General features: G+C 57.2%; 2 protein-coding genes across 2 annotated transcripts; both read right to left on the bottom strand.

Moving 5' to 3' along the window:
• Positions 1 to 32632: 32632 nt before the first annotated feature.
• On the bottom strand, positions 32633 to 40153 carry DUSP7 (dual specificity phosphatase 7). Its single transcript, XM_028124450.2, has 3 exons — positions 39484 to 40153; positions 37552 to 37986; positions 32633 to 34783 (listed from the first exon to the last, which is right to left on the bottom strand). Exons 1-3 carry the CDS (start codon positions 39998 to 40000, stop codon positions 34476 to 34478), a joined length of 1260 nt encoding a protein of 419 aa, XP_027980251.1. The 5' UTR covers positions 40001 to 40153; the 3' UTR covers positions 32633 to 34475.
• A 17212-nt stretch (positions 40154 to 57365) lies between these two features.
• On the bottom strand, positions 57366 to 126677 carry POC1A (POC1 centriolar protein A). The gene is made up of 11 exons (XM_028124449.2): positions 126272 to 126677; positions 124086 to 124170; positions 122983 to 123154; positions 122420 to 122599; positions 121015 to 121122; positions 119940 to 120055; positions 112114 to 112247; positions 102665 to 102733; positions 100680 to 100778; positions 76721 to 76864; positions 57366 to 57564 (listed from the first exon to the last, which is right to left on the bottom strand). Exons 1-11 carry the CDS (start codon positions 126287 to 126289, stop codon positions 57466 to 57468), a joined length of 1224 nt encoding a protein of 407 aa, XP_027980250.1. The 5' UTR covers positions 126290 to 126677; the 3' UTR covers positions 57366 to 57465.
• Between the last annotated feature and the right edge of the window lie 2525 nt (positions 126678 to 129202).

The raw sequence follows: 129202 nt of genomic DNA, 5'->3' as shown, positions 1-129202 counted from the left end.
TGGAGTGAAACTTTAGGAAGAACGCAGCCCTGTCAACGCCTTGATTTCAGCCTAGTGAGAGCCATTTCAGATTTCTAACCTCCAGAGCTGTAAGATAATAGATTTGTGTCGATTTCTCCTGCTAAGTTTGTGGTAATTTGTTAGACAGGCCAGAGGAAACGGATGCATCATCCAATGCTCCAATCCATCAGGCAACCATCTATCTACCCATTTATCCATCTGTCTGTCCATCCAACCAACCATACATTCCTTTAACAAATATTCCCATTAAAGGAGCGTCTTCTTTGTGGCAGCCGCCAGACTGTGAAAAAGAACAGTGGCCACCTCCTGGGAGGTCCCCACCCACTGAGGGAGGCAGACACAGGGTGACGATCCTGGGGCCCTCAGTATACGGCGGTGGAACACAAAGCACCTGGGAGGGATTATGGAAGGACTCACGCGAGCAGGAACAGGACAGGAAGCACAGCAAGACAGCTGTGAGTCGACAGGGCTGGGCGCATATCTGTGTGCACGCATGTGTGTATGTGCGTGTGTCATGGCGCCCTGACTCTTGGCAGGAGCCTGGAGGCCCCACATCCCCACAGCAGCGGCCACGCAGCACATGAATGTTTAGCAGGAAATGCCTGGGTAGCCGTGGCAGTTAGGGTTGTGGAGCACGGAGCAGTCACACCAGAGATTGTCAGCACAGATGGGGAAACTGAGGCTCGGGGGAGGGCAGTCTAGGGCACATGCCTAGAAGGGGGGGGCCGCTGGGCCCCCACCCACGTTTGGCTCCAGGTGTCCTCTGCAGAGTGAGTGCATCCCCATTTTCCTGGCTTGAAAGATGGTTTCCCACAAGACTCAGAAGGGGGCCAGTGAAGGAGCACGGTTCGGGGAGTCAGGAGACCTGGCTTCAAAGCCGAGGTGAAGGTGGCAAGTCCAGGGTAAGCCCACACCTGGAGTCCCCAGGCCAGGGCTTCACCTATGACCAGACCTCTGACGTGGTCCTGGGTGGCTCCTTGAGGGCCATCCTGATGCTCTCTGTCCCCTGGGCCCTGGCACATAGCACAGCGCCTGCTGGATGGACACACTGTTCCTTGAATGCCCAGCTCTGCTGCTTCCTCGTGTGGGGCCTCAGGGAGGTGACTGGCTGGCTGAGCCTCAGTTACTGTATCTGTGAAGGGGGATGATCACATCAGTTCTCGGGAGGACTCAGCATGTGTGTGAAGCCCCCAGCACATACCACCCCATCTGCACCGCTGTTGTGATTATATGACATATTCTGCTCCTGGGGCCCCTGGCGGGCTCAGTCAGTGGAATGTGCGACTCTTGATCTCGGGTTTGTGAGTTTGAGCCCCACGTTGGGTGTAGAGAGTACTTTAAAAGTGACAGTCTTTTTTTTTTTTTTAAAGAAGATATATTCTGCTCCTCCACCCTGACACCTTTTCACTCTTTTCTTCCCAAATCTCAGAGCCACCTTCTCCACCAAGACTACCTACATTCCCGCCTTCATGACTCAGCTCACAAAGCTTCCTTCCAGGAATGTCCTTCCTCTGTCCCTCTGCTCGTCCAAAGCCTGTTTTGCCTTCTGCTTTCTGCAAGGGCTCCCTCCCTGCCTTCTTCTTTCCTGGCTGCCACTGACCTCCCATCCCAAGTCAGTCTCTCTCTCTCTCTCTCTCTCACACACACACACACACACACGCACACGCACGCACGTGCACGCGACCACACCATGTTCCTCCCTACCCCAGTCCACTCTGCTCCCTCGTTACCGCCACAGGTAGGCTCTGCTTGAACCACAGATCCTTGAGGCCCCGTGTCTCTCCGAGCCTTTCCGCTGCATTCTGGATGTCAGGGCGCCTGCGCAGTGCCATTCGGAAGCCCAGCATCTCAAGTTCTGGCACATTTCAATGATGCCCAAGGACAGAAAGACAGAACATGGGGAATGAGGATTGCCTCTGACTTTCTGGGCTGCGGAGCCCGTTTCACAGATGGGGAGACAGAAGGATTCGAGAGCAGGTACGCACGGCTTACCTCCAGGGACTCACATTTTGTCTCATTTTTTTCCCATGGCAACTTGCAAGGGAGGCTCTCTCCATATCCCCCTTTCATAGATGAAGAAAGTCAGGGTCTCAGAGGTGAAGCTCACACAGCTAGTAAGTGAGGGAGTCACTAAAAACACCCAATGAGTCTGTACTTTACAAAAGTAACAACAGCAGGAACTTCTGGATGATTTCTTTCTTTTTTTTTTTTTAAGATTTTATTTATTTATTTGAGAGAGAGAGACACAGCGAGAGAGGGAACACAAGCAGGGGGACTGGGAGAGGGAGAAGCAGGCCTCCCGCTGAGCAAGGAGCCCGATGCGGGGCTCGATCCCAGGATCCCGGGACCATGACCCGAGCCGAAGGCAGGCGCCCAACGACTGAGCCACCCGGGCGCCCCTGGTTGATTTCTGCCCACAGAGGAATACTGGGATGTTCTGAGCCTCTCCTGACTGTCTGCCTTCAGGCCTTTCTGAGCGTGTCCCCTTCCCATCTCATAACTGCCACAGGAGGCAGGCCCCTGGGCTGTCCCACTGCCTGGAAACACGCAGGGTCAGGGTCTCTTTAGGATCCTGGTCTCACTACCCTCCCCCCATTTCTTCTCTGGGACGGTTTTGGGGAAAGAAAAAATCTGGAAGTGGAGCTAGGCTGGGAGATGGGTTTGGCATAACTTTTGGCAGCCAGGGAAATGAGCTCCCAAATGCAGGGTCCAGCCTCCCCGTGTGGTCCCGCCTCCTTCCTACCTCTCCCCTACCCTGCTGCCGGGGCTCCACCCCCGGCTGGGCCCAGAGGTCTACCGGAAGACCAGGCTGGACACCTCTGAGGCCCGCTCCAGCCAACTGGCTGGGTGACCTCAGCTTAGCCTCTTGACCTCTCTGGACTGTAACTGGTTCTCTGTGCAGCCGGCATCTTTGGACCTCCAAGGCCCCCAAGGACACAAGGGAGGGGACTTTCAATCCTAGCACAGAAACAAGGAAAAGAAAGATGTCAGGGAGGTAGCCCAGGTACTTCCTGCAAGCTGCCTCAGTGCTACCAAGGAACACTCAGGCTTCCTCCTTCAGGCCCTGGCTGCAGAGATGGTGGCTCCCAGCATGCTCAGGTGGAGGGACAGTGCACCTGCCTTAGCCAACCCCACTGCGTCCATCCTGCTCCCCTGCTCAGGCCCCCGGGGCTGGGCTGCTGTCACTGCCCGGTGCACGCCAGGGCTTTCAGTGGGGGGACATCCACCCCAGGCCCCCACACTTGTTCTCTCTGCTGGGAACAGTGCACCCCTCACCTGGCTCAGCCTAAAGGTCATTGCCTCCGGGAGGATCTCCAGGCCCCCACAGAGCCGGGTCCCCTTTCTCCACACCTCCCCCAACACCACGGGCTTTACTCTGCTTGTGCTTTGTCCAGGTCCATCTTCCCCTCTGAGAAGGGGGGCTCCCCAAGGGCAGTTTTGGGCCCCCAGCCTCTCCCGGCCTGGGCCGGGGCTCCCAGGAGGGCTCTCAGCTTTGTCTTCTTGGCCATTTCTATTCCCAAACACAGTCCAGTATATTTTCCCCAGAGGGACCAGGCAGAAGGGGGAGGTCAGTCATGCCATCACCCCCCCGGCTCTTGGACTCCCCTTTCTGAGTCTTTGCCCTGCCCCAGCAGCCCACCCATCTTCCCTGAGGACCCCCAGGGCTGCATAGGCATCCAACCCTTTTCTTCCAGGACCACCCTTGTTGGGAGGATTGTGTGTGGGAAGGGTCCAGGGCTGGCGAAGGGGGCTACCGGAGGATCCCGGACAGACAACGCCCCTGCCTCCCAACCCCCCTCCCGTGTCCACCGCCTGTGATGGATGAGGGCTGGGGGAGGGGCGACATGGCGATGGCTGCTCCTTGGTCCAAATCCAGGTCACTCCCGGCCCGCTCAGCAGCCGTCGGTAATTAGGGGCCAGCGGGACGTGGGCAGGCGGGTGGCAGGAGGCCTAATTGTCTGATTTTTCAGGTAATTAACGGGAGGCTGTCTGGCCTGTCCCCACAGGGCCCAGCATCCGCCACCCCATCCCCTGGGCAGCCCCAGCCGCCTAATGAGGCCAATTACTGAGTGGTGCCCGGGCCCTCATTAGCCACCTGGAAAGGTCATGCGGAATGGCACCGGGGGCGGGGCTTGGCCAGCCGTGGTGGAGGCTGGGCCACCCCTGGAGATCGGGGTGAGGACGCGCTGGCCATAGATCCCTGCTGCTGCCCCGTGCAGGGTAGCCCTAGCCGCTCCCACACCTGGGAACTCACTCATGCCCCTCCTCTTGGGACAGCAGCTTTCGGTCAAATCCTCCCCTGCTGCTTCCCAGCAATGTGGCCTCAGGCATGTCACCCCCATCTGACTCCGTTTCCCAAATCAGCGTTGAGTGCACAGCAGGGTCCCAGTGCATGGGTGCCCACCTTCTTCCAATGATGCCAACTGCCTTACTTCAGTCTCGAGGAAAGGGAACCTGGAGAGGGTTGGGCCTGAGGTCACGGATGGGTCCAGAGCCCACTCTGCAGGGTTCCTGGAGGCGGCAGGGATGGCCCCCTGGGATTCACCCCAAGGGACTCAGCATCTAGGCAGGCAGTCCTGGGAGGGGTCAAGAGAGGAGGTCAGTTGGAGGAAGGAGGCCTAGGAGGGGCTGGACCTTCCCAGGCACCTGAGCTGAGTAGAAGTGGGGAAGAAGGAAATCCCCCAAATCCTCAGGAAATGGGGGGGCTTTGAAGGGCCCCCCCCAGTCCCTGGATGCTGCAGGACACCCAGGGAAAAGCTGACGGGCGTGTGCCAGTGCCCCAACCTACCATCCAAGACAGGAAGCCATCCTTTCCTGGTTGGTGCCCTCCATTCTTGAACTAGGAGAGCACTGTGCCTTCAGATGTGGAGATTTTGGCTTCTGTGGGTCTTCTGTTTTTAAGAATTCTGTGACCTAATTCCATGCTGACAAATTCCATGCTCTCCCGGCTCCTGTAATCATCAGCTAATGCTACTTTTGGTCCTACTGCCAGCCTAGAATCTAGGTCAAGGGTTTCCGAACTGTGTCCCCCAGGGGCCCTTAGGTGGGAGCAGAGGGAGAAGCTACCCACCCTCCAACTGGAACATGGGCTTTATCTCTGACAGAAAGTTAGTAGCTGCTCCTGCCACGTGCCAGGCATACAAAGGGATGGCATTTCCTCTTCATAAAAGCCTGTGAAGAAGGTAGCATCACATTCCCATTTTACAGATGAGGATGCTGAGACTGTTGGAGGCTGAGCAGCATGTCTTAGGTCTCACAGCTTATGGGAAGGAGAGCCAGGACCCAGACCCAGTTTCTAGTGTGAGCCACCCGTGATATGGGTTCCACAGCTGGAAAGAAAACGGGGTGTAAGGGTTGCAGGGGGTGTCGCATTTATCATAATTAGTTTCTTCCTGGTCAGGGTGTGCAGGCATGCTTGCCTCTCTGCCCACCCCCCGGGGGGGGCGTGGTCCCAGCCCCAGGTTACCCACGGCCCCTGCACCCCACCATGTGGTGTCTGTGTGCGTGAGGGTCCATCTGCCTGGATGCTCCCCTTCCCTCTGCTGTGGGCTCTGCTTTCCCTGCAGTCCAAACCACCAGGATTCAGCCCCAAAATAGCATATGTTTCCAGCTTCTGCTCATTCGAGTCATAAATCGCAGGGTGTGATGTGCTCCTTGCGTCAGCTTGCTTCAAAACTCAGGGTGGGGGTGGCTGAGTGAGTGTAAGGAGCATGCAGGGCCTCCTCCACGCTGAGAGACAAAGCTGGGAGCCGAGGTGAGCCCAGGACGGAGGCTCAGGGAGGGAAGTGGGGGGCCAGTCCTCTGGCCTGGGGGCTCAGCCTGGGGTGGGAGTCAGGGGCTGGTGGCCCAGATTCAACCTGGGCCTAAGGGTTTGGACGAACTGGAGCTGAGGTCAGAGATCAGAGGGTTGGGCCTCAGTCTTGCCCAGCAGCCAAAGGTCCAGACTTAGCTTGGAGTCGTGGGGTCAGAGGGCAGGAGCCATTGCTCAGAACTTGATGAGGCTGGAGAGCCAAACGTGGTCTGAGGTCAGGGTCAAGACTCAGGCTAATATAAGTTCAGAGGTCAGAGATCAGGATCAGCCTGGTGCTGAGGGCCACAGCTGGACTGAGGAGGAGGTCCTCAAAGACACAGAGAAGCCTTCTGATTTCCCGGAAATGAGCTGAACAGGACTGGTGACAGAGGGATGCCTATAAGGAGCAAGACTGGTAGGAGGGAGCGGGGGGGGCAGGGGGGCTCCAGGAATTGAACGAGACTATGAATAAGACTGGGAGCGGATCTAGGGTCCAAAGCTGCTAGAGCAGGGCCGTGTCCCTGCTCCCGGGATGGGAGCTTCAGCTGTCCGTCACCACCTGCCCCAGCGGATGGTACTGCCTGTTTCTATCCTCATGACTGTGGCCCCGGCAGGGCGTGGGGCAACTGCCGGTGAGGATGCATTGTCAAGGCATCCAGGTGGCATGCCTGCTGTGGATGTGTGTCCCTTCCCTGCCCCCGTGGCAGGGGGTGCCTCACGGGCAGAAGTGCGCCAAGGGCCATGGCCCAGGGCCCCGTGGCTTCCCCGTCTGCCCCACCCGAGCCGCGTGCAGGCAGTTTTTCCAGGCCTCCATTCTGCCAGCTGGGTTTTCCCGCCTCTTCCCTGTTCTGGGCCCAGCATGGACAGATATTTGGGGACAAGCCCACACAGCAGCCAGCGGGGAATCTGGGGGTGGAGCGGGCAAGCAGGAATGAGAGGCCAGCGGGCAGGGGAGAAGGGTGCCAAGGAGGAAGCCTTATCACAGGCCTTTCTGTTCTCATCTCCCACGGGGCCTGGGCACGGACCCGTCTCAGGCTGTTCACCCGGCACTGGGGCCCTGACCCCAGAGGTCCCCCCCTCCCCAGCGCACCACAGAGAGATTCAAGCAAGGTGGGGGGGGGGTGGAGATGAGCATGTGGGAGGGGGAGGGAGCTGGAGGGAGTTGAGAGAAACCCTGCGAGACAGGAGCGGTGGAGCGCCCACAAAGGCCATGTGGACAACTAGAGGGCTGCCCTGCCCACCCAGGACGCGAGGCCTTCAGGGTTTGGCTGTGAAAGGCCTGGTCACCTCCTCCAGCTGAGCTATTAATACCCAACTACGACCCACGCACCCTTGTTGGGAGGACGCCGAGTTCCTCAGGGGCTAAAAACGGTCTGAGATGGGGGTGAGCCAGGCCTTCTCCCTCTCTTCTTGTCGGAGGAGATGGGGCCAAAGGCCAGGCTGTGGAGCCAGGGTGGGGGTGCAGAGGGTGACAGAGCCCTGGGGGTGGCCGGAGGATTCCAGCTCGGAGCAGGAAAGTGCTTGGCCAGGCCCGTCCCCTGAAGGCCTTGCTCGGAGCCCTAGGGCGGGGGCTTGCCGGTGGTCCCACCTACGAGGGGACCGCCACCTAACTCTCCTGGCTCCTTGCCCCCACGCAGGCCTCCTCCTTCCCCCCAAACCTCAGCTTGGTCTGCCCCAGGCTGCAGTGGGGCTGAGGGCTGCCTGTCTGCTCCCGCCAGGAGGGGCCTGGAGGGGAAAGGGGACTCTGTGGGGGAGGGAAATTTGGAGCCTCTGGTGGGAGCCGGGCCCCCTAAAACGTAGCCATTCATGTTTCAACTTCGTGTGTGAAGTCTCAGTTATTCACAGCATTCTCTGAGGCGGGAATTACTGACAGCCCCATTTTATAGATGAAGAAACTGAGGCTCAGTCATTTCCCCAGAGCCTTAGCTGGATAGACCTGGTTTGTCAGACTCCAAACCTTACCCTCTGTTGCCTCCTGTTACATCATTATAAAAGGAGGTTTCTGGTTTGTTTTGGGGATTCATGAAACAGCCGTTTCCTTCAAAACGCCCCAGTTGCCACAGAGTTCCAGGCCCACTGGGGTGGCTGGACCAAGCACAGGAGCCTGCACGGGTGCCTTTCTCCTGCACTGGTGAAACCCCACCTGGGGATCGACAGTCACGCCATCATTCCTGGGGCTCAAGGGCACATCTTGGGTCCTGTGCTGGTTTTCTGGACTCGAGGCCACCCAAGGCCACCTTCTCCCCGTTGTGTCCCCCTACTTTCCCAAGGGAGATGCTCCAGAATCCAGATGCAGACCCCAGCAGAGTACAGACTTGGCCGGGGGGAGAGTCCAGATGAGAAAGTGGCTGAGAGGCGTCAGCCCCAGAGGCCCCCCGCCGGAAATCCCGACAGCTGCCTGGCTCGCAGGACCTGGGCACTGGGCCCTGACCCCAGGCTGGCCGTGGCCGTGTCAGGTGGCCAGAGGAGTTGGGGGAGGTGATGGCTAGAGCCAGGGGCAGTCTGCCTGTGGTTATGGAAGTTGTTGACACCTCCTGGGCTGCCAAGGCAGAGAGGGGCCAGGGGTGGGGGGAAGGGTCCTGCCCTGGCCTGGAGGGTTTGAGGAGGAGAGATGGGCCCTGTCTGAGGGCAGAGGCAGGCCCCGTCTTGAGGGTCTGGGAAAGGAAGCAACAGTCCTATCCTAGGCTGAAAGAGACCCGCCCTTGCCTGAGCAATCTGAGGAGGGGGAGAGACCTCTAGTCTTGGGGTCTAGAGGAGGGGATATATCTCCCAGCGGCTGATGGGGACTGGGGTACAGGGGGTTGCCCCAGTCTCACAACAGGGAAGGCTGTCTGCCATCCGGGCTGACACGGGGAGCTCTGCACCTGCCGTCCCCCCTGTCTCCACTCGGCTGGCAGGCAGGTGGCTCTGCATTTCCCCAGTGTTTCTCCTAAGCAGCTGAAAGGGCATGGCTCTGCAGGACAAGGCAGGGACCCTCTGGCCTCGGGCTGACCATACCGGCAGCCCCAGGGCCTCCCTTCACCATCCACGAAAGAAAGGAGATGGACTAGCCCTGCCTGGATTTTCCTGTCCTGAGGGAGGGTCTCTGCCTCTGCCCTGAGTGTCAGGCCAGGTTTAGAAAACTGGTTCCGGGAGAGCCTTTCCCAGAATGGGCCTCACCCCTCACTCATCCTCATGCACCCTCGGCTCTCCTAATGCCCACACGCTCACTCGTCTGGAACTGCCTCCCCAGGCAGTCTTCCTGGATTGATAGAGATGACTCCCACACCAGGCCTGGAGTAGCCCTGCCCTGCCCGCCCTGTTTCCTTGGGAGCCCCAGCCAGCAGAGCCTGACCTTATGAAGGCTTTGGGCCTCCATTTCTCCTCTCAGTGCTCCTTCCCTCCTGGCTCTCTCCTGGACCCCAGGCCTCTGGTTCACTGACCACACCAGCTCTGGGGCTTGCTGCCATCTCAGCTGTCCCTGCTGCTCGGCCTGGGCGCCGGCTGCCCCCTCTTTGCTCAGTCTCCTCCCCTGTGTCTCTGTCCCTTCTGTCTGCATTTCTCTTTGTCCTTCGCTGACTCAGATGTGACTCCATCTCAGGGTCCATCTCCGGCCCTCTCTCCCTGTCTGGCTCTCTCCCATCCAGTCTCAGATAGCTCAGCCTTCCTGTCACTGTTGCTCTGAGACCCAGTCCTGGTAGTGTCTTCTCTCCCCACCTGGCCGGGATGCCTGCTGAGACATCTGCTCTGACATCATCCACTTGCTGGACCCCCGGAAGAGCTCAGGCGACACCTGTAGTCTCAGCTCTGGCCCAGCTCCAGGGGAGTGGCTGTGATTCCCAGAAGGCAGGAGGGAAAGACAGACCAGAGGGCCGTGTGCTTGCCTGTCCCACAGAGGGCCCCCTTCTGTTCAGGCCACCGGCCACGAGCTGTGCCCAGGGTCCCGACTTCCTGCACCATTTAGGGCTGTGTGACCCTGGGTGCGCTCTGAACTTCAGTTTCCTCTTTCCCAGGGCCAACGGGGCCGGCTGCAGCAGGTGCCACACGATGAAATGACAGCACACTTGGCAGATACTTGGCGCTGTGCCCGGCACGTAGTAGTACTTAATAGAGTCCCCGTTACTGTTACTGAGACTGTAATTCCCCAGGGTCCCCAGGGCCATGATGGGTGGAGTGGGGGATGGGCTGAACCTCTGCTGCTTGAAGCGTCCCATGTCCATCCCGAGTCCCACACCCGTCCCTTCCTCTCGGGGACAGAAGACATCCCCCCACACCTGGGACCTTCCTGTCCTCAGAGTCGGTCTGAATTGCACACCATGGTGCTTACCAAATTAATTACTGCTGGCTTGGGGATATACTTTTTTAAGAAGACATCTTCCAGGGGGAGAAACACGCAGGAGCTATAATTAGTTGGGAAAAGGAAAGAAGAGCGGCGCGTGTGAATCACCAGCTTCAGTGACAGACTGTTAGAGCCGAGCAGAAGTTTTGGGAGAAGCTGCTGGGGTGTGGGTGAGCTGGGGACGGGGTGCGGGCCGGCTGGGGTCCTCAGGCGCAAGGCGCATTCACCTGTCACCCCAAAGTCTTTCTGCTCTCCCCCCCCCACCAGACTTGTCAACCCATTGCCTCGTGCAAGTCCCAGCTTCTCGGCTCCCCTGCAGCTCCTGTCTGCCCATCCCTGGGGCTTCTGCCCCCCTCATCCCAAGGCCACTGCCAGTCCCTGCTGACGCGGACGTGGGCAGAGACCCTGCAGCTCGGGTGAGGAGGGAGACACTGTAGAGGGTCTGAGCTGCCCGGGGTTTGGAAACCGTCTAGTCCAACTTCTCATTCATTCATTCATTCATTCATTCACTGGTTCATCAAATGTGCCATAAAGTGGGAAGCCCCGGGCTGCAGGAGCTTGGGGGTGGCTCCTGATTCAGGCTGGTGGTCACAGAGGGCTTCATAGGGGAGGAAGCGAAAATGTTCAAAGGCTGCAAATGGCACTGTGGCCCATCATGCCTGGAGGGACTGTAAGTGACTCTGTGGCTGGGCTCAAGGAGCAGCAGGTGGGGAGGGGCTGCTGGGGAGCGCGGCTTCTGAGCCAGGTCATTATGGTACCCATCCCCCCATGTTTCTTCTGAGCAGCCCAAGAAGGGGCATGACCAGCTGGGTGCCCCTAAGGCGCTGTGTACCACGTGGCCCTGGTCCTTGGAGGCCCTCTGCTAGCTCTTTTTGATATCTGGGACCCATTGACCCAAGGTAAACCGTGTCTGAGCAGTCAGTGGCCAAGGAGACGGGACCCAGTTCTCTCCCTCCATCTCCCCCACTGAGGGCTGGCTACCCAGTTCTCTAGGGGGCCTCAGACCAGGCCTCGGTGGGGGGGGTGGGGGGGAGGTACACTAGAGCCATGTGGCCTGTGCCCGAGAGCAGAGGCCCCAGGTCTCTAGCGAGAGGACACTTCCTCCCCTGGGAGAGTATGGCATCATCCAACACACAGCTCCTTCCTAACCCCAGACCAAATTAGCCTTCCAAATTACAGGCTGCATATCCTCCAAATTGAGGATTGGGTGGGAGAACAGAGGCCCAGCCCTCCTTCCCTCTTCCTGCTCACCGAGGACTCTCAGTTGGTCCGTCCACAAATAACAGGACCACATTAGGAAACAATTCTGGGCGCACACACTCTCCCACCCCGGGGTACAGGGATCCCCAGGTTCTAGGCCCCAGACCAACAGCCAGGCTCAGGACAAGCCTGTCCTCTCCTGAGGTTTGACAATGAGCTTGGAACCAGGACATCTTGTCAAGGCCAGTTCAGAGTCCTGAGGACAATGTGGGGGTTACTCATTCATTCAACACTTTCTGGACACATTCTCTGTGCTAGGTCTTGTGCTGGGCCCCGAGACGCTGAGTGGCATGGCGCTGGCAGACATGTGACCAGGCAGGTATGGGACAGAATGAACAGGCTTGTGGGGGGCGGGGGTACACAGTGGCTATGGGAACTCCTAGTGAGGTCAGCAAGAGCTTCCTAGAGGAAAGGGGTACATAAGCTGAACCTCTCCTTGGCCAGGAGAAAAGGTGGGGTACGGTTTCAGTAGGAAGAACATCAAGTAAGTGCAAAGGCCCAGAGCAGAGTGAGGGGGTGGCCTCAAGAAGTGGGTGGGGGCCCTGGTCTGTTCCGACTCCAGGGTCTTGTCAGCCATGTTGGGCGAGTGGATTTCATCAGCAGCATGAGGGAGAAGGAAGACTGGGAGCAGGGGTTAGGAGCAGGATGCGTGTGTGTGTGCAGAAGCAGAGCTGGACCCACAGTCCCAGCCTGAGGGCTCCGGGTAGGTAGAAAGGGAACCGGGGGGGGGGTCTCTGGGACCTCCCGCCACTGGCCTCCCTCAGACCCCTTCCAGACGGCCTCAGGCCTGTGGAGAAATAGTCCAGTTTGCTGCAAGGAAAACATGGGAGCATGACTGTATTTCTTTGTGTCCTGAAATTAGGGTGACTTTCCATGTTTTTGCTAATTGGTTTGGGATTTTTCATGTTTTTGTTTTAGAAGAAAATTACTGTAGATGCTGAGAATAAATGCAATTATTGTGTGGTGCTGAGTGCACAGAGTAAAAGGAACACCTCCCTGAGCTCGCCCACATTTGTGTGGCAGAAGAGGCAAGTGAGGCGGGGACACGGAGGGACGGCAGGGCCCGGTCACACAGTCACCCCCCCCTCAGCTCCTGTCCCCCGGGAGCAGGAGGGGGGTGGCTTCCAGGGTTCAGTAGAGCAGAGGATGCTTGGTGGGGGTTTCTCATAGCAGGAGAGGAGGAGAGGACGTGGGATTTCCTCCAGCTTCTGGTCATGCTTGCATACCTCTTGGGACAGAGAGCTCACTGCCTCCCGGCTGCCTGTGGTGAATTTGGCCAGCTGCAGCTCTTTGGCCATTCTTCCTGAGGAGCTTCCAGCTCCCACTCAAGGTTCTATGCATCCTAACCTCTGCCGGGCCCTCGATCTCTTGTCTTCACCCCTGCCTGGGGTGAGGCTGGGGCCAGGGTAGACTCCATGGGCAGGGCCCCGGGCTTCTGTAGGCTGCGTGGCACTGGATCTGTAGTCCGTAGTCTGTAGTCTGTAGTCTGTCCTGAGTGGGTGGTACCTGCAATCCTGGGCCTGGTAGCGGGGAGGGCTTCTGGCCCAGAGCCTCCTTAGCTGCGGTCGGCATGGGAACATGAAGAGAGGCACACGGTCTGCTTCCTGGATGCCTGGCCTGTTGTCCAGCACGTTCTGAATGGCCCCCACTTGGCCTGGCTGAGGACATGGGCCAGTGTGCAGAGGAAGGCCCTGACAGACCATTCCAGGGGCGGCACCAGATCAGTGCACTCCCTCATGAGGCGGGCTTCTGCGTCTGGTCCTGGGATGGCTGCTGGGCCCTCAGAAATGAATTAGTCACAAACCTGAGCCCTGCCCTCAGAAGCCCATGGCCTGGACAGGCGTGGGAGAGACAACAGACCACCAAGAGAAAGCCTGCATCGCCGGCTCTACCAGCAAAATCAGCTCCAGAGTTTTGGGAGCAAAATCCTACATAATCCGGCTTCCACCCAGCAGCTAGAGAGGGACCCCTTAGTCACCTCTGGCCTCCTGCTCCCTGTGCTTGAGGGGCCATGGCTCCCAGTCGCCGGGCCCCCGACGCCCTGTGTGCTCTCTGCTCCCTCCACCCCCCAGCCTCTCCTGGAACTCAACCCCACTCAGGCACTGAGCACTCTCAGGTTTTAATGGTCTCTCTAGTCCTCTGGCCTTTGCCCAGGTTGTTCTGCCTGCCTGGAAAATGTCCTCTCCCTTTCCCTTGCTAACTCCTACTCGCTCTCCAGACTCAGCTTCCCAGCCCTCTCCCTGGGCAGCTTTCCGGCCTCCAGACCATGACGGCCCCCTAGTGCCTGTCCCTGCAACTCCCTGCACTGCCCTTGGAGCACTCATGGAACCTTCCATCAGATATTTAATCCTGTGCTTATTCGATTGGCATCTTCCCCCACCTCGGAGAGCAAGAGGGGCCGGTTTGTCTCATCCCCAGCTGAGCCCGGACCTCATGCTTAATCAATACATGTTGAGTGATGAGTAAATGGATGTAAAAACCAGTGATTCTATTAATAGAAATTCAAGTTCAGGCACAGGGGGCTGGTAAGATTGAAAATGCATGTGTTGGACTTTGCGCAGATGGTTACACTGGCTCCTAAAACATCACCAAGCCCTGGCCCGCCCCAGCGTCGCCCGCGTGGCTGGTTCCAGGCACCCTTGAAGTTAACAGCAACCGCAGTGACACCGGCCATGTGCTGGAAGGTACCTTGGCACCAAGTAAGTACAGAATGTTTTTTCAATGAAACATTATATTTGGATGCAAGAACCCAGGGTATCAAAGATTCATGTGAAGCCAAGATTCATTCATCAGCAGATATTTCTTCGGCACCCACTACGTGCCAAGGGTTGGCTGAGCACTGAGGATTTGGCGGTGGACAGACAGACCTGCCTTTGCATCAGCCTGAAGCCAGGAGCAAAAGCAGGATCAGTGGACCTCACCTTTGGTCCTCTGACCAAGGGAAGGGAAGGGAAGGCATTTCCTCCCACGGGGCGTGCCATCTCTGAGCATAGCTTCTGTCTGCCAAGAGGCACAGACTGACCCTGTCCTGTGGGGCCACAAAAGGTCCAGGCCACCCTGGGACCCTGGAGACTCCAGTCCTTTTGCTGGGAGCCTGGGCCAGGTGCCCTCACGCCCTGGGCCCAGTGTTCAAGCAGCAGTGAGAGCTGGGATGGGCCAGTGGACCCCACAGAGGCAGGCTCACCTCCTTCCCCTTCCCCAGGACACCACTCCAAGGCCTGTGTGCGGGATCCAGCCCCTTGATCAGCTTCTGCCAAGGGTCACATAAGGGGCGTGTGCAGGTCACGGCTCAAAGCAGCCCCTCCCTGCTGCCGGGTCATGGCTCAGTGAGTCCTGCTGTGTATGTGTCTGTCTGGGTAGGGGACCTGCAAGAGACAGACAGGGCTCTGGAAGAACAAGGCCTTGCCTTCCCCTCACGCTCCCCCAGGCAGGGCCTTGTCTTCTGCTTCCGACCAGAGGCCCCAAGGGCCTTAACCAGGGAGGTGACTGAAAACGGGACCAGAGCCCCCATTCCTGCCTGGCAAAAATCTTGGGTCAGTGGCCTGGACTTGTCAGCCGCCATGCTGACGTGCTGAGGCTCCAGTCCTCACCCAGCTGTGCCCTGCCCAAGCAGGGAGGGCTCCGGAGGACACAGAGGGCTCTTCCTGTCAGGACAGTGGGGCCATTTATCAGGGAGATAAGCAGTAGCCAGAGGGCAGAGTTGGCGGAAGGAGCTGTCTGCAGGAGATAACCTGCGGTCACTCAGAGGGCACAGGAGGGCTTCTTTCCCCAACCTCAGGCCAGCCAGGCCCTGCCCCAGACCCTGCTCAACACCTGCCCCTAAACCTGCTGACCTCGGGCTTCTGACTGTCTTGCCTCATGGAAAAAGCTTGCTGGCCTCCAAGAACAAGGAGCTCGTGCTTCTGTCAGGCATGGAGTACGACTCCTCTTCATATTCTGAACCACCGCAGGGCCCCTGTGATTCTGCCTCACCTAATTTACAGATGGGGCAACAGGCCCTGGGGGGCGGGCTTTGGGCTGCTCTCGGCCGGCCCTGGCCCTCAGCTGTCCTGCACAGGGCGGGAGGGGAAATCTGCGCGGCACTGTGTTAGTGAGCCCTTCCTATGTCCCAGGTGCCTTCGTGCGTGGCCTCTGTCCTGTCCCCTCCCCCCTGTGGACCAGGCATTGCCTCGTCTGCCTTTTCCAGATGTCACCAACCTAAGGCTGAGTCACTGGGAAGTGGCTCGACTGGGGTTGAAACCTGGGGCTCTCAGAGCTGCATTCGGAGCCGAGCTGTTGCCAATGAACAGCACTGTCTGCCCGGAGGGGCCCTGGGTGCCTGGCAGAGGCCAGAACCAACCCACTGGGTGGAGAACCGCTCTGGGAATCCCTCTGCCCAGCTAAAATCTGATACCCCCCAACTGTCAGAATTTTCCGAGGCTGCTCTGCTCACCCCAGCTCCCTGCCCTGGCACTCAGTAGGGCTCAGGAAATATTTCTGAAGTCAACAAGTCAAAAATGAGCTGCAGCAGGAGCATCAATAACGACGTTTCCCCCCTTCGTGAGCTCCTGGAGTTGGTCAGGCCCATACTGGGGGCCGTCCTCACTGGTCTCGATAGCTCCCTGCTTGGGACATGCCTGTCCGTTACCTGCTGGATCAGAAAACATGGGGTCACCCTTGGGAACCAAGACAAGCCCAGGCCTTGGATTGCAGAGATGGGGAGGAGGAGGGGGGCAGAGGAGGAAGAAGGAAGAGAAGGCCTTTCTCCTGGGCTGGGGGGTCAGACTCATCATCATGCCCCATGTGGGCAGCTCTGCAGCCCTCGCCAGCGGGGGCTCTACGGGCCGATGTTTTCAGCGTGGTGGGGGGACCAGGGCTGGTCTGGGGATGAACGCTGGCTCTCCTTTCTCGGCCCCAGTGTCCCGGGCAGTGATCTGATCCAGACCTGCGGAGGCTTTTCTGGAAAGTATTTTCTACATGAAGAGTTGAAGGGGGCATGCTAGGGAGCCTTGGAATTCATCTGGCAGGCCCTGGGGTGGAGTATAGCTTTGAGAAGACTGAGGCCCTGTGGCCCATGACCACCTTTCAAGGCGGGGGGAGGTTCTGGGTACCCTTTAGCCTGGGCTGCTTATGGTGCAGGGGAGGGCCCTGGGGGCTGGGGAGGAAAGCTGTGAACATGACAGTTGCTCAAAAAGGAGGCCATAGGGGACTATGTTGGGGGAGGGGAGGACAACAGACAGGTACAGCATTGCAGCTTCATCCCCCAGCCCTTCAGGGGTCCCCCACATCCAGGTCCTCCCCTTCCTTCAGTCTGGCTGGGGGCATTGGAACTTCAGGTGTGGAAGGGCTTTTTCCCCTCTGACACTGATTGGGTGACCTCATGTCCACCCAAGGGGAGATAGAGGCCTCCAGTCCTCGGGAGATAAGCACCAGGCTGCCCCCTGAACCAGCAGGGACCAGCCCCGGGAGGCCTTCTCCAGAAAATTTCCCATCATCGGAAGCAGCCCCAGTGGTGGTGTGTGGGAAGAGGGGCAGGGGTTGACCAACCCCACGCTGAGCTGGGCCAGACCCTCGGGGGACAGGACAGGCATAGACACTAATATTGACCATAACAAAAACCCTGGGGAGTAGCACTGCTGCGCTCTCCGTGTGCCCCCGTCTCAGCTCACCTGAGCTCCCGTGCCACTCGCATTTAAATCTCAAGACCTGCGCTCCCCAGTGAGGTTTGCCCAATGACTCATCCCTGTTTTACAGGTGAAGAGCCAAGGTCTAGAGGGGTTAAAATCCTGGCCCAGAGTCACAGAGCATCAGTAATCCTAAAGGCACATGTGTATACACTCAAAGGGACCGTGACACTTTTCCAGGGTATGTCCCATTGCTCATAAGCACACTCCTGACAAGGGTGTCTGTGATCGCAGAATCCTTAATGGGTGGGGGAGGGGGCGATCCCTGGGTAACTTGAAATGTCCACCAATCAGGCTCATGCACAGGACAGGACCTCGATGAGGGGGACGTGGAAGCCGGTGCGGAAAGCAGTCTGAGCCTATCGTCGGGGGAAGGTAGTTGCAGGTGGCCCAGACGGACCCCATTCATGTATGTATGTGTTATAAGCCCCAGGCTGGCCCTGGGACACCTTCCTACATGCATGCCGGGGGGGGGGCACCCAGACAGGGCCCAAGGCCCACACCTCCCGGCGCCTCGGCATGCCTGTGCACACAAGGACCACTCACAAGGATCCCGCCAGGGTGCTCTTGCATGCTCTCTCTCTCCCGCTCTCCTCCCCCGCGCCCCCCCCCCAACTCTGGGTCCAGGTCCAGGGTGTGGAGTCCGGGCTGGGGCTGGAGGGCTGGCCCAGACAGTGGAGGTCTGGCCGTGGCTTTGCCCTGCCCAGCAGCTTCCTTCTCCCTCTCCTCCTCTGCTTCTCTCTTGCCTGCTCCCACCACCCTCTCTCCTCTGAGAGGTTCTGAGCTCTCCTCAGTGGCACCAGCCCCACAGGTGACACGTCACGCTGCCTCAGGCACTCACAGTTCTACCTCCCATCCTGGAGTCCCACACTGCCTCCGGGCATCCGTCTGGGGTCAGGCTGACCTGTGGTGACTGCAGCCTCACTCAAGCTACGCTTTCGGCCTAGCTGGCCTTGATGTCCCCATCCCCCTGTGGCAGCCCTGGGCTCAGGGGAGTTGTCAGAGGATGGAAGCTTCCCGGGGGGGTGGCAGTGTCCAGGGTGGGCATGGAGGATGGAGAGGGTGTGAGGGTGGAGGGGTGAAATGGAGGATGGGGTGAGGCAGGGGCAGGGCTGCGCCCTTGCAAATAGGCCTCCTGGGGGGCAGGTCATGGCCCCCCTCTGCTCCTCCATCTCTGCCCCCAGCCCAATGCCTGTCCGGCCGTTCCCTGTGGCCCTAGGACACAGATGGGCAGGAAGCTAGGCAGCTTCTGGTGCAGACTTCCTGTGGTCTTGGGCCAGTCAGGGCACCACGGTAGGCTCAGTGTCCCCATCTGTTAAGCGGAGCAAGGTGATGATGGACTGAGGAGAACGCACAGGTCCTGGAGACCTGGGGGGGACAACAACCACCAACCGCAGGCTTATCCAGAGCCAGGTCCTTTCCCTCCCTGTCTCCAGCTGCTTCGCTTCAGTGCTCTCACTCTCCTCTGCTGACAGACATGGAAACCGACTCGCCCAAGGCCACCCAGCTAGAACGTGCTGGTGCCAGGGTTGGAACTATTTACCTCTCTCAGGCAACCTGTAGTCTGAGCGGAGCCAGGGGCTGCCAGACACCGGTCCCGGATCAGGGCTGCCCGAACCTGTGCTGGCCAGAGGAGGCCCCACGTGTCCGGCCTGCATGTCCACCCACCCACCCCTCTCAGAGCAGTGCTGATTTCGACAAGGTGCCAGGAAATCCTGCACCTCCCTGGAGCCTGCTGAGAACTGGCTAGGAACCCAGCCACCCCTCTGTCCTAGCAGCAGCCCCCGCGGCCCAGGGCCCCAACCCCCAGGCATGTCCCTTCCGTGCCTTTTCCCAGTGTGGTGCCCTCCTGCCCCCCTTCTCTAGTGGAAGCGTGTCACCTCCTTCCAGGCCCTCCCCCTAGAAGCTCCCCCGGCCGCTTCAGTGGGTCTACACACCTTTTCTCATGCCCCAGATTCCACCAGCGGGTGTACGGGGAGGCCTCTTGGGTGCCTGGTGCCAGGCCTGGTGGGGCTCCGGACCATGACTGCCCAAAGGACCAGAGAGGATGCCACACCATGGGGGGAGCAGAAGGGCTGGAGGCAGGTGCTTCTGTGGGCCTGCTCTAAGCCTAACTCAGAACACTCACTCGGCAGGGTTTTGGGACGAGAGGGCAAGGCTGGCCCTTCGCTTGGGGTCTCCAGGCTGGAGTTGGTGCCTGTTCACGGCAGTTGACCAGGTCCCCAGTGTTGGATGTTTCTCCCCTTGCTGGGGGCTGGCATGAGGGGTCCCTTCTCTCTCCATGACTTCCCTGGGAGCTTGGCCAGCTCCCACGGGCAGGCTGGAGAGTTGTTGGTCCTCCTGGGCTGAAACTTGGGGGTGAGGCAGGGGCTGCAATGATGCCCCAGGGGTAGCCTCGATCTGGACTAGGCCCCATCCCTGGCCTCCTGGGGTCTGCTTGCCTCCTCCCTTGCCATGATCATGTGCCTGTCTGTGCTTGGTCAGGCTGAGCTGCACTAATGAGCAGTGAGGATGGGGATCTCCTGGGGGCCTGGGGGCTCAGGGGGGCGGACCTGAGGGGCTGGAGGCTCAGGGGGGATGTCCCCTAAGCCTAGACCCAGGACCCCGGCCCCTGCCTGCACCACCTCCCTCCTCAGCAGTGTGGCAGGTTGTCTGGGACCAGTCCCATCCCGGACTCTCAACAAGCTAGTCTAATACTGGCCCTTGCTTGGTCTGCCTCCTTGCTGTTCACGTAACCTGAACAGACCCCATGCCCCTACCCCCACCCCATCCCTGCCCTCAGCCTGGGGCCGCCACAGCCTGCCCCCTCAAGACAACACTGCCTTACATCCCTACTCCCATCACTCCCCGAGAACAGAGTGTGTCCCAGCCTTGCTGAGCCTTGGTTTCCGCATCTGTAAGATGGGAGGATGACGCCCATCTCGTGGGGTTTTGTGATGCTGCAGTGAGATGGAGCATACCTCATGCTTGGTGCAGGGCCTGTATAAAGCAAAGCCACACTGCAGGGGAGCGCTGTCATGATCACACCAGGCCCTGCACGGCCCATGGAAACCTCAGAGGTATTGGTCTAACAGTCCCCATTTTCCCAATGAGGAATCTGGGACTGTGCCAGGTTAGCAACGGGCCCGAGGTCACCTGCAGCCACAGCTCCATTCCCATGACCTGCTCAACCCACACGGGGAGGCCACCCATGGTCCTCAGCAGAGGGTGGCCTATTTTGCCCTGGGCTTTCAGGGCTGCATCTCAGCGTGTCTGAACCCACGGGACGCGAAGCTGTGTGGCTCTGTGTGGCCCTCCAGAGAGGGCTCTGCTGAAACCCCGTTTGCCCCCGCACCCTTCTCCCAGGTGGGGAGAAGGGGCGGGATGCAGCTGAATTCATTCCCCTTCTCTCCATGCAGGGATCCCTGAGGTCGGGGCGGGGGCTGCCGCAGCCGGGACCTGGCCTGGAGCCGCAGAGGCGCCGGGCAAGTGGACTCTGCAGCTCCGCTTTGGAATTCCAGGCACATCCAGAGGCTGCAGCAGAGGCTGCTGCGGGGGGAAGCCAGGACCCGGGCTGCATGGTGGAGAGAGGCCAGAGCAGACAACCGCCCCCCCCAGCACCTGCAGCAACACCGCCAGCAGGGTGGGTGCGGTGGGTGCCTACGGGACCCCTACCCAGCCTTTACGCCTGCTCTCATGCCTCCTAGGGCCCCCTCCCGACTGCCTGCCGGATCACAGCTCAGTTCCGTGGCTCAGTGCCTCAGCCTCCCTTCTGTTGCTCAAAAGATGGGGGAAAAGAATCCCTCGCCGTGAGGATGAAATGAGGTGATGTGTGCCTGGAACAGAGCCTGGCACACAGGGAGGCGAATCCATGTAGTTTCCTCCTCCCTGACTCGGGTGGCCTGTGAGGCCTGGGAGCGGGTGTCATGGCTTAACCATTCCAGGGGAACCTATGGTGCCGGGGGGTTAATCACCTAATCGCTGGGTTGTCCTCCTCGTCCAGCAGCTTGTATTTCTGTCCCACAGACCCACCAGAGCACATAGGCCAGAAGCTCCACTCCCCTCCTGTTGGGAAAACAAAGGGTTTGCAGGCAGCAGGGCCTGGAGGCAAGGGAAGGACAAATGTCCTTGGGAGGGCCTGTCCAGACCTAAACTTCTCAGGACCTAGACAGGCAGGGCGAGCCGTGGGCTAATGCCACGTGGAGCCTGGGGAATGGCCAAAGACAGGGAACGTGAGGGAAGGTCCTGGTGACCACGAAATGGGTCCCTGTGGGGGGTGCTGTCAAAGTGGCCACCGGGCCCTCCTGTAAAAGGACATCAGTCTCACCCCTTTCCAGAAATTCTCGGAAATAAGCAGGGAAGTGGCACAACAGCTCTGTGGAGAGCAAAGCCCACGCCCCCACCACCCCCGCAGCCCTCATCAAGACCCACAGGCCCATCGGGGTCCCCCAAAGGCCTCCACTGGGTGGGGGGGTGGGCAACAGGGTAGAGGACTCAGGGTGAAGTGTGAGCTGGCTCCGTAGAGGAGGGGAGCTCCGAAAGCCCCACGACTGGGAAGATAGGAGGCTTGAGTCCCAGGGAGGAGAGAGGGAGGACCGGGAAGGACATGGATGTGGGACATAGGCCCAAGCAGTGGGGAGCTGGTGGGTGTGACTAGAGCACCGCTTCCCGCGGGAGGGAACGACCCACTCGGGGGACTCTGGACACCATCCTCTGGGGCTGATGTGAGCAAGGGTGGGTGGCTTCAAGGGTCATGAGACCCAGGTCCTGCTTCTAGACATGGTGCCCTGACACCCCCCCCATCATGAGAGGGGTGCTTCTGGAAGGACAGTTTTCTTCCCCACAGCTTGCAGAACTGCCATGCCCCACCCACCTGTAGCCCCAGAGAGGGCCTGGTCTGCTGAGTCCCCCAGAGGCTTCTAGACCCCACAGAGCACCCCAGCTGGAGGGCACTGGAAGGACCGTCCTGTGGATAAAGTGGGGGGGGGAATTCTGCTTCATTGGTCAAGGGCATCTGGAGCCCATTAGAAGACAGAAGTCAGGTCCCTGAAGGAGTCTGTGACTGACTAGCCATGTCTGCCAAAGGTGGCCCATGGACCAGATGACAGCTCTATGTTTGCAGCCCTTCTTTTTTTTTTTTCAGCCCTTCTTCATACAGACGGGAAACTGAGGTCCAAAGAGGAACTCTCCAAAGACCACAGAGCAAGTTAGAGGCTAACTGCTTCTACTTTCTTTCAAGTGGGGATTTTCTTAGGACAGATTCCCAGGAACGGGACTGCTAGGTTAAAGGTTATGTGTATTTTTAGGCCTTTGGACTCAAGTTGCCAAATAGCCTCCAGAACGTATCTCCAGGTCCCCAGCCCCTGGTGAGCCGTGAGGCAGTTCCGAAGGGGAGGAGCTACCCCACCCCACTCTGGCAGCTCAGTTTTACCTGTGGTCTGGGATAGAGTCACCTGAGCTCCCCACCCTGTGGTAGAAGGACTTACAGACTTCCAGACCCACAGCCTCACCCGGCCCCTTCCCTGGACCAAACTTCCCTGGACCTCAGTTTCCACCCATATAGTAAAACAGGGACCTGATGGAGGAGTTTGGAGAACTCATGTGAAGTCTCCAGCTCTGAGCAAGAGTCACTACTGGCCTCAGACACCCGGGAAGAAGAATGCTCCTGGGAACGGGAGGGTGGCTGAGCCCACTGGCCACTGGCTGAGGCCCCAAGACTACCCCAACCCAGAGTTCAGGCTCAGACCTGAAGGTATCTTGAGGCAGCCTCAAGCTCTCTGTTCCCTGAAGGGACACAGCTCAGGGGCTGCCTTGGAATCGAAGACTGTCAAACTGTGCTCAGAGTCCAGGTCTTGGCCTTTTACGGCTGGAGTTATAGCAGGGGCTCAGCCCTTGAGTCTTCCTGGGGTCCTGGGCCTGAGGAGGCTGGGGGAGGCCTTAGGCACAAGGGATTCTGAGGCTGGAGATCCGTAAGATGGGAAGCTGGGACAGAATGTGCCCTTGGCCGGGCTTGGGTGGGAGAGCACCCACCTCTATCCCCGGCTGCCTGACATGGCCCAGGCTGAACCCAGCACCCTCAAGCTGAGGCAGCAGCCCCACCCCCACCACATGCTCCTGGGAGCACAGAAGAAGGGGTGCCAAGGCAGGCAGGCTCCAGGGAGGGCTGGGCCGGGCACTTCCTGCCGACGGGTGCCAGGCTCCAGTCCCCTGAAGGCGTGATTCTTTAGTCTTAGTCAGAGGAAGTGAGGCAGGGCAAATGGGCGATGTGTGTGCAGTGCCGCCGGGCCTGGCGGGCAGGGCTGGGAGGACAGCAGCGGTAGGAGCCGGGGGCAGCCCGGGCCCGGCACCTCCCCTACAGCCGTGCACACCAGGTCTGCCCTCAACGGCCAGCCGACTGCCCCACACCCAGGCAGGTCCCCAGAGACCAGGCCCCAGCTGTGACTGGCCCCTGACTCCAGCTCCCTCTTACCCAGTTGCTGAGTCTCTGCTCTGTTGCTCACCTGCCGTGTGGCTTAGACATGTCACTTCAACCCTCTGAGCCTTGGGGTTCTCATCTGTGAAGTGGGAAAATTGAGGAACCCATATGCCCCCGGCTTTCCCCTGCCCCAACATCAGGAGCCCACCCTCCCGGTTTGGCCCATCCCCAGGTCCTGGGGAAAGAGTTGAGCAGGGTAGAGTCTATGCGCACCTTGAGCAGAAGGGGCGGTCCAGGCCCAGAGGGCAGGGCCCTCTCAAGAACTGGCTGCTCCCACAGTGTATGTCGTGTAGATGTGCCCAGCGGTGATCCCCCAGCCCTCAGCTTTGGCCGAGCTATGTGCATCCCCACCCTTGGCTGGGGCCCAGGCCAATGAGCCTGCGGGCCCTCCACAGGCTGGTGATTTATCAAAAACATGGCTGCCTGCAGGCTCAGGCGGTGGGCACCTGCCGCAGGACCACTCCCCATCCCACAGCCCCTGCTTCTGACTGTGCCTTGGGCCCCTGATGTCTGGATTCTCAGGCTTTTCTATGCCCCAGCTCTGAGCACAGTGGATAGGAGAAGCAGTTTCTGTCTTGGCCCTGGGTCAGGGACCTCTTCCCCAAGGCCCCACCCCTCTCCCGCTGGAGAAGCCTAGCAAACCCTGGCCAAATAGAAAAGAGAGGAAGCCTGGGGGCTCAGGGCTCCAACCTCCAGCCCCTAGCAAAGGGAGGCAGAAGGTGAGGCTGTGTGTGCCGAGAGAGAGCCCTAATCCTCACGGCCTCTGTATCGACAGGTGCTCTTGAGGGTCTGAGACTAGCTCAAGGACAAGCAAAGGTGGCCTTGAGCTAGCTCACGCCATGGAAGGTCCCTTGGAGCAGAGGTTGGGCAGGCGCCTGGTGAAGACTGAACTGGGGAGACCTCCTCTGTTTTCCCCTTGGGCCGGGGGCCCCTCCCTCCCTCTGTTCTCACTGGGGCCAGCACTGGCTGGAGCAGGGGTACAGGTGGGAAGTCTCACCCCCTCAGGCTCCCTGACACCCAGCACCCTTCCCGTGAGGCTCCAGGAGGGAAAGAACCAGGGACACAGCCTGGTGCCCTCATAGTGCCTGGCTCTGCGCCAGCTCCGACTGAGCGGAAAGGGAAAGGTAAGGAAGGCCAGGAGGGTCTCTGGGACAGACGGGACTGAGCCAGATGGAGCGAAGGTGTCGGGCTCTGGCCAGGCTGGGTAGTCGGCCTCCCTGCCCGGGCCTAGGCTAGGCGGGGGCAGCAGGGCTCGGGCTGGTGGGCTGTTGATCCAGCCCAACAATGATGAAATGGCCCCTTTGTCCTGCGGCGCCAAAGTTACTGTGACTGGAGGAGGCGTGACGTGAAAGGGTCATTGTTCCCACTTGGGCGGCCACTCAGGGAGCTGGAGGACCGACCCAGAGCGGGCTCCGTGCCAAGGTTGCAGCCCCGCCTGTGGCCTGCGGCTGTCGGAGTGTCCTGGGCTCTCCAACTCCCACCCGCGGCCACCAGGTGACCCCGCAGGGCCAGCCCGAGCACAGGGGTCCGCCCACCACAGTGTCCCCCTCCCTCAGCTGCATTCTCCACGCTCTCCAGCCGGAATGATATTGCGGGTCATGAATGCGATGCACCCACAGTGTTGGGGGCTAGGCTCTGCTCTTTGCATACATGTCAAACGTGTGAGGCCGGACGCCTGCGGGCTTGGGGGTAAAGATGGTACTTGGTCCTGGGGCAGGAAACCTGCCAGTGACATTCACATCCGAAGGCTGTGGCTTCGGGGAACCCCTGTCCCAACCTTCAAGGTGAGGGCAAAGAGGCCCAGAGAAGGGAACTGGGTGGCCCCGGGCCACAAAGCATGAGGCGGTTGGCTGATGGACTTCCGTTCCCTCTGGACCCTTGAAGCCCCCTCCCCGCCAGTCCTCTTCTCCCGCCCCCTCCAATCCATTCTCCCCTGAGCAGCTGGCCCTGAGATCTTTCCAAAACCCAAACCTGATCGGGTCCTTCCTTGGCTTCCACCCTGTCATGGCCTCCCACATCCAGAGAAAGTTCAAGCTTCGGTGCTGGCCTTCAAGGCCTTCACCGTGCCGGAGCAGTGAGCGGGGAGAGGCCCTGCCTACAGTGCCGAGTGTCCCTCAGCCCCTGTGTGGGAGCACTAACCACAGCAAAGACTACTTTCTCTCTCCAGATCCAGCCTTCACTCCTTGCTCCCACGGGTCCTGCCCCCTTGAGGGACCCTCTTCTCCTCCGCTGCTCCCCCAGGTCCTGCTGCCTCCAGCCTCCGGGGTTCAGGTGAAGAGCCAGGACGCTAGGCAGTGGTGGTCAGGAGGGGCTGGTCCAGGCCCAAGCTGGAGCCCCTTCTCCTCCGCCCAGGTGGCCCAGCTGGTTCCACCGCCTAGAACTCTTCTCCTCCCCGACTCGCCACTGCCCCCAGCAGCTAGCATCAGGCTCAGCCTGACCCAGGCTAATTAAACCCTGCCTCAGCCCAGGCGAAGCTCTGGCTCCAGCTCTAGACTTTTTTCCCTGGAGGGATGGAGCTAATGAACCGAGAGGGTTTAATTAATCAATTAGCGTGGCCTCCAGACCCCTCCACTTAGCTGTGGTAGTGACGGATATTTATAAACAGGAGCTGCCAGACCCTTCTCTGGCTGGCTGGAACTGAAGGGGAAAGCAGGCGATCAGGGTGGGCGCCGAGGCAGCAAGAACAGGGGCTGCAGAAGCAGGAGACCCAGCCGGTGGCGCAGAGGGGCCCAGTGCCACCTCCTGGGCACCACCAAAGCCCTGAGCAGGTGCAGAATCACAACACCTGGGCACGCGAGGCTCCACAGTGAGGCGTGTACTCCAGATCCACCTCCATGGGCACAGGTCACGCAGGCCTGACATCCGGAGCTAGGCAAGTTTCCAAAAGTGCCCCCAGACAATGGCCAGAGGGCTGATGATGCCCAGCTAGACCCAGCACCGTGGCTAGCGAGGCCTCCAGGGGATGGGGCTGCACAGAAGGCCATGGGAGCTAGAGGAGGCCCCAGAACCCTGGGCAGGGGGAAGAGGTTGGGAAGGCTTTCGGGAGGAGGAGGTATTTGAGCTTGGCTCGGGGAAAGAGTAGGGAGAGGTAGCCAACTGAAGGGGCTGTAGGTGACGCAGAGTATTCCAGGAGGAGGAAATAGCATACGCAAAGGCCCAGAGACAGGAACCCAGGAGGTTCTCCACCACAAGACGTCCCCTTCTCTGGGAAGCCTCCCAGATGGCCTCACCTGGTAGAATTGGTGTCCCCGAGTCTCTGCCCCTCCAGCCTGCATACTCCAGGACAGCCCGGACTCAACACTCCTCCCCAGGCCTCCTGACCCCATTACCAGCTCTCCTCCTCTACCTCCCCTGCCCCGTCCTGGGGAACCCACAGATGGGTTAGTTGAGAGGAGGGACTCCCGATCCAGCCAGACCTGCACCCCGACCCCAGCGGGGCACCTTCCAGGCTTCGCTGCTCTGTCCTGGCTTCTTCCTCTGTTCATCAGGGATAATCCAGCACCTCCCTCCGAGGGCTGCTGGGAGGATCAGTTGAGTTTATCATGTAAAGCCGGCAGGGCACCCTGGCCCAGAGCAAGGGCCATGTACCTGGGTTGTTATTAGTACTCTTACTGCCTGAGGGCCAGATACAAAGCAAAACTCCCAGGCAGGGCAGCCGCGAGGAACAGCTGGGGCTGCTGACCCGGGCAGGGGCTCCAGCTGAGGAATGGTCCAGTCCCCAGCGCTTTGCTAGGCCCCTGCTGGGTGCCTGGCGCCACCGACACTCGGCTTCTCCAAATCAGCTACAATAATAGCCAAACATAAGAGATAAATGATCCTGCTTTCCTTTCGGAAACCAATTGGAAAAATGGAGCACAGGTGTTTGCCCCGGAAATGCCACTTCTGGGCACGAGGCCCAGAGAAAGAGCCTGAAATGCAGAAAACACTACACCCAGAGTCCTGGCCCAGAGGTCCTGATGTGACAATGAAGACCAGAGGCCACCTGAGTGCCCAGTGACCAGGGAGGGGCAGTGGTGTCCAGCCTCTCTCTTTCTCAGGGGCAGGGGAGAGGGCCGCAGGCGCCTGGCTCCAGGGATCTAGGGAAAGTGTGAGCCAGGCCTCTGCTCTCGCTTGTGCCCCGACCTGGAGCACCATCCCAAGCCCCCCACACTATGCTCTGTGGAGGAGGGAAGAGAAGCAGCTCCAGCCAGCCAGGCGCCCAGGTGAGGTGCTGAGGATGGGCAGGACTTAGGAATTTGGGGGGCTGGTGAGGAGGGGCTTTGAACAAGCAATATAGGGTAACGGGCTGAGCAAAGAAGTGAGAGGGACGGACTGAGCTCAAGGCCCTTTCTGACAACCCCAGGAAGACACCTAGAATCCTTGATCAAACCAACCTCGGGCAGGCTGGGAGCAGGGAGGCGCAGGCCATAGAGCTAGGACCAGGGACCAGGGCTCACCTGGGAGCAACACCCTAAATTTCTCAGGCCCTCAGGACCAGGGGACACTGTGAGAGAGTCCTCTAGGTAGGCAGATGGAAGGAGCAAGTATCCTCAAGGGGCTGCAGCAAAGGAGTCCACTGGAGCAGACAAGCACCCAGCCTGGCCCACCCCTCCCCAGCCAGGCCCCCTGCCCAAGGCCCCCCAGCCCTGAACTCCAGCCTTCTCCTTTTAGGCTGGGTGCTGGTTCCTAGGCTACTCCTGATGCCAGGCTGTCCAGCCCTTGGGAGAGAAGGCAAGGTCTGGGCCGTAATCCCTAAGTCGCAGGTCTGAAGGCCGGGTCCCTCGGAGTCATTCTCATTTCTCACCTGTGCAAACAGGGAACCTGAGGACTGGGTATGGAGGAGGGCTGTCCGAGATCACACACATCCCGATCAGTGACGGCTGGCCCTGGGAGGTGGCCCTCGGGGGTGGTCACAGGTAAACTGGCATCATCATGACTCACATTCCCAAGGCCTCATTGGGAGGAAGGCCCTTCATCTTGCTTTCTCCTCCTAGATCCACAGTTCTTTTTTTTTTAAAGATTTTATTTTTAAGTAATCTATCTACACTCAACATGGGACTTGAACCCACAACCCTGAGATCAAGAGTTGCCTGCTCCATCAACCGAGCGAGCCAGGTGCCCTAGGACCCACGATTCATATCTCTGCTGTACAGAAGAGCAAGGCTCTGAGAGGAGCCACCAGGGCTGTGCTGTCCCAGAAAAGTCTTCAGTAGGAAGCGGGACCTTGGTGACCCCTGCCTTTCTCTGGGTGTTCAATGTGTGGGTACACGTTGAGGGGTGGGGGCAGGTGAGTGGGAACTCAGACCCCCGTGGCCAGGGTTCCACCGTGGACCCACGCTTGTCCTGGCTAAGACCCATCCTTTGACGTGACATGGCGGCTGCCATTCAGGCTATGGACGTGGAGTCAGACAGGCTGGGACTCTGTCCACACAGCGGGTCCTGCCTTCCGCGAACTGCCTCCCACACTGCTCGTTCTGCAGGTGTGGCTCACCCTCTCCTTGTCCACAGTGGTCCAGCGCCCCCCCACCCCGAGTGGCCAGCTCAGCCTCCTCACTGTCCCCTGTCCTGCACATTCCCCTTCAGGCTGGTCTCTACTTAGTAGCTAGGGGATCTTTCTAGTGACAGCCAGACCCTATCAGGCTTAGGCTTAAAGCTCGTTAGGGGCTCCCCGGTTCTCTGGACCACACCTGGTCCTCCCTGGCCCATCCAGCCCTGGAGAAGGGGCTGCAGCTTCTCCTTTGCCTGTAGCAGGGGTGGAAGGACCCTGGGGCCAGAGGAGGTGCGGGTATGGAAGGGCTGATGGAGATCCTACAGATGCACAGAAGCCACAAGGTAGCTGACGCCCCTGGAGGTGTGTGATGGGGCAGGGGTTGGCTGCCTGAGCCCAGGGTGTTCCAGCAGACGCTGGTGTCCCACGTCACCTGTGGAGGCTAATCCGACCCGGCCAGAGACGGTGGGGCTGAGGCCTCACCTTACTTCTTGAGAGTTGCTAATGACAGTCTTTAATGGCCGTGCCTGGGAAGGGATGACCTCACCCCGCCCGCGCCCTAATGAGAGGAGGCTGGAGTGAGAGGCAGACGGCTCCTCCATCACTATGGGACCTGCTTGGGCTTGTCCTGTCTGAGAAATGAGGGGGCCGTGTGTGTGTGTGTGTGTGTGTGTGTGTGTGTGTGTGTGTGTACGTGCACACATGCATATGTCCCCGGTCCTCCACAGGGCCAGATAGAGAAGGCTCCCCGCCCGACTGCGGAGGCCGGACCTGGGTGAAAAGACTCAGGGCAGCAGCATGGGGAGGCCTAGCTTCTTCCCTGACTCACTCTATGACCCCATCTGAGCCTCGCTTTCCCTATCTGCATGGGGTTGGGGACAATTCTGAACCGTCTCCAGGCTCTCAGGTCTGCTGGGTATCAGGACTCAGATGGGACCAATCCCAGAAGAATTCTGGGAGGAGGTGAGAGGGCTGTGCTCAGGTGGGGTCCAGAACAAGCAGGGTAATAGATCAAAGATCAGGACCCAGGCTCCTGGGGCGCCCAGGCTCCAGGGACACCTGGCTCCCACATCAGGCTTTCCAGCTCCTGGTAAGAGTTTGGTGTGGGTGCTGGTGTCCCGGCCACATCCAGACTGACGCAGAAGACAGCCCAATGTAGACCTGGTGTTTGGAGGCAGGCCTGAGTATGCCAGGCAGCGGTGGTGGTAGGGGAGGGGCAGGTCCCAGCACGGGTTCGCTGCACACCTCCACCCTGCCCCATTCAAGAGGGATGACTGTGTTTGCACCCTGGGGAGAGGCCCTGGGTAGGGGGGTGGGGCGGGCGGCCCCTCTCCTGAGTGCTGCCTGCCCCTCCCCCAAGCTCAGAGCCGGACTACCCTAGGAAAATGTTCATCTCTTTTGCGGTCAACTTGTCAGACGCCCTGCAGGGGCACTGCTCCATAGTGCTGCAAGTTCTTTCTCGTGTCCAGCCTTAGTCACTCCTGCTGTTGCGCCTGATTAATTTATCAGAGGACAAGCTGAGGGCCCCATTATCCCGCCACCCAGCCTGACATCACCAAACTTCCCTCAGGCATGTTCCCACTCCTGGGGCAGCCCAGCCGACACAGGAAATGGCTGCTGGATGAATGTGCCCGTGAGTGAGTGGCTCAGATCTTCCTCCCATGAGAAGGCTGGGAAGTGGCTAAGACAGGGAGGGAGGGGGGCGCTCCTGGGGCCTGGGCTGAGACAGAGACAGAAACAGGAATCCAAAGGGAGGCAAAGAGGGGGTCAGGAGGAGAGACGGGACTGAGAGCACATGGACTAAACAGATCCGCCTCAGAGAGCCAGTGTCCTGGAGCTCAGGGGACACCGGCATCAAGGTCTTCAGCCAGAGATGGCCTGGGACAGCCAGAGCCCACGGCGGAAGAACACAGCAGAAACAGGGTGGAGTAACAGGAGCTCAGAGTGGGCCATGAGGTGGGAACCTGGGAGCCGGGGTAGAGATGGCGACCCAGAGTAAGCATGGCCCAGCCCAAAGTCACAGAGTGAGGACCCAGAGTCCCAGCCGCCCGGCCATGACCTGGTCCTCCATCCCCACCAGAGAGAAGCTGAAGGGAACCCGCAGCCAGGCATGGTGCTGAGGTGTGAACTTCCTCAGATGAGGACACGGAGGGTCAGCGAGGCCGCCTGGCCTGAGGTTGCACAGGAGGTCAAGCCCCCTCGTCCTCCATTCGAGGAGCTGGCTCAGGAGGCAATGTTGCTCCCACGCCCCAGCCTGTGCTTGGGCATGCTGGCACTGCCAGGCGCTCATTCGGCCTGTCGAGGGCCCAGCCCCCAGCCCGGCCCCTGCGGGCTTCCCCAGCCCCGGCCAAGGGCAGCAAGAGGGAACAAAGGCCCAGTCTCTGCCTGCGCAGGCCCCCACCCCCTTGCCTGCCCCTGGCACAGAAGGACCAGGGCCCAGAGGGAGCCCAAGTGCAAAAGCAGCACCCGCCCCTTCTCCGAGGCTGTGGGAAGCCCCCTTCCCCCTTCCACGGGCCTGCCAGCTGCACAGCGTTCTCCCATTCTAAAGATGGGCAAGCTGAGGGGGCGAGGAGCTGGTAGCCACACGTCTGGGATTAGAACCGAGGTCCCTCTACTTGAAGGACCTGCCCTCTACCCCTCATCATTATGCCTGAAGGCATCACTGTGCTCCGGTTGAACGGAACTCCTGAGCAGAGATGGGGCAGGGACCAAAAAGTAGAGTCTGGACAGCCCAGCTAGGAGTCTTTGGAAAGGGGCCGGGTTGCCCTTACCCACCACAGCTACCTACTGGCGGCCAGCGCAGTGTGGTCACAGCGCAAGGGGTAAAGCTAGATGAAAGGCAGAGATGAGAAAACAGAGTCAGCACCTGGTCCCTGACTGGGGCTCACTCAATCCAGCCGGCGGCAAAGGAAACATAAACCCCTCCGGAGCCTCCGTTCCCCGCTCTGGAGCCCCGTTCCACCCGGGGTGGGGGGGTGGCTCCGCATGGTGGGTGGGCACTCACTTGCTCTGGAGAAGACAGGCATGGACCCCAGGGTCCCCCTGTAGGCCCAGAACAGGAAACAAGTAGAACATGCTCATTGTGCCCCAAACACAAAAAGCACTGGGTATCTGGGTGTCATTGGTTCCACTTTAGAGATGGAAACGGAGGCTTAGGGAGGCCGCCCAGCTCCTAAGGAGCAAAGCAGGGCTGACCCATCACCAGCCAGGTTTCACATCCCGCTAACTTCCCAGGGACTGTGGGGGTTGGCGAGGGTGGGAGTTGGGAGGATGAGGTGATAAGTGCACAGCCCCTATTCCACCCACAAGAGCAGCAAGAGGAAAGGTCAGGGCCCCAGGGGCAAATCTGGCCAACGCCCGGGTGGACAGCCCTGAGCCATTCAGCGTGAGCAGGGGCTCAGCTGTGTGACCTTGGTCCACGAAACCTCTCCAAGCTTCCATCTCCTGCCAACCAACCAGCAAAAACCCCCAGAGAAAGTCCTGAGATCCCTGCCTGCAGTGCCCAAAGGCTGGGGAAATGCCACACCTCAGCTCCCTTCCCGCCAGGCCCCGCCTCTCCTCCTCCTGGCTTAGCTGCCTTCACACAGGACAGGTGCTGGGACGCCTCCCACCCCCAACTCCCCCCTGGCTGGCCCAGGCCCTTACTGGACACCACAACTTGTTTTAAAGAAAAAATAATATTTATTTGCAATATAAACAAAGTCCCGTTGCTGGTTCGGGATATATATATGTATGTGTGTGTGTATATATATGTAGGGTCACAAATTTTCCTTCATAAGATCATAAAGCAAAACTGGCCACCCTCTTGGCATACTCTCATTTACACAAATCTGATGCATCTTTCTGGGTTTTTCTTTTTAAAAGTAAAAAAGAGAAAGAACCATGTACGGCATGGAAGCTTTTTGTCAATTTCTCGACTGTGGCAAGATTTTAATCTGCTGCCTTTAAGAATCCCTGAAAACCGCCCCGTGAGGTAAGACGCGGTGGGGCAGAGTTTCCACGGCCTCGCTCGCATGCCAAGTGCGGACTCGCGCAGGGGCCCCGGCCTGACCACTCACCTCTCCCTGGGCCCCTGCGCAGTCGGGACACCTGGTGGGACTGAGGCTGGAGAAGGAACTGGAGGAGGGTAACGGAATCCGTGGCTTTGTTCTGTGGATCCTGGGAGGGGGGTGGACAGAGCCCCACACCCCTTTCTCTTGTCCATCCTCGCCCCTTCTGCCCCTGCCCTGGGATTGAGACGGGTGCGAGTGTCCTGGTAGGAGAAGGCATGGGCAAGATGAGCGCAGGGCCAGCTTCCACGGGACACGGGGTGGCAGCTGGACCGAAGCAACAGCCAGGGTGAGGGACAGAAACTAGGAGGCGGGGCTGGGCCTCCACCACCTAGGCTTCCCCCAGCCGCTGGGCCTCCACTCTCAGTCACAAACGAACGGCGGGGGGGCGGGGCGAACGAGAGAGAGAGAGAGAGAGAGAGAGAGAGAGAGAGAGAGAGAAGTAGTGGGTACTACAGAGAGGGCCCGGGCTCAGACCCTCCCACGGGCTGAGCCCAGAGGGCTAATGCTACTGCTTGACAGTCCCCTGCAGCCCCAGCTCCAGCCGGCCTGCCGCATGGCCTCCCATCTCCTGCCTCCGGGAGTCTGCAGGGGCTGCCGGAGGGCCGAGAATGCATAGGCCACCCGGCAGCCCACCCATCACGACTTGCAGAGGTCGTCACGGGCGAGTGCAGTGCCATGGGGGCTGGGCCAAGAGACGTGGGCACGACTGGGGGTGGGGGGGTCTGACACCAAGGGAGCAGCAAGCCACCCCTTCGAGAAGGGCCTACTGCTGCAGAAACGGGAGGCTTCACACATGTGCAAAACGCATTTGGTCAAGATCAACACGGGGTTTGTCTTTTCCATTAAAAACAAAAACCAAAAAACCAATAATTGCTTTTTGAAATAGGAAGAAAAATAAAACCGAGAACACTTCTCTTTCTCTCTCAGAGGATCAAGGAAGGGATGAAATACTGGTTTATACAATCCACTGTTGCATGTAGCCTGATAATAACACTTTTCATTAAAAAAGAAAAATCAAGAAGAGCTTGAACACTTGCCGTGCTCCAGGGAGCTTGGATTCACCTGCCAAAAGTAAAAAGTAAACTCAGGTCCGTGGATGTGTCTTTAAAAAACAGCCAAACTGGCTGGCCCATCTGCTGATGGAGTGTCCTGGGACAAGGATGAGAGCCTGCTGGCCTCCCGAGGCCATATGTCCCAGAGCTCAGGGCCTCTCCACAAAGTCCTGCAGAGGGAGGCCCTGCTGTGGGGTCCGCCCGCCCCGGGGCGGTGAGGGCAGCGAGGGCAGCTCGGCCGCCTGCCCACCCGGGGCCTCGAGGCACCGGCCACGTCCGAGGCTGTCTGGGTTCCGGCTGGACACAGCAGGAGTGGGCCGCCCACCTGGCCCGGGGCGGGGGGTGGGGGGGGTGGGGGGGTCGGGAGGGGCCGGCCCCCGCCACCTGTGCCCCAGCCTCACGTGGACTCAAGGGTGTTGAGCGGGAACAGGTTGTGGTTGGCGGGCGTGGAGAAGTAGAGCTGCTCACTGGGGGCGTGGTTGTCACACGGGCTGCTCAGCCCCAGCGTCCGCTCGAAATCCAGCAGCTGCCCCATAAAGTTGAAGTTGGGCGAGATGTTGGACTTTTTCCTCTTGACGAAGTCGTAGGCGTCATTGAGCGACAGGTTCATCTTCTGCATCAGGTAGGCCACGGTGACCGTCACCGAGCGGCTGATCCCTGCCAGGCAGTGCACCAGGACACCACACTTCTTGGAGCGGGCCTCGTCTGAAACACACAGGCATGGGTCAGGAGGGTGCCTCCTCCACGGAGCTGGAGGTGAGGCTGGGGCACACAGGGCGGCAGGGTCACTGGCTGGTGCTGCCCGACTCCTGGGGGACCTGGTGAAGGCCCACACAGGTGGCATGGCCACTGGGGGTGGAGGGCAAGAGCCTGACTGTGGAGAGGGCTCTGCCACGTGTTAGCTTCAGGTCACGGGGCGTCCCTGTGCCTCGGTCTCCTCATCCATAAAATGGGCCCCCATGTTCACAGCACTCTTATAAGGACCTGAGCCAAGAGAGGGCTCTCCAAACCTTGGCACCGGTGATGGCTAACAGTCACTGCTCGGCCCGCTGCCGCGACAGCCGAACGCCCAGCCTGTGCTGAGGGTGTCACCCGTGTCCTCTCAGGCCATCTGCACCATGGTCAGCAAGTTCATTTTATAAATGAGGTCACAGGCGCAAAGACAGAGTGACAAGCCCAAGGCCACAGAGAGGCTCCTCCGAACTCCTAGCACACACCACTGTCAGCCCACGACCTGGCCGGGGGGACTGAGCTCGTTCTCCTGGTGCGGCTCCCGTGGGGACCCCCTGAGGGCCTCCTGGGAAACAGGCCTGAGGGGAGCCCTTAAAAGGAAATGGGGGGCCTGGCCCTACAGCCAGCTCTGCCCCGTCCCCCGCCCCTTAGCTTTACTCAACAGCCAGGGTCTGGCAGGAAGGCCACACCTGAGATTTCGCAAGGGAGGCTTGCTTAGGTGCCCCCCCCCCCCCGCCCCGCTTACTAGACTTCCCCCGGCAGGCCCATGCACCAGTGACATCTCCCACCGCCGCCAACCAGGTTCTGCCAACCGTCCCACCTTCCCCCAGTGCCACTCTCAGGCTCCCTGGCCTGCACACAGTAGGAGCTCAATAAACATGGCTGAGCCACTGAACAATCGGCCCCGTAAGCGCTCCTCCCCTGGGTGCGGGGCCACCGCCTCTCTGTGCCACAGCTGTGCCCAGGACGGACGTTAACAAGAGGCAGCTCTCTGGGGCCCTCAAGGTGCCCACCTCTCTGATTCTGAGCCCACTGGGAGCCAGGCACACAGCTGGCGCTCAATCAGTGTACTCCCACAAGATGACGCACAGGTTCACAAGTTGTTCCGTCTCCGGTGCTCATTCCCTCGGGCCTGGCAGAGCTTCCCTACTCACCCCCATGAGGGTGCCCAGGGCTAAGCATGGAGTAGGTACTTAATCCAGATCCAGGGACTGCCTGGAGGCCAGACTAGCAGGGGAAGAGAGAGTAGCCGCAGCTTGGTGCAGAGTCGTGTGGTCTGACCTTGAGACTTGGGGCTAACGGGGTGGTGGTGATGAGCCTCCGGTGGTGACACATCAGGGTATGGGGAACACCTGGCCCCCAAACCCACTCCCGGGTGATCCAAAGTGAAACTGCTTCCGCTGGCTTTATTTTTAGCTTTCTCAGGGTGTGGCTGAGCACGCAGGGGCCGGGGCTTGATCCTGTCCCACGGAGTCCTAGGGGATGCTTGGGCCTCTATTCCTTCACTTGTCTCCCCCCAGCCCCTACACCCTGTTCTGTCCCCCTCCCCAGAGGCAGAGGGGCCTTCAAAAAGGATAAAGGCACCCATGAGCCAGACTCAGCCCCTGGGAGCCTGGGATCCCCCTCTCGGCTCCCCTGTCTTGTTGCGGGGAGAGAGTGAATGCTCAGGCAGGACCCAGAGACCTCCTGGCCTTGTCCTCCGGGGCAGAGCTGGGAAGCTCCCGACAGCCCTGGTCACAGCCCCTCCCCCAGGCCTCAGCTTCCTTCCTTCCTCCCAGCCAGGCACCTAGTTTTGGTTCCCAGTAAGCGGATGAGGCGGGGAAGCCTCCCACTTCCTGTTATTAAAGCTAGCCCGGCCCAGCTGACACCAAAACGCCCTCCACTGGACACGGCCTGCCAGCAGGAGAGGACTGCCCAGGCCACCTCCTCTCTGCCACTGGAGGCTGGGCAGAAACACAGGGTCACCAGGCTCAGAGAGCCAAGGGTTTACATTCACCCTGATCTTGTACCCCTTCCCTGCACCCTGGGGTAAGAGCTGGGTCCAGGAAGATGACCTACAGTCTAACAGCTTCCAGCTGACCACAGAGGAAGCAGGATGGGGAGGTCAAAGATAAGGCAACTCGTGGAGCTTGAGTCAGCTGGGGATGTCGGGGGCTGAGGGCTCTAAGCCGAACACCAGAACATACTGCTCTGGGGGAGGCCTCCTATACTCCAAGCAAGCCCCACAGGCTGCCGGGAGCATCTAGGGCCCTACCAAGTCACTCTGGCTCACCACATTCCAACAGCTGCCCATTCGGGGTCGGCCTTTGGCTCCAGGGCCACCCTTCAGCCCCCTCAGGTACAAAATAAAGCCCAAAGAGGCACGGTGGCAGCCCCCTCCTGGAAAACGTGTGCCGAGGCATGATGCAGAGCAAGCAAGACCTGTGGGAGGTCTAAGAGCTGTGATGTTTCAGCTTGCTGAGCCCAAAACAGCAGAGCCAGAAAAACACAAGCTGGACAGTAGAGTCCGTGGGGTGCCAACAGTTGGGGAGTCCAGGGCTCAGGGGACCGCTCGGGTCCTGAGGGCCTTGGTGACTCACAGCAGGCATGGGTTTGGCCACGGGCACATGCTGGTACACGCAGGGCACACACAGGCTTCGACAGGCCCAGAGGTACCCAGTCAGGCGCCAGTGACACCCAAGTCCCATACACGCCTCGACGCACCTGCCCACCCACCCCGCCCAGAGCACAGCAGCACCTACCAATGAAGCTGATGGCCTCGGGGAAGAACTGGGAGAGGTTCTGGCTCCAGTGGTCAGAGATGGGGATCTGCTTATAGGTGAACTCGCCACCGTGCTCAAAGGCGTTGGGCAGGTTAGGCGTGACATTGAGGATATACTTGATGCCGTACTTGCCGAGCACGTCCAGGTTAGTGGAGTCCTTGGCGCAGCCGAGGTAGAGGTAGGGCAGGATCTGGACGGGGAAGGCTGGTTGGCTGGATGGCACAGGGCTGCCGTCCGACTCAGTGGCACTGCTGGGCAGCTCTCGGTCTGACTCCCCATCTGAGCAGTCAGAGCTGATCCGCAGGCCCCCCAGGCCCAGCACTGAGGTGGGTGGTGAGCCACTTGGTGAGGACGAGCTGTCCACGTTGGTCTCGCAATGCTCTGAATACTCTGTCTGGAACTTGTTGAAACCACCTGTGGCCAGGGTAAGAGGGCCTGGGTGAGAGACTGACCATGCTGCTGGCCAATGTCCCCAGACCAATGGGCTGCACGAGACCAGTGAGATAGCCGGCGCTGCCCACATCAAGCACTATATACCAACAACAGCCAACGTGGGCCCTGCCGAGTACGTTACACGTGTACCTGCTCCTGTGTTCTCTACATCTCTCCCATGACCCACCTGACAGAATGGGAAACTGAGGCCCCGGGAGGTGAAGTAACATGCCTGAGCTCCATACCCTGACCCATAAGGCTTCAGGGCCCCAGCCACACCAGCAGCTTTTGGCACTTAAGGACAGGCCCCAGCTCACTTCTCTTCCACAGCCCCCATGCACACCTGGCACCCATGGGTGCTCAATAACTGCTGAGTGGTGGAGGAAAGCAGACAACCCCACCTCAGGCCAGTACCTGTGGGTGTGCAAACCCCTCTTACAGATGAGACCGCAGGGGCCAGAGCTGCATCTAGGTCAGAGGCCCAGAGGGCCTGGGCCTCCTGACTGGGAGTCCAGTCCTTGCCCCCCACCCCCAACCACAGTCAGGGAGGGCAGTGAGAAAGTACTGGTTGGCTCTTTCCTCCCACAGTGGCAAGTTCATAAAAGGGGTCCCAACTCCACCTCTTCCCCTTACAACTCAAGACCCCAGCCTAGGAAACACAGACGGGGAGGGCTGCTGGGGCTTCAGAGAGACAAGAAATGGGGAGCGCCCTGCAGCTAGGCATGGGCCCTGCGCCCGAGGGTGCCGCAGGCCTCCCCTCCCCTCCCTGCCCGCCCGCCGGCTGCCAGCGAGAGGCCATTTTGGAATGTTAATTGGAAACACCGGCTGCAACCACTCGCCCCCCAGCTGCCTCCCCCTTCCACAAGCTTTAGGTCAGTAGGCTGGGACTTGGGGGTCCCGGAAAGCCAGGGCAGGGGACACTGCTTATAGTCCTGCCCCAAGTGCCTCCAAGAGGCTGTGATCCCTCAAGTAGTGAGGCCAAGGCTGAGATGCCCCGAGTCCCCCAACCCAAACGGTCCCTGTACCTTGGGGGCGGGGATAACGCTGCCAAAGCTCCTATATCCTGACCCTAGTCCCCCAGGGACACGCATTCTAGGCTGGAGCAGCTGGACCTGGGTGCCCTGTCGTCTTTGGGGTCCCAGGAGGCGGCCCCTTCCTCCTCTGAGGGGCTCAGCAGGAGCCTAGGCGCTGCTATGACCCCAACAAGAGGAAGAGAAAAAAAAAAAAAAAGCCCAGGCCGGGAAAAGTTTGTTCGGCCCACTCGAATCGTGCCGAGAACGGGGTGCAGAGGGGACCCCCGCGCCTGCCTAAACCCGCATCTCGGGGGCCGAGCTCCCGGTAGAGGCGGATGCGAGCCGGGGGCGACGTGGCGCCGGCCGGGCCCGCGGAGCGCACGGAGAGAAAGCAGCCTCCGGCGGGGGCGTCAGGGAGCCGCGGGCGAGCCGCAGTCCCGGACGGGGGTCTCAGTGCTGCCCTCACCTTGGAGGTAGTAGGCCTGGCAGCCGTCGTCGCGTAGCTTTTGCAGGAGCAGGCCAAGCACCGAGGCGGGAGCGCCGGGCTCGGGCTGCCACTCGGCCGTGGCCTCGTCGTAGAGCAGCACGGTGGCCGCCTTGCAGCGCGTGGCGAAGCGCTCCTTGTCGGCGTGGTTGGGGATGATGGAGCGGATGGGCAGGTTGCCCTTGCGCAGGCGGCGCAGCATGAGGCCCGGGATGGCCAGGTTGATGGCCGTCTCGATGTGCGACGACTCGAAGAGCTCGTGCGGCCGGCAGTCGAGCAGCAGCAGGGACGCGCCGCCGCGCGCCTCCAGCTCCTCCTGCAGCCACTCGGCGCTCTTGCAGGGCATGGCCCCCGCACCCGTCGCCGCTCCCGCGCCGGTGCTAGCGCCGCACCCGGACCCCGCACCGGGCTCCGACCCCGCCCCGGTGTCCCCAGCAGCCGACGCCCCCGAGGCCGACATGTGCGCCCGCGCTGGGGGGCCGCGGAGCTGGTTTTTCATGGGGAGCGCGGGCGGCCCGGGGCAGGGGCCGGGCAGCCCTGCCCTGGGACGGCGCCCCGGCCGCGCGGGCCCCAGCCGCGTCTCCGGGCGCCCGCCTCCCGCCGAGCTGCGCGCCCGCCGTCCCGGCCTCCCGGCCTCCGTCCCGCCCGGCCCTCCGCGCGCGCCGCGGCCTGACAGCCCCAATTAAACAGCGGCTCCGGCGGCCGCGCGCCGAGGCGTCCTCCGGGGGGCGGGGCCGCGGGGGCCGGCGCCCGGGCTTAAAGGCGCCGCGCCTCCGCCGCCCCTCCCCACGGAGGACGAGAGCGCGCTCGCGGCCCCGTGCGCCCCGAGGCGTGCGCCCGCCCGAGCCCTCGCCCCACCTCAACCCGGACCTGGCTAAGACCCGCCTGGGGTGCCCAGCCAGGACCTTTCCCCTATGCCCGCGCTCCCAGCTCTACTGAGTCCTACCGTGAAGGGCTGCCCTAGGGGCGTCCAGCGCCTGGCATCGCCTCCCCACTTGCACTGAATAGCAGTGTCCCCAGGGATAGGGCGGTGGGTGGGGGCGGTCACGCTGAGCCAACATGCCCTCCTCCTGTCTGTCAACCCCGTTCATTCATTTTCTCAGAGAGTTCATTCAACAAATGGAAACTGAACGCCTACTACGTGCCAGGCACTGTGCTTAGGATAAGGTCACCGTTTCAGGCGACTGCCTAGTCCCTATGATGGCCACAAGGCTCCGAGACCTGAAAGGGGGTCCCACCCTAGCAGGCCTAATGGGGAATCAGCAAACAGGGGACTGGAGAAATAGGAGGACCCAGGGCCGCGCCACACTCCGCAGGCAGGAGTGGAGAAATCCTGGAAAGGACCAGCCCTAAGAAGAGAGAGCGAGCCCTTTAAGAAAGCTTTACAGGCGGGGAGGTGACAGGCTCCGAGTGAAGCGCCACGTGACTTTCTCTCGGGGGCGGGTGGGCGGGGAGCTCTCCTTTACCATCAGCTCTCCCTCTCCAACCTCCTTCCCAATGCACCAACCAACTTTCGCGGTAGGCAGGAGAGCGTCGCGCAGATGGCCAATCGTGACTGAAGGAGACGGTTGGGGGAGGGAGGCGGGGGCTCGTCACCGGTTCCACCCAGCGCGGGGAAGTGGGCGGGGTCTCCGCGAGCGCCGTGTATCGGCTCGCAGGCGGGCGGGGCGGAGGAGGTGAATGGAGCTGCAGGTAGCGCTGGAACAAAGCGGCTCCACTCCAGCGGTGCGCGTGCGCACGGGCTGCCGCGCTTTCCCTACGGAGCTAGTGTCATCTGCCCTAGGAGGGAGCTAACCGCTGGGCCCTGCAGTCCGCCGCGTCCGTTCCCCGCGGGCGGAGTGCCTCTGCTTCCTTGGGGTTTCAATCTCCCACTCTGCCCGAGGCTGGGCGGCACACAGCCACCTTGCCTGGACAGAGCCCAGCAAGCCCATCACAGATCTATTCCAGCTATGAGAGTACTCCTCGGAGGTCAGGCCCTTGGCTGGCAGTCCGGGTGCTGGTTGTCAGGGACGGAGGCAGCACTCGAAAAGGAAGCCTGAGCAGACCACACTGGAGGGGACCTGCTGGCTGATGAATCATTCCTCAGCGGGCTTGTTGAGGGCTGGCTGGAGCTTTGGGGACAGCAGTGCCTGATGAGGAATTGGTCGCTGTTCTCACTAGTGGGAAATGGGAGCCTCCACTGTGTCCCCACAGTCCCTGTCCCCGCCGTAGGAGAAAGCACCTTCCTGGACAGAGGAGGGAGGCCCTGCCACCCCTTCCATCAGTTCGTAGTGTCTCCCTTGTCTCCCCTTCAGGACTCCTCCAGGGGGTCCGTACAGGCTAGAGGAGAAACCTGTGAGGATGTGGGGAAATGGAGAAACTCCGCAGGAGGTGGGGGCATCCTCCGGCTGGGGTGTTAAGAAGGGACAGAGTTCAGATGAGTCCAGGAGGAAGGAGGCACACGAGGAGAAGGTGACAGTGGGAGCAAAGGAATGGAAGAGAATTAGCATGGCTGTAGGAGCTGCTGGCGGGGCCCTGGCCCCCATCACTCAGCTTGGAGGAGTGCCCCAAAGCCTTGGATTTTGCATGGAAGCCCTGCCTCCAGTCTTGAACAGCTAGACACAAGGCATAAAATGGATCATAGCAGGGATGCCCCGGGTGCCTGTGCATGTGTGTGCACATGCGTGCGGGGGGTGGGGGGGGGGGGCACAGAACACTCTGACTTACAGAGCGCAGCAGGAACTAGGCCTTGGTCAGACAGCAGGAGGCCAGGACCGCCTCTTCCCAGGACCTTGCCCTGTAACTCTGAGTCTCCCTCAAGAATGCTGGGAAAGATACCTGGAAGAGGGAGCCTGGTGCCCTGAGCAAGGTCTTGGGATCAAAGACATTCCTCCTCTTCAGGAATGTGGCCTTTCCTGCCCTTCAGGGTTCAGGCCCTCCCCCACCTGCAGCCCCCAGGAAAGGTGCCCCACCTCCCCTCTGCCCCCTTACCAGGGTCTCCCTGAGGGGCAGGGTGGGGGACCCCAGAACAGGTCTGGGTCCCTGGGGGTAAGCTGGAGGTGGAGTATGTGTGGGCTCTCTGAGGGCTGTCCCCTTCTCCCACACACCTTCAGGCCTTTGCACCATGGCCTGGACATTTTTTGGCTTCACCCTTGCTGGCCTTCTAGAAGATCCCAGTTCAAGTGTCACCCTCAGGGAGGCCTCCTCTGATCCTCAGGCTAGAATTAGCCCCCTGGGACCCCTGCCCCCATCTTTGCTCTGGAATCTATCACTGTCACTGTTCAACACCCCCCCACCAGACTTTCTCCCTTTGGATACCTATTGGCATGTCTACCGCCCCTCAAGCCCTTTTGTCCTCCTGCCATCTGTCTCATCCCTTTTCCCCCAAGTGCTAGGCCTGAACCCATGAGGCGTGTTTGGAGCTACCTTCCCTGCCTGCACATATCCAGCCCCAGAATCAAGCAGTGAAGGGGTCTTACCAGGAGGGCAAGGCTTGGCTATGATAGTGGGATGTCTGATGTGAACTGAGCAGATGTGAACTGGTGTGCACACACCCTGCAACAGCCCCCCCCCCATCCACATGGCTTGATGACCCAGGAACTATGTCACTAAGAATAATTTAAGCATCGGGGCACCTGGGTGGCTCAGTTGGTTAAGGGTCTGCCTTCGGCTCTGATCATGATCCCAGGGCCCTGCTCAGCAGGGAGCCTGCTTCTCCCTTTCCCTCTGCCCCTCCCCTCTACTTGTGCATATGCTCGCTCTCTCTCTCTCTACCTATCTCGCTCTCTCTCTCAAATAAAATCTTTAAAAAAAGAGAATAATTTAAGCATCTTGGAGGCAGACTTTCCTTTTCCCACTGGTGTCCATGGATCTCTTAGAGATGGGCCAACATGTTTTGAACAGCACATGCCAGAGGGGGCGGGGGAGGGTTTGTTCCTTGTCCTCCTATCCTAAGGAGGCTAACACAAATTGAGGGTGGGCTCCTGCTGCTTGCAGGAGGGCAGTTTGCAATGGTGATCAATTACACACCCCACCATGAGAGCTGAGCAGGGGCTGGGGAGAGTCCTGGGGACTCCAGCCCATCTGTGCCTGAGACCCAGACTGGGGGTCATTCTGTTGGTCCCAGAACCTTGGGACAGCTTCTTCCCCATCCCCTGGTGAGGTCCCTGCCCGGGGTTGCAGTCAGAACAGGTCATGTCTGAACCAGGCCAGGAGTGAACCATGAAAGGCCTGGCAACTCTCCTGCCCTGGACAGAGCTCTGGCTGGCTGTGCACGCCTGAGCTTGTGCGTGTATACACACTCATATAAGGACACATGCAATACAGGCCCAAGCACACATAGACCTACCCTGTATCCACATATGCTCACAGGCAGAACTAGTGTGTGCAGAAATACACAACACATGTGTGCACACACGCCCTCCGTTAGCTGCACACGCCCTCCGTCTGTGTACACACAGACCCTGTATGTCTGGGCACTTGCCACTCTTGTTGGAGGAGTACCCACAGATAGGTAGCCCAGAGGGCTCGTTACAGTCTGGGAGAATCCACGTTCCCCTTCCCCAGCTCTCCAGTCACCTGGGCTCACTCTGTCTCTTCCGCTATTGCTGGTATCTCTGCGGTGACAGGTTCAGAATGGAACCAAACTCTGCCCTTGCCTTCCTTCCAGCAGGGAGCCGCCAGGCCCTGGGTGATGGCAGTGCAACATGGGGAAGCTATTAGCCCGGGACGGCTCTCAGGTTGGGGAGCCACGTGCCTGTTCCTCCTCCTCCCTGCCCTGCCCAGGTGTGTGGGGCAGAGGGCTAGGAGGACAGAGCCCTGGGGAGCAGGTGGGAGAGGGTCACACCCAGGATAAGCAGAGAACAAGAACTGGCAGGATGGAATTCCCCAAGGCTGCCTGGAGAAGGCAAAGGAGAAGAAGTGAGGAGAGCCAGGCCGCTGTGGGGCCTCCCCACCATTCGTGCTCAAACGTTTCCTGCCCTGGGCCAGGGAGTGTGCAGGGAAGGGAACTGGGAATTGGGACCTCAGAGGGGAACGAGAGACCAGCGTAATTCCTCCCTCTCCCAGCTCCCCGCAGCGGCAGAGTGGGCCCTTAGCCAACCTCCCCGTGTGCAGCCCCCACAGCTCACTTGAGAGTGTGCCTCTCTCTGTTGCGTGCCCAGCCCCTGGGGGCCAGCCTGAGGACACAGACTAGTGGACAAAGCTATGCTACTCTGCCAGGCTTTGTCCCTGGCAGCCATTACTAGTCAATCACAGCACTTTCTCTTGCTGAGCCATCCTCTGGCCTCAAAACCCTTCTAGGCAGGCACGGCCAGCGGATCGATTGTGGTAGACAAGGGAGATAAAACCTATTTGCTAAAGCCTCAATTCATAGCCAGGCTAGCCATGGCCTCCCTGTCCCCAGCCCCACCTCACATCACCCTGACCTCGTCCCGCCCCTTACCCAGCACCTCTGCTTCCACACACTTCCTCATTCTGTGCCCCCACCCTCTGAGAGCATCTCCAGCTTCTGAGGGGTCACGGCCCCAGGCAGTTTCCCCTGCCTGACGTCAGCAGAGTCTGCTCCTTCTCCTAATCCACCCAGTGTAGTCCCCGTCTTCTGCACTCTCCCCACTTAAGGGCGGTTCAGCCTGGAGGGATTTGGGATGGAGCAGATCGGGCCACGGAGCCTCACGCGTGACTTTACCTGTGTGGGCCCCTGTGTCCCTGGAGTTCCCCCCGTGGTCACCCAGAGTCCTGGGCCCCCCTGCCAGGCCTTCCTCATGGCCCCGCCCTCCCTCCTCCAAGCTCTCCTCAGCACGAGGGTCCCCTTAAGGGAGATGGGGGCCTACTGGCCTGCTCTCTGCTCAGGGCTGATTTGGGACTGATGCCAAGCGGGCCTGGTTTCTGTCCTGGCACAAAGATCACATCCTGTGTTGCCCTCATCCTATGGCAGTTTTCACATCCTCAGCCCCGCATTCATCGGACATTCCCCAGGAAGGAGACCAGAGCAGGGCTTGTCTGTTCTACAGGTGGGGAAGCTGAGGCCTAGGAAGGGAAATGTCTTGCCCAAGGGCCTGGCTTCAGGCCCAGCCAGTTACTCACTTACCCACTGGGCCTGAGGTGAGTCATGGTGGCCCAGGTGATGGGAAGGAAACACATAAACACGGGCAAGTGGGAAGGGCAGTCTTGGAGGCGGTGGTTAGTACCTGCTTAGGGCTCCCAGCTATGAGCTCCCATACACAGACCCCTGTGGGTTTACTGGGCAGGTGCACACCTGACTGTCTCAAATCATGTGCCCTTCTGGCTCCTTGTCCAGGCTTTGCGTCAGCCCTGGAAAGGCTGTCAACACATTTGACAGATGGGGACACTGAGGCCCATGGTTACCAATCAAGCTGTGACAGGGGGCTGGGCCCCAGACTAAGAACCCAGAGCTCCATCCCCCCCCCCCCCCCGCCAGGTGAGGGGTTCCCAGCTGGCTCTTACTGCGGCTCTAGGCCCCTCCTGCAGGAGGAGAACCAAGCACGGTCCACAGGGAGCCCTTGCTCTACCTGCTCTTTCCATTTCTGGAAGGGGGGGGTGGCAAGGGACCAACACTGGCAGGGTGGGGGACAGACTGGAGGCTTGTGAAGCTATTCACCTCAAAGCAAGAGGGGGGCTATATCTTGCACATAGCATCTATGCTATCAAACACTCTTCCCATGTCCCTGGCACACCTCTCTAATCCATCCCATGACCCGGTCTCCCAATCCACCTTCCCTGACGGTCACTACGTAGTCCAGGCCCTCCTACCTCTCCCTGGCCCACCTCGCCAGCCTCCTTCCCAGCCTCCGCTCTGTCCCCCACATGGCAACCAGAGGCAGCTTTTGAGAATGTGAATCAGACTTGGCCTTTTCCGGCTCCAGAGATTCCCATTGCCCTGACAGAGTCCCAACTCCTCTCATGGCCAGGCTGGCCCTTGATAATGTGGCTCAGCCCCTCTCCCCACCGCCCTGCCTCTTCTCCGGGGCCAAGATTCTCTGACTGCCCTCACTCTCTCTCCCTCACTCTCCCGGCTCAGCGCTGCCCGCTATGTTGTCCTTCTGCTCTATCTTTAGGGCCTTTGCACTCACTGGTCCCTCTGCTGGAACCCTCTCCTCCCAGCTCATACCTTTAAATACCATCTTATTCTTCTCCCCAAACCCACTTGTCCTCTAGAGCTGGAGTGGGCATCTGGGAAGTGGCTGAGCCAGCATTAGAACCCTGGCCTCCTTCTAGACTTTGTGTCGTCAGCCGTGAGCCCATGGTCCTGTGATTTAAAATGCCTTTGGCTCTCCCCTGCACACTGGGTGCTTCGGGAAGCCTCCCACTTCCATTTCGCACTTGGGCCTCAGCCTGTCTTGCATAACCTGCCGAGAGTCACTCAGTGAGATTACCTGGAGCCAGGAGAGGCTCTTTGCCATCAAGGGATGGATTCCTGCTCTCGACATGCCTAGCAGGACCTTGTCCCTAACCTCAGGCAGCAGGCTTTAATTGCCCTGTTTCAGAGAGGGCCCCCCCTCCGCTCCCTGCCATCCAGATGCACCTCCCCCTTTCTCCAAAGATTGAGCCAAAACACCCACCTCTTGGTGGACTCAGAGGTCTCTGGGTCCCCAGCCTGGGTTCCGATCCTGCATACTGCTACCCACAAGCCTGGAGGAGGGGCTGGCCTGGGAGTTAGACTCAGCTGGGAACCCCATCCACCAACACTGAGGCCATCCCTAGAGGGCCAGCCGCTGCACAGCAGCCCCAGGAAACCAGGCAAGCTGGGCCTGCTTTCCTGGGTATTCAGAAGAACCAGAAGAGAGCGGGAAAGAGCCCAGGTGAGCCCAGGTGGGGTCCCTACCCCAAAGCCACACATGAAGGCCAGCGCCCTTTCCTCTTGTGTCCCCCTCCCCAGAATCTTTACCCTGAGCTGATTCCCCCTCCTTCTTATGACACTTGGGACTTATGGGCAGCACCTCATGAGCAAACCCAGGCTCTGAGGGATGGAAGCCAGGGCTTAGGGGGAGTAGGGCTCCTTAGCTACCTGCCCATCTGGCCACCATGTTGCCCTTGGCCTCCTGCTCCAGGCTTCTGATCCTTCTGAGGCCACCTCTGCCAGCAAGGGCCTGGAGCCCCCAGGGTTTGAGCAGGGGTGGGAGGCAGGAAGGTGTCTTAGGCAGGCATTCCCGGCCAGAGCCCAGGCAGGAAGTAGTGATGGAGTCAGGAGCGGGTGCGTGTGTCCTCGTTCTGCTTTGCTGATCCAGCCTATGGTTTTTCGATCGGGAGAGCCCGCAGCGGCGGGCCCCTGACAGTAAAGCCGGCCCAACCTCTGAGGCTGAGAGGGTGGGGGAGGCTGGGAATTCCCAGGGTACCTGGCGGGGCGGAAGGGCCAGGGGCCTGGGCTGGGTCTGCTTCGGGTGGGCCTAGGGGTGGAGACTGCTAGGTCTCTCTGTAGCTGCCAGGCCTAATTGCCTCATTAGTATCTGCCTGCCGCCTGGGCCTGTCGGCTTCCCTCCCTACCGGCCCACACAGCCCTGTTTTTCAGGAATCCCTCGTACGAGGCATTGGTGGTGACAGTGACGGTGACCCCATGAGCATGATGAGGCCGGGGGAAATGGCCTGGGAGCCAGGTGGCCTGGGCCAGGCGCGAGGTTGCGGGGTTGAGGCCTCAGCGCCCAGCGCCATCCCACGGGGGCTCAGTCGTCCGGCTGCCTGGGCTAGACGTGCCGTGCTCCCAGGTAGAGTGGCGCCCCGTGGCAGCACCAGGACACGGTCTAGAGGACACCCCTTCCCGGCCTGGCCCTACACCTCCCGTCTCCTGCCACAGGGGCACATGCCCCAAGACCTGGCAGAATCCATCCCTGCAAAGACTAGGGTCTCGGGGAGAGAGGAATCTAATGGACTCTGACTCCTAGGGCTCCAAGCAGGACCCAAGGCGTGAGTGAGCCATGTGTGTTGGGACAGGGCAGGAGTGAGAGGAGGGGTGGTGGGTGGAGACTGGGGGGCCTGACCCAGAGACCTGGTTCCAATCCTGATTCCACCACCAGCCTCCCCTCTCAGGGCCTCAGTGTCCTCCTTTATAAAGTGGGCATGCACTAGACCATGCCAACCACTATGAGGCAGGAGGGAGCCCACCACTGAGGGGCCCAGCCCAGGGCTGAGCACATATCCCCTGGCTCAACCCTCTTGTGCCCGGACAGTGGGGTGAGGGCCCTGGGGGCAGGCGAGGACCCCCAAGGGAAGGCTTCCTGGAGCAGAGGGATGAGAAGGGGGCCTGCGGCAGCTGTGCCAGGAACTGTGAGCAGAATGGGCTCCGGGCAGAGAGGCTGACCCCAATAGGGAGGTGAAACAGAGACCGAGGAGACGGAGCACCTCTGCTGGACCTGGCGCTGGTGGCTGCCCTGTCCTGAGGCTGATGTGGTGGGGGCGGTGGCCTGGACACTCCCACACCTGGGGCCTGCCCGTGCAGGTCCCATCCCGCGGGGCAAGGCCCTGCCCACCAGCCTCATGCCTTTGACTCTGCAGCCACGCCTGCCCACCCACCTGCCGGGCCCCCCCATGATGACGGGTGGGGAGGGAATCAGCGTCATCAGGACCCCCACATGGCTCAAACACGGTCCTCCCTCCAAGCCTTGGCCACACCAGCCCCCTGCTGTCTTCTGTTCACCCTTCCTTAGCTGTCACCCCCATTCAGTTCCCACCTTTTGCTCAGACTTAGCAGACAACAGCCCCTGCTCTGAACTCAGAGAGCCTTTCCCATCGGGGGGCTTTGACCCAGACCTCCCGCCTCCTCAGGGCTTTTCCTGTAGCATTGTCCAAAGTGGGATCCACGGAACACTGGGCCTGCCCAGTACACCTCCATAAAAAAGGTTATGTGGGGCACCTGGGTGGCTCAGTCAGTTAAGCGGCTGCCTTCGTCTCAGGTCATGATCTCAGGGTCCTGGGATCAAGTCCCACATCGGATTCCTTGTTCAGTGGGGAGCCTGCTTCTCCCTCTGCCTGCTACTCCCCCTGCTTGTGCTCTCTCTCTCTCTCTCTCTCTGTGTGTGTCAAGTAAATAAATCTTAAGAAAAAATAAGTTGTGTGGTCAAATGTCTGGAAAACACTATGAGCTCTGTGGCCCAAACTGCATAGCACAGAAGTGTGTTAAAGGCTCTGACAAATCCTGCCAGGATCTAGCTGGGTTTATTTTGTTCATCTGGCATTTCCCAAACTCTGGAGACCACAGGGGCACCTGGGTGGCTCAGTCCGTTAGGTGTCCAATTCTTGATTTCAGCTCGAGTCATGATCTCAGGGTTGTGGGAACAAGCCCCTGTTGGGCTCCACGCTTAGTGAGGTGTCTGCTTGTCCCTCTCCCTCTGGTCTCCCCACCCCCTCTCAAATAAATAAATAAATAGATAGATAGATAGATAAATAAATAAAAATCTTTAAAAAAAACACCAAAAAACGCTGGAGACCACAGCCTCAGTTTCTGGCATAACCTCCACTATCAGCTCATGGGACGATGCCTTCAGTGTGTCCTTCAAGGGAGAAAGTGGCCGTACGTTGCCCAGTGGCTTTTCACACCACATTCTCTTCCCTGGACTGTCCTTCCATCTTCAGATGGGAAGCTGAGGCTCATCAAGGTGATCACTCAGAACCCCACACTTTTCCGGCCTGCTGGAGGACCCTGCGGTCTATTTTCCACCGCAGGTCCAGCCATCCCCATGGGATCAGAAGCTAGCCTGGTGGGGAGGTGAGGACGACACATGGGCACAGGGGGTGGGGGGCAGCCTGGAGAGGGAGGAGGTAAGCCATACGCACAGCCGTGCTTCCCCCAGCCAGCAGCCGCCAGCCCTCGGCCCTAACCAGCTCTGGTGGCCTCTAGCTCGAAGCTGCACAGGGCAGGGCAGGGTGGATGCGGAGGCTTCCGTGTCTCAGCATGGGAGCCACGGGTAGGGCCCCCTCTCCAAGCCCAGGCCAGAGTTGGGTTACGAGCCCTGAGGGTCTCCTAATGAGTTCCACATGCGAGTAGATGCCTTGGAGAGGAAACGGGAAGGGGCTGGGCCGGGGGAGGGGGACCTGGGAGAGGATTGGAAACATGTGTGGAGGAGGAGGAGGGGGGGAGGGTGAGAGCAGCAAGAGGAGGAGACTTTATCCCCCGAAGTCCTGGTGCCCACCCCCCACCCAAGAGGTGGGCTGCCAGGCTCCCAGGCCCCTCTAGGGGGCCCCCAGGCCACCAGTCCACTGGGGCCGTGGTGGGAGAGACCCTCAGAGGGCCTGCTCCTCTCTTTCAGGTGGAAAAAGCCCCAGCCTCCTAGCCCTGCTTGGCTCGGGGTTCTGAGCCATTAGGGGCAAGACAGACCCAGCTGGGTGGGCGGAGCCCCGGGGGCATAAGGAAGCCCCTTCACAGCTAGACAGCCGGCCAGGAGCGACACGCTCGCTCGGATCCAGCCCCTCGTGGAGCTGGTGTAAGGAGCTTCCCCCATGCCACCAGAGAGCCCTGGGGTGAGCAAGGCCACTGACCTTTCTGCCCTGACCCCCACCTTTGCCCCTCTTGGCTAGTGGGTGGGCAGGGAGGCCTGGCATGTAGGTTGGCTGCCCCACCTCCCCTCCCAGTCAGGTAGGGGCCGTGCCTGGGCACCTGGATTGGCCTTTCCTCGTTAGGAAAAGGCTGTGTAGGAGGCCATTTTGACGTGTGTGTCGGGGGGGTGTCCAGTGAGAGGCCCATCCATGGTGGTTAGGGAGCAGAGTCTTGGGGCCTTGCAGGGTACAATGGATTACCTCCTCCCCTGGAAGCACTGGTTTTGAGCCCCAGGTTTCCAGCTGGCCCACCTGCAGGACTCCGATGCCAGGAGCCGAGCCCTTCAGCCTCCACCTCCAGCCCCTTCCCCAGGCTATGGACTGGAGCCCAGCAAGGACAAGGCCTGCTCTTAGAGCTTTGCATGAATTGTCTCAGTGAATCTTCCCAGCAGCCCTATGAGGCCACTCCTGCCCCCATCCCATGTTATGGATGAGGCGGCTGAGGCACAGAGAGGTGAAGTCGGAGCATTCCTGGCAGCAGGAACAGTGGGTGCAAAGGCCCTGGGGCTGGAATGTGCCTGGTGTGGCCAAGGAACAGTGAGGAGGCTGCTGTGGCTAGAGGGGCAGGAGCGGAGGGTGGAGCGTGGCAAGAGACGGGGTGGGGGCCAGGCAGGATTGAGTCGGGCCTCACGGCCATGGTACGCACTGAGGCCTCCATTGCTGTTGAAGAGGCTGGGGAACCGCTGGCAGCGGTTGAGCAGGGATGGCATGAGCTATCTTACCATTTCTCTCTTTATTGTTTATTACTTTTTACCCCGATAGCTTAGCAGCCCCTGGCCACTCTGATGAGAACAGATGCGGTAGGATGAGAGCAGAAGTGGGGGACCAGACAGACACTGATCAGGCATCTCGGCAGGTTCTGACTCCCTGGGGGGCGAGCTCTGGGACGGTAGGCAGGCCCAAGCTTCTGGGGGAGGTTGAGAGGACCCTCACCTGACTTGCATAAGCCTGAGGCTCCCATCCCTCACCGGAGGGGCCTATACAGCTGAGGCTACCCCAAACCAGAGGCATTTATCCCCCAATGGGAAACTTTAGCATACCTCTCAAAAGGCATGGGCATCCTTGTGGGGTCTCACAAATGGCTCTCAAACACACCCTAACTACCAGGGGTGCTAGACCCAACCCCAGGACCAGGGCAACCCAGGATCAAAGGTCAGCTTCACAGTTTGAGCTAAGAAGTCCATGGCAGCCGCCCAGACATGGGCTGGCCCAGGCCTCTGCGACAGAAAGCACCTTCTGTTTCCCGTTAGCAGGCACATGTGAGAGGCTGCCTGGAGGGTCTGGGAGGACTAATTACACCGCTTCTCTGGCTCCCAGTTTTCGAGGCTTCTGAGGAGCCAATCCAGGAGCAGTTGTCACAGGAGGAAGATTCTGGGAGGTGAGCTGGGAGTGGGGGGCACAACGGGCAGGAGGACATGTCTTTGGGTGCGGTCAGGGTTTAAGGGGCCCAGTGCAGAGGTGGGGTGGGGCATCACGGTTCTTCTAGAACTAGGTGGTTCTAGAGAGACCTGCCCGGGGAAAAGGTCTGCAAGAGGCCAGTTGAGCAGAGCATCAGTGGGGCGCATGTGCCCTGGGCCAGGCCTGAGACCAGGAGAGTGACATGGACTGGATAAACATGGGCCCTCAGCACTCAGCACTCAGGGACATCCCTGGCTCCAAAGGCAGTCCTGATTCCAAAGCTGAGTCCGAGCACCCGGTGGGAGGAGAATGGAGATGGACCAGGGCTGACATCGGGATGCAGAGTGTGGGCCCTGGCTCCTGCAGGCCAGCCCCCTACCTACCGGGTACCCAGGGAAGGTGCCCAAGTCCCACACACTGTGCCTGACGGAGAAGCTTAGGGCCGAGGAAGGGAAGCTACTGTAGAACATGACTTCCTCTCCCGCCCAGGTTCCCTATGCCCGGCGCTCAGATCTCTCATAGGTGGTAAGAGAATGGAGGTCGGGGGGGGGGGGGCCAGCATTCCTGCAGCCAGAAAGCACTCCCAGGCAGATGGGGCTCAAGGTGGCCTCACCTAAAGTGAAAGCACTCCTTGGCCTTGCTCTATAAATAGGTTCTTGGGAGAGTGCACACGGCAGCTCCCAGCCCCAAGAGGGGTTGGCATGAACTTCCTAATGGCTTCGCCCCAGTCTCCCTGGCTTGGCTCCAGTCCTATCTTGAGCACAGGCTGGGCCCTCCTCAGTAGGGAGTCAGGGGCAAAGCCTCTAAAAGACTTCCCCAGAGTGGCCAAGCCAGTGAGCCTAGGCCACCACGGCCTCCCGGCTGGGGTGGGCTAGCGCCAGGGTCTGGTGTCCTGGGCCACCGGGCCACCACCAGCCTGCCACTGCTGCCCTGGCAAGGGGGTTCCTCGTCAGCAGCCCGGGGTGGGTGGCGTGGAGCAGGGGGTGCTCAGTGAGAAGTCCCGGGGGGATTTCTGGCCCCCCTAAATGGCCACACACCAATTAAGGCGGGAGCCATCAGGGGCCCATCTTGAGCAAATCATTTAGGAAAATGAGGTTAATGACAGGGAGCCAGGACAACAGGGCCAGTGTGACTCACCATGCTCTCGCTTGCTCAGTGGGCTGGGTTTCCGGGATTCGGGGTAATCACAAACACCCACCCTCTAGCCCGTGCCGGCCCTGGTGGCGGCCTTGGTGACAGCAGAATAGGTGGCCTTAGAGTGCCTGCCTCTCGGGTGGGGAGGGGCTGCCCTGAGCCCCTCCACCCCCGCCGGCCAGCCCAAATCCCTCTGCACCCCTGGGGATGCCCAGGGCAGGGCCCACAGCATCAAGAGATCCTAACTCCAGCCACCTAGAGTTCCAGAACCAGCGGGACCCTGGGACCATCAGCACATGGACGCATGGACCAACTTCCGGGGAAGGGGCCTGACCTGCCGGAAGTGACAGCACCCCAGGCTGGTGGGGGGGCGCGTCACACAAGGACCGCGCTCGCGCTCTGTGCCCGTCACTGCTCTGAGCGCTTCATGCGCCCGCTTAGACCGACACCATCTTACAGATGGACGCTCCCCAGGCTTCGGGAACTCGTCTGAGATCACAGAGCCAGCAGGTGGCAGAGCCAGCATTTGGACTCGGGCAGCGGGTCAGGGGCCCCCGACTCCCAGAGCGAACCCCTGACTCCACTGCTCTGCCCTCTTGGTGGCCTGTCAGGCTGGCTGGTCTGTCAGGAGCTCGTGGGGAGCGGAGACTCAGGAATGACAGGGGAGTGGGCTTGCCACAGGTGGCAACGGGACTCAGGTGCCACTTGCTGGTTCAGTCATCCAGCTGGCCTGAGGGGCCTCCCTCAGTGTCTCTGGCAGAAGTACAGGTTCATCCTGGAACCCCAAGAATCTGGGAAAGGTAGGTGGGGGGGTCGCAATTTAAATCACCAATCAGGGGCGCCTGGGTGGCTCAGTCAGTTAAGGGTCTGCCTCCGGCTCAGGTCATGATCCCAGGGTGCTGGGATCGAGTCCCTCATCGGGCTCCCTGCTCAGCAGGAAGTCTGCCTCTCCCCCAACTCATGCTCTCGCTCTCTCTCTCTCAAAATAAAGTCTTAAAAAAAAAATCACCAATCACTGACACCTGTTCTTTAAGTTCACGTTAGGAAAACTGGGCCACAAGAGGAGGGGGCGGTGGGAATTGCCGCTGAAATATACCTCCTAACAAAATCCCCTAACCTCACCTCACCTTCCTAGCAAAAAAAAAAAAAAAGAGAGAGAGAGAGAGAAAGAGAGAGATGCTTGCAACTGGGCTTTTTTCGGAGCTCAGTTATCAAAATCCACAATCAGGAAAGACGGTGGCTGAGCAGAGGCATTTGCATTTCCAGAAGGCTGCTTTTGAGCTTGGCAGCACCAGCAGGAGGACTGGTAAGAGCCCCTACTACAGGGGAGCTGCCGGCAAGGGCTGAAAGGGAGACACCACCAGAGAGGCCCTGTCACGTGGCCCCCAACCTTGCCACGCCACCTCAAGCCCACCCAGGCCCTATATTCCTCTCTCGCTTGTGAGGGCCCCCATAGCCGACCAGCCCGGTGTTGCCCAGGGCGGGGTCCTGTAGCACCTTCACAGGGTGGGTGGTGGGGGGTCAGAGCACCTTAGGGTCCCCTAAGGTCCCCTTTCTCTCAGGAACAATCTGGGCCCCTAGATCCTCACTCAGTGCAGTAAGGTCCCAAGTCAGGCCCCACATGAGCAAGAAAAGGAACTCTTTGGGGAAGAACCTGGCCCCTTCATAGCTCTGCCTTCTGGGTGTCACACACTGACCCTCAGGCTTAGAGGGGGTGGGTTTCCATGGTGTTTCAAAGACAAGCACAGCTCTCCAAGAACCATCTTCCCCCCAAATCCGGGTCTAGCTGGCGGCTCCATCAAGGCAGGTGCTTGAGTGTGCAGGAAACCCCTCAGGAGGGCCTTGCTTCTCAGAGGGCCCGTGGCTGCCTCCACGTGGGAGAGCCCAGGGTGGGCTGTCTCAGAGCACGCAGATCCGTGTGTGGTGGGGGGGCTGCCTAACCAGGGTGGGCTTCCAGGGACAGAGACTACACCCCAGGCCATTTCCTGAATCCCTAGCAGGCTCTCAACCCACATTTTCTTCACAGAGAAGTTCACAACTCAATCCTCGTGTCCACTGAAGGCGGGGAGATGGTAACCCTGGTCTGGCCCAAGAGCAAGTTGCCATACGATGCCTGGAGACATGGTTCCTGTCCCGCTGTCCCGTTAGGGGCACCATCTGTGTCTCTGCAGGTGACCACCAGAGCCCCAACACGGGGCCCTCCAGCTTCAGGTCTGGAAGCTACCTCAGGTCAGCCAGCACGGGAGGGGATGACGAGGTCGGCCCCACAGGCTGCATCCCGAGCAGGCTCACTTAGCGTTGCCCAGACTCCCTAAAAGCCTTTAGAGAGGGGGAGCCCCTGACCTCCCGAGGCATCTGACCGCCTTACCTGCCAATTCAGACCCGCAGGCCTGCCCAGCTCTTCTGCACACGCGGGGCCACGTGGGAGGCCTCGGCAGGTCCCCGGGGGGAACCCCCGGAAGAGCCTGAGCCAGCAGCCTCTTCCCCACTCAGCTCACGGGGCGTGTGCCTACCTCCTAACCACCTGGAGAGATGCCTACCAGCTCCGCCTAAAACAAGAACCTGAGGCTCAGAGAGGTTATGTCACCAAGCCGAGGCGACACACCTGGCCAAAGGCAGAGTCTGAAGCCTGACCCTGGACTGTGCGCAGCTTTTCCCCCACCAGCTGGAGGAGACCGCTTCCCCATTCCCGCCGTTCATCAGGGCTCCCCAGAGGCTGCCTCCGTGTCGGCCCCAGCTCCTAGGCCTTCAGGCTCTGCTCCGACCTGGAAGCCGCAGAGGCTGGGAAGCTCATCGGCTGCATGGTACTGACAAGCTCCCGAGAACATCTAACACGGTGCCCCTGGCCCCCCAGGGCTGGGCAGGTCTGCTGAAGGATAAATACCTCCCTGGCTGGCTGGGCCCGAAGAAGCCAAATGCTGAAGGCACGGACAGCACCCAGACACGTGGAGAACACTGGGCTGGCTCTCCCTGCACGGGTGCATGGGGAGGAGCCCGTGGGGGACCCTCAGGAGTTAAGTGGAAATGCAGGTGCCTGAGTCCTTCAGGACCCAGTCGACGACGCCAGCTGGGGCCAGCCGGGGGGGAGGGGGGTGCTGTGCAGGGGCGCTGGCTGTCCTGGCCCCCCCAGTTCCCAGATGCAGTGAGAGTGTCCAGAATGCCCAGGGTGACCTGGCAGGGCCCCCCAAAGCCACTCCTTTCATTCTCCCGTTACGGGCCCGGGGGTTGGGGGGACGACTGATGAGGTCTCACTCAACAACCCACTTTTATGACAAGCTCAATAAAGGCCATTTTAATTTCAGATTCCTTCACCCTCATGCATACAGAGGTGGAAGGCACAGGGCCCCGGTGAACACAGGTGGAGCAGGAATCAAGGCCACACTGCAGAACCACCCCCCAACCCTCGAGTGCTTGCTCCTGGACAAACCTGACTCGGATGCGCCCACATTGGGCCTTTTGTCAGATTTAGAGAAAACTCCTGGCGCACCCATCCGATGGGCAGCCCACTGCTAAGCTGCCGTGGGCGGGAAGAGCCAGGCATGGGGCAGAGAGGGGGTCAAACCCCCGTTGAGGCAGCCTGGGGCTACCTCTCCCAGGGGGAGCTGCGATCTTCGGGCCCATCAGGACTCCGAGGTAGCAAACATTTTCAAGTGACTCCTTCAGGTTAAACCAAACGTAGTCCACTCTGCGTATGCGGGCCCCGCCCACGGGGGCCTTCCACTGGCAGGTGGCAAGCCTCCGGGGGCAGACAGCAGGTGGGGACAGAAGGGCATAACCTCGGGGGCTCGGGGACGGATGTGAGTCCCACAGGGCTGAATCCCCTTCATTTATTGACCCAAGTCCCATAGTACAAATCCCCGGCCTGCCACCCCCCAAAATCGAGCGAGCTCTTGATTCTTGCTCCCCTGATCACGATGTCGTTCTCTGCATGATTAGCTGCTGGTTCTCCAGACACTGCTTCAGCTTGTCTTCCGTCAGCGTCAGCCGCTGCTCCAGGATGGAGACCGTCTGCAAAATAAATGGTGGTCAGGCTTCAGAGGATGGAGGGGCTACAGGGCTGCCCTGGGGCTCCCCTCAGCTGGGAGATGAGTGAGCGCCCCTGAGCCTAGGAGGGCCTCTGCCTGTCCAGTGAGGACCACTGCAGGAATATGCCCTCTGGGAGTTAGGCCCTAACTCCGTCTCTGAGCCCCTTCTTGCCTGTCATGGAAGGACAAGGCCAAGCTCACGGGAGTCCTGGAGACTAGGAGGTGACTCAGGATGGTGGCCAGCACTTCTTAGCTTGACCCATGCTGGCAACGCTTGTCATCATGTTGGCTTCCAGAGGCTGAGCCCTTGGGCTCCCTGGCCTCTCCCGCATACCCAGCATGGCTGACCTGGGGACCTAGCCGTCTGGCTTGCCAAATGCCCCCAGCTGCCGGGGCTGCATGTGCCTCATGGGCCAGGGCCAGTCTCGCAGACATGGCTGCTGGGCAAGGCTGCAAAAAACCCGCCCACCTTCTCTGGCTTTGGACAGAGTGCTGGCAGAGGGGTGGTGCTGTCTGGGAGCCCGTGTGCTCCCCACAGAGCAGCTGGCCCACTGCCCTCAAGGACTCCCCGCCCAGGGCCTGCCCACCAGTCCCACGGCCAACCCCAGCCCTCGCCCAGGCTGCCCCATGCTGGCCATGACGGCTGAGCTCTGCTTCACCTCCTCCTCGAGGGCTGGGTGAGAGTCTGTGCGTGCCAGGCCCGCACCAGGCACGGGGTAAGTCCACCACGAATGAGGCAGGCTTGGTCCCTGTGTGGTGCAGCCTACAGCCAGCAGGAAGGGGTCAGATTAAGAAACAATACTTTCTATTAATTTTACCCATTTGTCTGTAGGCTTTCCCAAGAGGTTTTGCCACCTTCCCTGAGGCTCCAAGGAGGCTCTGGGCCTTCGTCCAGTGAAAAGGAAACTTTCCTTTCATACATTTAATAAAACACTGAAACATTCTGGGAGGGAGTTTCCCCTCTCAGGCTGCTGTAAATTCTCACAGCATCCCGCACGGATGTCGGCTACTCCTCCTGGCGGCTGGCCCTTTCGAAGTGAGCCGGCCTGGGCTGCAGGGGCTCTGAACCCTGGGGTACAGGCCTGAGCCTGAAAAGGTGTACTGCACCCTGAGAGGCAGGGCTGGGCTGAAGGAGATAGTCACACTCCCCCTGTGCTGGCCAGGAGCCGCGTTGGGGGGGGGGGGGGGATGGTCTGTACCTCGTAAAAGTGGTGGCGGAAACAGCCCCTGGCTGGCCCAGAGCAGCATTCCTGGAAGTTTCCACTGGCGGCTGTGAAACGCGCGCTGAGCCAAACTCCAACATCATTCCTCATCCAGACTTTTTCCGAGGGCCCCGGACTCTAGGCCACAGTGGGGGAGCCGGCCGGCTTTTCCTCTTTGCCCACCCCCGCCCCGCCCCTTTTAACTTTTCACAGGGACCAAAGTCTCAAATGTGGAGGCAGTGGGTCCTGGGCCAGTGTCAATACCAGGGCTGCCACACATTTCACGAGGCCTCCACTTAGTTCCACAGGGGTCCCATGCTTCAGCTCGGTAGAAATATGGCCATTTGTCCATATTACATTTCTTTAAGCATAAATGCACACACCTGTTTCATATGCAGCCCCCCCGGAAGGAGGGTGCCAGCCCGGTTGTGGGCCCTTCCTTTGGGAGCTTTGAGGGGGTGCTTCATGGCATGTTATAGACAAAAAAGCTTAAAGTCCACTGCTCCTCAAATCTGCAGCTCCTCCTTCTCCCTGCTGTTCTCCGGCTTCTCCCCTTTTCCAGCTGCGAAAGGCTCTGGAAGAGTCATCATCTCTTGTTTGGTCTCTACTTCCCCTCTCCCCCACACCCCCAGCACACTCTGCCAAGATGCTGAGTGGCAGCCACCATCCAGGGATGAGGTCCACCAGGCTCTTCGTGCTCATATTTGATCCCGCCCGACCCCCATCTGAGCCGGACGGATGGGCCGGGAAGAGGGGGACAAGTTTTGGGTATCTGTACATTAGAACGTTGTCCGGCGTTCTCTGCTCCACAAGTTTTCCTTAATAGTCCTACTCTAATAAAAGCATGGGGCGTCGTTTTTGTGGAAAATGGTGTCTCTCAAGGTAAAGTGAAACCTAGAAATCCCAATGCCTAATTTTACTGATGTGCCTTCCCTACACCAGGGAAAAGGTCTCCCCTGCGACGGAATGGCTGCCTTTGGGGCACTTGAGGAGCAGAGGTCCAACACACTCAGGGCTGGCGGTACAGACAGTAAGAGGGCAGGCAGGCCATCTGCAGGGACTCAGCCCAGGCCACCATGGTGCCACCCTGCCTCCTGGCTGCTGGGGCCTACGGGGGGAAGGGGAAAGCACCTGGGATAGCACACAGGCAGGCGAGGGCATCCCCAGCAAGGACTGATTCCGAGCCGTACTGCGTGACCCTGTTCACAGTGTGACCTTCACCTGCTGGTTCAGAGCAACATCCCCGCACCAAGTGTCAGGCACACAAGCAAGCCTCAGTAAATACGTGCTGCCTCAGCGTCCAGAAGGCAGAGGCGGTAGTCCGTTCCTCTGGCTGCCCAGGGCCACGCCGAGCAGGCTGCTCACCCTGCCTTGTGCTCCGGGTCCTGCCACAGGAGGCCCAGAGACAAGAGGGTGGGGAGGAGCACTACTGAAGCAAACAGCTGGTCTTCCAGACACCGAGCCCCCCCCCCCCACCTTCTCACCCTCCTTTCGCTCGGGGCAAATGAGAGCTGGCCCTGCAAGCAGCCCTGGGCCCACACGGCCCCTTACCTTTCTCTGTGCAGAGGAACGGTGGGCCAGAGGTCTGGTCCCAGCCTCTCCCCCTCATAAGTCCCACAGCTTCTAAGTCCCCAAGGAGGTGCAGGCTGGGTCTGGTGGCAGATGCCAATGAGGGAAGCAGCCCTGCCTGACCTGGGTGCCTGTGGCCTCTGCCTTTCCAGCAAGGCAAAGGAAGAGTGGAGAAAGGGCTGAGAAGGCCAGGGTTCTGGCTGCTGGGCAGACCTGTCTGGGCAAGGTGACCCATCTCCTAGGCCTCCTGCATGCTGGGGTCCAAACTCCTCCAGAAAGGTCCCTTCTGTCTGTGGACCTTGGAGAAACCAGGCACCTCATTCCCTCTCCCTGGGCCTTGTGCCATCCGGGCAGCTTACTCTAGAGTCCCCTCTGTAATTGGGGTGGTGTGGAGCTCAGACTCAAAGGGAGACTGGTGGGCAGAGCCAGGACCGGCTCTGGGGAGGGGGGAGGGGGCGGTCATCCTGATGATTTTTGACACACTCTGCTCCAGGGGCTGCTCCTGGCAGCTGACGTTCACGGAGTGCTCATGATACGCCAAGCGCTCTTCAACAATCCTTCAGGGCGGGAGCCCTCGTCATCCCCATTTTTCACATGAGGAAACCAAGCCACAGTGCTATTAAGCAACTTGCCTAAAGTCCCATAGCTTATAAATGACTGGCCAGGGCCGTGAACTGCGGTGGCCCTGCTTCAGAGTTTGCACTAAGGCACTGGGAGCTGCACCTTGGCTCTGTCCCCATCATGCACTTATTCCTCCCCACCTGCTCCAGCCATGCCCGAGGGCTACTCGCCATGTAACCCCAGGAGGCCTGTGTCCCCCACCCAATGCCCAAACTCAGGTAGCCTGAGGAGGAACCTGTGGATCTCTATTCTTACCCACCAGCAGCCACCTTCTGTCCTGTCCAGGTCACCTGGCCAGGTGGCTCCAGATTAAATGAGCAGAAGCAGTGGGAAGGGACCACCCCCCAGGGTCACCCAGCAGCCCCCTCACACCATTGGGCCACCCTCAGAGGTGGTTCCCAGGCCTCAGATGCCCCCAAACCCCATACAGCAGTCTCTCACCTGACTGAATTATCACGAAAGTCACAATTTTGGCTACAAAAAGGCAATGTTCTACGGATAAAAGGGACATACCAACAAGAACCTTTTAGTAGATACGTGATGAGAAAGTACCCGAACACTTGAATTTTAGATGCTTTCTTTCACCAGGGTGCCATGTCACTCAGCACAAGTGATCAGTTCCCCAACACACTATGGAACTCACCCAGTTCCCTGCTGGTGCCCCACCCCTCACAACACGGGGCTCGACTACTCTGCCCCTGAACCACAGTGACAGGAAGCAGAATTCAGACCCCATGCCTGGACACCATCACCCCTGTCCAACACCGCCCACTTCCAAGGTCACAGCCTTCACCTGCCAGCCACAGGGGAGCCTCACGGGGCAAGGTCACAGAGACCCAGAAGTTTCATCCTCAAAGTCACACCTGTCAGAGACTCACCTGGGGGCTTGTTTCTGAACCACCTTCTGCTGCTGTCACCGGCAATTTCCAGGAAGCCACAGCCCTGGTCACGGGAAATAGTGCCCTCAGAAACATTCCTGCTTGCTGTTGAACGTATTCTGTTGTTTCTCGAGACTGAGGCCTGGCACACTCGGCTCGGCGCCCATTTTTGTAAATAAGGTTTCACTGTCATGCTCATCTGCTCGCGCACCGTCTACGGCTGCTTTCTGACGAGGCCGGCAGGTTGCAGAGTTGTGACAGAGACCCTCTGGCCCACAAAGCCTGATATTTACTGTTTAGGAAGTTTGCAAACCCTTGCCCCAGACTCTCTTCACGCACTCCTCAGAGCGCAGCCCCTGGGCTGGCCTGTGTCACCGAGGGTGACAAGGATACACACAGCCTCGGCTGGGCCCGCAGGGTGCACACCGCGGTACAGAGGCAAGTACTAAGCAGCAGGACAGAGCAGCAGGGCATGCTGGGAAGAACCGAGGGGTCTGGGCTGGGAAAGTGGCCCTAGGAAGGGAGGGGTGAGCAAAGGCTAAGGAGGAGTTCACCAGGCCAAGTGAGCAAGAAGGGCGCTGGGGCCAAAGGATCAGTGAGCACGGAGCTCGGAGGTGGCAGGGAAAGAAACAAACAGTAGGGATGGAGCAAAGGAGGTCCGTGTGCAGGAATGAGGAAGGGCCTCACAGAAGCAGGAGATGGGGCCAGGGCCTGGGCAGCCATGCCAGGCGGCCTTGCCTTTAGCCTCAGAGCACAGGATGGTGTTGGGAGTCCTTGGCCGAGTGGGGAGCAGACCCCTCTGGCTGCCACACAGGGATGCTCTGGGGAGGGCCTGCATGAGTGTGGTTCGGCCTAACCAGACATACCCACGAGGTATGAACTGCCACCACCTGGTAGTAAGTCAGATGGCCAATGGGAGAAGGGACATTCCCTGAGGCCCTGAACACAGGACCTATCACAGGACAGGACGGCCCGCAAGAAAGGTGGAGAATGGGCTCCAGACAGGACAGGTTAAGTGTGAGGCCCATCTGAGGGCCGGCAGGGGGCCCGAACCAGCAGCAGGGCTATTTTGCATTGCTGACATCACCTTTACTGCTGGGGGTAGAGTGGGGGACACGAGCGGGGAGAGCAGTGGACCCACAAGCCCCTGGGCCCCAGACAGAATCCGGGGCACGATGATGCCAGGGACACTGCTGAAGCCCCCTGGAAAGCAGCCTGGCCCCTCAGTGGGTGACAAGGAAGGGACAGCCCAACGCAGGGGGCCCAGCAGGGAGGAGGGTGCTGGAGGCGTTGGGGACCAAAGCCAAGAGCATGAGGGAGGCCAGCTCCGGCTGGGGGCGGGGAAGCATCTCCAGAGGAAAATCCTCCCGGGAGAGGCTGAACAAGGGCACCTCATTCGAATCCTCATTTCACTGCTAGGGGACAGCAGACACTGATCTGTCCCCTGTCAAGTCAACATTAACAGGCGAGCGGCTTCTCTCACTCACAGTTCAAGATGTGTAAGACGGTTCATGTAACACCCTGAAGGGCCTTCTGAGTGGGGTATAAAAATAACCGATTTTAAAGTGACAGGCTTGTATTTTTAGTCCCCTAACAACTTGAGTGATGCTCAAAGAAGTGGCACCAAAATGCCAGTCCTCAGCCACATGTCTGGCACCCAGGGCCCCCAGCTCCAAGTGGGAGACAACACAACACGAAGGACATTTCCATACACACCGTGGCTCCATACCTCACTGCCTTAGACGCCTTTTCCCGACCGGCATCAAGGTCTCTGATGGCTGCCCGAGGCTGCGGGGCCTGGCAGCTGGAACAGTAGAGGCCAGCTCCCACCCTGTCCCCACGCCCAGCAAGGGCTCAGATGGGCCAGTCTGGGTGCCCTGCGTGGGGCAGAGCTTGGGGTGTGTATCTCCACCGACTTCTGAGGTGGCCAAGGCGACAGCCTCCACTCCTGGTGTGTGACAGGGACTCGGGCATCGGTAGCACTGCCAGAGGCCAAAGTGCGTTTGCAGGGCCTCTGCCTGACCGCGCTCTGCCGGAGAGGGCTGGGAGCCAGGCCTGGGGAGCCAGGATGCTCCCGCGGGCTCTGCACGGGCGTCGTGAGGAGGAGGCCAAGTCCAGTGCTCCCTGAGGGAAGGAATCCCCCAGCCTCGGAGGTGCCGCTCGCCTCACGGAGCAGTGCGCAGTCCTCTCGGGACCACTCTCCCTGCCAGTTCCGCCATCGCGCTTTCCCTGGGCTCGCAGGGCTTCTCCTCTGTCCCTTCTGCCTACTTCCCGGCCTCCCACTTCCTCACGGCATGACCTCCCCCTTCTTTCAGCCCTGCTGGCCTCTTGTTTCTCCCCAGACTGGTTTCCTTTTGAGGCGGGCTCGTCCTGCATTTTCTTCCTCAGCTCTTTCCCCTAGTCCTCGTTTCTACCTCCTTTGCAGGTCTCTTTTTTCATCCCCTTTACACTTGTGTTTGGGGAGAAGGCAAGAAAAGGAGCAGGATGTGTTCACAGAGAGTGAGCTCCAAGTGAAGTCCAGGCCCCTGACAAGGCTTGCCTACTCTGGGGCTGACAGACCTGGGAAGGAGAGCTCCAACTCTGACCAGGACTCGGGAGGCCTCTGTGAGGAGACAACACAAGACAGGCTGACGGAAATACGTTTCAAACACCAGCTACAGCAGGTACAAAGGCCCTGAGGCACAGAAGACTATGGCACACTTGGAACTATCAAGGAGGTCAGTGTGGTTGGTCTGGAGTGACTGAACAGGGAAGAGAGTGTGGTGGCCACGAGGAAGGTGGAGGAGGGGCCCCAGGGCCCTCAGCCAAAAAGGGACAGGAACAGGGAGGCCTCCATTCCCTGGCACTGCCTTATCACACTCACAGGTCTGAGCAAGTTTCAGTGGCCGGTTTTCAGAGCAGGTTCCAGAGTGAGTCTTGGGGAAGAGGCTCGGGTCGGGAACTGACCGTGGTCAAGTGGTGCCTCAGCTGGACGTGAAATGGAAGGGAGTGACCTGGCACTTCAGAACACAGACCCAGGGCAGACCCCCTGAGCCAGGGCCCTTCCAGCAGTGGCTCCTCCACCAGGGTACAGGGTGTCAGGTCCGTCACATGCCGTCAACAAGAGGCTCTGGCTCATGGGGGCTTCTAGGCACTGGCGTGGCCTTAGCACCGGTCCTGTCTGGGCTGGCTTCCGGCGAAGCTGCTCGGCCACGACTAACAGCGAGTAACGTGATGGAAGAAGGGAGAAAGACGGAGGGAGACCAGCCAGCCATTCTATGTGCCTCTCTCGGATATTCGGCCAGTTCCCTACAGAAGGCTCCCGCACGCGGAGGCCGCGCTCTAGGCTTCCCCACAGCACTCCCCCGTCCCAGCCTTCTCTCCTGCAGCCCCCTCCCCAGCCAGGGCACTTCTCCACGTCCACCTCGTGCTCTCAGTAGTGCCCTGGGTGGAGCATGGAGCCCCACTTAGGTGGTTTTTATGGTCACCATCCCCTCCCGGGCCTCCCCGGAACATGGAAGACAGGTGGCCCGGAGGTGGACAGGGGGCATGGGCGGGAGAGCTCACCTCCGGCCACACGCCCCCCTCAAGCACTCTGCTGGGCTCGGGGCATGGTGGTGAGGGGAACTAAAGCAGCCCTGGGACGGCAGTGTAGCAGGAAGCCAGGAGACCGAGCCATCGGTGTCTGAAGGGAGCAAGACGGGCAGTGAGGCAAGAGGGTGAGGCGGTTGGGGTGGGGGGTGCCACACGAGGCGTGTGCCAGGGCCGCGGAGTGGGGAGACGGTCAGAGGGAGGGAAGGGAAGTATGCAGGGCAGAGGCAGCACGGGGCAAAGGCCGGGAGAGGGCAGTGGGAGTGGTGAGCACAGGAGGGTGCTAGGGCGGGTGGGGGCCGCAGGAAGGGCTGACGGGGCGCAGGAAACCAATCCCGTGACTGGATCATGCTGTCCACGACCCTTCTGGCTGCTGAGTCAGGCAGGGCAATGCCCTCACGTCAGGGCTCTGCTCGAGGGTGTCCTCACGGGATCCAGGCAGGCTACCCCTGCCCCAGGGCCCTCAACGAGTGGCGGGCACCCTAGGCCCCACCTTCCACCTCAGCTTCCCGGGACTCCTGGGTCCTTCACCTCCACACTGCTTCTGCCATGTCCCTTTCCTGTGCAGGAGCTCAGGGAAAAAGGTCGGACTCAAGGCCCACATTGCCTGTTACTACCACTCTCTCTGACCAAGGCCACCTACCTAAAGCCCCACTCCAACCCTCTTCCCCCTGAAGTCCTCCTGGTCCCAGCCCCACACTTGGTGCCTGTGCTCCCCCCCTCCCAGGATGTCCTGGCCATAGCACTGGGACGGGCCCTTAGAAAATGCTGTCACGGTAACCCCCAGTCCCCACCTTTGTCCTGTGTGGTAAGGGCACAGGCTCCAGAGCTGTCCTTCCTGGGTTCAAATCCGAATTTGACTACTAACTTGCTGAGTTGCCCTGGGCAAGTTACCTGACTCAAGGCTTCAGATTCCCCGTCTGTACAACGCATCTCTCCAGGCTCCACTGTCATACCATATTAACAGCTAATGTTTATGTGGCCCCCGCTCTGGACGTGGGGGTATCCTGTGGGCAACATGGCTCCCCACCTGACAGGGGCCACGGCTGAGCTCTGGGCTGCAGGGAGCCTCGGGCACAGATGGGGCTTGATGGGGCCCAGAAGAAGGCAGCCTGTGGTCAGGCCTGGTAGGGACTGAGCCATCAGGGCACGTGGGGGTCTGGCTGCTCCTTAAAGTTCTCTTGTGACGGAAAGTTCCTTTTAATCACTTCCAGGCTTGTGGTTGCTTTGGGCTCCTCCAGGAGGTCTCCCACAGAGGCTGGGGCATCCCAACCCCCTCCCCCCAACCCAGAAGCCAGATTCCCGGTGGTAGTGTCCCAGGCGTCCTGGGGCTTAGGGAGAGGGCACAGCTGCCCAACCACACCACTGGGGACCCTGGTTAGTGCCAGGCTGCGGGAAACGTCCTGGCGTTGGCCATTGGCTCAACGCCCCTGTCTCGACTGTGCCGCACAGAATGTCTAACTTTCCTTTGGTTTCATAGCAAAGATGGAAAAATGTGGAATTAATCTCCCCTGTAGCATGGTTTTGACTTCACTCAGATTTTAAAGATCTAAAACAGATGCAAGAAAAGGGGAATCTCTTTGCTGTGGGGTCTTGTGAGTTATCAAAACAAAGCGGGGCTGCCAGGCTCAGCGCCCGCACAGCTCTACCTCATCTCCTGCCAGCCCCAGCTTCGTCTGCTGGTGTAAGTCTGTGTGTGTGTGTGTGTGTGTGTGTGTGCATGTGCATGTGTGCACACGCAGGGCCGTCTTGCGGATGGTGCCCTGGCCAGCCAGTTGCCATATGTCAGGGGTGAACGGGGGCCGGAAGGGCCAGCATGGCTTCCTGGGAATGCGGCTGCTGGTCTGAGCCCTGCCCTCCCCGCCAGCCAAGACTCTGCCTCTCTGCCCCAGCCTCTGTCCAGTGCCCCGTGGTCTGTGGTCTTGGAGTCAAAGGTGCAAATGCCGGCCCTCAACAGCCGTTGACCTCCATCGCTCTGAAGGCCAGCTTCACGAAGACAGGGGGTTTTGTCTATTCTTGCTCACCGCTGTCTTCCTGTTTCTAGGCACAGCTCCTGGCACATAGTAGGTGCCACCCTGGGCTCGGGATGGACAAATGCAGGCCCTGAGTGCCACCAAGATGCAGAGAATTCAGGTCCTCCACCAGCCAGCCCAGGTCCCCTGGAGCCCGCCTGGCTAGTGAGGACCCCTCCTCCCACAGCTTGGGCCTTGGACCCGGCAGGCTCGAGGGGACAGTGGGGGAGGGATTGGAGGGTAGGTAGGCCAGAGGGGCCCCTGTCAGCTGGCCCTGGCCTCAGCAGGATGTGGGGGTGCACAGAGTGGGGTGGGAGTCCAGGAAGCAACCCACTTCCTCCCCCTCCCACCTCAGGCCTCATTTGATGAAGGCTAACAGCTTTGAGCTCTGAACTTCAGAGGGGAAGAAATGGGCAATTCCCTCTCACGCTGACGTCTTACAGACTAACTTGCCCAGGATCACACACAGCTGATGCACAACAAAATGTGTTTCTGAAGAAATTCCTCTCAATCTCTCTGGGCTCAGCAACTGTCTTTTTAACCAACCCCTTTCACCCCCCAGTTTGCTGCTAACAATACAAAATGAGACTTTGTCCCTCGAGCCCACAGGTCCATGTTTCTGTTTCACATTATCTCAGGGATATAGGATTTCTCTGACGTTTCTGCAGCCCCCCAGCCCCCACCTCTACTGAGGATTAGCTCTCTTCGGGAAGCACATGAAACACTATTTTCTATTGGTGGATTAGCCATGGGATTAAGGAATCTTGGCTAATTTACCTTCCTTGCGGCTTAAAAGCAGCTCCTTTTAAATGAACACAGGCTTTTCCATCTTACTACTTACCCCCACAAGAAAAGGTATAAAGTGGGTCCACTCATCACCATCCATAAAACTGAATGCTCCTGGGATCCATGGGGTGCTACCCACACCAGGACAGAAGATCTGAGCTGCATATCCCACCCACACTGGCTTGAGTTCAAGCTCATCTCTTCGTCAGCCCTGGGCAGGCCACCAGGGAGGCAAGGATCTAACCGGGACAGGGCCTAAGGTGCAGGATGCCAATCACTGCTCGGCCACAGGCTCTGCTGTACTCTGACTCCAGGGTGAGTCCAAACAGGGCTAAGCATGGGGCGTGAACCTTGGCTCGGACCACCTTCTGCATTCCATTTCTTCGGAAGTTGACTTTTCCAACAATCCGTAATCCAATATGGTAGTTAATTTACCACAACCTGATAAAACACCATCATCCCAAGTCAGACAGACTGTCAGGTAGCTTGTTGGAGGACTCAGGACCGCCTGGCAAGCAGGAGGTAGCCCTAGCCCAACAGGCCCAGCTCAGGGAAGAAGGGCTCACAGGATTCCCCTGCCCTGCCAAGGACCCACTGGCCCGTGGTAGGAAACCTACCCTCTCATCTTGGATGGTTTTCTGGAGCCACCAGCTGGGCCCAAATCAGAAAGGGGGGGGGCATGGACCTGCTCCCCGAGAAGCCATGCCTCTCTGAGTTGAAAGCATCTTTCTGCCTTTTTTCGTCTGCCAAGGGAGAGGGTCTGTACCGGCAGTCCAGGCCCGGAGAGGGCCCTCCACGGGGCAGGAGGACGGGAGTGGCCAGTCCAACTGTAGCTCTCCCTGCCCGTTCTAGTGGCACTTCATTTGGGAGAGTGCCAAATGGACACAGGGTCAGCTGTGACTTGGTTCATCACAGAGCCATGTAGGCCAATTTGGGACTGCCTGTCACAACCGGAACACTCATAGGCCCCTTCAGGTGGCCAGTGCTTATTAGCACCCTTCCCTGGAGGGCCCCTGGGTCCCCAGCAGAGCGCGAGCAAACCACCCACAGTCCCCTTCTTCCCTCCTCTAGAGTAATCCCAGAGTCAGTCTGAACGAGATGCCCCTGCATGGGCCCTATTTTCCCACTCCAGCCCCCGCTCCCCCTCCCCCCGCCGAGCTGGCTCAGGGCCTCACAGGAGAACTCTCCTAGGACCGTGAACATTCTGGGGCCCCCCCGAGGTAACCGCAGCCATCCCAAGCCCATCTGGTGGGCGGGGGCTTTCAGTCTGCAGCTTCTTTGGAGAGGGGAGGGGTACTTTGGCCACGACGGCAGACAGCAGAGAAGAGGGAGCTGCTGTGCAGCCCCCCACGCACTCATGAACACGAGCCTGTCCTGCCTTTGAGTGCCGCTAGCAGCACCAGCTTTTGCTTTTTGCAAGGCCAGAGGAGCCTGTGGATACACTGCCAAAAAGAGCAACAGGGCTGGGGAAGGGCCAGGGCCCAGCCCCTCTGCAACCGGCTAGAGTCAGACCCCAAGTACACCTCTAACACAGACCACAGAGTGTCCGGTCCCCAGGAAGCAGCCTCTTGACAGAGGAAAAACAAATCTCTTGTCTCCAAACCCCAAGTGGCGGGAGCGCAGGCTGTCCTGAACTTGACTTTGCCCAAGGGCAGCTCTTGAATGTCTGTACAGAGGACGACAGCTAGATCCCCTCTGGTCTAGGTACGCCAGGTGGCCAGAGGTGCTGATGTGGAGAGAGGGCCCATGTTGGTGGCAACCGGCAATCACCACCCCAGGTCACTGCCCGTCTCTGAGGGCTGCGTGCCCTCTAGAAACAGGGGTCCTGGCAGGGGGTGGGGGTGGCTGGGCAGGAGACTTTCACTCTACACCTTCCCGACGAGTTTGGTCCCGGCGCACCTGGGAGGGCTGGCCCCCAGCTAAAATGGCACAACTGCTTAAAAATCGAGAGACTGTTTGTACAAACAACAGTTCATCTGCCCAGGAAAGAGGTATCCTGAGAGCCCCAGAGAGTGGTCAGGCAGGCCCTGCGTTCCCACCTTCCCTACCAGCATGGAACTAGGTGCCTCACCCAAGCAGCCCATCAAATAGGGAACTGCCAGGACCATGGTGGGGAGGGTCGGGATGTCTCAAAACAAAGAGGCCATTCTATCTAACCCCCCAAAGCACACAGACAAAAATCCTTAGCCTTGTTGAGTTAGATCAGCAGAGTTACAACCTGGATATTTCACAAACTCAAATGTCAGAGGCCCAAACCAGCGGGGCTGGGTGGGCCGGCCCCCGACTGCTTCCCACTGCACGCATGTTCTAGTCCTGGAGCCCAGCGGCCCCTGGTGAGTCACAGGAACCTGAACGTGACATCACAGCATTGCTGTGGCCAGCCTGAAGCACGGGTGCCATAAAAAAACATAGTTGGAGCAGGAATTTCATGGTTTGGTATTTTTAAAAAGCAGCAAGATGTGAAACTAGAGTCGAAAATAACTCTGCTGTGGGCTTCTGAGGCAAAACCGCCAAGCCATTTGTTGGGCCCAGGCCCCTCGCCGTAGCCCCCTCAGCTCCTGGATACTGTCCACGCCTCAGCGCCCCACCCCTTGCCCTTGAGGAAGATCCAGGGACTCTGCAACTCCCAGACACCACCCAAACCTCTGTCAGTCAGGAGTCGCAAAGGAAGCAAAGGGGGCCAACGCCGGAGGTGAGCTTGTGCAGCAAGGCTAGTTATGGAAAGCAGCCTCTCCCTCCTCACTGGTGAGTTTTCTAGCATCTGTGAAAGGGTCGCCCAGATCACCTGACACACCCCCACAAGAACGTGAGAGGAAAGGTCCGAGCCTCTGTCTGGATACACATTGAATGCCCATCCCCAAGCAGGCAGGCCTGGCAGCCACAGGGCCCACCCTGGAGTCCTTCCTCAAAGGGAGGGGAGATAGGAAGGCGACTCATGGAAAGAAGGCCCTAAGGGAAGTCCCGGCCCCACGTGAGGTGCCAACCTCTGCTGCCTACCCCATGGGATAGGCGGATGGGCAGTGCCTAAAGGCTCCCCTCTACAGAGGAGGAACCCAAGGCCTACTCAGATCTACACAGACAGAAGGAGACAAAGCTGGGCCAGAGCAGCTGGGGCTTTTTTTCTGGACCTCACAGTCCTCTAAGGTTGAGCCAACTTTCTCAGGAAGAGAAGAGCAGGTCAGTGACCCATGGTAGCCATATGACAGGTGTGTGTTCTCTCCAGGGGTGTGTGTGTGTGTGTGTGTGTGTGTGTGTGTGTGTGTGTGTGGACAGGGTCATGAGAGGAAGAGGGGGTACCCACTCAGCCCATGGTAGCCATATGACAGGTGTGTGTTCTCTCCAGGGGTGTGTGTGTGTGTGTGTGTGTGTGTGTGTGGACAGGGTCATGAGAGGAAGAGGGGGTACCCACTCAGCCCATGGTAGCCATATGACAGGTGTGTGTTCTCTCCAGGGGTGTGTGTGTGTGTGTGTGTGTGTGTGTGTGTGTGTGTGTGTGTGTGTGTGTGTGGACAGGGTCATGAGAGGAAGAGGGGGTACCCACTCAGCCCTAGCAGTTCCTGAGAATTCCCATGTCGGGTTTTGAGGAGCAGAAAGTTTCCAAAGAAAAACCTAAACCCGGGGCGCCTGGGTGGCTCAGTCATTTAAACATCTGCCTTTGGCTCAGATCATGATCTCAGGGTCCTAGGATCGAGCCCCGCATTGGGCTGCTTGCTCATGGGGGAACCTGCTTCTCCCTCTCCCGATCCCTGCTTGTGTTCTCTCACTTTCTCTCTCAAATAAACAAAATCTTTAAAAAAAAAGAAAAAGAAAGAAAGAGAGAGAGAGAGAGAGAAAGAAAGAAAAGAAAAGAAAAGAAAAACCTAAACTCCACTGTTAGGAAATACATTTTCCCCAACAACCATTAGGATGACTGGATTCAAAAAACAGCTATCACAATAAGTATACGTCTTTGAAGACCTTCAATCTTTTTTTTTTTTTTTTAAGATTTTATTTATTTATTCATGAGAGACAGAGAGAGAGAAGCAGAGGGAGAAGCAGGCTCCCCGCAGGGAGCCCAATGTGGGACTCGATCCCAGGACCCTGGGACCATGACCTGAGCCGAAGGCAGATGCTTAACTATCTGAGCCACCCAGGCGCCCGAAGACCTTCAATCTTGGCCCAATGCCTGGGTCCAGGTTCAAGGCTCCCACCTAACGGGCCCCATGACCCATCCCTGATTTTCAACAGCCCCCGTGTACCCCAGTCCCCCAGGGCTCCCCTCCCTGGACCTGAGGAAAGATCTCTTCTTTCTCTCCCTCTAGTCAGACCACTAGAGAGTCTCATTGGCAGCTCAAGGGCATTCCTAGGACTCAAGTCCAGTAGCTGCAGAGGCCTGTGGAACGTCCACTCCCAACACTCCTGTGTTACCTGGCCAGCCTGGTACTTTCGCACACTTTCCTGGGAGCACACAGACGTCGTGCTGTGCTCCATGGAACAGCTGGTGCCGGTCTAACATATCCAGTTAACCAAGGGCTTCCCAACAGTGCTCAGAGACATGAGCTGGCTTGGCGGTCCCCACTCTATAAGGCTCTGGGGAACAATGTCACCTGCCCAAAGTCTCCCAGGGGATGAATGATGGGGTCGGTCCTCAAATCCAGGAGGGCAGGTGTGTCCAAGCTGATGGGCAGGTGGCTCACTCTGCTCCCCACAGTTGGCAGGGCTGTGTAAGGCCAGACAGACCCCAGCTGTCTGGAACATGGCATCCAGCTGGCATTGGGGTCCAAGGAGCACAGTGGAGGTTTCAGTGAAGCCCCAGACAGCACCCTCACAGGGGTAAGGAGGGGTTCTCCTACACAAAAAAGGGCCAGGGCAAGGGGGTGTACTCTCTGGCCCGGGACCTCAAGGCCACCAGGCTCTGTGATCACAGAGCAAGAACGTCTGGCCTTAACTCTCAGGAAGATCAAGTTTGGCTTGCAGATGGACTCCTCGATGAAGCCATCCCCGACTACCCCAAAACTCTCTAGCAGGGGAAGCTGGGGAGCCCTGGCCTAGTGTGGGCTGAGCTCAGGATCACCCGGCATCCTGGCGAAGTCCCAGGCTGAGTGGCCCCTGGGGCCCGTTACTCACACCCTATCCAAGCCTGGCATGATGCTAGCTGCTGGGCACTAGGTGGGAAGATGACATGAGGGCCATGAAGGAGAGCCCCTGGAAAGTTGCAGGGCTCAGATAAACAGAGGCAGGAGGAAGACGACGAGGAGAACGCGACGCCCGCCCTCTGCGGACTTCCCATCTAAAACAACACTGTAGGGAGGCCTGCCGGGCCAGGCCGGGCCAAAGAACACACCCACTTGGGAGATGGACAAAGGCCTATGGACCTTGCAACGCATTCCAAAGTTATCGCCCCAAACGGGTACACTTTTGAAGAACAATGTATGCATTTTATGGAAAAGGCATTCCTAAAAAAACAAAACGGTACAACCCCAACTGGGGAGTCAAAGGGCTGGATTTTGGAAGCTGCACATGGCCCGAGGAGAGTTTACTTCCCGGGGGGACAACGACGAGCCTTTTGCCCGCTCGCTGGCCCCAGACGCGGAGAGGGCTCAGGCAAGGAAGGGAACCTGCCACCTCCGCTGCGAGGGCTGAGGCACGGCTCTTCTGGGCAAGGAGATAGTGGGGACCGGGGGAGGGGGTACTGCTATGACCCCCCCGCCACCCCTGCCAGGCCCTGACTAATGACAAGGGCAGCACATGGTGCTGCTGAGCGCTGCTCAGAGAGCCTCACAGGAGCTGACACATCCAATCCTCACAGCAGGCCTGTGAAGTGGGCTGTTCTTATCAGCTCTGTGTTCCACATTTGGAAACTGAGGCACAGAGGTTAGGCACGTTGCCCGAGGTCACTGGGATGTACACCCAAGCAAGCTGAGTCACCACTCCCCATGGGCGCGCTCAGCCGCCTGACCTCTGGGCCACTGAAGAGGACGGAGACTGGTCCCGGGCCTTCAGACTGGCGCAAACGGGCCATGAACATCCAGAGAGGAGGACAGGGTCACTGGGCCACAGCAGCCTGCTGAGCGGGAAGGCAGGCTCCGAGGGCTGTGAGCTTCCACAGCGGGGTGTCCTGCTCATGGCACCCAGGGGCTGAAGGCTCTGTGACTCACTCAGTAAACATCCCCAGCCACTGCAGCCCCCATAGCTCCTCTTTGGAGGATGTTCTGCGGGATGGAGGAGCGAAGGACCCGGAAGGCAACTTCCCTCTCAGAAGCCTCTTTGAAGTAGACTTCCTTGCGGGGGAGGGAAGGGGCAGTGAGGGGGGTGAGACAGAGAACAACGTGATTCAGACAACTCTGAAGTAGGAGTCCATGTTGGGGTAGCTGAGACAGCCCCGCCCCTCCAGAGCACAGAGCTACACCAAGACGGTGAGGAGTGCTCGCTGAGGGGGTAGCATGGGAGGCCAATACCCACAGACCAAGGAGGCTCAGCGCCCAGCTGCGACCCACATGGGGAGCTATGCACAGCAGGGTCACCTGGTTCTAGGCCTCGGGGGAGCCTCTAGAGATGGGAAGCTGGTCCCAAGAGAAAGGAATGCCCAATCCCATAGGAGACAGCTGTGGCTGTCGCTCGGACACCTCAGCGAGAGCCCCAAATCCAAGAGAGGAGGTACGTCTGGAAAACAACCAGCAACCAAGCTCAAGGACAGCATGCCAGTTAGCACAAATGCACCTCCTACCACTTTGAAACTAGGCTGAGGCCTCGAGTGGGGGCTTCATCTGTGGAAACCAAGATTCCTCCTCAGGATGTGTCAAGTCCGTCGGGAACACTGAGGAATGCACACTGTTTGGCAGAGCAGGTGACTGGCTGACGGGCCTGGCATCTGGTCGGGGGTGGAGCGCTGTTTGGATCTGCAAAGGGGCTGGACGGTGTGAGGTAGGACAAGGGTGCCACGCAGCCATCCAGACCCAGGGCCGGAGGCCCAGGCCACAAGAGCGCGTTCATTATTCTCGGCGATGCCAGTTTCTTACAAAATTACTATCACCCTCTGAACTGCTAACACATAACAAAACCCTGAAACACAGTGACGGGAAATGCTTCTAGTGCTATACTCCAATGAAGTGATCCAATGAAGCTATTTTTAACCATCTTCTCAGACTTAATTTCCAATTTTATCCTATAAAGTTCTAATTGATTCCACCTCCCCTGATCTCTCACTTGGCAAGGCTGTGAAGAACATGAGGCAGGCTCGGCAGTTTCTGACACGTTTGAGGTGGGGGATGTGCACGTTGCTCATACCTCTCTTAGCACAGGCCTTCTTCTCAAGGGTTAACAGGCTTCCAGAAATGTCTGTCTGATGTCCCTTTCGTCCCCACCAACCCCAGTCACTGATGCCTGACCTTTCCCTTCAAAGGTCCTTCCTTCCCTAGGCCCAAGATGTGCAGTGCCAGCCGGGATGCCACGACACACCGTGGACCACAGGACATGATGGACAGCTTTTCTCACTTGGCCCCAGATCCAGAGGGAGGGAAAGGATGGCACACCACTGTAGTGCCATTTCTGTCAGGGACTCAGGGGTCCTTTGCCTTCCTCCCACCCCCTTGGTCTACTCACGAGCTGGCACAGGAGAAGGCGGTCTGCACCCACAGCTGAGGTGGGCAAGGGGCCTGACGACCTTTAAATCCTGCCTTGCCTGCCCCCACCACCACCACCTCCATGCCCCACGCCAGCCACGCTGGGCTTTGCTCGTTGCTTGGATGTGCCCGTGGCCCCCTCCAGTCCCGCAGGCAGGCTGCTCCCCCTGCCAGGGCCACTCTCATGCCCACGGAGCTGGCTGCCACCTCTTGCCAGGGCATTCTGCTCTTAGGGAAACTGTTGGTACTCCAATCCTGTATTAGCAACTGCCAGGTGTACCTACGCTCCAGAGGCCGGGGCCCACGTCTGCCTTGCTGATGACACTGGTCAGCACCACCACTACATTTGCTGAGCAGCTCCCTAGCGCCAGGCATAAGCCAAACACTTCCCACAGATTCATCTCCTTTAATCCTGACCACGAACAGAGTCCATGACCACCGCATATCACAGAGGAGTGCACCAGGGCTTGGAGAACCGAAGGGATTTCGCCAAGGTTGCTTGGAGGGTAAGAGCAATGCCAGCTCAAAGCCAGAGCCTGGGCTCCCAGATGCCTTGACTCAGGGCTCACAGTTCCCTGGCACGCCCCTGGACTGTGCCCACCCCGCGATGAGCGGAATGAATGGGCAGTGTTTCCTTCAAAGCTCTGCTGTGGCCCAGGCCAGCCCTGGGAGGGCACACCCTGGCAGGATCTAGCACTGGTGATTTTGGGGTCCAGTGGCTTGGCCAGAGCTCAGATGGCTCTGAGAGCCAGGACCTCAGGGCAGGCACTGCAACTTCATTAATTTGGGCTGGAAAGTAGGTCCATTATGATGATGTTTTTTAAAAATACAGCACCTGCTGCCCAACTTCAAATAGTCCAAATGCCAGGCCAAGTGGGGTGAGTGCACGTCACAGCCTACCTGGGTGAGGACGTCCAGCTGGCCCACGATGTGCTCCAGCGTGCTGGTCAGCGTCTGGGGCACGCTGATGGGCTCCTGGGGCTGGCTCTGCACCGACTCCTGACTCCTCCCTCTGCCGGGAGGGATGGGGAAATCCACATCTGGCTAAAGACAATGAAAAGAAAGGGAGTCCTTCAGTCCTCTATTCAGGGCTTAAAGAAACACAGAAAGAGGAATAGCCCCTCCAAAGGATGAAGTGGAAAAACACCCACAAACGAAAACATGAGTTCCAAACACTGGTGAGAAATGTAGTGTGGTGGTACTCCCACATCCGGGCCACGCGCCCCCTTCCAGGGCTTCCTTTCTGAACAGAGGCCATGAATGAGGAGTGCCATCCAAGCACATGGCAGTGAGGGCTGGAGGAGGCTGGGAGGGAGGGGCAGTGCCCTCCGCTGCCTCCTCATGCCACCCACACCCCCCCAGTACGCCCCTCAGAGTCTGGAGACCCTGAAGCCCAGGCTGGCCCTGAAGTCACCCCTCTTCCCGGCAAGCTCAAGGCCCATTCCCCTCCCCCAGCATGGACATGGCCTAGAGCTGGGGGGGATGTTCCAACCCCGCCCAAGTGCAGAACCCCTGGGAAAACAGGCATTTTATGTGAACATCCAGATGGCTGGTGGGAGTCCTGTGCCTGGTGGGACGGGCACCCTGGGCTGTTGTAGATCACATTCCAGGGATGTGAGGGATCAGTGTTCTTGCCTGAGAGGCTTCAGCTCCCAAATGCAGAAGCCAACCTAACCTCTGCCACCACCACTCCCAAATACACGCCCACAGTCACCGAGCACAGGTGATTTCCTAAGGGGACTCATCCCAGTCCGACATATGGGTCCCCCCAAATTCAGGCACCACTCTATATACAGATGAACGCTTCTCCTAGCCCAGGAAGCACTGTGCATGTGTTCAGCAGGGTGGGATTCCCGGAGGCACACAGTCAGCAGATGCCCCAGTTTTGGTCTTGGAACCTTCCTCTGTGGACTTGCTCCCTGAAGGAATGACGTGCTTGGTGAGACTCTCACTCTCGGCCGGTCCCAAAGCCCCAGTAACCCATTAAAGGCAGCCACACCTGGGGCTCAGGGTTTTAAACCACGACCTCACAAACTTCCAAATGTTACCACGTCACTCCCTGGCTTTACCAGTCCTCCAGGGCTTTCCACTGCCTTTGGGAGAAAATTCGAGCCCCTTGACAAGGCACCCTACTCTAGCCTACCTCCTTCCACAGCTCCCCTCCTGCCCAGTTCCCAAGGTCCCTCCTACTGGAAGGCCCTCATCCACCCTTCCTTTCCCCTGCCCCCAGCATCCTGGCCTCCACTCACTTTGCAACCCTGAACGCCCGATCGGCAGCGCCTCTGTGCCTCCCACACGCCGGTGCCTGCCCCACCCCTGCCCTGTTCCTCCAGCCACTCCACCTCTAGGGCCAGGACGCACAAGTGGGACGGACCAATGCCGGCCTGCCCACAGGGCCCACGGCCCGTCCATGGGTTCATGTCCCTCTCCCTGTCTCCTGCCTATGCCCATCACCCCGTCCCTTCTGAATTGAGGACATCACTGGGCTCGCAGCTTGCCAGCTACCCATGTGCCACAGAGCCCCGGCAACTCCACCCAGCTGGCAAAGTATACCAGCTATGACTGGGGCTCACCTAGGCTGCCTGCGCACGTGTCACCAGCAATCGGCGTGCATCTCTGAGTCTGCCCATCTCCTGGGTGAACCCACAGTGGCCCAGCCCTAGGAAGATGCTCTGCTCTGGACGTGCTCACCTGGGCGGGCATCAGAGTCCCTGAAGCGAATCAGCCCAGGACAGGGTTCCCAAGTAGCCAAGGAGGGCAGTTTGGCACATGGACCCTACCGCTTATTTTCCTTTATTTGGAAAGTGTTCTAGTCTCACAGATAGCAAACTCTCCAGTGCATGTCCTTTTGAACCCGGAAAAACACAGGCTCTGGAGGTGAAAGAGAATCTGAAGATGAGACACAGAGCTCGAGGGGTGTTCTCGAAAACAGGAGCAGCGCCCTGCGTGCAAGCCCATTGTGGGTGTGTCAGCTGTGTGCGGCAGCCGCTCTGTAAGCCCTTCGCCCACCAGGGCCGGCCCGCCCCACACCCCCAGTCCTCCAGAAGTCCATGCGCTTGGCTAGTGCGGCCCTGACAGGTGTGGGGGTTCTCCTTCTGTTTTGTAATGCAAGCGCTTGACTTCTTGACTGCCCAGGCATCCACTTCAAAGAGGCATCCACTCGAAGAGGGCTATCTTGAATAAACACGCTGCTGCCGCCCATGACCAGGTAAAGGGCTGGGCCACCCCCCACCACGGAGGCTCCTTTGTTTCTGAAATCTTGGTAGATTTTGATAACTGACCATATGGCCATGTGTTGTTTTTTTTTTATTTTATCTTTTTAATTTTTTTAAAAGATTTTATTTATTTATTTGACAGAGAGAGACACAGCGAGAGAGGGAACACAAGCAGAGGGAGAAGCAGGCTTGCCTGCGGAGCAGGGAGCCCGATGCGGGGCTCGATCCCAGGACTCTGGGATCATGACCCGAACCGAAGGCAGACGCTTAACGACTGAGCCACCCAGGCGCCCCTTGTTTTGTTTTTTTTTTTAAATTCCCACTCTTATGTTTAAAACTCACCAATAAAGAGTGAGCCCTGAAAATCCCTAGGCCTCTACCCTCAATCCCAATAAAAGTGGAACCCCAGGCGCTCGCTCTCTCTACCCTCTACCCTCACCCTTGCTGTGTGGCCTCACGTGTGTTATTTCTAGGTCTTGTAAGTAATAAACCTTCATTTTTTCAAAGGTTCCTGATGGTTACTGCTGAAGGGTGCCTTGTAATTATAACAAGAACTACGAGGGCCAGTTTCAACCACAACATTGGTTATTGACGGGCAGTGGCACACAGTTTCAGATCCCAATGCCTATGCAGGAGTCCATCCCAAAAGGAAATGTTCCAGAAGCCTCAACCAGCCCTCACCCCCACCCCCCCGCAGCAGCCCCCAGACCTAGGCAGCAATGTCAAGATACAGCAGAGTGCAGTGGGGAAGAGCAGGGATTCAGACAGGCCTTGGCTGACATCTGAGCTCCAGGACTGATTGGCGAGGTGGCCCTGGGCAAGAGGCTTAACCTCCCCGGGCCTCTACTTTCTCATATGCAAGATGGGGGTGATGATTGGGCCTGCCCCCACCCAAAGGGCTGGGCTGTGAAAGTAACTTCTCTGAAATCAGCAGCAGGCCTTTCTTGAGAAGCGGCTCCAGCCCTGTGCCCACTGCTTCCAAAGGACCCTCCCCCCCACTTCCAGACATGCATACTCTTCCTTTGGACAGCGGGTCCCCAGGGCTCCCTCAGGAAAGGCCACGAGAGGGAGGGCGGGAGCCAGGCAGCCCTCTGTCCCGACAGCCAGCATCCTCAAGGAGTGGCCAGACGGGTGCTGCCGGCTGCCTGGGAAGGACAGAATGGAAATTCTGAGTGTTTCTGAAAAACGGCCCAGAAACTGACAGCGCTGAGCCGAGTCTCTGGAAGCACAGTGATGATGGGGAGTTGGGGGGAGCAGGGGGAGCACCGCTGACTCGCAACAGGAACCCTTCTGAGCCCAAACGGAGCCAGCTCCAAGGGTGTACTGAGGACAGCAACGGCGTGCCGAGGCAGGGAGGCAGCCTTTGGAGGACAGGGCCGCAGGAACCGCCACGTTCCCCTGCCAACTCCAAGCTCTCACAGGCTGCGGCCAGGTTACGACAAGGGAGACGGAAGCTCTGAGAGCAAAGGACCGTCGGAAGGGCCCCGGCCTCAAGCCTCCCTCACAAGCCCAGGGTCCCGCCTGCCCCAGGCTATCCCTCTGGCCGCGCCGTCTGGTCCTCGCCTTACCTTCCCCAGGACATGGCCCTTTCTGCTTGCTGTCCGCTCTCACCGGCGGACAGGACAGCACTGCACGCGCCACCAGGCCAGCACATGAAGACAGCAATGGCTGTTGTCCACCTGTGACCTACCACGTGCCAGTGCTTATACATGTCACTTCATTTAGTCCTTACCGCGGCCCTTCACAGCAGGCATTATTAAGCTTACTTTTCAGATGGGGAAGCAGGCTCGGGGAGGTTAGAGGTCTTGCTCAAAGTCACCCAGGAAATGAGAGCTGGGATCAGAATCCCCCGGCAGAGGCAGTTTCCTGACATCAGGCAGCATCTGACAGGTGACACGGCCTGCAGTTTTGCCCCCACGTGCCTTCCACATACGTCCTGCATCGACCCCCCGCCCCAGCCGCCTGCCTGGCACAGAGCTGAACACAGATGAACACAGAGCAGGCCCTCCACACACACAGTGGCCGCCTCCGAGCCCAGGCCACCACGGTGACATTCCTGGGTAATGAAACCTTGCCAAGGCAAAGGGCGTACGGCCCTACCCCACAGCACCCTGGAGATGCGTGCTTCCCAGGGCTGGGCAAACAAGCGATAAGCAGAGATAAGGAGATGAGGAACGGGAGTGGGAAGGGACGCACGTACCGGGCTGTGAGCAATGACAGTGACGGAACACCCAGGGCAGCACGTGAGGGGGAAATGCTATCAGTGCTTTGCCTGTTCAACATCAAAGGGTCCCAGGGGCCCGGCCCGGCAGTTCTCAGGGACACTGACATCGGCACACACTCTGTACCTACACAGCAGCACCAAGCTGACAGCTTTCATTTTTGCCAAATACAAACCTCTTAACGTCAACAGGAAAAAAGACGAAGACTCAGAAGAACCAAATCTCTTTCACTTCGTGGAAATCTCACTTGGGGTCCGCAGGTGCCCCCTCTCACCCCGCCCCGGTATGGGATCCTAGGCTCTCATAGCAGGTTCATCTTCTGCTCGCCTCAGTTTCTGTTGCCACCGGCCTGTCCCAGGCCACCAGGGGCTCAGCACTTTGCACACAGTAGAAACTGCAGAAATATCTCGTTGATCTCAGGCACTCAAACACATGGGTCACCAACCCATACATTTATTAAAAAACAAAACAGCTCGTAGGTCTTCCTTGTGACAAGAAATCAACCCATCTGGACTATGGTCTCACTGGTTCATCATCAAGATGTAGATATGGATAAGGAACCCCTGCCTAGGATGTAGAAAGTTGGGGAAAACATTAAGCCCAACCTAACAAGAAAAAGACCGACAGTCCTAAAGAATCGTAACTTTCTTAAATCGGAGAACTGAAGTCACAAAGCCAACAACTAACCTGAAATCTAAGGAAAGACAGACTCTTCTAAGGAAACCAAAGTGAGAGCATCAGCTCACCTCTGGCAAAGCATGGGAGGAAGGGACACTGAGTGCTACACAAGTGGGTGAGAAGAACGGAGTTAAGCCAACACATTGCTAGAGGCTGAGTGTAGAGAGGGTGAGAGTGAAGAACCCCTGGGAGCCACGGACACAAGAGGGAATTTGTGCCCACCCACAGATTTCTCATAGACTTCCACTGGGCGTTCATGAAAAAGACTGGGGGCAGGGCAGGAGATGGGAGAAAACCATCTTTGAGCGTGCAGACCTGGAGGAAGGGAGCGGGCACGAAACCTTTCTCCCTACAAAACAAAACCTGTAAGCTACTGGGAGGAGAGCAAAGAAAGATAAAAGTCCTCTGCCCTTGTGGGGAGAGGCAAGAAACCACCCCGAGCCAAGATCACTCGGGCCTCCTATGGCTGAGGGAGGGGATGGACTACTAAGAACGCCCTACTACTGAGACCCAGGGACGTAAGGCCTGCCTAAGACTGAAGCTGGGGCCAGCACAACAGAGGAGACCTGCAACAAAGCCAGCCAGCACCAGGAACCAAGGACCAGCAGCCTATTGCTGGGGTAGGGGTAAGAGCATGGAACTAGATGCCCTCTGTGGCACAGGCCCCAGAGGAAGGTTGACAGCTGGGGATGGAGCAGGAACACTGAGAAAAATCCTCCTATACTCAGGCCTCACCCTAAGTACACAGTAACACTAAACTCAGCTCAACCCCTGATAAGACTATTCACTTCTGTCTCTACTATCCTAACCATGATGTATGCATTTAATCAAAAATTATGAGACATACAAAAAGGCAAAGAAAAAAACCCCACTGTTAGACAGAAAGCAATCAGCAGGGGCGCCTGGGTGGCTCAGTCGGTTAAGCGTCTGCCTTCGGCTCAGGTCATGATCTTGGAGACCTGGGATTGAGCCCCACATTGGGCTCTGCACTCAGCAGGGAGCCTGCTTCTCCCTCTGCCCCTCTCCACTCATGCACGCATGCTCACACACTCTCTCTCTCTCTCTCTCAAATACATAAAATCTTAAAAAACAAAGGGGGGGTGCCTGGGTGTCTCAGTCATTAAGTGTCTGCCTTCGGCTCAGGTCGTGATCCCAGGGTTCTGGGATCGAGCCCCATGTGGGGCTCCCTGCTCGGCGGGAAGCCTGCTTCTCCCTCTCCCACTCCCGCTGCTTGTGTTCCTGCTCTATCTCTCTGTCAAATAAATAAAATCTTAAAAAAAAAAAAAAAAGCATTCAGAAGAATCAGATGACTTTGACGTTGGCACTATCAGACATAAAATTTAAAATGACTATGACTAGTATGTTAAAGGTTGTATTGGAAAGTGTGGACAACACACATGGACAGATGGGGAATTCCACCAGGGAGGTAGAAATTATAAGAAAGAGTCCATGAAAATGCTAGAAATCGGAAACCCAGTAACAGAGAGGAAGAATGGCTTTGACAGGCTAATTGGTAGGCTCAGCCCAGCTGAGGAAAATGAATCAGTGTCCTTCAACATTGATCAATTCCTCAAACTGACACAATAGCGGGGGGAAAAAACCCAGAACAGAGCATCCGTAAACTGTGAGACAATATCAAATTGTCTAACATGTGTGACTGGAATCCCAGAAGGAAAAGAGAGAGAAAAGAGACATTTCTTATAGAGCAAGTTTGGTGGTAGCCAATTTTCTCAGCTTTTGTCTGAAAAAAAGTCTTTATTTCTCTTTCATTTTTAAGAGGTATTTTTGCTAAGTACAGAATTCTGGGTTGACAGTCTTTTTCTTTCAATAATTTAAAAATGTTATTACTCCAATGACTTCTGGATTGTATAGTTTCATATGAGAATTCTTCTGTGGTTCTTACCTTTGATCCTCTGTATACAATGTCACTTTTCTGTCTACCTTCAAGATTTTCTCTCAACCTTTGGTTTTCAGAAGCTTGAATGTAATTTGTGCAGGGTTTGTTTTTGTTTTTTATTCAGTCTTTTTTCCTTTTTCTGAGCTTTTTAGATCTGTGGTTTGATGCCTTTCATTACTTTTCAAAAATCTTTGGCCATTATCTTTTCAATAGCACCAAAAATCATGAAATGTGTTATTACTTTCCTACAGTTGTTCTAACAAATTGTCACACTTGGTGACTTAAAACAACAGAAATATATTCTCTCCATGTTCTGGAGGCTAGAAATCCAAAATTAAGGTATCAACAGGGCCCCCTTAGTGCTTAGTGGAAGCACTAAGAGAGAATCCTTTCTTGCCTCTTCCAGCTTCTGGTGGCTCCAGGATTCCCTGGTTTATGACTGCAAAACTCTAGTCTCTACCTCCATCTTCACATGGCCTTTTCTTCTCTCTGTGTATCTCTTGTAAGGACACTTGTCATTGGATTTAAGGCCAACCCAATAATCCAGGATAATCTCATCTCGAGATTTATCTTAACTTCATTGGCAAAGACCCTCTTTCCAAATAAGATCACATTCGCAGGTTCTGGGGATCAGGACAGACATATTTTTGAGGAGGCCACCATTCAACCCACAACAAAATGCTTAGACATAAATCTGACAACATATATGCAAAATCTGTATGCTGAAAACTATAGTACACTGATGAGTAGAATCAAAGACCAATATCGATGAGGAGATATACCATGTTTGCATACTGAAGGCCCAATTTTGCTGAGATGTCAGTTCTCTCTGAAATCAGCTATAGGAAACAAGAAGCCGATTCTAAAATTTATATGAAAAGGCAAAGCAACTAGAGAAGTCACAACAATTTTGAAGGAAAGAAGAAAATTAGAAAAATCACATTACCTGATTTTAAGACTTAGTTTAAAGCTACAGCAATCGAGACAGTGTGGTACTGGTAAAAAGAGAGACACATAGATCAGTGGAACAAATGCAGTCCAGAAATATACCCACAGATATCTGGTCAATTAATTTTTAACAAAGGTATACAAACTTAGTAAAGACAGTTGCTGGAACAACTGGATATCCATATGTAAAAGAATGAACTTTGGTACATACTTCGTACCACATATAAAAAGTAACTAACTCGCGGCGCCTGGGTGGCTCAGTCGTTAAGCGTCTGCCTTCGGCTCAGGTCACAATCCCGGGGTCCTGGGATTGAGCCCCGCATCGGGCTCCTTGCTCAGCGAGGGGTCTGCTTCTCCCTCTGCTGCTCCCCCTGCTTGTGCTCTCTCTCTGTCAGGTAAATAAATAAAATCTTAAAAAAAAAAAAAAAAACTAACTCAAAATGGATCACAGACCTAAATGTAAAACCTAAAACTATAATATTTGTATAAGCTTTTCTTGTAAAACATAGGTGAAAATCCTTGTGACCTTGGATTAGGCAAAGATTTCTTAGGTATGATACCAGAAGCATGACCCATAAAAGAAACCGCTGGTAAAATGACTTCATCAAAACTAAAAACTGCTCTTTGAAAGACACTGTTAAGAAAATGACAACACAGGGGCGCCTGGGTGGCTCAGTCGGTTAGGCGGCTGCCTTCAGCTCAGGTCATGACCCCAGGGTCCTGGGATCGAGCCCTGCGTCGGGCTCCCTGCTCAGCGGAGAGCCTGCTTCTCCCTCTCCCTCCGCCTGCCTCTCTGCCTACTTGTACTCTCTATCTCTCTGTAAAATTAATAAATAAAATCTTAAAAAAAATTAAAAAAAAAAAACAAAGAAAATGACTACACAGGGGCACCTGGGTGGCTCAGTTGGTTAGGCGGCTGCCTTCGGCTCAGGTCATGATCCCAGGGTCCTGGGATCGAGCCCCACATCGGGCTCCCTGCCTGGCGAGGAGCCTGCTTCTCCCTCTCCCTCTGCCTGCCTCTCTGCCTACTTGTTCTCTCTCTCTATCTCTCTGCCGAATAAATAAATAAAATCTTTAAAAAAAAAATGACAACACAAACTACAGACTCGGAGAAAATATTTGCAAGTCACATGTCTGGTAAGGACTTGTATTCAGAATATATAAGAACTTTCAAAACTCAATGAGAAGACAACCTAATTAAAAGAAAAAAAACCACAAAGACTTGAACAGACACTTCACCAAAGAACATATAAAGATGGCAAACAAACACATAAAAGATGCTCTACACATCATCAGCTGTAGGAAAATGCAAGGTAAAAATCACAGTAAGAGAGACGCCTGGGTGGCTCAGTCGGTTGGACATCTGCCTCTAGCTCAGGTCATGATCCTAGGGTCCTCGGATCAAGCCCCATGTCGGGCTCCCTGCTCAGGGGGGAGCCTGCCTCTCCCTCTCCCTCTGCCACTCCCCCTGCTCTCTCTCTCTCTCTCAAATAAATAAAATCTTTAGAAAAAAAAAAAAATCACAGTAAGATACCAGTATACACCTAGTAGAATGGTCTAAAGTTAAAAAGCCAAAAATACCAAGTGTTGGCGAGGAGGTAGAGAAATCCAAACTCAAGACACTGCTGGGGAGAATGTAAGATGGTACAACCACTTCAGAGAAGAGTCTGACAGTTACTTGAAAGGCTAAACATACACTTGTTATGTCCCAGCCATTCCACAGCTAGGTATGTACCCAAGAGAAAGGGAAATAAATGTCCATATAAAGGTTAAGTACATAAAAGTTAACAGCAGCTTTATTTGTAATAGCCGAAAATTGAAAATAACAGGCAGATAAACAAATTGTGGTATACCCATTCGATGGAGTACTACTCAGCAATAAAAAGAAATGAACTATTGATACATGTAACATGAGTGAATCTCAAAATAATTAGGCTAAGTGAAAAAAAAAAAAACAGACCAAAAAGAATACATGACTACATGATTCCATTTATATCAAATTCTGAAAAACACACACTGATCTGTAGTGACAGAAAGCAGATTAGTGGTTGCCTATGGCTGGAGGGGGAAGGAAAAGATTGATATAAAGAGGCAAAAAAGAATTTTTGGTATGATGGGAATATTCTGTACTTTGATCATGGTGGTGATTAACTGTACATGTCTGTCCAAACTCATAGAGCAATTCACTTTTTAAAGATTTTATTTATATTAGAGAGAGAGAGAGAGAGGGCATGCAAGTGAGGGGAGGAGCAGAGGGGGAAGGAGAGGGAGGGGGAAGGAATCCCAAGCAGACTCTGCGCTGAGCACAGAGCCTGATGTATGTGGGGCTCAATCTCACGACCCTGAGATCATGACCTGAGTTGAAACCAAGAGTCAGATGTTTAACCGGCTGAGCCACCCAGGCACCCCAGCAGTTCATTTTTTTAAAATGGTGAATGCTGAGGCACATGGCTGGCTCAGTCAGGAGAGCATGCAACGACTGATCTCAGGGTGGTGGGTTCAAGCCCCATGTTGGACGTAAAGCTTACTTAAAAAAAAAGAACGAATAAATAAAATAAAATGGTGAATGCTACGATTTGTATGCTAATAAGCCTGACTCAAAAAAAAAAAAAAAAAAGATGCAGTTACAACTGAAATACCCCTAGAAACCCAACCTGCCCATCACATGACACTGCATTTGACACTACCCATCACAGCCACTCCGTACTCAAGGTGAAGATCGCTAGCTCTCCATTGGACATCACCAATGGGCAAACCCCCAGGCTAAAGACACCAGGTGAGGCCCATGAGGCCCACCACTGGCCTGGGGATTATAGTTCCCAGACGCAGAAAACCAGCTCACATTTCAGTGCAGTTCAATTCCCAAAGCCTCAGTCTCCCTGGTCATCAGTGGAGGTCCCCAGGCAGCGGCCACCCCATCTGTGGAATGTCAGGCCCCAGCCGCTCAGGGGTCCCTATGCAGCTTGAGAGTCAGGAGCAAGCAAGGTCTGCACACACCCGGCCAGCAGCCAGCAGTGGTCGGAGATTTACCATAAAGATGCTGTGAGCTGATGTGACCCGACACCCCGCTCTGGTGAGTGGGGTGGTCAATTATTAACACCTGCTCAAGGTGGAAATTTCTCCTTTTCTTTTAATCTCTAACGCTGGACCTTGCCGCCTGCTCGGCCTGTTCTGGAAACAAACTCTGTCACAGACAAAAGCACCCAGGAACTGGTCCACGGCTTGACTCTGGGCCAGAAAGGGGAGAGAGAGGAAGGTGACTTGGGCCCAAGATCTGGGCTCTTTCACTGGTACCCAACTTGTATAGAACCAGGCGGCAGTCTGGCCTGGCCATGGCCCACTTAAAACGCCAAAGCGTGTCACTGTGTTTCCAAAGCAGGACTGAGCACAAAACTGGAAGAAATGGACAGACACACACACCATGATTAAAACTTTTCAACTTAATCTTTCATTCAACTGCTCATCACATAGTCTGCTAAGTGAGGGTGCAGAGATTTGTGGACACATTTCTTACCGTCTTTGCCTTGGGCCTTTGGCTCTGACAATTTGCCCTCATGAAAAGTTAATGGGTGTCTATGTCTGCCTGCCTCTGTTTGCTAAACCTGATCCTGGCCAGGAGAGCAGAAAAGAGGACAGAGCTCACTTGAGCTCACACTTCTCTCCAGCTCTTCAAGTGGAAAAAAGGCACGGCCGTTTTCTTGAATCGGAGCTCTAAAGAAACCTGGTACTGTATCCACCACACATATTTGTGGACTAGATATACAACAGCCTTGTTTGCCCTATAATTTAGAGTTCCGGCCTGGAGTCCAACAAGAGAGAAAGCTTCTGGTTCTAAACATAGCCCTGAACCCAAGAGGAATTCTGGTGTCTTAAAATCATCTAATTGCTCGACAATCTTGCCAATGTTCTTCCAAGCCAGCCTAAGTATGAGTATGGGATTTGGTTACTGTGTTGGCTTTTATCTAGAGTATGAATGTGCAAGGGTACTTTCGTGTGTTCCCCACAGCAGGCTCCCAAGGAGGGCAGGGTGGCTGGGTCATCTGTGCGCACAGAGGGAGCCAAGAGGCTCAGGGACACAGGGCCTGGGACCAGCAGGGCAGCCTCTGAACTGAATTAAACACTCTATGACAATGGCTCACATTTGGGTCTAAGAGTCATCCCTTGAACCCAGGCCCCCACTGACCAGAAGGGGACAGGGTGTCCTCTGAACTAAGAATTGTGAAGGGGTCAAAGGATGGGTCTAAAATGGATGAGGGATCCACATGCTTGACCCACTCTGGGGCTCCAGGTAGCTCGGCCCACTCTCACCCCACAGTCCTCTTCTCAGAGAGTGGTCCCTTTGAGGCGAGTGGCATCCTATCATACCGGGGTCACTCACAGACCTGCCTGGCACATTGGGAGATGCTAAATGCACAAACCAAGGAACCCCATCTCCTCACCCAGGCTCAAAGCAAGACTGAGGCCTCTATACCCAGGCTCGAACAGCCACTCCTGGGCTCCAACCCTCGCGACCTCCAGCTGCCCCCCAAGCCACACTCTCTGAGAGTTTCCAAGTATCTCCCCCCATACAAGAGGGCTGATGTACAAAGCCAAAGTTTTCAAAGGAGTGAAAGGATTGCCCTGATAAGCAGGAACTGGAAAGTCATTCCAACATCCAAACACGCCCCCCAGAGACAACAGTGGAGCTGGGAAGGTCTGTCTCACCGCAGTGGCATACCCAGGTGACGGGAGCTCTGGCGGGAGAAAGGAGCAAGGATGAGCGGGGGAAGACCTGGCGACTGCAAACGGGTGGAGGCCATGAGAGAGCAAGCGGGCCATCATGCAGCGAGAACTTTCCCTGGCACAGAGGGGGCCCCTGGCCCTCCTCCCTGGAGGGGTGCTGAGGGAGCAGGAAAACGCCCCAGGCCTTTAGAGGCTGATGCCCTCCAGGCCCTCACACCTGGTATAGCCAGAAACACACACAGGTGGGCTACAAGGCAGAGCCAGGGGCCAGTGACAGGGACCAGAAGAAGGAAGAGGGCAGGGGTGGGGTGGAGTCATCCACACGGCCCGGGAGGCCTCAGGAGAAGGCAGGCCCGTCACGGGCCTGTGCTCGGGCCAGAGAACACCTGCTGAGTCTGCCCCGGAGCTCGTGGAGCAGACGTGGCCTCTGGAGCACTTGCGCAAACGATGCTATTGACAAGCAGAGAAGCTGTCCCGCAGCCTCCATGGCGGTGTAAGACCATTCCCTCCGAACACGACCTGCTTCTTCCAGGGCCAGCTCTTGCTCAGTTCCGTCCCACAGATGTGACCATGGGCCCACTCCAGGCCAGGTGCTGAGCGCCTTAGGGTCACCTGTCCCCTCCGAGACAGAAACACCCACCCTCCCACTGCAAACACCTGAACCACGGCACCCGGGGAGGGAGATGAAGCCCAAGAACTGACTGGAGATTTTCTTTTAAAAGAATTAGACTGCTTTGAACTAATTTTAGACTTAGAGAAAAGTTGCAAAAAATAGTACAGAGAATTTCCATATATCCCTCCCCCAGGCTTCCCCAGCGCTAACATCTTACATAACCATTAGGACAATGATCAGAGCAGGAAATTAACCCTGGGACAATACCATTAACCAAACTAAGGGCCCCAGGTGAGCTTCACCAGTTTTTCTACTAATGTCCTTGGACCCTGCTGTGCCAGAATCCCAACCAGGACCTCACGCTGCATTATTTCTCCTTGGTCTCCTGCAATCTGGGTCAGCTCCTCAGTTTTCCCTTGTCTTTCATGACCTTGACACTTTTGAAGAGTACTGATCCGTTCTGCTGTCAAATGTCCCTTGATGTGGTCTGTCCCGATGTTTTCTCATGATCGGGAAGAGGTTATCCATTTTTTGACGAGAACACCACAAAAGCGAACCGCCTGACATCGCAGAATTCGTGTGGGCAGGACATATTACCAGTGGCGTTGACCTTGACCGATGGTGATGACCTCTCTGCCAGGCTTCTCCAATGCGAAAATACATCTTTCCCTGTGTAGTTCATCTTGGCTTTTTTAAAATGTGGCTTTTTAAAAGGGAACGTGTTGTTGTCATTACAAACTCCGTGCCGTCAGCCCAGCCTGCTGATGGCTGCAGCTGCCCCACAGATGAGAGGCAGCTAATGAAGATGAGCAGCAGAGCCGACGTCTCTAGAAGACGCCGAAGCTCTCGGTGACAAAGAGGAACAGTAGCAGTTTATTTATAGATCCACTTGAAGACAGCTCATTGTAACTACTGGGGTTGAATTTTTAAAACCTCGGGAACAAAGGCTGGCTATTTTAAACTCTCCTTGCACTTAGTTCAATGGAGAGTGTCAGAGGCACCGACCACACCCGGGCATCACTCCCAAGCTTGGCAATTCAGAATTTGTGTAGCATCTCAGGACACGAGTGCAGCCTGCCAAGACAGATAACCACCACCGGCTCTGCCTGCCCTACGGAGGCAGTGGGCCTCTAATGGGCCAAAGCCCTCACCCCCAGGGAAGAGTCGAGGGAGGCTGCATCCCACAGGGTCTCTCAGCCTCCCCTTCCTGGAAAAGTAACTTGCACACAGCTGTTGTGAACCAAGGTTACATCACCTCTCTCCCTGCCTCCCCCTGCAGGCTCCAAAGAGGGACAGCGCCCTCCAGCGGATGCCTGCTCCAGGACAGCCGGCACCAGCTGACACATCTCCAGGCTGGAACAAGGTGTCCTGGAGCTCGCAGGATACAAATGTCCCGGAGGACAGTGGGAGAGTGGCACCCTGGAGCTCCTCCTGCCCCCAGCCCAACTGTGCCTCTAGTCAAGACTGCTTGATCTCTCCAGGCACCAGAACCATGGTGGGGAAGGGAGACGTGGGTTTTCTCAAAGCCTCCCACATCCTTATTCGAACAAAAAGCACAGAGCCATATTCTTGACACAATGTGGAAAAATGTGAGTATGGACTAGGCATTTGATAGTAAGGGATTATTAATTTTGTTGGATGTGACAAGAGCACTGCAGTTATATAACCAAGAAAAGTCTTTATTTAGGGTAAAATAATTTATCTGGGATTAAACAAAAATACTCCAACTCTCCTAAAAAAAATGGGGGGAGGGAGATGAACAAAATAGATTGGCAAAATGCTGAAGCTAGATGAAAGATACATGGAGGTCTGTTACACTATTCTACTTTTTGTGCTAGCTTGAAATTTTCTACAATATAAAGGTTTTTGTTTTGTTTTATTTAGTAAAAAAGAAAAAGCTCCCAGGTGACTGGAATGAGCTGTGGAGCTGAGGCCAGGTGAGTGAGACCCCAGGAAGAAGCTCAGGACGCGTCCCCAGCCTGGTGCCCTAGCATTTGCAAGCACAGAAGGCAGATTTGTCTGAATCCATCAATGTTCAGGCTGGTCTTTGGCACTGCCACAGAGAAATCCCCCAATGGCACCACAAGCATTCTGTGAACCCTGCAGCAATGTCCAGACCGTCAAAGAAACTAATTTTAAGATAATCTCCATGGAAACCATCTATTCTGATTTTTTCCATGGTAACCGATGAGAACACAAACACAAGCACTATCTAACACCCTTACACCACATGGGCCAATGCTGCCATCCAATCTGGAGAATTCAAGCTGCAAAGGGCTTTTTTCCACTGAAAATGAGAAGTACTGAAACTTCTAGTCCAGACATGCAGATTCTACCACGTCCATTGCCCAGTCACTGCCCATACCACCCCATGCACCTGCCCCCAAACTGACAAACCAGGCCAGAAAGTGGTTTCCTTCATTTAACCTGGGACCATCAAAAATACCAAAAGAAAGAGCCAGAGCCTGCCTCTTGCCTCATGGGCTCAACCCATGCTGCCCACAGACTGCAGGCATGTGTCCACTGAGCTCAGATCTCCAGAACATTCTGTGTTCCGGTGACAGGCTGGGCACCACAAAGAGACCAAGGCCCCAGCCCTCCAGGAAGACGACAGGCCAGCGAGTAACTGACTACAGGAAAGAGGAGCTGCTCCAGCGAGCAGAGAGCGCTCCGGCAGGTGGGGCAGGAAGAATTCACAAGCTGTGGGGCCTCCCAGTGAAGGAAGGCTGCACGGAGGAGAGGTCATCTGGGAAGAAGTAAAACGGCTGAGTAGAGTTCTGCTGGGGAACAGGGGGCAGCCCAAAGAATCATAGTCAGACTTAAGCAACGGGGTCTCTTTTCCACTCGTGGCTCATTTCTTCCATTTTCAGGTTTCTGGGTTTGAAAAGACAGCACGGAACTAAAGAAGACCCTCAGACCCCAACAGCCTCAGTGGGTTGCCACCCCCTCTGACTTGCAACCACACGTGGTCCCTGTTGGCTCTCCTGCGAAGAAGACCCATTAGCATGGCCTGACAGGGCTGTAGATGCTTGTCACCACTGTCAGCAAAACGGCAGTGTCACAGCGTGGTCCTGGGTCATGTGTGCCTTGTAGTAAAGCATCACGACACATCATGACATGAGGACCCCACCACTGCCCACTGTCTTGCTCATTTCCCCATGGGCAGTGTGGAATCTCCACTGACCTTGAACCTGCGCTTTGGGTGCCAGTGGGAAAGGAAAACCTCAAAGAGTTGTGAGACCCTTGGAAGAGATAATAGAGCTCTGAAAGCTGTGTGTGCGTGCCCAGGTTTATGCTCCGGATGTGTCCCCAAGCACGCAGAGCTAGGAGCAAGGGCCCTGTGGGTCCTGTGTGGATTCCAGAGTCAGGTTCTTTGATCTTCCTGACACTGTGAATGCCTTACCATGCCTTGCCTGGGGTTTCCGAGACCATGCCTCCTGTTGGTTTAAGTCATGAAACAGGCTCTCCTTCCTAAGCATCGTGTCACTCTCCTCTGGATAGGAGGAATGGATGAGAATTTTCCAGTGGCAGGAAACTCCCACTCCAAGGGGCCACTCCGAGAAGGGTGTATAGCCTCTGTCCCGTCCCCTCCTATAGCCCCATCCTCTCACCGCCACTGCCGTTACTGCTGTTCTGGGACTTGGTCCTGTTCTTGCTACCTGGAGGCACTTCTCCAAAAGGCTCCAAAAAGCAGACCTTCACCTGAGGCCTTAGATGTTGAGCCACTAGCACCCAGGTCATCTCAAGCTCAGGGGCCAAAGACCAGCTTCCCTAGAGGCCCCGCAGTCTCTGGAGGATGGGGGCTGATGGAGGCACCCACTTATGCAGGGCAGGCGGCAGGGGCACTGAGGACAATAGGCAGGTGGTTCAAGAGCAGGTCACTGGACTGGTGCAGCAGCACTAATGGACGGAACAGGAGCCGAGACAGGAAGACTGGCAGCAGAGGCCCACGGAGGGCTGCACTGGGTACCACCCTCCCCCCAGTGCATCCTGGCTGGTAATAAAACCATCCATCTGCCATTTCTTTTACCACTAGACTGAGATTAGAACCAAAGCCATAGTACTTTTCCTCTTTTGGAAAGAGGCAGACTACAATTCTCCAAAATGGGCTGAAAGGGACCCCGATTCTCCAAGTGCTTCTCCCAAACTGTAATCCCCACGAGCCATGGAAACTTCCCAAGATGGTCAGAGACTCTCTTCTTCCCCCTATGTCCCCACCCAGGAAGCCATGGTCACAACTGGCTAGACTGTTTTCCAGTAGGCCAGTGACTCTCAGAGTGAGTCCCTGGACCATCGACACGACCTAGAAATTGCAAATTCCTACCAAGTCAGACACTCTGGGGATGGCGCAAGCTGTGTTTAACAAGCCCTCAGGGTGATTCGGAAGTACGCTGAGGTTTGAAAGCCACGGTGAGAGGCTTATTGCAATCCACGTGAAACGGTCAAAGGCTTGTCTCCTCGCTGCACTGCCAAAGGCAACTTCCCCCTTCCGGTAAGCACAGTCATTATTTAACATGCTCCTGGTAGCAGCCCTGACCCACCTCCCAGTAAACTCAGTTGTGGCCTCTGGAAGGAAAAGGAGAGGGGATCTGGCCTGCTTCCCAAGAGTGGATGCAACAGGTCAGAGCCTGAGGGATGGGCCCAGCCCAGCATGCTGATCCCCAGGCCCAGGGAGCCCCTCTGCAGGGAGCATCAGAATCTTTGGTGCTCCTAGACTTGGCACAGCCATGTTACCCCCACCCCCCCGGCCACTGTCCAAGGATGCTCTGACTCCACCGGGAACTTTCTCTAAAAATTGTAGCTTGGTAACAAATACTGAATCTTCTTTGTTTCTATTCTCCTCTGTCTTCCCACTGAAACTAAGAAATCCAGAGCACTTTCCATGACTTCCACTCCGGTAAAGGTGAGGAAAATGCAACCTGAGTGTGAAGTGAGGCATCTTGTCTGGGGGCCGCTGCCACCCAGTCAGCAAAGGCCACTGTGACCAGCCTACCCCTGCGCCTGCAGGATGATCTTTTACATGGTGAGCCGGGAAAATGGAAAACGACCAAAGGATGTACCGTAGGCTGGTGGGAAGAAACCTGAGTACAGAGAAGCAAGACAAACTGCCTGAGGTTACAGGCGAGACTTGCCACGTCAGGCCAGGCTCCAGCTTCATCATGGATCAGCAAACAGGCGCGGTACAGCTCTTACACTGCCAACCAAGTGGTTACAGGCTGTCAGGAGTCTGGACCCCATGAAACCAGCCCTCTTCCAAGATGCCTAAGTGCCTGAGCCTATCCCGACTCACCTGCTGACAAGAGCCCCTTTTACTAGTCCTGGGAAATTCAGAGCCAGAATCAGGGTCAGTTGGAAGAAAGGAGAGGCTCCCTTCTAAGACACATAAATCTGGGGTTCACTCTTGCTGTAAACACCCACAATGCCCTGTCTGCCAAGCATCCCCTTGAATCCATACCTCTCCCCACTACTGAAAGCAAATGCCAGCCAGAAATCTGTGTTCTCAGCAAGAGACCCCAGTCCTCCATGCTCCCAAACAGAGGGAAATCCACAAGGCAGGTGGAAATGGACCCCATCCCCTGCCTCAACTCTGACCCCTCAGACTACATGCCTGGGGTGAGAACCCAGGAGCCTCAGATCCTCAGCATGGAGGAAGATTCAGTGCCAAGACTGGAATCGGAGCCCAAGAACCCTTATGTCAAGCCCACACCTGGGTCGCACCCCAAAACAGAAAGCAGGAGTGGAAGCATGGGTGCAGGAGGTGGCTGGGGCTTCACTCTTGGAAGCAGAGGAACTAGGAAGAAGAAACAGGGAAGGCGGAGCCTTCAGGTCAGGTATTCTTGGCTAACCTCGTCTCCTCCTCCTGGGGACAGTTCTAGCACTGAGGGTCTGGGGGTCCCAGCCAGTTTGCTCTGAGGAGTCATGGGGGTGGCAGAGGAAGAGAAGCCTGTTTCCATTCACCTCATGGATTTGCCTTTGCATCTGGGAGCACAGAGGACTTGGGTCTCTCATCAAGAAGCAGAACCAGGGCGCCTGGGTGGCTCAGTTGGTTAAGCGACTACCTTCGGCTCAGGTCATGATCCTGGAGTCCCGGGATCGAGTCCCACATCGGGCTCCCTGCTTGGCAGGGAGTCTGCTTCTCCCTCTGACCCTCTTCCCTCTCGTGCTCTCTATCTCTCATTCTCTCTCTCTCAAACAAATAAATAAAATCTTAAAAAAAAAAAAAAGCAGAACCAATTCCTGCAAGGGTCTAAAACCCTCACTGGACCTCACAAAGACGACCTGCAGAGAGGAGTCAACATTGAAAATTATCTCAGTCAGAATCGCCCCCTCTACTGCATGTTGTCCCCCACCTCAGCAAGTTGGGAACACACAATCACCCCAACCAGGCAGGGGGCTCATCCTGCTCTCAGTCTGACAGAGGAAGGAAGAGGAACATTTTAAAAATAGCTAAAGCTTGGTGAGCACTTGCCATGTGCCAGGCACGGTTCCAAGTGCCTGCTTGGCATGTACCACCTCGTGAAATCTCATGAAGGAGGGCCGGGCGTCTCCCCACCTGAAGTTGAAGGGCCCCAGAATTCAAGGTTACTGTCTGAACTGGAGGGCAGCCAGCCCTGAGAACTCAGGAAGCAGTTTTCAGTTTTCCTGAATTACCTGGAATTCTGCATTCTTCCCCTCCCACCCCGCCCAGCACAACCTTCCTTCACAATTGCATAATGGGCTCTCAGGTGCTTGGAGGAAAGGCAAGAAGAAGAGTAAATCGGAACAAATGCATCTTTGTTATTAAAAGTGGTTTTAAAAATGCTTCTGTGGTTGAGGCAGAAATCAGTCCTACGGCAGCTGGGCTTGGGGAGCTGGGACCAAATCCAAGGTCAGCCAAGACACGGTGACCCTGATGCGTCACGGGCTGGCCCCAAAGCACTAATGGCAGGAGGGAGCTAGAACCTGAGTGGCTGAGTGCAGAGAGGATGAAGGGAGGCCTGTACTGCTACACAGGGCGGAGGTGAGCACCAGACCCTTGAAGACAGCAGCACGGGCACCTGCTGCAGACCACTTGCAGGGCCCACCCCCTGCCCCCACACATGCCCCTCTGGGAGGCACTCATCTGCCCACAAGCAGCCCTCCCGACCTTCCTCCAGCCTTGCAGCATGTCACAGGGCAGAACGTGGAGCTCCCTGGCCACCCTCAGCCCAGCTATTAGGCTGGAGTCCTTCCTCTGCAGCCTTCCAAGCAGAAAAAGCTCCCCAGCCACAGCCCTAAACTCTCTCCTCCACAACTCAGCCAGGAATAGAGGGAAAATGGAACCCATTATTCTCATTCTGAAGGGCTGGGAAATGGCTTGTGCTTTTCAACATGAAATGTGCCTAAAAATAAGCTGTGAATTTCAACCAAAGGTTGAAAATAGCTCTGGCAGTGAACAGAGCTCTGTTCAGAGTGAGCTCAAGGATGGCCTTCATTCCAAGAGTGAGAATGGAATGCTGCAGTCCGAGCAAGGGTCCTGGGCAGGGGGCTTTCCAGGGCAGAGGGGCCGTCACTCGCTCACAGGGCTGCCCTTGCCATGCTCCACTGGTGGAGGCGTGCCCTCCAGCTTTAGAATGCCATACTCTATGAGACACACAGTACCTGAGTTGGTGGCTCCATAAGATCCTCAAATGCCCAAGTGTGTCTCGGGCAGCTTTAGGGCCTCAGGCCCAGGGGATAAACAGAGCTAGCGGGGGAGAGGGTCATAGCTGAGCCAAGCCACCCTGGCCAGCCACCAAACCACTCACCAGTTACTATCTCAGAGCCAGGGAAGGCAGCAGGCAGAGAGGGCAAGAATACATCCAATGGTAAGTAAAGGAAACCAAGTTGCTAAAGGTCTTTTTTTGTTGTTTACCGTCACCTCTGGAAGATTCCAGTTTGACAGGCCAAAACATTTCTATACAATAGACTTCTATTAGAAACAGTCTAGAGACCTGAGCCCCAGCTGCCAGGGGAGCCCAAATCTGGCCCAACTGAGCAGGGGCAGGAGCTCGAGTCATCACACTCGGGGCCGCGCTCCGCCTGCCACAGAGACAGCCCTGACCACCCCCCCCCCCCCGCCCACATTCCTACACTCCTCCTGCCGCTGCATTCACTTCCTTTCTGGGCTCACTCCCGAGGCAGGAGTTAGTGTAGTGGTTCTCCACTGGGGGCCATTCTGCCCCACCGGAAGAGATCTGGCAACGCCTGAAGACATTTTGGGTTGTCACAATGAAGGGGGGGCAGGGAGTGCTACCGGCAGCTAGTGGGGAGAGGCCAGGGATGCTGTTAAACAACCCGCAAGGCCCAGAACAGCCCCCGCAGCAGCCAAGGCTGGGTCCGCTGGAGCGGCGGGAACTCATCGGATGCACCCGTTCCTGGCACATGGCTACAGGGCACCTAGGCTCCCGGGGCAGCTGAGACACTCTGGCCAGCCATGGAATTGGTCACCAACTCAGTGCCAGGGAAGCCCCAGGGCAGGAAAGGTGAGACTATACTCGTCAGCTTCCCTTCCCACCACAGGGGCAAACCTAACCGCTGGGCAGGGCTGGACCAACTGGCTTCCCTGGGCATGCGGGGCTGAAAGAACTCCATGGACGACAGTGGTGATGGTTGGACAACAGTGTGGATGTACACTTTGGCATGGGTATGTGTCTGCATGAGGGGCCATAAACCTCCTCAGCATCCCAAAGTGGCTTGTGACAAATAAGGGAAAAGCCATAAACAACAATTTTAGGACTCATAAGTCAAGTCACTGTGCAGGTTAGCAGAGTTCACCTACGTCCCACATGGGCTCCTCAGAGTCTGCCTAGGAAAGTACTCAGGTCCCACTGTAGAAACAGAGGCATGGGAAGAATGGGTGCTTTGTCTGGGACCACACAGCCAGGACTCAGATCCAGTTCTCTGAGCCCAGAGCCCATATCCTTTCCCCTGTGTGAGCACCACGTGGCGATGCCCAGTGGAACTGTGGCTATATCTGTCGTGGGCCAGGAGGTAGTATGGGAATACACGGTTTTCCTGAGCACCAGTGAGCTATTCGCCCATCCATGCCAAACGCTGCCCTGTCCTGCTGGCTTCCCCCACCCTGAAGGCCTTCGTGCTAGATTATCAGGCCCCACAGCTCTGGGACACAAGGGTGCTCCATACCCCTTATCTGAGCAGGACTGAAGGGACAAGAAGCAGCTTGTCCAAGCCTCCTGCCTAATAACCACAAGAAAAGGAATATGGGATTCTCCCTTTGCTGGTGATTACTAACCATTCCCCAAGAGGCAGGTGGCAGTGCCCTCTCCTGGGACAGGGGGAGAGCTGCCAGGCAGCCCTCTAATGCCTACAGTTACTCGTTTGAGTCAGCCTTCCTCAGAGGGGCCAGTGTGGTGAGCCTCCAGGTCCAGGCATCCAGGCGGGTGACTAAGCTCCAGGCGTCTCAGCTGAGAATGAGAGTAGTACCTTTACCCGCCCAGCCTGGGCTTGGCTCACTGTAAATGCCCAGCACATGGGGAGCTGGAAAGGAGGTGGCACTCACCGCACAGGATCCAGTCCTGCAGTTTTTGAAAAATGCCTTTCTAGGCAGAAGACCAAAGAGCAGCAAGGAGACCGCCATGCAACCCAGTCATCCCCACCAGACCCAAAAGCTGAGAATCGGCTACTCATTAGCAAATGTGGAGAGAGAACAAAACCTCCCGGCCCAGATCAACCCTAGGAAGAAAAGCTTTACAACCTGGCCTATTCCTAGAAGTAGCCCCAACACACAGAATGCGGCTGTGTGTGCGTGTCTGTGTGTGTGTGTGTCTCAGGCTGGGGTGGGGGATCCCTCTGCTGGAGCCAAAGAAAGGCCAGGATGGACTCAGAGGCTTCCTGGTTCTATTCTGGGCCAGCCTTGACTTGCTGGGGGCCTTGGGCAAACCGTTTCCTGTTGTTCAGGCCAGTTTCCGTAGGTGGGAGAGGCTACACTGCCTCCAGGGTCCAGGAGGGAGAGATTTAAACAGCCAGCAGCCACTGGGGCTTAAAACCCTCAGGGCTCCACATCCTTGGCTTGAAAGCTTATTTCAGCCAAAGTGGAATACAACTTTATTCAATGAGATCATATCAGTTATCAAATTTTTCCCCAAAACTATTTGTCAAAAAATATCGTTAACTATTTGAATTCAGGAACACTAAATGCCCTTTTACCTAAAAAGGTACTAAAAATGGTTTGTGGCTGAGGAACTTCCTTTCCATGGTGTAAAAAAAAAAAAAGAAAAGGGAAGTGAGAGCAACAGGGCTGAGCCTTTCCCATCCGTCCCAGCTGTGGCTCAGGCCCCACGCCCTCTAGGAACTCTCCACTGGGGTCGTGTGGCCCAAGGCTCGGCGTGGGACAGGTCCTTCCCTTCCTCAACCAACAGTAGCCTGTGCCATGGAAACACCACCCCCCCCCCGCAAACACAGGGCCTCACACCCTGCAGTCTTCATGTCTTGTTTGTACATTCCAGATTTGAAACAAAGTACCACAAGTGCCAAAAGATTATTTGCTGTTCACCATGACCCACTGGAGTTTCAGGGCTCAGGACACGCCTACTGAGCCACTTACCAGATTCCCGGAGGACGTGGCAGGCAGGGCTGGGGGCCTGTGCACTTTCAGGACTTCTCCATAATCCACAACATCAAAGTTACTCTTCCAAACCATTACCTGCCAAGAGCAACAAGCACAATGACATCACACCAGCCCTACTTCATGGAAGAAAGGAGCCAGGGGTGACTCCCAAAGTTCTGGGCCAGTTGCAAGACAGTCCCCACCTGACACCCCAGCTCAACTCTGGGACCTGTCCCACCTCCCCAGCTTTTTAGACAGGCCTCGAGAAGACCTGGTTGTGCCATCAGGATGGACTCACTGCATGCTGTCCCCAGGACTTTGCACTTGCTGGTCCCTCCCTGGAGGGTCCCAGCATAAGCGGAGCTGGCTCCTCAAGCTAAAGCGTCTGCTTCAGCAGCATCTTCTCCAAGAGACCTTCCCCGGTCTCCTGCTAATTTTTATCATAGCCGTCTATTGATTTCTTTCATTGCATCAGAGTCAACAGTTATTTAATGTCTCTTTCTCTCTTCCTCATTTATCATCTGTCTCCCCACTAAAACAGAAGCTCCCAAGGGTAGTGGCCTGGCTTTAAGTTACACCAGACCGCTACGGTTAAATTCCTGGGTCCACCCTTTACTGTGTGGCTCCAGGCAAGGGACTCAACCTCTCTGTGCCTCAGGTTCCTCATCTGTGAAGAGGGGATGATCCTACTTCCAACCTCACAGGAGACAGCTTGGCACAGACACTCGTACCCAGGGAGCCATGGGTAACACACCCATTATTCCCCGGTCCACTTGAAGGATCTTTACGTCTTGGGGCTCCCCCAGCAAAAGGTTGGCAAACGGCCCTGGGGAGCAGGGGAGCAACAATGCTCCTGCTAGAAGGTGTCACCCCCAGGCGGCTGCCCTCTGCCAGGGTCACTTACAGGGTGGCAGGAGCTGTGGCATGTGGCTGGTGCTCAACGGAGGCCACAGAAGGAGCCCCAAATCCATGTTAAGGTGAAAGCGCCACATGCCTGGGATGCTTTCCTGCTTGCGACGCAGCCACGAGCCTGGTTTTTTGGGAGGCTGCTTGCCACTCCCAGAGCAGCCCACTGTTTACTGCCCCCCGGCTGACGGGCACTTAAGGCCTTCATTCCTCCTGTTTACAAACAGAATTAGCACGTCCCCCACCCCCTTGTTTGTAGGGCCCTGTGTAACTGCACTAGTCCAACTGCTGAAAACATTCCTGGGAGGGGAAGAGACTCACATGTCTCTCCAAAACGGCTCTCAGAGCCAACTTTAAGAAGGCAGCCAGGGAGCTGAGGAGGGGCCAGAGTGGGCGGAAGCCCTACTTTCTACCAGGCTGCCTCTTGTACCATGTGACTTTCTTTTACCAGGACTATTTATAGTGTGACTTTACTGTACTATTTTCCCTTGTTTAAGCAATGAGCTAGGCCTCCACACTCGGGGACAGCTCAGGGGTCCCCCGGGCCTTCCTCCTTCCTTGTTTGGTTAGCGCAGGAACCAGTGCTGGGTGGGAAGACGCCCACGGTCTCTGATCCAGGCCGTGCCGAAAAAGCCTCCAATCACCTTCTGCTTTCCTGGCAGAAACTCCACCCGAGTCGGTCCACCCGGGGCCGGGGCTGGGGTTCGCTGGGGGGCCGGTGGGACTGGGCTGAGCAGTCAGAGCTGTGACGCCCCGCACCAAGAGAATGAACATCCTGGGCAGGAGGCACCAGGGCTGACAGGCAGAAAGCCTCGGCACAAAAGGTGACGAAATGGGACAGGACCTCCTCACACACATCTTCTCCCCGCAGCCAAGCAGCTTGAAAACGGTGCCCCTCAAATAGCCCACAAGCGGAGCACCCTGGGTCTGTGCACCTCACCCCATGTTTTAGCCTTCATGGTCACTGAAAGTCCCCGAGGAAGCTGGTGAAACCTGGCCCATCCTCAAGGCGCCTTGGCCTCCTGTTCTCTTCTGATAAGTATCAGCCAACATTCCTCACACTGTTCTTTACTTACTTGTTCATCAGAACCTCCAGAAGCAAAATACTCCCCCGTTCTTGAAAAGGCAACAGTGGTGGCCGGACCCTATCAGAACAAACAAAAAAGAACAAACACCAAAGGTCACGCTAGCTTCCAAACGCACAGGAAGAAAACCAGCTCAAGAACGAGAGCCACAGCAGGACAAGGGTCTGAGGGCTTCATTGAGCCCCTAGTCCTCCCCAAGCTTTGGCAGAGGCACCTGTAGGAGCTCAGCCACGGGTGTCACTGCTGAGGCCTCTGTGCCCGAGCACGGCTGACAGCACAAAGGCCAGGCCACAGGGCGGTGGATGGGCAGAGAGGAATTAGCAGGACAGTGCACGCTGGTGGCCCTGCTGGGTTGACATCACCGTTCCCGCTTCCCAAGGACGAGCTTGGAGGTCAGAGAGGTGCACTGACTCATCCCAGGCCAAGCATGGGCTCCAGAACTTGGTCCCCCTGGCCCAGGCTGTGCTCCTCCCCCACACCACCCTGTAGCTGACCAGAGAAGCATGCGGCCCCAAGGAGGAGCCAATGAGCAGAAGCAGGGTGCTGTCAGGGAGTCCAGGGGACACAAGAGGCCCGAAGCAGGGCAGGAAGGAGGCTGGGGAGGGGATTATCAAAGGTCCCTGAGCAGAGGAGCAACAAGACGCATCGCCCCAGTGTGCATGTCACGTGCCTTATGTTAGGACCCTGGCGGGAGAAGTGCCTGCTCTGGCTTTCCCAGGGCAGAAGGTCTGCGTGACTACGGGAAGGGTGATGATGCCAGACCAGGGCAGGCAACACTTGGAGGGCCCGTGAGCACATCCAGACTTCGAAGAGCCGGGTGTGATCTCCCGGGAAAGGTGGAAGGCTCCTTCCCACATGCGTGACATCCACCGCAGAAAGATGCATGGAGCAAGAGTCTGTTCACACAACATGGTAGACCACCAACTCCTCCTAGCCAAGCTGTCAGTCTGCCAGTACCTGGCATTCCTCAAGCAAAACCAGAAAAAAGAGCTTCTCTCCTAACTGATGACAGCACGGCCACTGTCACAAAGAACACCTCCGTTCCTCCAGACCAGAGCAGGGGGCAGCAAGAGCCCCAGTTGCCCAAATGAGGTGCCTTCCGGCCATGGGCTGGTAGAAGCAATAGACACACGGACAAGAGGAACACTGGGGCGCACCTTCCACTCGATGCCAGAAAAGACCCGACAAGTTATGGGCTAGAAAAGGGATCTGTGGTCATGGAACAAGAAGAGCTTCGGCCTGCCCATAAGGGACAGGCAGGCGGAAAGCTGCCCCCTGGGCCTAAGCGGCCTGGACAGGACAGAACATTCTTCCACTTCCAGAATCTACCCATGGCTCCTCCTCTCCTAGATGCTCATAATGAGGGTGGTGAGAAAGAAAGTTAAGCACAAGGCCAGTTAACACTGACCTGCACTAACCCACTTAATCTTCGGAGGATGGTTTGCATGCTGACCCCTTCTACGGGTGACATGTCCCAGAAGGGAGACCAAGGCCTGAAAGGTCAGAGACAAAGCCTCCCCCCTGTGCCTCCCCCTGCCTTCTCTCACAGGCGGGGCTCCAAGGGCCCGGGGATCAGGGCAGCCGGGAGTCCTATGTGGCCATCCAATAGGACAAAGGAGATCCATCTGTCTGACTGGGAACAACGTCAATGACATCAGTGAGTGCAAAATGCCAGGTGCAAGGCATCACGGGCGGCCAGTGCAGGGCTGAGTGCAGGAGGGGGTGGGGGAGGGGGCAGGTCGAGCATCCCTCAGGTACTTCTTCCAGGTGGACAACCCCCAAGGGTGAACAAGATGAACAGGACTTATGGGGTGGTGGGGCGAGGAAATTTCAGATGACTTTTACTTGATTCTTGGAAATCCTGAAATTTCCCAAACTTTGAGTCCTTAAACAATGAGTATATGGCGTTGCTATGTTAATACAAAAACAAAACAACAAAACTATTTTCATTTTGAGAAAAAACAAAGAAGGAAGAGGGAAAAGAGAAGGAAACCAGGACATGGAGCATCAAAAGAGCCGGGCTCTTTGCCTGCCCAGAGCTCATGGAGGAACAGCCAGTTTCCAAGAAGTCACAGCAACCAAGGAACCAAACAAATACTCATCAGTCTCCTTTCCTGCTGTCACTCAACCACCAGATGCCAAGCTGGGGACGAGATGCCGGAGGCCAAGCTGTGGCAGGGGCCCTGAAGAAGGCAGCCGGCAGCCCATGGCTTGGTGGGGGACTGGGACCAAAGGGCAGGTGCTAGAGCTTTCCCCGGAGTCCAAAAGCCCAGACACTCTGGGGATGGCACCAGCAGCAGGCAAGCAGTAAGGGGGCAGGGCCCACAGTCCTCCCCAGCAGTGGCTGTTTACCTAGAGGATGGCTCGGCTCCTGCACCAGGTACCTGGTGTTCCCGGAGAGAGCACCCTTCCACAGAAGCTCTTGCCTGTGTGTCTGTGGCCCACGAAAGCAGCTCCGCCGTGGGCCAGAGCCAGCAGGGACCGGAATGCAGACCAGGCTTCTCCACCACTGACAACCATCATCCCACCCCTTCCGGGGCCCAGACAACCCCGGCCCCCACTGACCTCACCAGACTCCCTGCTTCCTGCCCTCACTGGTGCTCCAGCTCCACCGGCCTGCTCACTGCTCCTCACCACAAGCTCCAGAGGGTCTCATCTTGCCTTCAGGATCTTTCGGCCACTTTCAGCATTCAGCTCTTAATTCAATTATTTCCAATCTTTCTCAGTTTTAAATAAACTCATTTAAGGCTACACATTTGGCTCTGATTTACTGCTTTAGATACATCCCCAAAGTTTCCAACATGCAATATCCTCACCAGCAGTCACCTCCAGACGTTTAGTTTCCACTGTGATTCTCTCTAGCCCAGCAGTTATCTAGGAGTGCAGTCCAGCTGCCAAACCACCGGGGCTTCGGAGGGTCCCTTTCATCACTGACAACTATCAGATGGGATCCACCTTCTTTGAGATCGTTCTGCCTTCAAGGTGGCTTACTCTTTTCAGTTAATTAGTCACTCTCAATGCACAATTCACCGGCTCACGGCAGGGATGTCACCAAGTTGTTTCTTCACCCAGGCAAGACCCAGGGCCCTCTGCAATGACTTCTGAGCATGACTCTGAGCTCTTGGCTGAGATTTCAGCAGTGTGGTCTGACTGCCAGAGGTGCCCACCGGCCTGACATGCTGGTCCCCAACTGCCGGCAGGCCACCTGCTGGCAGGGGCCCTCACAGGCTCAACCAGATCCTTCCCTCCACCTCCAGATCTGGCCCGTCGGTCTTTGGTGAGATGATTCTGCCTGGTCGTCACAAGCGCGGGGCGCAGCCTGGCCTTCCACCCCAACCTACTCTCCCTCCGGACCCAGCCACACATGGCCCTCCGGCTTGGCTGGACGCACACCCAGTCACTTCATCACATACTGTCTCTGCTTTGACAACCCCCAGACCCAAGGGACCCACAGAGTCTGCTTTCTTCACTCTCGCACGGAAAACATCAAGCATCAATCAAGAAAGTTTAAAAAAAAAAAAAAAAAGCAAAACAAAGAAACCCATGGTGTTTAGATCCCATAGCTCCTGGTGACTCTCCCTCCACAGCCCCTGCCACTTGTCCAGACCCCTCCGCTCTCCTCACCCCCTTCCACCTGACTCCCTGAGGCCCCTCTGCACCTGAAACTTTGACCGCTGTGCCTACAACAGCTATGCCGGCAAAGACCCAGCCAGGTACCCCATCCACCACCACCTCACCAGGCTTTTGAAATGTTTTTCACTGGCTGCCAGCAAACAAATAGGAATGTCACACCACATGCCTTGAGTCAGAGGTAAAAAAGTGATCATCCAACAAAGATACGGAGACCAAGGAGGCCTGAGAAGCCCCTGGCTTGGGAGCTCTGGTCTCTGAGGTGTCCAGGCTGCTCCTTCCACAAACCCCCACACCAGGGAGGCTCCCGCACTCACTCGTCAGCACCTGCCGTGGGCTGATTCTTATGTCTGAGTAGTGACCCTGTGGACAAGGAGTGGCCTCCGGGAGGAGCTGGGGTCCAGGAATGCTGAGGCTCCCTCCTGACCTTGGCCAAGGATACCTGCTCCCTCCCAATCCTCAATCCTGGGCTGCTGGCAGGGAACAGAAAGCCAGGCTGACCTCTTGGTTTACTCAGGTTGGAACAAATGAGCTCTTCTCCCTCTTGATGTCCTCTCACCTCTCCCAGGAGGTACCCAACCATCCAAGCCGGGTCTGAGACTCCCAGGCATAAACGTAATTCTCCAAAATGAAAATGACTACACAGGGGCCGCAGAGCCCTGGAAGAAACGGGGGAGGGGGGAGCAACGTTCGGGGAGCTTCCTTCCACCTGGAGCCGCCTGAGGGGTGGCACTCGTGCTCCAGGCCACTCTACCACACTGCCATCTCTCCTCCTCGACCCTGTGCCCCTTAATGACACTTCCCCAGCCCCAGCCTTGGCCCTGGCGTGGGGCGAGCTCCCAGTAACCCTGGTGGATCCTATAGCCTGAGGCTGTGATTTCACAACAACCAAGCCTCAGAGCACAGCCCCGGGTGCAGACAGCAGCCCTGGTTTGGGGTTCTAGGCCCTCGAGCCATGCCCAGTGGTCCTCGTGCAGCTCAGTCACTCCGCAGCAACACGGACGCCAACTGCCTAGCCAGAAACACCAGATTTAACTCCCTCCCACGTCCCGCCCACCATCCTCTCCCAAATAGCTCTGGGGACTTAAACCAAATGAGCATGGCTCAAGATTATGTTTCAGAAAATACAGAAAAATCAATCTGTATTTCTAGCACACTGCCCCCACACTTGCCACACAGAGCTATGGGGGCCTCGCTCAGGGCACAGGGCTTCGCACAACAGCCGTACTTGGTGGGAAAGCTCTTCCTTCTCTTGCTCTTCCCTGCTGCAAGGTGGGGGATGGGGGAGGGGGAGGCCCCTGTACGCTGACACCCCTAAGTCTCTACTGGATCCGGCAAGAAGCAGGGACCCCTCTTCCTCCCGCTTAACTGTCACCACTGTGGCTGATCCCCAGAGCAAGACCTTCCAGAGCCTCAGAGAGTGTAATGGCACCCCTGCCAGCCCAATGCCAAGATACCTGGCCTGTCCTCTAGGAGTCGGGCCCTAGAAAAGATGACCCGATGGGCGGGACTAATAAAGGGCACTGCCAACAGACCTGTGGACCAAGGCACCAGCAGGCCATACCTACTCAGAGCAACTGGTCAGGACAAGTGCATTTAGGCAGAGAGTCACTGCAGGGACAGATTTCAGGAACTGTGCGGCCAAAGAGAAGCCAAAGCAAGAGGATGTTCTGGGGGAGATGAGGACAAGCCTAAATAAAACAAAGAGCTAGATAAACCCTTAAAAGACTCCGTGGGTGATGGAAGGAAGGAAACAGGCACTCCCCAGCCCAGAGGGGTAAGGGCTGAGGACTATGGCCCGTGCCCATCAGAGGGGGCGGAGCCATCAGAGACCCCTACCATGGACTCCTTTTCCTACCAAAGACTGACTGCCCACCCAGGGTGCCAGGACCATGCCCATAACAGAAACCTTCAATGACCTCGTAAAGAGCTCTCACCTAGAGCAACCCAGGATCTTTTCTAAAAGCTGAAGTGGAAAAGGACCAGTATCTGTGAAGATCTACCGTGCCTGGTGCTGGGGAATGTAGACACATGCTCTCCTGTTGTGAGGCAGACGCAGCAGTTCTTACAAATAAGGAAAAGCTTCAGGTCCTGCCCAATGTCCCAGGGTAAGAGGCAAAGCTGGAATGGTCTGACCTTGACACCCTTCTTCCCATCTGCAGCCTCCTGAGCTCAGACTTTTCACCTGAACTAGGTGGGAGGGTACCCATGGCTTCTCAAAACCAGAAACCAGGTGGGAACAAGCTGTTTGTTCCTGGAAATATTGGGGTGTTTCCTTAAAAAAGCTAGGCACCGTCCCCTGCCAGACAAGGCTGTGTGAACCCTCCCCCACTGAATGCATCCCAGCACTCGGCTCAGTCAAAGAAGCTCACAAAGGTGACCGGTGCAGGCTCTTTACCAGCTCAATCCACGGAGAGAGAAATTACGCTGGTGTTCTCAGGGGCAAAGGCAGAGGAAAGAGGACAATGCGCCACATCCGAGCTGGCAGTGCCCTCCCTACTCTGTCCACCCTCCACCTGGGGTGGGCAGATCAGCTGGAGGTAGAGGGCCACCCTATCTCTCAGCCCCAACAGGCTCCTGAGCCTGTCCCACCGCCCCCTGCTTTGGCAAAGTGTCAGTGTCTGCTCGGGTTGTGTGTGGAAACCTGCACCACCCGCTGCCTCCCCACTGCTGAAGGCCCTCACAACTTGAGCAGCAGAGCTGTTTGAGGGGCTGGGGCCCCCGGGCTGCAGAGAGCAAAGGGCCTGCCCGGCTCTCAGCCTGGCACCCGGTGGTCAATCAGTTGAAGACGCTCACATGGTAGAAGCTTCTGAAGAGCCACAAGGGCCCCAGCTACAGCCAAGGAACGATTCCTGGTATACAGCCTAGATGGCATCGAGCCCCCGTGGGGCAGAAGCCTTTCTCAGCCCCTAGCTACATCCCCTGAATGACCCTTCATAGCTCAGAGTCCCAAAGCTGGGACTGCAGGAGAGAAACACCAGAATCCTTCAGGCCCACAGTAAACTTATAATTGATGTCCACCCCTAGCCCCACAAAGGGGGCCAGCTTCACAAGGGCCGATGGGAGGTATGGCCGGTTGCGTGCTAGACAACCGCCAAACTGCTGCCATGGCCAGACTCCTGGGCTGGTGAGCTGCCCTCAACACAGCACAAGAGACCCGGGCTACATTGGGTGATCCTGACCTCAGCTTGTACTTGGCAAGTACCTCCAACCTGGCGCCCCTGTGCCTTTACGAGTCCACTAAATGGCCTATCAGACTTCTAGCCTCAACCCAGATCAGAGTGTCAGCCCAACAGCACTGCCGCCCCTGAGCCTTCTTGTCCACCGACCCGCCCTCACTGTTCCCCCAGAGGGGCTGACTCAGGCCCTGCCCTCACACGGGACAGAGACACACTTCCCTGGCATACACCCACAGCCCCCGCCTGGCCAAGGACTGCCTCCTGCCGGCATCAGCTCCCCGTGGCTGGCTCCTCTCGGTGGGCCTGACCCTCAGCCTGTGCTGTCCCTTCTTGAAGGTGTGGAACTAGAAGCATGAGGGGATGTGTTCCACTTGGCAAAACAACTCAATAGCCTTCACTCCCACAGCTCTTCCCTCCCATGTGTGGGGACTGTCCCAAGGAGGGCCTCCAAGTCCAAACCAAAGTTTCACGGGGTTCCCTCCTGCTGGACCAGAATGAGGTCACGTAGCAGCAAGGCTGGGCCACAAGCAGCCACAAAGCCTGCTGGCCTCCTACACAGACCAGTGATCTCAAAACAAGAGTGAAATCACAACTCAACAGCTAAAAGTCGGAAGTGTGAGACAAGTAGGGTGGGAACCGCAGAGACCTGAATACCAGTCCCAGCTCTGCCACCCTAAGCTGCATGGGAACCCTACAATTTCAAACCTCTCCCTGGGCCTCGGCCGCCCACCCCCCCGGGATCCAAAGCACTTTCAAATCGGCCATCTTCACCCGTGGGACAGAATCCCTGGGCACCGAGGATCCACTCAGGAGCACTGGGGCTGCTCAGTCCCATGTTGTGGGAAGTGGCTGGTGGCACCTGGGCCTGATGGGGCCCTTAGCCACCTCCTGAAACAGAATGTGAATGCTCCAGTCCCCAAAGAGCCCAGGTGCGCAGCTTCCTGGAAAGAAGGGCCAGGGAATGGACTTCACAGGCCGGGAGCCCAAGAGGACGGCACACCCGCACGGGGCTGTGCCAACTGCTAGCTGCCCCTCAGCTTAGTTCCCGCATTCCCAGCTTCCACAGCAGACAAGCAACTGCAGTTTCACCAGGTCTCTGTGTCACTTCTCCAGGCTTCCTTTCTGTGCTTGATGCTGTGCCCAAACATGGGACTGGCGTTAGACACCACATTTTAGGGTTATCAGGCTGAGAGGCGAGTCAGCAGTTTAAAGAACCCCCCCATACCCACCCCCCCACACACACTCGTGCACGCACGCACGCGCGCGCGCGCGCACACACACACACACATCCCCAAAGCCCTGGGTGATCACTCGGCATGCATCTGTTTGCACGATGTTTCTGGATATTGCCTTTTCTTTCTGTAGGGAGTTGGGGGACATAGCATCATTCATGTGGTTTCCAAATGTCCTCCTGGTTATAAGATCCCAAACTGGTTACGCGTGACTGAATGAGTGACTTGCCAAAGGGCTAACAAGGTGGCTCCCCAACAAGCTTGCAACAAGAGCAGCAATCACCCAGCCCAGAGGCCAGATATTACACCTAGATGGGCCAGCCACTAGGGGGATGGGACCGCTGGTCCTGCACTCCAAATGTGTGACAGGGAGGACAAGCGGTCACCATGGGCTGAGGGGAGCAGGCAGCCTCCCAAGTCCCCAGAGAGCACAAGGAAAGGCCCAGGCTCCCACCCCAAGCCATGGCCAATGGCCCCCACGTGCCCGACTCAGATGGCGGCGGAATCCAGAGCTGCCAGCCCAAGGTACGTGAGCACGGCGGGGCCTCCCTCAGCCCTCGAGAGTTCATCCCCACTCGCCTCTCTGCCTGCCTCCTGCTCACAGGTGGAGAAGGGGATGAACTCTCGGCACGCCTGGCCCCACTTGGGTATGGCAGTTATGTCCCGACAGGAGAAACTCCAACGACCGTTCTGCTCAGCCACATCTCCTGATGGGGCGGTGCGAGAGGCCGGCACCCAGGCCAGCGGCTAGGGAGGGTTACAAGCAACCCACCTCCCCCCGGCCAGCCCACGGGGGCTGGTGCTGGTCGCTGCCCGCCCAGGGAGTCCCGGCCACCGGCCGCCCTGGCACAAATCACTCAGAGAGAAGGGCTCTGCTCCCTTGCCTCAATTCCAGGAATTCGCAAACACACACAAACAGGAAGATGTCCCCCTTAGCACCTGCCTCTGAGAGACACCTGTGGTTTCTGTCTCCAAAGGCACCGATGTCTGCAGAACCCCCAAGAGACCCCGATTCTGGGCAGGGGTTCCAGGGCTCTACTCAACTGTTGGACCGAGGGACACCTGAGGTCACTGTGGGACAGATTCCATGCAGCCCCCTGTGCGAAGTGTGCCGACCATGTCCAGATGCCTCCCCTCCCACCCCCACCCAAGTTAACCCCTGCACTCCCTGCTCAGCTGCAGCACCAGGCCCAGCACTTCTGCCAGAGGTCACAGGTCCTGTGAGGGGTGAACCTGTTTCTGCATCTCACCCCACTGCCCAGGCTGTGCGGGGACCACAGAAACCATCCCCAGCAGGCTCCAAGGGAAGGGCCACCTCCGGTGAACCTCAGCCCCGCATGGGCCTCGAGACGGCATCTCCGCCTCCCTCCACACCACAGCGCCAGGCTGATGCCCTCACCTGATGCCCGTGGAGCGTGTAGAGCAGCCGGCCCTCCATGAGGTCCAGAATCTTCAAGGTCGAGTCGCTGGAGGCCGTGAGCAGGTAGTTTCCGGACGGGTGAAAGGACAGGGCATTCACCGCTGCGCTGTGCACTGGGGGAGGGACATCAGTCAGGCACTGGCTGGGAGGCCCAGGGATGCAGCTGGGGCCTGAAGATGGGCAATCGGGGCCAACCGTGGCTCGGCACAGGGCTAGACCAGGGTGGCCACAGCTCCAATGACGTGGGGAGCCCCACAACCAAAGAACAGAAGCAGACTCGTCCAGAGCTGAGGACGGGCAGCAGGAGACACAGGGCAGGCGGGAGCCCACGTGACAAGGCCCGAGGGATGGGGCGATTCCTCTTGCCCTCCCACCACACGGAGCAGTGGAGCTGGAGCAGAACGGAGTGCTCAAACATAACACCCAATCTGTCTCTCATAGCGCTACTTAGGGGAAACCGAACAGAAAAGACAATTCCTGAGTGCCAGTACGATGCCCCTGCCCAACGAGAGCAGGCGTGTGGGGCAGCCGGGCAGAGGTAAGACACACGCTCAGGAGCCAGTCGGGCCTGGGTTCCAATCCCAGCCTCCCCACTGTTCCTCACCTTAGGACCCTGAGTAAGCACCCTGACACGCACACCCGTTTCTCCTGCTGTATCATGGCACCCACGTGTTGGGGTGTGGGGCAGGGGGGGAGCCTGCCTGTGAGGCCTCTGTACAGAGGGAGCCCTCCGATGGGCCTCTCTGCTGCCCCGGGTGTCACACGCAGCTTCCAGGTCCTGCCGCTTTACCCGCGCAACAGCTCAACCTCATCTGTGACTTCCTGTTCCCCAGTGGCCTGGCCTGAGCCCGTCCATCCTGGTGACCCTCACTCTGCAAGATCCGACCACCCCAGCCCTGTTAGCTTCCCAGCTGCTCCACACGGACCTGGGAGACTCTTGCCCACCTCTACCCCTGACCTTGAAGCTCACTGCTCAGTCACCCCCTCAGGGAAGCCTCCCGACCTCATTGGGGCCACCCCCTTGAATTGTCCCCCTAAAGCACCATAAGTCTCTGGTGGACGCACTCTTCACTGCAGTGTTTTACGTTTCGGTGTAGCTCTCTGACTCATGGCCGGGTCCCCCATGAGACTGTGTGCTCCGTCAGGCAGGGGCTGTGTCGGGTCCTTGCCTCCCGGCTCAGTGCCTGACACGGAGCAGGACTCAGAAGGTGGCTGGTGAGTAGGTGAGTTGGACCCAGGCAGGCCACATGCGGACAACAACGTGAGGACCAGCTCCATCACAGCTTCTGAAAGCAGCTACTGAAGAAGACTTCGGTGCCTTCATCCCCACCACCACAGGCCAGGTGGGGGACACCAGTGGGGGTCACATAACCGGGGCCCGCTGAATCAGAACTGCTACAAACGGAAAGACAAATTCTAAAACCAACCCCTCACCCTGGCCCTGTGGGTCTGCAAGAACCAGTGCGAGGCCAGAAATACATCCACCACAGGTTGGCCTTCCACAGAGCCCACAGGGGTACAGGGAGCCCCTCAGAAACCAGCCCGGCTGATGGGCTGATACGCCTGGGGAGTGTGGGTACATGTCCCCAAGCACACTTAGGGGAGACAGCCAGGGCTTTACATAACACGGTATTTATGTCTGAGCATTCTCTAAGCACCACAGCTCCAGGAACCAGACTGCAGGGGGGCTGATGGGGTCTCCAGAGAGGCAGAACACAGCTCCCTCAGCCCGTTGCACTCCCCGCACTCGAGGCCATGGGGGGTGGGGGAGGTCAGCATCCTCAGTGTTTACCAAGACTTGGGGCATGGAGAGCCAAAGAATACGGCCACGGCTGACCCAACAGGAACTGAACAGGCAAGGAGCCAGCCACAGCAGTGGCAGAAAGAACGTTCGTAACGCAGAGTGTGACTGCCACTACCCACAGGTGGAAGGGACACACACATGCAAAGGGAAGTGGACAGAAGAAGCTCCAGACAGACCTTCCACAGAGGCCCCTGGGGAGGACAGGAATACGGGACTTCTCATTTTTACTCTGCATACTTCCAGATTTTTTTTTAACCATCAAAATACAGCCACTGTGATTACACAACTGGGTGAATGATAAAAAGTGAATCCTCCCCTGGTGGGTGGATTCACAAAAGAGTGAGTGGTGTCCAGGGAGGCGGGAGCCCAGTCTGGCTCGGCATCCTCCCGCCGGCCCTTCAGGTCGTGAGTCTACAGGCGAAGAGCTAGTGCCCTGCACTCCCGAGGGGCCCACGATGCTCGCCAGATTGCTGGTTCACACTGGCAGTGAAGTGGGGTGGGAGGAGGGGAGCCCTGCCACCCTCAACCCCACAGCAGGACAGCTCTGAGAGGCGGCCTGCCCTGCATCTATCTCCCCAGGCCCCATCTCCCTTTGGGCCTCTTCAAATGCTGCCCCCGGCGCGTCGACCTCCCTGAGCCTGGAGAAGGGCACGCTATTCTCATTTTTGCAGCCCTTGGCAGCCTGGCCTGGAATGAACGCTGCCCCGCCCCACCTGAGACAAAGCTGGCAGAGGTGCAGCCAGACCAGGAGGGTCCGGGGCTTCCCAGTACCACCAGGGCGGCGGGCGCAGGATGTGGATGGCACGCCAGGGCCTCCCAGCTGGGCAAGTCTACCCCAGGGAGGGAATCTCCCCCGGAGGAAGGGCAACCAAAAGCCCTGCTCTGCTCTAAATGGCAGGAATATCAAAGGCCTCCTCGCTGGGGTGGAAACATCTGGAACCATTTACTCCAGAAGTGGGCTCAGCTTGGGGGACCAGGATGTATTAGACACCAGGACCCACTGCCGAATTTCCCTCCTCATTCTCCTGCCTCACCCACAAGCCCCACCAGCCTGGGGCAGCCTCTCTGGCTCTATAAACATGGGAGACATATTCTAGGGAGGCCTCATTCTAAGAATCACCCCTGCACGCCAGTCCCCCAGGGAGGCTCCCACCATAAAGTCCTGAGCAGTGACTGTCCAGGAACAATCCACTTTTCATCAAGCCCAAAACCTGCTAGGCCCTCTTCTTGCTTCCATGGCAGTGATGGGTGACAACTGATGGCACAGCGCCCCAGAGAAGACATTCCAACTCATGGTCAGAGATATACCAACATCAAGATCCTACAGGTCAGGGCACCTGGGTGGCTCAGTGGGTTAAGCGACTGCCTTCGGCTCAGGTCATGATCCTGGAGTCCCGGGATCGAGTCCCGCATCGGACTCCCTGCTCAGCAGGGAGTCTGCTTCTCCCTCGGACCCTCCCCCCATCTCATGCTCTCTCTCTATCTCATTCTCTCTCTCAAGTAAATAAATAAAATCTTAAAAAAAATTTAAAAGATCCTACAGGTCACCAGGAGCCCAGAGAAGGTGGGACTGAGGCCACTGCAGACCTGCCCCTAAGCCCTGGGCACTGGCCATAGCTTGTGGGTAGCATGGGGCCTAAGGAGAGGCCTAGGTACCCACAATCCACTCTGCCCACACAGCGCTGCACGTACAAGCCCTCAGCAAGCCTGGCCCACTGCCCAGTGGGCTCCAAACTGACCAAGGGGCCCAGAGAAGTCCCAGGTACCCAAGTCGGAGGCAGCTTTCTAAGGCAGGCCACACGAGGCCAAGCCCCAGCCCCAGCCCACCACCATCACAAAGGGCTCAGCGCACTTCACCTGGGCGGGGCGGGGGGGCTTCTCGTAACATGCAACTGGCCTCCCCAGTGACTTCGGGTTCACAAGGGACTATGGATTCGTACAATGATGGTGCTCTGATACCAGCAGGGAAGGATGCTCAAAACCCTGCTCTGTGTGAATGTCACACCAAGGCCCACTTAGGGATGGTGGGAAGGGGCCAGTGAGCTGGCTAGATCACGTGGGACAGCGCACTGCCCTCCTGACCAACCCTTTTGTTCTCAAAACATGAAACAAAGGATACAGGCCTGCCCCACCAACGGACTGCACGGCTGCCTGAAAATCCTCTGTGACCAGATCTGCGATATGGCGGAGGGGTGTGTTAAAAACCAGGGGACAGAGAACCTGGGACTCTGAGCTCTAACTAGAATTTCTGGAGAGGGCCGAACCAAACCCTCCCAGGGCCCTCAGGAAGCGAATGACTAGAATCAACATGGTGTAAGGAAGCCAGCGTGGAGTGGCGGACAGAACGCCACACTCAGAGGCCTTCCATCGGAGACTCAGCTTCCCAGCTGTGGGACCATGGACAAGCCTCAAACTGCCCATCTGTGAAATGGGGGGTAGCCCTGTCCTGCCAGCACCCCCGGGGCCTGTCACTGGAGAGTGGACCTGCACGTGCCTGGGAGCCGCAAACCGCACTATGGGTTCCGGATGGGGGTTGCTGCTCAGATGTCTGAACAGCCTTCATGTGGGCTCGGAGCATATGGAGCCTAACCCACCTCCGTGGGGCCCGGCACTCCCAGGGATCCGGCAGCCCCACCGTCTCCTGGCTGAATTGGGAAACCAGAACTGCTCCCCACACGGACAGGTCAGAGCCGAGAAACTCCTTGCCCAAGACAGATGATGCCAGCTTAACTCCCAACAACCCAGCATGGAACAGGAAGTGTCCTCTGTGACGCGCAACCACAGGGCAGCCGGACACAGGCAGGCTGGGGTTGCTGACCACACAGTATCAGGAGTCAAAGGGTCTCAGAAAAGCCCAACAAACTCATGTGCCTCAAGCCCACCCAGGAGAGCCTGGTACTCATTCAGAGTCACCAAGGGAGACACTAGATGTCATAGTATTCTTAAAAAGTTTCCTCTGGGTTTCCCAGGGGCCAGGGACCGAAAACAGCTCAGGCATCTGCTACCAGAGTGCCAGGAGTCATTCTCGGGGAATCAACCTCCAAACAGATGCCCCGGCACCTCTGAGGATGAGGGAGCAGCTGCTACTAAGGGGGTAGGGGGAGCCTCTTGGGTAGAAGGTTTGGCCATGGAGCTCTTTGGGGAAGCCGCTAGACCTGAGCAGACCTGGCCAGGTCCCTCAAGCAGCATAAAGGGTGAGGGGTACGTCCCCCAGCCAATGTGCTCAGATCTACCGGGCTCTCGAGCCCCAGAGGGTAAGCTTAGGGGCAGTGGGATGGGTCTGCTGCCCCGTGCACCATGCATTGAGCAGGGAGCTGAGGAAACCCGATTATTTACGAGGTACTCCAAGCCACCCAAGGCGTCTGATCTATATTGGGGTGGCTTAGGAATAAGACACTGGGTGGCTCTGTCATAGGAGCAAAGGACAAGCAAAAACACACTGAAATCTCTCTGCAGAAGCTGTCAGCCTCATGCACCCGGGTCCCCCCAGGACTTGGCTCCTGATGCCACCTGAGCCCTCCCACCACCTCCCCGGCCCTGCCAGTCACTGACATCCCATGCCCACCCACCACAAAGTCTGCCCCCTCAATAACTCCAGGGACCTCTCTCCAGCACCCGCCACCCTCCTCGACTGCCCTACATCACTCCCCCTCCTGACCACCTCTTCAGGGGACATTGCATTCCTTCATGCCCCTGGCTCTGCCCCATCAGCCCTCCCATGGGCTCCCACCCCTCATTCTGGCTGCTTTGTGAACTTTTCCCTCTATGACCCCTTAATCACAGGGACCCAGGATATGGCCCCAGCCCTTCTCAAGCTCCCAATTCCTGGGCCCAGGTGGCCACTCAACCCACAGCATCACCTCCTAACTCTATTCAATCTCCAAAGCCTATCTCCCTGGGCCCGATCCCTGCCCCACTCGGATGCCCAGCCCTCACTCAGACACCGGGTGCAAGCAGCCCACCCAACAGTCACCCAGACACACCAGCTTCCCACCCATGTAGGCTCTCAGCACTGCTGTCCTCTCAGACAGACCTTCGCTCCTCGAGGAATGGGACCAGTCCCAGGCTACAACTTTGGGACCATGGGCCAGAGTATGGCATTCAAGGTCCTCCCCAATGGGTACCTGCTGGTGCACCCTACGAACACCAGACCCATGCTCCTGATCCATCAGAAGTGAGGCTGGACCCTCCCAAGATCACCTAGAGATCCTCTCCCCTCAGTGTCAAATCTTATGTGGCAAAAAGAAATAATAATAAAAAATTTAAAAACTTACGTGGTACAAACCACATTGCCAGTACTCACTTGAACTCCCCCAACAGATCTTCCCAAACCCCATAAGGTACTCTTACCACACCCCCTTTACAGATGGGAAGCAGCCTATGCTCCTAAGCTGCACTGCCTCGTCACCTTCCCTTCCCATCTCTCCTGACCCCACACTCAGCGGCGCCTTCCCGCCCAGCACTCCTCCGCACCTGCCAACCTTCCCCCAGTCCATCGTGCAGATGTGCCCGATCTCCAACCCAGGCCTGGCCCAGAGCAGAAGACAGGCCTCTAAAGCCTGAAGGAGGGGAAGGAGGGGTGTGGTCTCCAAGTAGAGGGTAGACCCCATAGCTGCTCTGTTCTAGAAGCTCTGTCTGAAACAGCGGCTGTGACAAACCCCAGGGCTCTCTGTTAAGGAAAGTACCAGTTATGCGGCTAGCCCCTGCCACCTGGTGGTCGTATAGGGCAATGCAGGCCAGACTCCCTACTCCAGGATCTCCAGGACCCAGACTTGGCAACAGGGGCATCATGAACACAGTACCTGGTTCCTGCACTCCCTAAGCTCTTGACACAGACCAATTCGTTACCCTCCCAACACCATCTGTGAGGGAAGTGCTATCATTGTCCCAGGGGGCGCAGAGGAGTCAAGTGACCTGCCCAACATCACACAACTAGGAATGCTGAGGCTGGCTGCGGAGCCCACCCTCCACCGTGTGCTTTTTAAGACCAGGAGCCTCTCCCTCTTCTTGGGAGATCAGCTAAGAAGGGCTCACAGGGGGTGGAAAGGAGAGCTCTGAACCCAAGTCCTACACCTTTGTCCAGACACATCCTTCCCATCTTCCCATTTTCAGGTGCGAATTCTGGAACGGAGCCCATGGACTTTAAACTTAGTCCCAAGTCAACGACCACAGCTCCTCAAACAACTCCAGCTCTACCCCTCTCCGGTCTCAGCCCCAGGCCCACAGGCCCGCCCACCATTTTGCCCCCTGCACAACTCCTAGTTCCTCCCGTGGCCCCTCGCCAGCTTCCTTCCCTGGCCCCATCCCCACCATCTCTAGGTGGCTCATGGCCCTGCCCAGTCACACCTGCTCTCAAGACAGTTCCATACTCTAGTCCCCTCCGCAAGCTCATCCTAATCACACGCAAGTCCGTCCCTACCCTACCTCCCAGCTGGAACCTGACACAGCCCGTGCTGACTGCCTGCCGCTCTGCCTTCCGAGGGCTACCATTAGATCAGGGGACACAGCCCCAGGGCTGCCTCCTGAGCCTGGTCTCTAGCCTAAGTTGACCCTCCGTATGGTTCTTGGCTCCATATCCATGGAGGACACCATGAGGCCAGAGGTGGCCAAGGTGCCACGAACACTGACTTCTTTTGACAGACCTGCCCCCTTCGCCTTAGCTCTAGAGGCAAGTAGCACGGGCAGCCCCTGAGAAGCGACCCTTGAGCAGAGCCCTGGCCAGAGATCCACTGCGAGCTCCTTGTCTCGCCCTGCAGTGTGCATGAGACTCTGCCGGCTCAGGAGCAGGCACCACAGGGCTTGGTGGGTACCAGGTAGTGCCAGGATCCACCTTCAGGCCAGTGTTCCGACCCGGCACGGCCACAACACAGACTGCTGGCCGCTGAAGATCCCAACAGGCCCGGGACTTCTCCCCACTGACCGGGGCCGTCCTCAGGCCCGCTTCAGCACCACGGCAACGAGCCGGCCACCTGCTCTACCGCGGCCGCTCTCGGACACTCACGCTGATAGTGCTGCAAGAGCCGGTGCGTCCGCACGTCCCACACCTTCACCGTGTTGTCCATGCCGGCGGCTGCGATGCACGTGCCGCTGGGGTGGAAGTCCACGAAGGTGACAAAGCTGGAAAGACAGGAGCCACCACATGCTATAGGAGGACCGTCCTGGCTCAGAACAGACCCCCAAACATCCAACCTTTTCCAACATCCCTGCATGTCTGCTCAGGCTGTTCCCCAAACCCAGAAGACCTCCCTCCTGCCCCGCTTCTTTACCAGGTGGCCAAGGCATAGCAAGGAAAGGGTGCGAACAGTGGCTAGCAGTGACCAGACGTGGACTCACCAGGGAGCGAATCCCAGCAGCCACTTCTACATACAAGTAGAGAAAGTGGCCTTCAGCCCAGAGGTCAGCCGACAGCTCAGGGTGTTTAGAGTCAGAGCCAGGGCCCTCATCAAAGCCCCCTGCCCGATGAGGCCCAGCCCCAAAGGGCCAGCAGGGCCCCAAGGCCACTGGTTGACTATCTCCAGGAGACAGGCCAAGGGCCCCCAATATCCCCACACGTGACATCCAGGCTGGCATCACGGCTGGCTCTCCGGAGGAGCCTTTCCCTGGGGCTCCAGCCTACCTGTGGAGGGCAGAAGCTGGGGTTCAACAAGAAGGCCAGAACAGGTGAGGCCCTACTCCAATGCAGGCTCCTCCCTCTCCTGATGATGTGGCACAACGTGAACCGCCACCAAGAACTTACAAGAACCTGCCAAGCCTTTCATTTATAAACCCATCACCATAGGCAACATACTAACATGATTTTGGGAGGTCCAGGGTCACCTTCTTTCAGAGAGACAAGTCACAATTCTGAGAACTGGGAAGTGAAAGGAAAAGAGAGGCCCCAAGAATCACATGCCTTAAAGTTAAGCACCCGTTATTTGTGGGGATGGGGATGAGATGAACCTCCCACTCACATAGGAAAAAATTCAGAGACAGAGAGAAGCAGAGACGTGGCCCCACATAAGGCCACTGGGGCCCCTTCATGCCTAGGTCCATGCTTTTCTTGAGCACCTGCAGGAGGACAGGGTCCGGTGACTTACCTGCCATGCTCACAGTAAGAGTGGACACACTCCCGGCTCGTCTTGTCCCATAGCTTGACAGTCTTGTCATCGCTGGCAGACACGATGAGCCGCCCATCAGGGGAGAACCTGAACCAGGCAGGGCACAAGTCACACCACCATGGGCACTGCACAGTGTCCTCCACAGCCACCTCCCTGCACTGCCCACCACCAGGCCCCAGAACCAGCCAAAGCATGAACGCTGCTCTGACCCTGAGTGATCCTGGGCAAGCAGCTTTCCCTCTGTGAGATGGGGAAGAATGGTACCTACACTCGTGCTGAGCAGGGAGCAGCGCCGTACGCACAAGGCCCCCAGCGCTGCACACGGCATGGGGCAAAGTGCGTGCTGACTGCTGATGCTATCAGCATGAAGGCGGCCCGAAGCCACCAACGGCATCGTGATCCTGTTCCCAGGCCCCCAAGTCCACACTTGACTCTGAGAACCACCTACCGACAAAAATGTGTGGCGGTCCTGGGGACCCACCAGCAAAGGGGGGTGTAGGCTTCACACTGGTTTGCTGGCCTGGCCCCTCCTATTCTCAGGAGCCCGACGGTGAGGCCTCTCTGAGCAATCAGGGACCTCCCAGGACACAGGTGCCCTGGAGAACAAGTAACTTGCATGGGGTCCCCAGAAGAACACCATAATAGTCCCCAACTTCTGACTCCCATGGTTTCCCAGCATCCCCAGACCTCCCAACCTCTTCCTCTGGAGCCCGGAGATCTCTGTCAAAAGGATCAGAATAGCTGAAAGTAGGCACATTTGTGTCCGCAATCCTTGGACCCTGAAAGGTCCTGTGGGTCACCTGGCGCCTATCCCCACAGCACTGCCCCCCCACCCCACAGCAAAGGGAGAGCCAGCCTCCAGACCAGCCTCCTCAGAAGCTTCAACATCCACCCAGCAGCTCAAGCAAAACCAACTTCTGAGAGGCAGACTCAGCTTCAAAACCCAGCAAGCGCCCAGGGGCAAGATACTGCGCTGTTCTGAGCCTCGGTGTCCTCATCTGTAAAATGGGAATGACACCGCCTAGCCTGCAGGCCTGCCGTGAAAAGAAATTGTAGAGTGCTACTAGTGACATCATCTTGTCACTATTGCTCCTAAAACAGCCCCCGCTGACTTGCTTGCGGCCGCATTACCGGATGTCAGGGGCTCAATCATGGCTGGCAATGAACTCACTTACTTGTCATGTGTGAGCTAGAAGCTCCTCAGCAATTTACAAAGTGACAACTTCTTTGCTCCCATTTCACCGATAAGGAAGCTGAGGCTCAGTAATATGAAAGAGTAGCTAGTTCGCCCAAGGTCACGCTACTGGCGCCTGGCAGCGCCTCGGTGCCCCTCAAGCCCCAGGTCCCTCCAAGGGTCCAGGGGCAGGACGATGCTGATGCTCACCTGGCGCAGCGGACCCAGTTGATGTGCTGGCTCAGGGAGAACAGGAATTTCTGGCGATGAGTTGACCACACCTTAACTGTTTTGTCGTCGGAGGCCGTCACAAAAGACTGGCCGTCACTGCAGAAGTGGACACTCCTCACTGTGGCCGTGTGTGCACGAAACACGGTAGACTCGCCTTTGCTGCAAGGATGGGTATTCCGATTCAGGAGACCCATAACGGTGACAGGAGGGCCCATGAGCACATCAACGCTCTCCCGACCCCTCAGAGGCCCCTCCTGATGTCAGTGCAGGCCTGCCACCCCAGCCCCCCACAAGGAAGACCAGAACCACCACCCACCCTGCCCATGTGTGAGCAGCATCAGATGGGAGCCCTTCCAGGATGGCTGCAGTAAGCCCAGAATCCCTCTCCCAACCCTAAGGGGAGGGCTCAGCTTCTGACAGCATCTCTTCAGAAGTAGGGCAGATGCCCCACCATGACAAGTCCAGAGCCAGAATGGGGACTGGAGAGGGGACAGCTCTGGCACCAGGACCCCAGGCTCAGCCCTTCCAAGTCTGTAACTCACACATTGGGTATCCAGATCCGGACAGTCTTGTCTCGGGAGCCTGAGGCCAGCAGGTGTCCCGAAGGGGAGAAGTTCACACAGGTGACAGCGTCCTTGTGGCCCGCAAAGCGGTAGGCGCGTGACTGGGGCTTCATGTGCCAGACCATGAGGCATGAGTCCATGGAGCCACTGGCTGAGAAAGTAGGGATGCTGTGACCCTCAACTCTAGTGGGCCTTGAGCCTCCAGCAGGACGATGGGGTAAGGGGACAGGAGAAAGACCACATTTCCAGCAACTGCTGAGCTGGGGTTTGGAGCATCGACGGGCTATCAGCTCTCCAAGCAGCAGGCCCACAAGGGAGCCAGACCAAGAGATGCCCTTCACATGCCAGGCCTGGGCTGCAACCCAGTGGGCCTCTGAGAAAACTCATTCCCCATGGGGTTCCCCACAGTCACACCCTAAGGGCACTAGAGAGCAACTAGCTCTACTCCCAGCCCAACCCAATGGGCCTTTTACCACTGAGAGGGACCAAGTCAATCAGAAACCTAGAGATCCCCAAGACAGATCAAATGACTTCAGTTTGCTCTTTATCTACAGTGACCAGTAGTCTCTGGCAGGGGACCTTGACTATGGGATGAAGGGAGAGCCTTGTCCCTAGAAACAAGAAAGCGGCAGTCATGACAGCTGTGTAGGAACCCCCAAGCGACCAAGGAGCAGGGGTACTCAGCTTTGCTCTTTGCCCTTCTCACTGGATGCTCCCGTACTGCTGTGGACAACAGAATCAAGGACCCAAGGAAAAGGAGCCATTGTTTAGGGCCATTCTACCAGCCAGACCCAAGAGATGGCTGGGGTACATGCAGTGAAAAGCCCAGACCCGGGGCCCACCCTCCAAGGCTCCGTGCCCTTGGCAAGGCCCCCAAACTCTCTGAGTCTCACACTCTGCATGTAGAATGCAGTTCACAAAACCCAGCACACAGACAGCTGGCCAGCTGAAGCAAGATGCAGGGCTAGACAAAGCACCTGGGTCCTCACAGTGCCCTACTCCCCCCACACCACACCTGCCAGCTAGAGACTCCGCCTTCTCAGCTCATAACCTAGGGCCGAGGAAAAGATGCCTTTTCTTACCCAGCTGCTTTGTGTTGAGACTGAAGTCCACACAGGTAACTGCATCTCGGTGGCCCTTAAAATGCCTCTCCAGTGAGGGGTCCTCCTGCAGGAGAGCCAAGGTCAAATGTGTGAAATTTGAATGAAGAAGGGGCTTTCCGAGGGCCAAGACTCTTCCTAAAACAGCCAGGAGGGTTTAAAAATGCTCAAGGCAGGACCTTGTATATAGAAAATCCTAAGGAATTCGCTAAAAAGCTATTAGAGCTAATAAACCAGTTAAGCAAGGTTGCAAGATCAATATATAAAAATCTCTTGTAAGACGCCCGGGTGGCTCAGATGGCTGAGCATCTACCTTCAGTTCAGGTCATGATCTCCAGGTCCTGGGATCAAGGCCCATGTTGGACTCCCTGCTCAGCTGGGAGTCTGCTTCTCCCTCTCCTTGCCTCTTCCCCTCTCAAGTGAATAAATAAAATCTTAAAAAATTTTTTAAAAATCTATTGTATTTCTGCATACCAGTAATGCACAATCTGAAGAATGATAACAATTCCATTTATGACACATGAAAAAGAATAAATACTTAGAAGTAATTCAACAAGAGGGGCGCCTGGCTGGCTCAGTCAGTAGAGCGTGCAACTCTTGGTCTCCGGCTTGTGAGTTTGAGCCTCACATTGGGTGTAGAGGTTACTTAAAAATAAAATCTTTTGGGGATGCCTGTGTGGCTCAGATGGTTAAGCATCTGCCTTCGGCTCAGGTCATGATCCCAGGGTCCTGGGATCGAGCCCCACATCGGGCTCCTTGCTCCGCAGGAAGCCTGCTTCTCCCTCTCCCACTCCCCCTGCTTCTGTTCCTGCTCTCGCTGTGTCTCTCTCTGTCAAATAAATAAATAAAATCTTTAAAAAAAAGAATCAAGGAGAGAAAATGCGGGCCTTTCGGCAACCCCCATTTCGGGAATCAGATTCTGAACCCTCAATCTCACTGTAGGCTGGCCAATGAACCCAAAGGTCAGCCTGGACAGCCCCAAGGGGCAGTGCCACCATCTCTGCTGCGCCCAACATCATCAAGGAAGCAGTAGTTCAGGACACTGCTAGGAAGACATGGAGAAAATATTCCAGACTCTTTCCACACAACAGCAGCTGTCTTAGCACTTGAAGAGTTATAGCCCTGCCATGCAAACATCTCCCCCTGCCCCAAATATCAGAAACCACAAAGAAGGATTTTGGGCACACCGGGGAGCCCAGCAAAACCTCCTCTTGGGAAAAAAAAAAATGTCCTTGGGGCAGAGTAAGACCATTGCCACCCCACAGAGTTGTAACCAGAACAAAGGCCCCCAGGGCCCTGTGCCCAGCTCCACCCCCAACACACCTGCCTGAGTCCCCCTTTCAAGAAGAAAGAGAGTGGCAGCTGGGAGTGGGGTAGGGCAACAGAGCAGCAACTGCTTCACCTGAACCTCTTGGGAGAACAAGATAATGCCCACCTCTAGGCTCAACGGGCAGAGGTAAGTTCAGTTCCAGCTCTGACCAGGGGACCCCGAAACCGTGGTTCCTCAGTGGCTGCACCCTAAGGTGGTTTATATATGGAAGGAAGTGGGGACGGACTTATGGGAAGGGCTAGATTAGGGGTCAAAAAGCCTGGATCCTAAGTCTGGGCCCTCTGCTCAAGTCCCCACATGCCAACAGGCACCACCCGGCCTTCCTGACTCTCAACCCAGCCCAAAGGCCAGACATGTTTAAACAATCTCTCAAAAAGAGGGGTTTTGGAGTGCTTCCCTCTGGAGGAAACTGGGACTCAGGGCGCCCGGCCCAGATCACACTGCAGACCTGGGCTGTCCCGTCCGAGCACGGTGTTCGCTCAACAAGCCCCTACCCAGCCACCCACTGCTCAGGATGGTGAGACTGAGGCCCGGAGCTGGCCTCCTGCCCGACCTCCTGTCGAAACGTACTAGTACTAGTGTCTCCTCCACTAGGATGCAAATCCAGGGAGCGGGGACTCATTGGTCCGCCACGGTAGTCCGCAAAGGGTCTGGCACTCAGGAGGTGCTTACTACGTGTCCCGACCCAGCGCCCCCTGCACAGACGGTAAACAGGCTGGAGAAGACTGGCTCGGGACCCGGCATCCCACTCGCCCCCTAGCAGCCATCGCCTCGGCTAGGCACCCACAGTCCCAGCGGGGAGACTAAGGCCGGGCAACCACCGCCGGCAAGAACTTACTGGCCAAGGTGCCGCCATGGCGGGTCCGGGGCGCCCAAGGCGCCGGAGAAGGCAGCGTCGGCAGTTGCGGCCCGTTCAGTTTCCGCGCCCCCAACCGCCGCCAATAGCAACGCGGGTCGCGTCGCCACGCCCCGCCCACGACGATTAAAGGAGACGCAGCGCCTCCTCTTTTTGTCCCCCGGCCGGAAGCAGAGCTGTGTGGCCGGTTCTACGGCCTCCGCGCGCAGCTCCGCCAGACCAGCAGCCCACGGGTGCCGCCGCCAAAGTTCTCCGTCCACTGTCACTAATCCCCTAAGAAATTACAAAACCCAGAATGAGGGGTTCACTACATCGGCCCCGTAGCTGGGTTTACCCCACGACGAGCACAGCCTTCTGGGAAATGCAGTTTCAAGACGGCCGGCACCTTGGGTCTGCAGAAAAGTGGAACTACTTTTCCCGAGATACTTTGAGGGCGGGCCGTGATTAACCACCCGTAGGAAAGGCTTCAAAGATCCCGGAAGTGGAGGACACGTGGGTCGTTGTATTTGTGTCCTCTTAAAGGGCCCTTGAAACCGGGTGTTCGCTCAATACCTTAAGGGCCAATTAGTCGCCCCTCAGAGATTCTTTAAATGGGTCACGCCTCCGAACTTAAAACAAGTCATTTAAAAGAACACCAGTCACTTGGAATCACATCCATGGGATCCTCTATGGGTGGAGAAACCTAGGTTCTATTCTGTTGTCGTCCTGCTTCCTTGTGTGACCTGTGACCTTGGAGAAAAAAAGGACCTCTGCCCGGGCCTCAGTTTACCCATTTGTAATATGAGGGAGTGTGATGCAGCCTGGCCCTCTCCAGACCCCTCAGCCCTGAGAAGCGGTTGTAAATTACATATTTAAAAGAGAAGGAGACATTTCTAGATATGTCTTCTGAAGCAAGGGAGACAAAAGCAAAATTAAACTATTGGGACTGCATCAAGTTAAAAAGCTTCTACACAGCAAAGAAAATAATTAACAAAGCCAGAATACAACCTACTGAATGGGAGAAGATATTTGCAAATGACATATCTGATAAAAGGTTAGTATCCAAAATATATAAGGAACTTACACAACTCAACACCAAACATTCAAATAATCCAATTAAAAATGGGCAGAAGACAGGGACATTTCTGGGATGCCTGGGTGGCTCAGCTGGTCAGGCATCTGCCTTCCACTCCGGTCGGGGTCCTGGGATTGAGTCCCGCGTCGTTGGGCTCCTTGGTCAGCAGGGAGCCTGCTTCTCCCTCTGCCTGCCGCTCCCCCTGCTTGTGCACGTGTTCTCTCTCTCTCTCTGACAAAAAAAAAGACATGGACATTTCTCCATAGAAGACATCCAGATGGCCAATAGACACATGAAAAGATGCTCAACATCACTCATCATCAGGGAAATACAAATTAAAGCCCCAATGAGATATTGCCTCAGAGCTGTCAGAAAGGCTAAAATCAGAAACACAAGAAACAAGTATTGGCAAGGATGCAGAGAAAAAGGAACCCCCGTGCACTGTTGGTGGGAAGGCAAACTTTTCCACTGGTGCAGCCACTGTGGAAAACAGTATGAAGTTTCCTTAAAAACTTAAAAATAAAACTACCATATGCTCCAGTAATTCCACTACCGGGTATTTACCCAAAGAATAGGAAAACCCTAATTCAAAAAGATATATGACCCCCTATATTTATTGCAGCATTATTTACAAAAGCTGAATTATGGAAACAATCCAAGTATCCATCAGTAGATGAATGGTTAAAGAAGATGTGGTGTGTGTGTATATATATGTATACACACACACACACAAATACATATATATACACATACGTATATGTACACATACAATGAAATATTACTTGGCCATAAAAAATAATGAAATCTTGGGGTGCCTGGGTGGCTCAGTTGGTTAAGCAGCTGCCTTCGGCTCGGGTCATGATCCCAGGATCCTGGGATCGAGCCCTACATGGGCTCCCTGCTCAGCAGGAAGCCTCCTTCTCCCTCTCCCTCTGCCCCTCCCCCTGCTCATGCTCTCTCTCTGTATCTCTGTGTCTCAAATGAATGAATAAAATCTTTAAAAAATAATAATAATGATGAAATCTTGCCATTTCCAACAATATGGATGGATCTAGAGAGTATAATGTTAAGTGAAATAAATCAAAGGCAAATACCATATGATTTCACTTACATGTGGAATTTAAGAAACAAAACAAATGAACAAAGAAAAAAGAGACAAACCAAAAAACAGATTCTTAACTATAGAGAACAAACTGATGGTTATCTGAGAGGAGGTGGGTGGGGAGATGGGTGAAATAGGTAAAGGGGATTAAGAATACAATTACCGTGGGCGCCTGGGTGGCTCGGTTGGTTAAGTGACTGCCTTCAGCTCGGGTCATGATCCTGGAGTCCCGGGATCGAGTCCCACATTGGGCTTCCTGCTCAGCAGAGAGTCTGCTTCTCCCTCTGACCCTCTTCCCTCTCATGCTTTCTATCTCTCATTCTCTCTCTCTCAAATAAATAAATAAAATCTTAAAAAAAAAGAATACAATTACCATGATGAGCACTGCATAATGTATAGAATTATTGAATCACGATATCATAAACCTGAAACTAATGTAACACTGTATGTTAACTATACTGGAATTAAAGTAAAAAATAAAAGAAAATTAATAAAAGGGGAGACATTCTAAGGGCCTGGCCACCAGGAGCCATCCCTGCTCACTTTATGCTGTCAGAACGTCCAGGCTGTCCTTGTCCAGAACTTTTACCCTGTTTCTGGGCATCTTCCCAACCTGGAACTGACCTGGACCGGATATTATGCAACATTCAGGAAACTTCTGTCACCTCCCTGAACAGGCCAGTTTGGCCAGACTCCAACACTGATTAGGATTTGGCCAGGCCCGGAGGTTTCTCATTATTACATCCTGAGACGAAAG

The sequence above is a fragment of the Eumetopias jubatus genome, unplaced genomic scaffold (assembly GCF_037043125.1).
Source record: "Eumetopias jubatus isolate StellerSeaLion01/CBP00866 unplaced genomic scaffold, mEumJub1_p1.0 scaffold_1, whole genome shotgun sequence".
Taxonomy (NCBI): domain Eukaryota; kingdom Metazoa; phylum Chordata; class Mammalia; order Carnivora; family Otariidae; genus Eumetopias; species Eumetopias jubatus.
This window is presented reverse-complemented; position numbering and strand designations above follow the sequence as displayed.

Excerpts from the sequence above, each read along its gene's own strand:
- POC1A (XM_028124449.2), bottom strand. Across the intron at positions 121,123-122,419 it reads AACTGGGTCCGCTGCGCCAG|GTTCTCCCCTGATGGGCGGC; the intron begins GTGAGCATCAGC and ends TGCCTGGTTCAG. Across the intron at positions 120,056-121,014 it reads TCTTACTGTGAGCATGGCAG|CTTTGTCACCTTCGTGGACT; the intron begins GTAAGTCACCGG and ends CTGTCTTTCCAG.
- DUSP7 (XM_028124450.2), bottom strand. The coding sequence starts at position 40,000 with ATGAAAAACCAGCTCCGCGGCCCCCCAGCGCGGGCGCACATGTCGGCC. Across the intron at positions 37,987-39,483 it reads CCAGGCCTACTACCTCCAAG|GTGGTTTCAACAAGTTCCAG; the intron begins GTGAGGGCAGCA and ends CCCTGGCCACAG. Across the intron at positions 34,784-37,551 it reads CGAGGCCATCAGCTTCATTG|ACGAGGCCCGCTCCAAGAAG; the intron begins GTAGGTGCTGCT and ends TGTGTGTTTCAG.